The sequence below is a fragment of the Platalea leucorodia genome (genome assembly GCF_965183815.1).
Source record: "Platalea leucorodia genome assembly, chromosome: 5".
Classification (NCBI taxonomy): Eukaryota; Metazoa; Chordata; class Aves; order Pelecaniformes; family Threskiornithidae; genus Platalea; species Platalea leucorodia.
Window position 1 is genome coordinate 31,143,518 of NC_138827.1, and position 121,896 is coordinate 31,265,413.

Consider the following 121,896-nt stretch of genomic DNA (forward strand, 5'->3'; position numbering starts at 1 on the left):
GTGTGCAGGAATGAGGTGGTCATGCTGGGCTCTACCCATCCCCCTTTCTTGTTTGATGAGTATTGCCAGCCTGGGTGTAACACCACCTGTCCAGCTCCCTTGTGTGAAGCAGAATGAACCAGTCCAGCTGTGCCTGTCCAGCTCCACTCTCAGTAAGAGGTGAAGAGACCCAAAACGATCTGTTTTCACAAGACTCGTGAAAGCTGTGGCCAGGTAGAGGAGAGCTGGTCCTTTAGAGGGCAAAGACCTTCCCATCAGCAAAACCTTATAAAGCCCTAGAAGATCCCACTGCAAGCCCTGGCTCTCTGGCAGTGGGATGTGCTTTGGGACAGACCTTTGGCATCCTAGTAGGTCTCAGGAGCTTTCTAGCCCTCATCTCTGCAGCAGCACATGAGCTGTTGTCTGGTTGCCTTGTGATGGAGGTGGGAAGGGAACAGGCTCATTCCCTTGCAGGCCTCTCCCACCACTACCAGGTTGTGGGGCTGGGGGAGCTGGTTTGTTTGTGCAGGCTCTTACTGCAGCACATCAGAGTGGTTAAAGATAGCAGCATCCATTGCCATGGCAACTGGAGCGGCATCCCTCAGCTATGAGGGGGCAGCCTGGGTGCTCCTTGTGCTGCCATGGTGGATACCAGGGAAAGGGGGAACAGCTGGTGCAATGGGAGCTCCTTCTCTCTTTTGTGGCTAGGAGGTGGGATGGACAGTAAGGGGATGGAGAAGGCCTTGGTGGGGCCTTCTTGGGGCAGAGATATGTCAGCCCGAATGTGGGTTACTTCTGACCCCAGCGTGGATGTGCTTGGTCAGAGAGGTATCTTTCTTGGCAACTGTGAGAGAAAATGAAGTCGATTGTGGTCTAAACATTAAGCAGCTGCTGGGTGTTCCTGGCTATACTTGTTTTCTTTCTGCACTGTCCACGGGCAACTGAGGATTTGGGCTTCTCAGATATTCTTGGATACAACTTTGGATCTACAAACTAGCAGGGCTAACAGAAACTTATGGCAATACTTAAGGGCTGAAGGGCCAAGAGGGTTTGGCAAGTTCCTTGCTGTGGGGTCTACACCACAGCATTATTTTGAGCCTCACTTGCCTCCAAGAGGACAGCCACATGCAGGGGAACCCACAGTTATATTCTTGTTGTCCCAGGGAGCTGACACTGTCAGAGGGTGGGGAGAATGTATCCAGACCCACACATTTGATGAGCTTTGTACCTTTCCATTGCAGGAGCCGATGGATGTCGTGGAGCTGTTTGGCCTCTCAGGAATCCAGCACACGCCCATCAGCATTAAAAATGCCAGAGTTTCCCAGGTGAGAGACCTTTCCCAAATCCTGGAAGAGTTATTTCCTGGGAGCTGGCATAGCATTCAAGGGAGGCATGCTTAGCCTCACATCTGTGCCAAGCTACCCCTCCCTGTGGTCCAGGGGTTGATGCTAACACAGGCAACAATCTGCCTTTTCTTGTAGCACTACAAAGCCAGTCTGACTGCAACCTTCAACCTGTTCCCGGTGAGTGAGACCTCTGCCTGCACCCTGTCTAGCTGCTCGCCTGTGGGAGCAAGACAGCGTAGGGTTTCCCTGGGAGAGTGGCATGTGTGACCCCCATGTCATGGGAGCTGGTATTGCTCCTGTGGGGCAGGGGACACTGCTTGGTGTCTCTGCTCTGTCCTGGTCCTATCCTTCTGACATCTCTCCTTGCCCTACAGGATGCTAAATTTGCCGTGGTTCTGGAGGAAGACCTTGACATTTCTGTTGACTTCTTCAGGTAAAGCTGTGGGTCCCTGAGCTCCTGTTTGGGTGGGGCATTTCCTAGAACCTCCCTGGCTGCTCAGGTGAGGCCAGATCCCTGCCACGCTGTACCTCAGCTATCTGAGGCTGAACAGGCAACAGCCATAACTGAGCCATATCCCAGGCAACAGCCGTAACTGAGCTCTGCCTGCAGAGTCTTGAGTCCACTGTCCTGGCACTCAGTGCACTCAACTTTCAGGTCTGGGATCTCTTCCTGGTTTGCTTTCTGGGAACACTGATCCATTCTGTACACACACGGTTAGAACTGCCCCATGGCAAGAGGACAGGGACAGCATCTACCAGGGCTCCAGTTCTTTCATAAGGAGGAGGGACTCTGATGGAGCAGGAGACAATACTGTCCCCTCCCCATGGTGAGATGCAGCTTAGCTTGTTTGGGTGCTCCTCCCCTGATCTCACACCAACATCGGCCATCTCAGCCCAAGAGATGGGTTAGACAGTCCCAGCAGTTGGGGGTGGCTTGTCCCTTTGTGGAAAATTTGCGTTGGTTTGCCTGGGGGAAGGATGTTTGACCAGGGACTGGACAACTCTTTCCTCAGCTTTCTGAGCCAGTCAATACACCTTTTGGAGGAGGACGAGAGCCTGTACTGCATCTCGGCTTGGAATGACCAGGTGGGTCAGGGAGGACAGTGGAGTAGGGACACCTCTGCCCTGTGTTGTTCCCATGTCAGGCTGGGGTCCAAGTTCTGTCTGTAAAGCGGGGTGTCCCCCCACCTTCACCCTAGGTGGGTCTGTCTCCTCAGCTCTGAACTGTTCAGAAGCACCCCTGCAAATCACCATCCTGTCCCTGCCATGCACTTCCCAGTGGCTGTCCCCGGCTCCCCATGCTGGGACTCTCAATGGAGCAAGATGCCGTCTATTTTGGCAGGGTAGGGCTTCATTCAGGGTGCTGAATGCTCCCCTTAACGTCACAGGGCTATGAGCACACAGCTGAGGACCCCTCGCTCCTGTACCGTGTGGAGACCATGCCAGGCCTGGGCTGGGTGCTCCGGAAGAGCCTGTACAAGGATGAGCTGGAGCCAAAGTGGCCAACCCCTGAGAAGGTGAGTACCCTAGTGGGACCCTGTCTTCTGCACCCCCATCTCTGCCCATCGGTAGTCCCTGATCATCCCCCAGTCCGTGTGGGTACAGCTCTTGGAGGGGCCTTGCCTCTCCCTGAGCTTTCACTGGGAAGCATGCCCAAGCAGAATGGATTTGGGACAGACAGTAACTTGAGAACCACATAACCAGCCACAGAGCTGGCTGGAACAGGCCAGGCAGGCTGGGGCCAAAGGGGCTAGAGGTGGTGGGCAGCCAGGAAGGTCCCTGGATGGCCACACTACCAAATGATGTCCCCAAACTTGAGTGTGAGTGGCAGTTTTCCGTCCCCAGCTCTGGGACTGGGACATGTGGATGCGGATGCCTGAGCAGCGGAAGGGCCGGGAGTGCATCATCCCTGACATCTCGCGCTCCTACCACTTCGGCATCGTGGGACTCAACATGAATGGCTATTTTCACGTGAGTGACCTCCCTCAGCCCCCACACCCCGTCCTGGTGCTGAGCTCTGACTCATCCACCTTTCCAGGTAGTGGGGATGCTTGAGGTGACCTCCGGGTGCTGCTGACTCATGACTGAATCCCATTTTCCTTCCCTCCTGTCTCTCTTCCTCCCAGGAAGCCTATTTCAAGAAGCACAAGTTCAACACAGTTCCAAATGTCCAGCTTAAAAATGTGGAGAGGTGAGTGCTGGTCAGAATGAGATCTGGATGAAACAGTTGCTTGACCTGACCCTTGTCCCCTTGTGCTGGGGACGTCTCCCTTCCATCTGGAACAACAGCCATAACCTCCAGCCCCAGCACACTGGCCTCCGCTGGGGAGTCCTTGCAGTGGTTTTTGTGAGGTTGGGTTCAGCTACCCTGTGCTCCTGGTGGGCATGTTGAAGGGTCACGTGTTTGCTGCCACGTCCTCCAGGATAAGTGGCAGTCCTTGCTCTCTGTTCATTGGCTCCAACCTGCCTTTTTCTATTACAAGGGGGCAGTCTTAAGTTTGGGTCATCGTGGGATGATCCCTGCTTATCAAACTGTCTGGCTCTGCCCTGATCTCTCTGCTCTCTCCTCCTCCAATAGCTTGAGGAAGGATGCCTACGAGACTGAAATTCATCGGCTCCTGGGGTAAGTGCCTGCAGGGAGGTTGGGAGACTGTGAGGATCACTGGGTGAACCAAGCAGGACAGAAGAAAGGGTGGAGGTGGCCCTGGCAGCTCCAGCCACCACTTGCCTCTCTGAAGTACCCTGCAGTGGGAACAGGGAGGAGGTGAGGTCCCCTCTCACTCCCGGTTCTGTTTCCACAGTGAGGCTGAGGTCTTGGACCACAGTAAGAACCCTTGTGAGGACTCCTTTGTGCCCGACACTGAGGGCAGGGTCTACGTCATGTTCATCAGGATGGAGCAGGAAGCAGATTTCACCACCTGGACTCAGCTTGCCAAGGTGAGGCCCCTGACATGGCCCATCCTCACCCCTGCACTATCTCAGCATTGCTGGGAAACATCTGGCTGTTGTTCCTGGGTTTGTCTGTGGCCTTGACCGCAGCTCAGCAAATGCATTCTTGCTGCCCTTGGGTGGTATTTAAGCTTTTGGTGTTTGCAGAAGGCACTGGGTCATCCAGGGCAGATGCTTGGCTCAGTGGAGATAAGCCTTATGATCTCCCTGTGTGGGACCCCAGGGTCTGAGCTTGTCTGGGTGATTCCATCACTTGCATGGAGGTGATGGTCAAACCCCCTGTCCTGAGGCAGGGACAGGAATGGGATCACCCTTTTCTCTCACTGATGGTAGCTGGAGGGGTGCTGTCCTGCGCTGCCCTGATCAAGGTGCTATTCCCTCTCTGCTGTGGCTTGGTGAGGGGCAGGGATGGTGGCTCTTCCCTCGCCAGGGGATGCCTGGCCCTGGTGTCTTTCCCCAGGCTCTGATGCCTCTTCCTTCCTCCCCACCATCCTAGTGCCTCCACATCTGGGACCTGGACGTCCGTGGGAACCACAAGGGGCTGTGGCGGCTCTTCCGCAAGAAGAACCACTTCCTCGTGGTGGGGGTCCCTGCCTCCCCCTACTCGTGAGTATCGGCGGCACAGCAACCTGGGTAATCCAACCCCCCATCCTCATGGCGCTGTCCCCTGCCCAGGGCACTGCATCATCCACTTCTGTCCCAGCCCAGTCCTGGGGCATACCACCCCTCTTCTGAACTGTTGTGGTGGGAGGGGGGACAGGATATGTGCCCAGGGCTGGAAGATGTCCCGGTGGGAAGGTGATCGCACCAGGGAGGCAGGCAGGGCTGTTGGGAGTTGGGGTCCTGAGGGAGACCACCACCCCTGCCTGCTCCCATCCAGCCTCCTCACCTGCAGGTCCAAGAAGCCCTCGTCGGTGACACCGATCTACATGGAGCCCCCTGCCAAGGAGGAGGGGGCGGTGGCAGTGCCAGCAGTTGCTGCAGCAGAGCAGACATGAGACTGGCCGCTGGGAAGCGAGGGGGACCAGGAGAAGACGGAGACCTCCACAGTGCAGAGACAGAGTTGGCAGCAGCTCTCAGAGGCTGGTGACCGGACACAGACTCCCATTTCAGGCTGCAAAATGAGACCTCGGGCTCCTTCCAGCCCCCTGTTGTGGTCTCCCTCTCCCTCGCACGGGACAGGGTCCTTCCCATCCCAGGAACTTTTTTTTTTTTTTTTTAACACAGACTCTTTACTAACGCTACTCCTGTTGCCCCCTGGCTGGGCAAGGTTGGAGGAAGGAGGTGCTCAATTGAGGGCTAGAAGGGGCCTCAAGAAACACCTCTGCTTTCCTTTTTGGCCCTGGAGTCCTGAGAAGGCAGCATGCTCATGTGCAAGTGCTGCAGCCTACCAGCTGGGTGTTATTTATTAACTCTTGCCTGGCTGGTTCCATGCCCAGTGGTGAACATGGTGGTGAAGAGGGGATCTTCCAGCATCTCTTCTATCTCCTGCACAATGGAGGCACCTTGAAGACTGTATGCTGGGTTGGACATCTCCCTGCATGCCAGCTTCACTTCTTGGGCTGCAGCGACTGGTGCAGCCCAGTTCGTAGGCAAAAGGGAAGGCTGAAGAGGAGCTGACTTGCTGCAGACACGTAGGGGACACCCTATACCCAGCACGAGAGAGGTCAGGTGCCCCTTTCCTTTCCCTGCCCGTCTGGGAGCTGGAGATGACTGTAGATGGAAGTGGACCAGGCTGTGTGCTGCGGCTCAGACTGTCCTCACCCACCTTCTCTGTGGGGAGCAGCCCTGCGCCCCGAGTCCTGGGAGAGGGGGTGAAAGTGCCTTGCAGAGTGAGATGGGAGCAGCCAGCGGGCATACCCCCGGCTGCAGGGACAGGATGGACCAGGGTCCTCTGGAGTGAGAGATGCTGCGCTCTGGCGTGGTCCTTGCCTGTGGTACTGTACCCTGTCTTTTCCTCCTTCCTGGTCAGGTACCTGAAGCTCTTGCTGAAGGTAGAGGAGGTTTGTCCTCCTGAATCCCCACCCTTACCGTGGTACGTTGCTAGCAGGGAAGCTGGGAGCTGAGCCAGGATGGGCAGCCTGGCTCTCCTGCTGTGGTACACCCCTCATGGAGAGGGAGGGGGTCCCTGTCCCCCCTCCTGTGCCTTAGGAAGGACCCCAGGGACCCCTCCCACCCCCAGCCATTTGGTACTAATGTCCGTTGCACCCCCGCCTGGGGGCAGTCCTGGTCCCCTTGCTCAGTGCACCTCCCTGTTTCGTTCATGCAGCGAGAGATCAGTTCTCTGCCCAGGTCCCCCAGCCTTGAGCAGGGATGCTATGCTCTGGCTTGCCCTTGGGAGGAGGATTTGCTGCTCAGCCATTTCCCTATGGTCACAGGGGCTCTTCCCCTTCATTTTCTCACTGTGAACTGAGCATCGGGGTCTACACTACACTAACTTATTTATTTATTGTTTGTGGGAAGGGGAGGATAGCAGGAAAGCAGTGTGGAGAGCTGGCAACCCCCAGCCTACATGGGGGCAGCCGTGGGAGCTTTTTCCCTTGTCCCCCTGGCTCTATCCCCTGTTCCCCTCCTTCCTCCCTTGCCCAGTGTAGGAATGAATAGTTGTGAACCTGAGAAATCTGCTCCTCTTTGGCCAAAAATGAGCTCCGTGTGGACACAGCGCAGCTCTAGCGTGGTCGCAGGGACTCTGACCCTTGTGGTCCCTTGCACACCCTGTCCCAGGAGCAGGGACAGCACGGATCCAGGAGGGAAACAAGAGGGTGCAGGGTGGCACCTTTGAGACTGCGGTACTGGGCATGCGTTCAACCCTGCCCTCCTCTGCCACCCCCAGCGCTGCCCTTTGCTGAGACTCTGCTCTGGCAGCCAGTGGGCAGGTGGCCTCTGCACTGGTCCTTGGGGGTAAAGCAGTTCCTTTCAGCTCAATGAGAAAGGGACTCTGCTTCTTCCCTGGGGAAGGCTGCTCTCCCCCTACCCTGCTGTGGAAAAACTTACACAACTCTCCACTGTGATGCCCTTTCCTTGGCATCTCTGTTCCCAAGGCCCTGTTTCCCTCCTCCCTGAAACTAAATGTGCCCCCTTTACTACTTTCTCTGGCAGGGCTCAGGCTTGCCTTCTTCCTAGCTCCTCCTGGGGCTGGGGAAGGTGGTCCTATGGCTAGGGAATGGCTAAAGGCGAGTTCCCCTCTCTGCTGCCTGCCCTGCAGTGACCAAGGGGCTGTGGCTCCCTGCTCTCAGCAAGAGCAGGACTTGACTGGTGGGCTTCAAGCTCCCTCCTCTCCACACACCGCGATGGGCCTGCTGGATGCTGTTCTCCGACCCTCCCGTGGCAGCCACGGTAGGGCTGAGTGCGTCTGCATCCCCAGGGCTTGCCGCTCTCTGAATCGGATTATTTTTTCAAGAGTAAACATTGCAAAGCTATTGAGCCTCATGTGTTTTGTGGCTGGCCTCGTGCGTGACCCAGGGCTGGGGTCCCCAGCTCAGGTCACCTGCCAGGAGGGGACAGACCCCTGTCTTCTGTGGTGTCTGTCCTGTGCAGTGCAGGGCTAGCTGTGGGCTAACAGTGGCCCTGGGCCCTTGCCCTGTGGCTCCCATGCCAGCAGAGGTCCTCCGTGCTGTGCCGTGCCATGCGGTGCCGGAGCGGCTGGTGCAGGTTGGCGAGCTGTTTCCTCCTCGAGCTTTATCACGTTTATCTTCAGTTCAACCGACGGAAGCTCTGACCAGCTGCCCCGGGAAATCTTGCTTGGCGTAACCGGGCCCCGTGCTCCCCGCGGCGCCTCCAGCTGCCGTCCTCTGAGAAGTACAGACCCGTGGCCCTCAGCTCCCAGCTTGGTGTCCCCTTGGGGGTCAGCAGGGTGAAGTGGCTCCTTGTCCTGGGGTGGGGAGCAGCCAGCCCCAGTGCTTGCACCCTGCCATCCAGCAGCCTGAGCCCCACAGGGCTGGGCTGCATTTTGGGCCTCTCTGGGGGATTTGGGTTTCTTTCCTTTGAGGGAAGTGGGGTCCTGGAATAAGGACTGCCGACTGCCTGCCCAAGGTTACAGCAGAAGGAAGGGACATCGTAGGTGGAGGGGATCAGGCCCCTGCCATCAACCAGCCACAATGGGAGCTGAGACCTGACAATTCATGTTGTGCCACAGCAGGGCAAGCCCCCCACACTGCTCCTGAGCGGTTCAGCCCCTGCCTGGTTGTGGCCAGGCATGGCAAAGCAAAGGCAGGGGCTGCAGGAGGGACCTCCAGCAAACCCACCTCTGCAGCACAGCAGCCTTCGCTCCTCCCCACGGGGGTGGGTGCAGGCAGGGGTGAAGCAAAGCCAAGCGAGGAGCCGGCTTGGACGTGCGTGAGAAAAAATAGCTGCAGAGCCTCTGAGCCAGGCCCATGTGGGTACCTTTTGCAGGAGGCCCAAAACACCTCTCCAAATTTCTGCTCCCATGGGGCAGGGAGCTCTGGGAGGGCTGGAGGTACACCCATTTCTGGGCCAGAGACCACAGGACCCAAACGAAACTGCGACAGGAGGGTGTTGGCCACCGGCACGGACTGGTCATGACCTGTATCCCGTACTGGCTGCCTCCTGCTCCCCTGCCCACTCCCTGCAGCCAGGCTGGGCTTCTTCCTTGGTGACTCCCACCCTCTCCCCGGGCCAGGCACAGCTTTTGGGGGGCACCCCCTTGCCAGAGGCTTTTCCCCCAGCTCCAGGATCTTTGTTTGGCAGTGCCAGAGGAGGATCTCACCTCCTGGCAGCCTCCCCATCCGCATCCGCCTCCCATCGAGGCCAAGCCCTGCGGCGCTGAGCCCCTGCCAGGGCACCGTGGGTGAAGGAAGGATCTGGCCGCTGGGACTGATGCCTGTGGGCAGAGCCCCGCAAGGTGATGTGGGCTCAGGTTTGAGACCGACCACATCTTGCCCACCTCGAGGGACTGGTGTTCGCAAACTGCTGCGTTTATAGGAGCATCCCCTCCTGAAACAGAGGGATGATGCTAAAAGCAGGTTAATCCCCTCAAAGGGGAGCACCTGTGCCAGGCTGATGGAGAGCTTCGGCTCATCCCCCCCTGCCTGATGGTGATGTGGAGGTTCATTGTCTGAATGAGCTCAGTCCTGGGGAGCTGCTTAGGGCAGCCAGTTTGCTTACCATCCTGCCCTTTCTCGGGGTCCCGCTCACTTCCCAGCTCAGCCCCGAGGTGCTGGAACACCCCTGGGTGTCCAGGAGCCGGCCGGGCAACTGGCCCATTGCCTGCCCTCCCTGGGAAGCCCAACCTGCAGGCTCCCACGGCTCAGCCCCGTGCGACACCAGCTTTAGCATGTGCTGCCCAAGTTGCCAGTTCCCAGGTCTCGCCCAGCCCCGCGCAGCCCCCCCGCAGCCCAGCCTCCCTGGCTTTGTGCAGCCGTACAAAGGAGAACCTGTCCGGGCTGCTCTGCGTCCCAGGAGCTGGCTGATAATTAAACAAAAGCAAAATAGCCTTGGCATGAAACTTGACCTTTCCAGAGCGTGGAGGGGAAGAGCAATTTTGCATCATTTATGGTGGTGGTTATTTTTATGCATTATGTTTGTTTGGCAGGGATCTCCATGCTGGTGGAGCAGGAAGTCCCTGCGCTCCGATGATGAGCTAGGATGTGAGGGACAAAGTCCAGGCTGATCCTTCCTGTGGCACATCATTCCCTCTGTGCCCCACAGATGGAGGGAAGCACCCTCCAGCCGGCGTCCTCCAGAATAATAGACACGGTCCTCTCGAATGGAGGAATCTTGACGCTGGAGGGATGCCAGTGCCTAGGGCGTGCTGGCCCCATCCCCATCCCTGCATGGGAGGGAGGCAGTGACGCTGTGCCCAAGCCACCTGCATCCCAGCTGAGGGAGCTGATCCCCAATTTTCAGCACCCTCTGCTTTATAAAGAGCCCTGCAATGCCAAGGTGCCCAAACTGGTCCCAGGAAGGGGCTCTGTTTGGCTTCTCCCCTTGGTCCCGGCTGCGGGGGGTCCCTCCCCTGCGCCCAGCCCATCCCTGTCCCTGTCCCCTGCTGCGCCTCCCTGTGCGGGGCTGCCACCTCCTCTGCCCGGACCTAACAAAGCCCAGTGGCGAATTAATCTTCAACTGCGTACCCGGGATTGTTGTCGTGATGGTTATTATGTTGTGTCCTGCCTGGCAGTGTTAATGATTAACGCCCCAGGTTCAATGTCAGCTCCTGCCTGCTGCCTTTTAAATAGCCCTTCCATTGCCTCCTCTGATATCCCGACAAATAACTGGGGCAGGGAGCTGCCCAGAAAGCACCCTTGGGGCTGGGTGGGCACACAGGATGGTTTATCTCTGGGACAGGGAGGAGGAGGAGGAGGAGAAGGGGAGCCAGGGAGGAAGGCTGTGCTGGGGAAAGGGCGCATTGCCTCACTTCTTCCCCCAGGCCAGCCCGTGCCCTTCGAGGACGTCCTCTCCTCCCCAATCCCGGAACGTTCTGGCCAGGCTGCTATGGCAGGCAGGGGAAAATCCCCCGCAGCAGGCATTCCTTGGGCAGCTGACGCCAGATGAGTTTGCTTTTGCGTCCCATTCGCTCCCTTTATCAGCACAAACCCAAAGAGCTGTGATTCCTCCTCCCACTCATGAGGACCCTGTCCCCCACCAAAGCTAATTCCCAGGAGGGAGGGGGCAGCTCGTTTCCTAAAGCGCGGCCCACTCCCTGCCAGCACACACCCCTCTGCCATGCAGGGTTTCGCCTGTTGTGCCCCGGGATGATGCCGGTGGCAAACGCCCTGCAAATCTCCGGGGACTTTGGCCCGTGCGTGGCATGCATCATGGCGGGGCAACACATGAGCCAGCACCCCATGGGGCTGCCAGGGGTGAAAGGCAGCTTTTCAGGTATCTGCCTTCCCCATATGATCGGGGGCTCCAGACCCTCATTTTCCCCACCTGTGCCCATGGGGATGCTAAACACACCACCTGGCAGGAGGCTGCCGGAGGGCGGGATCCACACCACCCATGCAGCCCACAGACCAGCCCCTTCCTTATTGCCACCGAGGGAGCCGCTCCACCTTGAGCCACCCCGCTCCCCAAGCAGGGGGAAATTCCCCGCGTGGGCTCCGAAAGTGGCTGTTTCCCACAGGGAGAAGGTCCACGGCTGCTGCAGAAGAGGGAAATACCGTGACATCAGGGCAGTCCCCATCGCATGGAGGCTTGTGGGTCCTCAGGAGACAGGATGGGGCCAGAGATGCCACACCGCTCCCAGGGGCTCCGGGTGGGCGGGGGTCGGCATGCACCTCTGTTTCCCTGTACAGAGCAAACCCCGGAGCACAGGCACCAAATGCTGCCCATTTGCTGAGCCTGGCCCCGGCAGCGACCTCGGCTCTGCGGCCCAGCGTCCCCCCACACAACCGGGTCTCTTCCTGCCATCCTCATCACCTCCCCAGCCAGGAGAGGGGCAAACCTGACCCAGGAGAAAAGCAAAGTCTGCCCCCGGGCTCAGCCGCCCTTCCCTTTGCTCCTGCCAGCACTGCCCATCCCAGAGGATTTCTGCCCACGCCGGCTGGTCGGCACCCGCGCAGCGGGTTATTGCCCACGGGGGAGTGGAGCAGGGCACAAGCCACGGACCAGGGAGCACCAGAGGGTGCGTGGCTGGAGGCAGGAGTGACCCGGGCTCTGGCAGGCGGCAGTCCCTGCTGGGGAGACTTTACCCTCCTGCTCTCCCCCACCCTGTGTCATGAGTGGAAAAGAGGAACCCCCACCGCAGCACACACCCCCCGTCATGTCAGCTGCTCGGGCACCTCGGGACCAAGGATGCCTTCCCAGGGGCAATAAGGAAGTTTCTGTTTTCTACTACATGCTCCCAGGGCCTTTTTGGCTTCCCACTCTGATAGCACAACTGTCATCTTTTGGGGTGCTGCCAGGCACCCCGGGGTGCCAGTCTGGGGGAATCAGGCAAGTCTAAGGGTTACAAGGTGCAGAGATGCCTGGTGGCACCCACATGGGTTGGTGGGGCTGGGTGGTGCGTCCTGGGGCTGGTGGGGGACCAGCCGGGATGAGGTCTCCTCCGGGGAGCCCAAAAGCTCCGATGGGGCTTGGGCGGTGGGAAGCGAAGGGCAGGGGCACAGTGGGAGCACAGGGGAGGCTGCAGCAGCCTGCCTTACCCCCCGCTGCCCCGCTGCTGCCCTTCGGCTGCCAGGGGAGCCGGGAAGGGCAATGGGGAGGAATCGCATCTAGGAGGAGAAACTGGTCAGTCGAGTTTCCCCAGTGGAGGAACCGAGCCGGTGGTTGCAGGGTGATTGCCGAAACTCAGCGCCACAGAAACTGCCTGCCCTGTGCCAGAGAAACCCCGTGGCCGGGAAGGGGTGCGAAGCTGGGAGCACCGGCTGGGCGGGCATCACCCCCGACCCCACTCCACCCCATGGGGGTGGTGGTGAGAGCGTGTTTGCCAGGAGCCGGCTTTGTAAGGCAGCCCCAAAAAGAGGGAGCAGAGGGAGCCATGACCAGGCCTGGTGTGCCCAGCAGTGCCTGGCTCGGACACCTCCAGGAAGGGCTTTGGGCTGCGCCAAGGCCCAGGCAGCTCCTGCGTGCTTGGAGAGGGAAAGAGGAATAAAAGCCCTGACGTCAGTCATGAGGTCACTGGTTTATGGTGGAACGGGGACCTTCACCTGTCCAGGGAGGAGGAGGAAGAAGAGGCTATTTTCCGGCAGCTTCCCCCTACGCTGCACCATGGGGCAGGGCCAGAACCCACATCCCCGGGGCTGAGTCACCCCAGCTGCGGAGCGAGTCCCTACACCCGTCCCACTGCCACCTGGCTGCTCCCGTCAGTGTGTGGGGTGCTGGATGGAGCCAGGGAGGTGCCGGACCCTGAGGGGCCGCGGTGGTGCCCCGGTGCAGCCCTGTACCCAGTACAGGAGCTGATAAGGGGGTGCCATGGCAGGCACAGAGCAAGGCGGCGCGTGGGAAGGCTGTTTGCACACTGGCCTCCTGCCCCACTGCTAATCGCCCCGTCCTTCACCACCGCCGCCCCACAGCCCTCGCGCTCTGCCCCATAAATGGGGAGGTGGGGAGCCTCATGGCAAAAATGGGGTGAAGTAGCCCTTGACAACACCCCGCCCCCCCCCAAACCACCTGCCTTGGCCTCACTTTTGAAATGGGGAAACTGGGGCACAGCGAGCGGCTGCTCAAGGTGGGGTGGTGCCAAAGGCAGGGAGGGAACAATGCTGGGGAAAGAGGGTGGCTGGAAACCCCCCAGCCTGCCTGTGACCGCCCCCCATCCCCACGCATAGAGGGACTGTGGGTGCATCACCTGGGCGGCACAGGACAATGCTAGGGGATGGAGATGCTCGGAGATGGAGCTGGCAGGACCCACTCCCCACCACCACCCCAAGCACCCCATTTCAGGTTCCTGGGACCGATGGGGACATGGGCACCAGTACAAACCACCCCCAGAGCCAGCCCTGCCTTTCAAGCCAAGCTGTTGCTCGGTCAGTGAACCGACATTGCTGAGCAAGCAGTGGCTGTTGCGGAGGGCAGGGCAGGTTTGCAAGGCTAATGGTAGCCCCCGCCACTCCCCGGCTGCTGTGCAAACACCGGGCTGCTCGTTTCCAAGCACCCCAGCAGGTAAGGAGCCGCAGCGGAGGGAGGGCAGGCAGGCTGCGGGCAGGACTGTGCTGCCTGCATGGGGCTTGTGACAGGGGGGGAAAGGCAAGGCAGCCCCCCACCCTGCTGCGCTGCCCCAGGCAGAGGCTAGTTATTGAAGGCAGCACCACGATCGATTCCAGAAAACAATTTGAAAAATTTATTTGTATTTCTTTACAGCATGGAGAAGGGCTCAGCCATGAAATGACAGGGGGTACGGGGCAGCCCCAGCCACTGCAGGGCCAGGGAGAGACAGGGCTGTCTTCATGCCAGGGCAGGGACAGAGACCAGCCAGCACCTCTTTTAGGGGACAACAGGGTGACAGGGTCAGGGCTGGCAGAAAATGGGTGTAGGGATAGACACGTGCCCCTGTGAGGACGTAGTTACCACCTACAACACATTGGCAGGGGACCAGCCCCAGTTCAATGGAGGGATGCAGGGGGGCACAAGCCAGCCCCAGTGCCAGCCCCTGCCCTGCCAGCCCCTGCATAGGGACACAGAGGGGACAGTGTGGGAGAGGTACAGTACATGCCTGCAAGGGTTTAATCAAGACATCGCTGTGCCGCTGCCAGATCAGCAGCCCTGATAGGCCCCTGTGCCGCCCTTATCTCCTGCTGGCATCAGCCAAACAGACCAAGCAGCTTCCCCCCTGCCGCCCCCCTTCAAAAAAACCCCCCCAAATCTCTATGTACAGACTCAGTGTGCCATATCAGTACAAAAATATACACATAAACTCTACAGATCCCAGCTCAGTAGATCAAAACACAGCTATAAATCATAGTGCACAGGACAGCATCAGGCCCAGGGAGCAATGGGATCCCCCCAAGAGCACGGCACGCCCAGGCGCACCCCGGCATGGTGGGGGGGCAGATCATCCTCCTGCCTCGTGGGGTCATTTCTCATCCAGCTTGCAGTACAGGTACATGGAAACTGCCATGGATGCGATCTGTGGGAGGCAAGAGGCAAGTCAGCCCCCCTAAGTGTCCCACTCCAGCATGGGTTCGAGTCACAGCCCACAGCATCCATCCCCAGTGCACACAAGGAGGAAGAGGCAGGTATGCCCAGGGAAGAAGATTCAGTAGCCACCCCGGGACAGATAGTGGTCCATGGGGCTGCACCAGCCCCCTGCAGCCCCTTGGCCACTCAGGCCAGTCCCAGCCCCACTGCTCACCTCCAGGTACAAGGAGGAGGCAGCAGCATAGCCATGGCTCAGGCACTCACCTCCAAGGCAGCGATGCCGGCTGCCACGCCACCCACCACACCTGCATTAGTCTTGATTTCTTCCAAGATCTCATGGAAACAACCCTGCAGGAGGCAACCACCCAGGTGAAGACAAGCAAGGGGTAGCAATCCCCCAGCCACTGGGGCACAACATCCCCAGAAAGGGAGGTACAGTTCTCCAGCCTAGAGCTGCACGGCCATGGAGAAGGTCTGGGGGCTTCAGGAGGCAATTCATCTCAGCCACTTCTCAGGCCAAAGCACAGTATTGGCGGGGGGAGGAGGGGAAGAGGCAGGGAAATTGCCCAAAAAGGCAGAGTGGTGCCTGGGTTCATGCTCAGCTCCAAGCATACCACCCTGCTGCAGAGCTCCCTTTAGGACCAGAGCAATGGCAGCAGCTTTGCTTGTCTCTGCCAGGGACAAGCCAAGGCCACCACAGCATCCCCCAGGACTTAAAGCCATGTCCAGAGCTGGGGCTGGAGCTACAGGACAGGTCTCCCCTCCCGTGCCAGGGCACACCCCAAACCAGGCTCTGCCAGAAGAGAAGAGCTGCTGGTGTGTCCGTACCTGGACTTTGCTTTTTTCAGCGAGCGTCTCGTTGCAGGGCTGCTCGAAATTACAGCAGGACTCTGGGTAGGTTCCATGTTCCTCAAGCCAGGGGGAGTTGGTGAAGTCTGTGTAGTTATTTAAGCCACAGCAATGGATCTAAGAGGGAGAGAGGAAGGGATGGGGAGAGCATCCTGCAAGTCTCCCTCCTGGGTCAGACATGATCTGGACCCCACTGCCCCATGGAGGGGGTCACCCAGCTCAACCCAGCTCTGGGGGGTGCTCAATGGCTTTCTTGGGACCAGGATTTTGCCCCACACGCCAGCATGTACAGCTCTCACACCAGCCACAGGACCACCAAGCAGGTAGTCCCAGGCACCTGGGAACCTGATGGGATGGCAACAGCTCAGCACATCCAGGGTTGTGATGATGTCCCCATTCCTATAGTGCTGGCCCACCCGGGTGTGAACTGCCAAGCCTGAGCTGGGACCATCCTGACCCGCAGGTGAGGGCCCCAGGGCTCAGCGCACCTCCGTCATGGTGACATTCCAGATGTGCGTGAGACTCTTATCTTTCCCATACTTCTCCTTCAGGAGAGGGGTCACCACGGCCGTCAGCAGCGTCTCTGCCTGGAAGAAGAGGCAGAGAAACACCATCAGACAAGGTCCTGGGGAACACCACAGAGCCAAGAGCTCCCAGACTGGTCTCAGCCCATGGGGAGGAGACCAACCACACCCAGCATGGCCAGGAGCATGTCACACCACATCCCTTTGGCCTGAGGACAGCTTGGCCCCTTCCCCACTAACCAGTGCTTTATGGCACCAAGGCCAATTATGACCAGTGAGTCATGTGATAAGCAGCATAAGCAAGGGAGCCAGGAATGATGTTTGCCCTGCGGTTGACTTCTCCAGTGCCTAATGAGGCAAAGTCACCTTTCTCCCCAGGTGGTTTCTCAGGTGCCTAATAAGGGGTTGAGTTTGCTCAGCATGAAGCATTAGGGACTTCCTCTCCTGTGTGGCTCCTACCAGCAGAGGTGGAGAGGTGTCAAGCCTAGGCTGGTACTGGACTAAGGGGTTTGAAAGAAAGAAGCAGATAGAACTTGTACCATAACCCTCATTTCTTTAAGGCAATGGGAACCCCTGTTCCCATCACCCTCACCCTGTCCAGGCCACCCCAGCCTGCCCACGTAGCTGGGCCGGCAGGGACCGGCATCCCTTCCTCCTGGAGCAGTGCCCACCTCTCAGCTTCCCCATCCATAGGCAGTACTGCCAGCCCCAGTGTCTCCTGTTTTCCCAAGGGGTAGGACAGGTCCCAGATTAGCCCGGCCCAAGACTTAGATATGCCACTCACAAGACCTGTGTAGACCAGAGCCACCACGGCAGCAGCAACTTCAGCAATGAAGATGATCAGCACCACCGAGAAGAACTAGGATGCAGCAAGGGGAGGGAGGTCAAAACAATAGCCAGAGTCCACAGGGCCCCCAGGAACCCCTCTGTTTCCCAAGGGCCAGCAGGACCCTCCCTCAGGGCTCAAGCCCCGTCTCATTGCCTTCAGCTCTGCTCCAAGACAGAAGCAGCACAACCTTGGGGTCCTCCAACCCTCCATCTGCAGGGGGCTGACCTCTCCAGACATGCTCCAAGAGAGACCTCTGCGCAGCACCAGCTTCTGCTTCCAAATTCACCCTTGCCTGGAGCAGACTTTGGTTTCAGCACTGCCTTTCCAAGGTCCACCCAGCCTTCCACCACAAGGGAACATCCAAGGAGGACATCTCCACAAAGAAATCTATCCCTCAGACCACCCCCACCAGAGACCCAGCTAAAATGAGGCTTGCTAAGGAGATAAGTGAGGTCCATACCATCATCAGGAGACACTTGCTCTCCTTCTGGGCACCATAGCACCCAAGGAAGCCAATCACCAGCAGGATGGAACCAATGACGATGAGGAAGTAGCTCACATTTACGACCTGCATGATGCTAGAGGATATCGTCCCAAATATATCCAGGAACGACTGTCCATCTACTGTGACCCAGATGCCAACTCCCAGGAGGGTCCCGCCACCGAGCTGGGAGGAGAGAGACAAGGTCAGCTCCTGCACAGGCAGAGATCTGGGCTTTGGGGAAGGTGCTGGCATGGACATTTCTCCCTACTGCAAGTTTTCCCCATGCCAAAGCAAGACTTTGTGGCCACTAAGGGCAGCTCAGGGCATTGCCACTGCAGGCTTGGGGCAGCCGGATGGGTCACTACCCCGAAACACACCCCACCACCAGCCCATCCCTGGCTGCCGCCTTCCCTAGCCCAAGGGGTTTTGGTGCCAGCAGTGGGGCAGTAACCTTTGTGCAGGGTGGCCAAGCCAGCTGCACCACGAGCCACCCCCCTGACCCCAGAGGGGCAACATGCAGCCGGCTCGGACGCTGGCCACCATCATGAGTTCCTCCAGCCAGGGAAGCTGCTCGCTCATGCAGGCGAGCGGCTGAGCAGCCCCCGGCTCCAGACGCTCACACACTCCTAGCAAGGGCAGCTCGGGGCTGCCTCCAGCCTGCCCTGGCCCTGCCCTCCACCCACTCAACATTCCCCACCAGCCCCAAGTCCCAGTAGGGGTTTTAAGGAGGGAGTGCTTCGGCAAGGCGAGCCTGGGCACTCTGCACCTCCCTTCCCAAGGCTATATCCCACCGCACCCCCTTCCAAGTGGCTCCACTTGCCCTGCAGAGCCAGGGTAGCTCTCAGGAGCTCCACTACCCTTTGCCCTGGGTGGGAGCAGAGGCTGTGTGTGCTCTGGAGACCTCCGACATCCGAGACCCCCAACACCACAGGTCGCTGTCATGCACATGGGCTGCTCCTCTGCAGAGACAGAGGCCCCCAAAACCCCCCTGCTCTGAGGCACCCAGCACCCTCCACCAGAGCTGCAGCACAGGGAGACATGGGTGGCTGATGCAACAGCCACTGTCCCCAGAGCCCAGCACAGTCCCCTGGGCTTCGGCCAGAGCTGGAGAATGAGAGAGCCCCACAAGGTTAAGTCCTCAGCCCACAGACGCAGGCTTTGCCCACCCCATTCCCAGCTCAGGGTGCTCCCACAGACCCCGGCCCTTCATCCCAGCTTCCCAGGGCAGCCGAGGGGGGCTGCCAGGCTCGGGCCCCCCGGGCAGAAACAGCAGCTGGGGTGCACTTACGAATATGGCCAGGTTGAAGAGGATCATCATGACCTTGATAAAGGTGAAGCACCCCATCTTTGCGCTGGGGAGAGCGGAGAGAGGTTATCAGGAGGAGCCCCCATCCCGGCACAGCCGCTGCCCTCCTGCGAGTGGGGCTTCGCCCCCCTCCAAGGGAGCCTGGGGGCTCCACACGAGCAGAGGGGGTGCACCCACGGGGTTCACTCCCCGAAACGCCGAGCCCAGCCTACCTGAGTGTAGAGCAGCTCCCAGAGGCCCGACCCAGCCCGCCCCGACCACACTGCGGCCCCCGCCCTGCCGCCGCCGCCCTTTAAGCGGACTCGGCCCCGGGGCCGCCTCCGCCGCTGGAGCCCCCCCCCCCCCCGCCCGGCCCGGCCCGGCCCCCGCCGGGGCCACCCCCACGCGTGTCCCTGGGTGCCTGGTGGCTTGCTGCCCTCTGCCGCCGGAGCCGTCCGCCCCGGGGAACCCGGGTAGCCCGGCCGGCTGGTGCCCGCGCCCATCGCCGCGGCCTCTTGGCGTGGGGTGGGGGGACATGATGTCCCCGTCCGGCTGCTGCTGTGAGCTGTCGCCCCACACGCGTGCCCCTGCCTGTGTCCCCGCCGAGTCCCCACCCGACAAGAGCCCCACGGAGCAGGAGGCTGGGACTGCCGGCATGGGTGCTTTGGGGGGCAAGGGTATCCGTCCCAGGGGGGCTTCACCCCACGGTGGATGCTGTGGCCGTGGCGGGGGTACCACCCCGCGGTGCTGGGCACAGCGTTTGGGATTTTCCAGCCGTAGTCAGCCCCACGGGTCAGAGTCCCGCTGTCTCTACCACCCACGTCCGGCACAGCCACGGCTGAGTCACCCAATCTTCCCGGGCTGATGCTGCGGGTGCGCTGCTGGCCCCGCCGCTCGGGACCGCTGGGGCAGGGATCTCTCCAAACCCCAAATCTCCAAGACCCCAGGCCAAAACAGAACGGTACAAGAGGGCACAGGGGAACGGTCGTGTGAGGCAGTGTGCAAGGGAAAAGCCAAAGATTTACAAGCTGTCCCTAACTGTTGTGCAGGGCGGCAGATTTTTGCTGGCGGGGACACAGCAGGGTGACAGCAGGAGAGGACGGTGACGGCCGAAACAGATGCCAGTGCTGGAGCAGGTCAGCGGAGACCTGCCATTGCCTAAGGGCTGCCAAAAGTTATTTTCTTTGGAAAGATGCTTTGAAGCAGGGCTGGTTTCTTTGGAGTGGGGCTGCACCAGGGAGCCAAAGAGAGCACAGGGCAGGGGGATGCTGCATCCCCAGGCCTGACCATGGGGGTGGTCCTCACCCATCCAACATGGCTTTGGGGCAGGGTCTCAGGGTTGGTCCCCTCCCCAGCACCCATTGTGTGTCCCTTCAGCTTGTCATCAAACCAAGGCCGAGCAATGTGGGAGGCTGGGGAGCCCTCATCCTGCAAGAGCAGGTAGCAAACACAGGCTCTGGGTGTTCGGCACACTCCGCCCTGCGCCTGGCTCCCCCAAAACCCCACAGCGAATTCCCTGCCTGACCATAATGATACATTTCAGCAGGATGAAGTCAGCCTGGCTGGGCTCCAGCCAAAGCCCAGTGGCATTTGGGGAAGCCTTCAACCCTCCCAGGCACCCTGGGTACTAATGCAACCTGTGCTGGAGCTGGGGACTTTAACCCTTTCCCCCACGCAGCCCTTCCCTGCAGCAGCTGCCTGTCCAGCCGTGTGAGCCCAGCTGCCACGAAGCTGCTTGGAGTGGGGAGCTGAGCCTTCATCCCTCTCCTGAAGGGGAACGCTGCCCCCTAAATGCGAATGAAGACCCCCATCATATTGCCTCTCTCCCAACAGTTGTCGCATCCCGGCCCGACCTTATTAGCTGCATGCAATCCCCACATCCCGAAAATAATTTTTGGCAAATATATAACTACTCGCTCTCATTCCCAATTGTTCCCAGCCACAGGGAAAATCCAAGGATGAGCCACAGGCTGTTCCACTCACCTCCCCAGCACCCGGTGCCGCAGCCTGGGGTTTGGCCGCTCCCCAGCGTCGCCCATCTGAGCCCCATTAAGGAGCCGGGGCTGGATTTTCTGGCTCTCCAGGAAGGCCTGGCCTGACCATGGCAGGACGAGCCTGGTGACATTCCCACGTCCCTCCTGACCCCACCACCTGCCCACTGTCCCCATCCCCATACGCAGCCCAGCTGGACCCCAAGCATCCCCTTCCCTGGAGCACCGGGATGACTTTCACCGGGGCATGGGTAGCACACCTCCTCCCCAGCGACTCGGCCCTGGAAGGCCCAGGAAAGTGGCCATAAGCGGTCACTCCTGAGGTCCTCTGTCGCCAGTCCAGCCACTAGCCTATGCTCTGGGGGAGCGCAGGAGCCAGGCACATGTCTGGCATCAGGATCCGGCCACGGTGTCTGCACTGAACACCCCTCCCTGGGCTTTTCTTCAAGGAAAAGCTCCAAGCTCTGCTCCCAGCCTCATGCCTCTTCCAGCTCGTGTTCACATTTGGAGCATTCAAGTGCTGAATTCCCACCCTGCTGATGATCCTGGGCCTTGGCATCCTCCAGTTAACGGCCAGGCTCACTGCGGGCACGGCCTCCCCTGCCTCAGGACCTTCTTACCCAGGGCTCCAGTGAGGCAGTGCAGGCAGCTACTGGGTGCTCAGAGGAAGCATTTTGGAGCAGCTATCCATTCCTCTGTACAGGCAAATTAGTCTTTGATGTTAACGAAGCATCTGCTTGGGAATAGGGGGAGGGAACCTGAACTGGCATCTCGCACCAAGCAGGGCACGGGGCACCCCGGCAGCCCTCCCGCCAGCGGGGCTTGCTGGAGCCTGCTCAGCCCCCTGCGTGAATTAGCAATTGCTAACAAGCCCGAGCAATCTGCCAGTGAGCAAGGCCAGGCAGGTGCTGAGCTGCCTTAATGCCATCCACAGGGACACAGCTGGGCCCAGGGGACATCCCTACCCGTGCCTCAGTTTCCCTCCTGGTAAAGCATCAAGTAACAAGCCTCAAGCAGGGCCAGCGATGGAGACCAGCCCAGCCCAGGCTTGATGGGATTTCAGGGTATCCCCAGCCAAGTGAGCGCCTTGCAAAAGGCTTTCACGTGTGTGTTTTGGGCTAGCAGGATCTGTCCAGCTGTCTGTCTGGCATCCAGTCACCTGGAGAGCAGTGGACGGATGGACACACTGCAGTGTGCCAGAGATGAACCCAGCTTTGGATTTGCAGATGGAAGTTACTGAATGTTGCAAATTCGTGCTGCATTCATCACTTCCCGCCTCCTGCTGGGGAGAGAGAAAAACCTACAGGAGCCAAAAGTTTGTGACATCTTGAAAATGAGGTGTTTCAGTTCTCAGCTTTGAAAGGACTCAAAGCATTTTGGCCAGAGAACTGGGGAAATCACCGACTCCCCCACTCTGGGAGGGACCAGGCAGCGGGACCACACTGATTTCCCCATGGCTGCAGCTCCCGCTTCGGGGGAATCCTCCCCAGTTCCGTGGCTATGTGCAAACCCACAACTTGAGTCCAAAAAACGTGAGCTACCCCATCTGGTGCCATGATCTGTGTCATGCAGAGCCTGGGGCGATAAATGGGGGCTGCGAGCATGTCCCTGGTGTGAGGACCTCAGGGCAAGGATCTGACCCTGCATCTTATGTAGCTGATTTTAATCATGATGATTCTAGCTGTGTGTTAATAATGCAATTCAAGCGGGGCTCCGTGACATCTCCCTGCCCATGTATTGGGCTGAGCTTCTTCCCGTGCATTTACCCCCCTGCAGCGAGTCCCCCCCGTGCCTGCCCTGCTGCTGGCCACGTGCCAGCACCCCTCCAGATAAGGTTTTCTTGTTTCTCACATGTGTCCAGGCTGGTAAATCCCTCCCGAATTAATTAACAGGGGCCGCGTAGAGGCGCCAGCTGCTGTAAAGCCGAGCCGGGTGGGTTTGGGGATGCAGAGGGCTGTGCTGTGGGGTCACGTCAGGACAACCCTGTGCCTGAGCGCTGATGTTCTGGGGGCTGCTGCAGACGAGAGCCGCACTGAGAAGCCTTCGCCGTCTTCTTGCCATCATCTCGCCAGCGAGGATGGCCGGAGCCACCCGGGTGATCAAGCTTTCTCCCACCACAGGTTGGGGTGCAGGACCTGCCCCAGCTTGGGGCTCAGTGCCGACACTGGGGGGCCACCGGTCCCCGGTGCCGTGCCGGGATGCCCCACACAGCAGTCTCTCCTCCAGCACTTGCTCTGACAGCTCCTGGCGCCTGCCGTGCTGTGAAGCTTCAACCCTGCTGAGAGGCGCAGGAAAGAGCCCCAGTGCCAGCCGCAGGCTGTGCCCCGAGCCCTTCTTTATATTCCTCGGTTTTTTTCTGGCATCTCCCTCCCCAGGTCGGGGGGGCCCCCAGCCCAGCCGGGCAGCTCAGCGGCGGTGGCAGAACGTGGCTCTAAGAACGAGCGGCTCCCGGCTGCCCGCGGGCACCGTGCTGGGAGGTTGTTTAAAGAAGCACTTGGCTCTTCCTAAAACAAAACCCACAGAGGCCAGAGCTCGCTTCTGGGCACCCTGGGAGAAAACCAAGAGAGAGGGAGTTTTCCTGCTCCTAAAGAGAAGAGAAAGCAAAGTGTGGCCCCCTCTGAAGGGGAGCGAACAGAGATGAAACCAAAAAAGCCAACTCCGAAATGTCAGCAGAAATCAAACATCGTTTCTCTCTGATTTCTCCAGCTGGGAAAGGCTCAGCCTGGTTTCGCAGCCTCACCTACTCCAGCCGGGCACATTAACAACTCTATTTATGCTCTATTTATTCACAGCTGTGTGGCTAACTTCCCCCGGCCGCTGCCGGAAAGCACAGGGCAAGTGCGGCCAGCACATCGTGGGGCTGGGCAGGATGGTGCTGGGCAGCCCCCAAAGCAAAGAGGGGAGCAGCGGGGCTGCCTCTGTCACTTTGGGAAGGCCGGGATGGGCAGCTGAGGTGGATGCCTGCCAAACATCTCCTGGAGATGCTCCCACCAAGGGCTGTCCCTCTGGCCAGGAGAGCATGGGGACCTCAGCAAGGAGACATGTCGCTCCCCCTGCCAAAGCCCCACCCTGGGCTGTACGGACGATGAGCAAAGGCGGGCTTGAAGGGGAACATGGGGTGCAAGGTGCAAGGATGCCTTGTCCTGAACACCCCACAGAAAAGCAAAAGCCAGTCAAGTCAAAGGCAAAGCTCTCATTGCAGTGAGTGCTGCTCATTAAGCAAACGAGGAAGGATCTGTAGCTAATCAGGGCCTGACAGGCAGCTCCTCTGCTTGCTCAACAAATAGCAGTGAAGGCCTAAAGCATCTTTTACTTCTTTGCAGGGTGCTCCCTGAGGGCTCTCTGCCCACTCTGGGGGATGCACCCACCTCTGGGCTGGAGTGAGGTGGGGGTTAAATTAACAGTGTAGGGGTGACACAAGGTGAGGGGCAGCCAAGGATGGGGGAGTTTTGGGAATGATCCTGCTGCAGTGCAGCTGGAGTGGGGGAAAAGGGGTGCTCTGAAGGCTGGGGTATGTCTGGAGGCGAGCAACGAGGACGGGCCCTGGGACAGGAGCTGGTCGTGCTGGGGAAGGCTGGGGTGATGCTCAGCCCCATCTGCTGGGGGGGGAGCAGGGGGCAACGGGACTTGGCTCCAGCAGGAGATGGTGCCTTTGGGTTTGGGGACCCTGAGGTACATCAGGAGGGGAAGATGTCTACTGCTGGGAAGGAGGGATCCTACTCAGCAGCTGGGGAAGGGGAGGTGGTGGGTGTCATGCCAGGGTGTTTCCCTGCCCCAGAGCCCTGGGACTGTGTTAATTCCTGGCCTGTATATAGGATTGATCCTAGAATAGGATGGGTGGTAATATTAGATGGTGATGTACCCACCAGCCTCCCCAGCTCTAATCCTCTTCCAGGAGGAAAACACCTCCTTGCCTTTCCCCAGGCAGCCCCTAGAGTGCTGGCACCCTGCCCAGCCCTGTTTGGCTTGACAACCCCCGTGGGACAGGCTGGGGAGACCAAGCAGGGCTTTAGGCACTCGGCAAAATCCCTTTGTCCCCAGTGGGGCACAGGGGACATGACTGGGGCAGTCCCAGGCAGGGAAGCACGACTCAGGGAGGGCAGCATCTGGCTGCTTGCAGCCAACTCTGACTCTGTCCCGGCAGCTGTGACAGCAGCACGGTGCCAGCAGAAATGGGACGAGGGAGAAAGACCTTTTAGTCCCCGAAGGCCAGCGGCTGGGCTGGATCTGGGCTGGGGAGCAGGGCAGCAGGGGCTGCGTGCTGCCCAGGGAAATGCAGCTGGGGTGAAATCCCCCAGGATGCCACCACCCTGCACGGCCAGGCCATGCTCTGCAGAGAAAGGAGGAGGGAGTTTGCGGAAATTATGGATGAGAAGGACCATACATCTTCTGTGTTGCTCTGCTGGCCTCTGTGCCTCAGTTTCCTCAGTTTTCCCAGCCCTTCCCCAGCACCTGGGGTGCTCATTTGGACCTCATGCCACCCCTGCACGGCTCCAGTTCTGGCCCGCATTCAGCCAGCGTGCATTTCCTAGAGACTGTGTTTTAGGTACCATCTATTTTTAGGATGCCCAACCTGCGGCAAAGACAAGGAGCAACTGCCTGTTTGGAGAAGTCAGTGTGAGAAGCAAGGATTAAAAAAAAAAAAATGCCAAGCCCCTGCGCCTCTGGGAACATCACCTCAACCTCACCGTGCCTCGTGAACAATCAAATATTGGGCCAGCTCGTCCATGCCCCAGTGTAACTGGCTCTGCGGAGACTCACTGAGACACGAACTGCCTCAGGGCAGAGGCACCCCCAGCATGGGTGTCCCCTGGCTGGAAGGGAGCTGAGAACTGATGCTCTTGTTGCATGAGACAGTACTGCTGTTGCCACAGGCTGGTGACGTGCGTGTCCCCGCTGTGGCCAAGCTTGACCCTTTCCATATGAGCCCTGCCAGCCCCCTCCAAGTTCTCTGCCCTGTTATATTTTAATTGTTGCTTTGTTTAATTTTTAAGGAGCCTTGCTGCATGTGGGAGCTCAGCTGCATGTGGGTGCCCAGCCCTTTACCCTGGGGTCTGGGGACCGCAAATGCTCAGGAGGAGAGTGAGGAACCGGAGCATCCCTGGGCTGGGATTCTCCGTGCCTGTCCTATGCGTGTTTTTGATCCCGGCTAAAGGATGGGGTCCTTGGGGGTGGGGGAGCTGGGGCAGGGAGATCTCTCTGGTATGGGGGGGGGGTGAGGGGGTGGTCCTCCCCTGTCCTTTAGCATCCCTAAGGATAGAGACCCACAGATGGGGGGGTCTCCATCCCACAGAGGAGGCTATTTGGGAGCAGAGATGCTGCATCTGGGGATGAAATCATCCACCTACTCCTACGGTTCTCCCCTCTCCCCGGTAGCCGCCCCCCCCCCCTTCCCCCCTCCCGCCGCAGAGCGGCGAGGGGGGGGCCCGGCTACCGGGGAGGAGGAGGAGGGACGCTGACATCACCGCCGGAGCGCGGCTCGGGGGGGGCCGGGGCGGCCGGGCCGGCTCCGCTCCGCTCCCGTTCTCCGCTCCCGCCGGGGGATCCGCCGCTCCCGGTAAGGCTGGCGGGGCGGGGGGGCAGCGGGAGGGTTCTGGGCGGCGGGTGGATGGATGGATGGACAGACGGACGGCCCCGCGGCTGCTGCTCATCATCCATCCATCCATCCATCCATCCATCCATCCCTCCTCTGCGGGGTCCTGTGGGAAGCCGGGGTGGGCAGCAGCACAGCCTTGCCCCCGGGCAGCTGTCTCTCTCGGAGGAATATTTTAAAATGTGCCCAAAAAAAAGGGAAGAAATAAAAAAAAAACCACCCAAAAATCCTACGTCTTCATCCACTGGCTCTATGTAGCGATGCCGGGCTAGAGCTGTCGGAGGGGAGCTGCGTGCGGCGGGAGGTTTCTCGGCACATACATATGTCTATTTTCAAAGCCCGTGGCGTGATCTCTTGCCCTACTTTCCAGACTCTTGCCGGTACTTTCCTTGCATGCAGCGGCCGAGCCCTGCTGGCAGGAGCTCCCTGGGAAGCCAGAGCTGAGCGAGGCGCTGGGCTCTCCCTGGTGTTGGGTGGCTGGGATGGGGGACGGGGCGGTGGGGTTGGGGTCGAGACAGCGGTTTGGTTGCCAACGCACTGCCTTACTCTCCAGCAGAGAGAGGGAGGTCCCCAGCACCGTGCGGATGAGACCAGGCTGAGAAGAAGATGGCATGTTTGTACCCAGCACCCCAATTAGCCTCATTTGCTCCCCTCCATTTGCCCCAGTGATGAAAAGGCTCCCTACCCACGCCTGAGCCAACCCAGCCAAGCCTCGGGCACCAGCGTGGCTCCACAGTGATTTTGGGGCTGGAGGGGTCAGGAGCTGCTCTCCGATGCGGAGATTTTCCAACACTGAGATTTTTATTCGGCGTGCGTAGGGAAGGGAGCGCTCCCATCCCTGCCGCATTGCCCCAGCCCAGCCGTACCTGCCCCGTGTGGGCACCCCAGGCCCCTGATGCCCAGCCGGATTCGGGCAGTGTGACCTGCACCGTGCCATCGCCATGGCCTCCTCGGATGGGCTGCAGTACCGAGCTCTCTATGAGTACCAGAAGGACCGGGAGGAGGACCTGGCGCTGTGCCCCGGGGACGTGCTGACGGTCAGCAGGGCCGGGCTGCTCAGCAGCCCCGACTACAAGGACGGGGACGAGCGCAGCCCCCAGGGCTGGCTCCACGGCCTCAACGAGCGCACCAAGGAGCGCGGCAACTTCCCCGGCACCTACGTGGAGTACCTGGGCCCTGCGCGCGTTGTCGCCGCCGCCGCCAAGGCCAGGCCACGGCCCTTGCCCCTGCCACCCACTGGGACCCCCACACCCTGGGGTGAGTGCTGGGGGAGCGGGAAGGTGGGAGTCCATGGGTGGGTGTCCTCTGCAAGATGGTGAGGGCGGCATGGAGGCCGGGTGGGTGCTTGCTTTTGGGATGGCTCGGTGGGGATCCACCCACAGGAGGGGGGGATCCAGCCCCAGAAGGAGCTGCCCTGGGACTCATTCACCCTGGTGCATCGAGGCAGCCACAGGAGGGGCAGGGGGTGCCTGGGCTGTCGCTCCCCCGCAGGCAGACATGCTGCAAGGATTGCTCCTCTCCAACATCCTGGGCTGGCTGCTGTGCTGGCGTGGGATGGCCAAGGGGGTCCATGTCTGTGAGAGCACAGGAGAAAGATGCAGGAGCCCTTTGGCCCCCCAGGGAGGAGCAGAAAGCCCCGTGGCAGTCCCTGGGGACCTTTTCTTCTAACTGTTCTTCTCCCCCACCACTGCGGCACCTGATTCTGGCTGCTCTCGGTGCCCGGGTGAGCGCTGGCACCCGACCAGCTCCCGGCCTTGCGGTCACTTTGTGCAAGCTGGGATGGGGAACGGTCTGGGCACACAGTGGGGCCAGTCCCAGGGGGGATCCTCCATCCCTGGGGGCTGCAGCATGGCACTGGGGGGAATATTCGGCAGTGCCCTTCCTGGCATGGGGACCCCAGCCATTTCTCCGCCAGGATCTGCTGAGCTTGTGGAGCAGCTCTGCCCTCGCCACTTACCGTGACCAAGCGCGTTGGGTCTGGGAGGGATTTCACCGCAGTTGCATAATGTACCCAAGCTAAAAAAAAAAAAAAAAAAAGAGCAAAGTAAGAAACCCCACTTCCAGCCAGTCATGACCTGGAGACCCCAGCCAAAGCCATAGTGTTCTCCTTCTCTGGGATGCAATGGAGGAGACATCACTGGGGGGACGGCGGCAGCGCCTTTAGCCGCGGCTGCCCAAAACATGCCCGGCTGCTGGCCCAGCACCTCAGGCATCCTCCTCGCCTGGTTTGGGACCAAGGCGCAGATGTGGTAACCGGAGAGGCTGCTTCCCTCCTGGGCTGGCTGGGCATGGGGGGGTACCTTGGCCCCAGGTTTAGAGGCTCACCTGCTGACAAGGAGTCCATCCCCCTCCAAGATATGGTTCAAGGCCCCCTTGCTACTGCGATTTAAGAGGGTGGGGACCACCCAGCCCCCGGGCTGAGCACGGCAGTTCTCAGCTGGCATGGGGCAATTCCTTCCCCTGACACCATCCACCACCACCTATGGGGTTTGCCATGCAGATACTGCTGTTCAGCCCCCCCCAACAGGGAGGCAGGGATGCTGGGAACCCCCTCTGCCTCCCCTCACTGAAACAGGGGTGCTCGTCCCTGACCAATGCCCTGAGTGTGCCGAGGCAGATGCGGTCCCAGGTTGGTGAGCAGCTACGTGCTGCCATCACAAGGGGGAGGAGGCCACTTTTTGGGGGTAAGCCCCCTTCCCAGACAAGCTCACTGGCACGCGAGGAGCCCTCTGCCCCTGGCTGTTTGGCGGGCAGAGCCCTAGCAAACTCAGTGCTGTAGTGTGGACAACTCTGGTCAGACAGAAGTAGACCCAAGGGCTCTCCAGCCCCGTTCACCAGAATTTTTAGGGATGGGAGAGTGTGGAGCCACCCTCTTGCTTCTGCCCCTGCTGCCCATCTCTATTGCCTTGCGCCTGCCCCGCACAGGGAGTGGTACGGGCTCCTCTCCGAGGGGCTCGGAGATGTGCCCAGGGGACCCCTGCCCACAGGTGCTGGGGACATGGCGATGCCCCACAGATCCACGCATGTCCCCAGCAGCAAGCACAGCCTGGCTGGAGAGCCTGGCCAGTATGGAAGGTCCCAGCACAGGAGCCCCAGCCCTGTGTGCGCTTGGGCAAGAGGATAACAACTTAAAATTAAAATAAAAAAAAAAGCAAAATTGAGATTTTTTTTAATAGGGGAAAACCCACTAAAATCACGTTTTGGGGGTAGATTGAGGAGGGTGCTGCCATCTGCAGGACATGCTCTGGTCATGGCCTTGGGTCCCGCACTGTCCAGCGGGACGTGGGGTGCTGCCTCCCTGGTGCCGTGCCGTGGGGTGCCCCTCCGTGGAGCACCTGTCCTGGGGCGATGCCGGGGTGCGTGGGTGCCTTGGCGGGGGATGCTCGTGGCCCACAATCACGTCTTTCTGCAGCAGCAGAGCAGCGTGTACCGTTTTATGTCAGTTTAAACCCAAACCTCCCGGCTGGCGGGATTTCCCTTAGACTAAAAATCTCCAATGTGCTCTTGGAAGAGAAGGGACCTTTTTTTTTCTTTTTTTGGAAAATTCTTCCCATACTGTTTCCACTCCCAGATGGAAGTTTTGAGGGACATTTGTTTTGGCTGGCCCAAATGCTTATTTTTCTGCGACAGCAGCGTACCGCCCTGTGTGCCCTCGGTGCCCGCTGAGCCCCAGTGCTGGCTGGGGACCCTGGGGACCCCAAGCAGGGTGAAGCCCTGGAGGGAGCCTTGACTGGGAGAGAGACACTGCATTTCCCAGCCATGCCCCAGAGCCGGGGCTCGCTCTGCGGGAAGGAATGGTCTTTTTTTTTAATTAAATATCCTAAAAATGGTTCTGAGTCCCCAGGGGACTTCCCAGGCGCTCAGCGGCTGTTTTGCCCCTGCCTGGTTGTCCCGGGCAGCATCACTGCTGCAAGGTATCACCTCCGCTTCACCCAGGGTTGGAGCCAAGCGGTGTGACAGGACGCTGGGGTGCAGCCTGGCACCTTGAGGGGAGAGGATGGGCTAAAGCACCAACCTGAGTTTGGAGCTATTCCTGCTGTTTCCAGCAAGGAGAAACAGAGCGTTATTTTTTGCCATTGCCACCCTTCCCCAAGCCATCACCTTGGAGGCCAAAACCCAGTTTTCCCTAATTAAAAAAAACACCCATGTGGTGGGGACATTTTCTGTGGGCTCCCAACCACCTGCTTTGCTTTAAACACTGAAATCTTCCCTGTTCTCACCCGATGCATCCACACATCCCCATACGGCAGTAGATAGGACCCTGTTGCCAGGCTCAGGGCCTGCAGCCGTGCCTGGGGACCAGATCAGCCACCTACGAGCAGGAGGTTTGCATCCCTCCCCACTCTCCAGGGAGCACCGAGGCATCACCGGGGCAAAGATGAGAGTCCAGTTCCACCCATTGCAGCCAGACTGTGTTTTTGCAAAAGGTCAAAGGCAGCACGGCCCTGTCCACAGCCTCTTTTTTTTTTTTTTTTTTTCATTCCTTAAAACCATTATGAGTTTATTGGCTTCACAAGTGAGCTCCCTGCCTTCTGCCAGGCAGCAAAAACCAAAGACAGAATGAACCTAATGTTGGAGTTGGCTGGGCTGGAGCACGCCTCACTGCAGCGAAAAGTCACACTCAGGCTTTATTTAATTTGCTATAATTTTTTAAAAGATATTTCCACCAGAACAGATCCGCTCACCCCATAAAACCGGCAGAAGAGCTCTTGACACATCAGCCTTTCCAGATGCCATCCGTGCCCTGGCGGTCACACGCAGCTCTGATGTGCTGCAGCTGGTGGCAGCCCCTGCCTGCTCCCTGCCCGCTGCCTTCCCAGGGGGGTTCAAGGCCACTAACGAGAGAGTGGGGGAGGAAATCCGAACACTGTCAGGGTCTCTGTCAGGTATAACCCACACAGGTGGAGGGGTTTATCAGCTGGGGTGACAAGAAGGAAGGGAGGGAGGGAGAGAGAGATGGAATATGCCCTGGGGTAAGGAGAGCCGCTCTCACCCCTGCTGGGGGGTTTGCTCCTGTCTGGCAGGGTCTGGGGTGAGGTATCCTTGGTATAAAACCCAGGAGTCAGCAGCACCTGGGTATTTGTGCCATGGGAAGCCTGGCCCATGTTTGGCTGAAGGGCTCCTCAAGGACCAGTGGAGGTCTGCGCCAGTCAAGGGGGTGGCTGAGTCCTCCCTGGGGTTGTGCTCAACCCTATCGTATACACCAGAGAATACAAGTGGGTGAGAGTTGCAGGGAGCTGTGCTGCGTACGGTTCTGGCCCCCCAGCTCCTGCCTGGTGCTGCTAAGGGCTGTGGGTGATGAGAGGGGGCAACCCCGGTGCCATGGGAGGAGAGGTGGGGAAGGGTTTTTGGCCTGAAGGAGCTCCATGCTCAGGGTGGGATGCTCCCCGCGGTCAGGGCACGTGTCCGAGCGGGTCTTTGCATCTCAACAAGTGGCTGAGCCCCCGATGGTGACTTTTACTGCTAGAAGAGGATAAAATAAGGGAGAAGTTCTCCAAAACTGGACATGCATAAGCTGAAGTGTTGGTTGCTGCTGTGCCAAAGCAGCAGCTTGATCCTGTCCTGGGGCAGCTGAGGAAGGAGGCTGGAATCCCTGCAGGCAGGAATTTCCAAGCCCCTTCTCCCTGTCTTTTCCTCACAGGACTCCCTGGGCAAGCAGAGCTCACCGAGCACCCCACCCTCCCCGAGCAGGCGTTGCCGACCGTGGCCAGGCTCATCGAGGCGCTGGAAAAACAAGGTACGGGCAGCTGCGGCGTCCGTCCGCAGGGCGTATGTGGGTGCACACACGCAGCCACCTGCTCTGCCCGCGTTCGGAGATGCCCCGAGAACATCGCTAGAGCCAAACCTCTCCCCACGCACCCCGGTACCCATGCAGCATGGGCAGGGCGAGGGAGCTTCTTGTCTCAGTCCCTGCCCGCTTCCATCGCATTGGAGGGGAGGATGTGGGGCTCGGGACTGACCTGTCTCTCCTGGCTGCTCCCCAGGTCTCGACAACGAGGTGCCCTACAGATCCGCTCCCGGGGTGCTGGGGGATGCTGAGCTGAAGCAGGCTCTTCTGGCGGGTAAGTCCCAGAGCCACGTCTCTCCCCATATCCCCAGGAGGGAAGGGGGCTATGGAGGTGATGCTGCCAGGCGAGCCACGCTACCCAGGCACAGCAGGGATGCGTTACTGGCTCCAACTTTGTTATGGCCCTAATTACAGTTCTGTAAGACCCTGCCTGCATGCAAGCCCCCCTCCACTCCCCCAATACCCCTGTGTGATGCTGCCAAGAGGGATGCAGGTGCGGGGCTGGGATGCTTCACTAGAAGCTCTGTTTTTAGGGAGAAAAATATTTTGTTTTGCAAACCTCTAGGGTTTCTATATGAGAAGCAGGGCAGGGAGAAAGCCTCTTGTGGGTGTGACAGGGAAAAAGAAAAGGGGAAGAAAAATCTCGTTTTTTAGGAGAATGGGAAGCGTTTTGCAGGACTGGGGGCGGATGAGCAGGGTGAGGAGAAGGAAAAAACCATCTCCCCACCCCTGCTCCTAAATTCATGGCTGGGATGGCACGGGGGCGTTGGGGACATGATGGATCCAGTGTGGATCCGCTCAAATCTGGGGCGCGGGGGGGGGGTGGGGTGGGGGGGGCTGCGTCGAGCATCTCCGTCCTCCCGGCCGCGGTGCCCAGAGGGCGGCACTGTGGGACCAGGCACGGTCCGGCCCCGCAGGCTCCGGTCCCGGCACCGCGGCCGCCCCCGCCCGCCCTTGGGCCCGGCGTCCCGGGAGCTGCGGCCGGGGGCTGCGGCAGGGCACGGCGCGGCTCGGCGGGGGGGGCCGGCGGCTCCGCCAGCGCCGGGAGCCGGCGGCAGGCGGGCCGTGTTGCTGGGGAGAAGGGCTATGATGAAATCGCTATATTAAGCAACATGACCTCATCGCTTCCCCCGCGCACCGGGAGCCGAGTCCCCGCCGGGCGGGCGGGGGACCGGGCTGCGGAGAAGGAAGGGATGCAGGAGAGGAGATGCTGGGGGGTCCCCGCTGCCCGAGGAGGGCTCTGCTCCCCCGGGGATGATGGGGGGCACGGTGCCCCCCACCACCCTGCTCGCCTCCCCTTGCAGAAGCCCCTGCTGCCCTTTCGCACGGCCTTGTCCCCCGGCTGATCTCCGGAGGAGGTGAAGGCGTCCGGAGAGCAACCCCCGTGGCCCCGGCTGCCCTGGGCATTGATGCCCAGGCTGGGCAGGGGCAGTAACAACAGCGTGAGAAGGATGCTTTGCTTTCCAAGCACGCAGGAGTTACGGGTCCTCTGTCCTTCCTGCGCAGCCGGTGCAGCATCCCCGGCAGGCACAGGGCTCCCCGGGCTTCACTACCAAAATCCTGCCCGGCCTTGGGAGACTCCCCCAGCCCAGGGGCAAAATCTGCTGGCTTTGCCAGAGTCTGGGCTGGAGCTCTGAACAGCTGCTGGGTCCGTCAGGGAAATGCTATCATGGTTTTCAAACCATTTGAAAGCCCTGAAAAACCCCCAACAGCCCTGCATGACTTGATGCTCCCAAGCCTTCTGTCTCCTCTAGGGCCTAAATAAGCTCTTTTATTTGGCAGCTCAGGGGGCTGCCCCGTGAGCTCAGCAACACCGAGCTGGGCAAAGCTGGAGCTCCCCGAGGCTGGCTGGAGCAGGTAGGACATGTCAGGCGTTTGCTGGCTCTCAGCTGAAGGGGCTGATGCTCAGCCCTGCCAGAGGGATGCTCTGCAAACAGGATGGGGATGATGTTCCTGCTACAGCCAAGCATCCCAGCAGAGCCCAGACTTGGCAGCTTGCTCCTTCCACAGCCCCCTGCAGACCAGAGACCCAGTGGTGCTTCCCCAGGGCCCTGCTGAAGCCCAAACTAGGCTGGGGAGGGCAGGAGAGCATCTCTGCTTTGGCTCCCATGCAGGTCCTTTCATTGCCTTTGGTGGAGTGAAACATTCCTGACAAAAAAAATGGGAGTTTGCATGCCCCATGCGTGAGATGGCAGAGGCAAGGGTCATGTTCCTCTTCCTCCCATGCTCCTGATGGTCCATCCCTCCAGCACCCCATCTCTGCCAGCAGCCCGCCTGCAAAAGTCAAGCTCCATCTTGGGGAACAGGGGGAAATCGGAGCCGGGGCTGGTGGCAGCTGGAACTGAACCATGTCTCGGCTGGGGGGAAAACCGGGTTCCCACTGGGGGTTTCAGCTTCCCTGCGAATACCTAAATCATGCTGGTGTTTGGCAGTGGTGGCAGGAAAACTGCTAGAGAATGCAAGGAAAAAGGAGCAAGGGATGGAAAAGTTCGGGCGTTGGTTTTCTAAACCCAAATCATCATGTATCGGAGAAAACAGTGTTTTCTACACTGAAAGAGCATCTAAACTTCCAGTGGGGGGGAGGAGGAGGAGGTTTCTCTGGGGACCACGAGGGTCAGATTGGTCCTGGCAGTCCCGGGGAGCCCACAGGCATCGCGTCCCTGGGGCCAGGCAGCGCAGGCACCCATCTGAGTTGTGCTGATCGAACCCTTTCCCCATCCCTGGCCCTTTTGGAGCCCTTACCCGTGGGGGACCTAGCCTGATGGGACAGACCCCAAGCCAAACATCACCCAGGCTTTGGGATGAAGGTTTCCCATCCTCGTGGGGTTGTGGCAGCATTGGGCACAGCAGACTTGGACACAGCGCAGCTCCTGGCTGAGCCTGTCCCCATCCTGGCACTGGTGATGTCCTGCAGGACAGTGGCACCTGACAGCTGGTTAGAGCCTTCGTATTTCCCTGTTGGATGATGCAAGAAAAATTATTTATAGGTGAAAAAATAAAAAAGAAAGCAAAGACAGAACTCATCGATAAAGAGGGGTCAGTGAACCGAGTGCCTCTGCTGCCACCCGGCTGAGATGCCACTGGGGCTGGTGGGTGAAGCACAGACCGAAGGGTGGTTGGGCTTGCAGCCAGCTTATGCTGGCTCCAGAGGAGAATTAATTGGTTTAGGATGCTCGGTGCTCAATTCAGACCCTTATGCCCCGAGAGGCGAGCAGGTCCCTGCGACATCACTGAACACGGGAGTCAGAGTCACGTGGCGGCACTGAAAAGGGGCTTAACGAAAAGCTGCAGCCCCACGGGGGCTGGGGGGACTCGCAAAAGGTTTGCAGGCGATCAGCCAGCCAGGAGCCCCGCTGCAGCTGCAGGGAAAGAGTTATGGGCAGAAAAAAAAGAAAGTATAGCTTTAAACAGCAGTGGCAGGGTGCAGCACTTGCCCCAGCTGCCCCCAGTGCTCCCTGCAGTGCCCAGCTGCGGGGCTGCTTCATGGCCTGGGGCCATCTCCATGCCCGTCGTGCCAGGGGCCACATGCTGACCCCAAGGGTTTCCAGCCCCCAGCATTCCTGCTGTCCCCTGTGTGTGGCTCAGGGGCTGTTTTGAGTGCAGGGGATGGGGCAAATCACCTGCAAAGTCCCTGGTGCCTGCGGACATGAGCTGTACAAGCCCCTCCGGTGCCCGGGGGTGATGTCCTCTCACCCCATGCTTGCTCGGGGTCCTGCCTGCACCCCTCTCCCCATTAGATGTGCCAGGCAGCCTTCGCCTCATGGCTGCCACTGAACATGGAAACATGGGACTTTCTCTGGCTGGTGGCAGCAGAGCTGTGGGTGGGCTGGTGGGTGCTGGAGCCCTTCGGAGCTGAGGGACCCAAGCTGGAGGAGACTTGGCATGGGGATGGCTGCAAAGTCCTGCGTGGAGTGGCTGATCAGCGCTTTGCCACCACTGGTGAGGGATAGTCTGAATCCTCATCCCTCCTCCCTGGTGGGGGACAGGGTGCAGAGACCCTGCAGGGCCCCCCCCCCCCCCCCCCATGGCTCCCTGGGTGCCCCATATGGCTTGGATGGAGCTGAACCCATCCAGCACTGAAACCTCCCAGATTTTGGATACCCCCAATCTGAGCTCTAGGATCCATCAGCAGACGCAAATGACATGAGCCTTCCCCAGGTAGCACTAGGAAAAGCCTCTGCCACTGGCAGGGCCAGGCAGGAGCTGCCTGCACCTCGGGGTGCCGGGGCGAATCCAGCGGCAGCGCGAGGCGGATTGGAGCCGGTGTCTCCAGGCGTGCTGTGCCTGCGCTGCCATCCTGCGCGCTTTGATCTCGGGCCCCGGCACAGAGCAGTCTGCCTGGAGACACGCTCACGTGCCCGGGAATTAGATCAGGGCTCGGTGGGGATTAGCGAGCAGTGGTGGGCTCCAGGGCTTTGCTGGGGCTGCTGGGAGCTGCTGCTGGGCAGAAATGGCTGGGCTGGAGGGGAGAGCAGCCTGGGGGGCCTCACACCGCTCCCCTCCCCCCCCCATCATTGAGGCACAGATGCCAGGGAGGGAGCGCATCCCCATCCTCATCCCTGGCATGCCAGAGGAGGTTGGAGGCCCCTGAGGGCTCTGCTTTCCCCTGGCCAAGCTATTAACCCCACCACAGTGACTTTACTCCCAAACCCGAGGTGCCCTGGTGCCTGCCGCACTGCTTTTTTATTTATACCTGCAGTGGAAATAAACCCTGCGTCGTCAGAGCCTGGCAAGAGACATGAGCTCATCTCTTAAATTTGGTGGCGATGAAAGAAGGGTAAATAAACGGCAGCGGCACAGACGTCCCTGCCAGACCCATCGGGATGAACTGGGGGTGAGCTTTTGCCATCCCCTCCCATAGCTGCTGGGCAAACTGGGGAAGGGAACTGCCCTCGGGAAGCCGAGGCGGGGGAAGGCAGCCTCACTGGGCACCCTTGAAAGGGGGTGCCAGCACCCCTGCCCTGGCTGAGTGCAAGCCAGGGGTATGCCAAGGTGGAACCCAGCTGGGAGGGTGTTTGGGGCTGCCAGGACCTCCCGTGCATGGGCAGGGGGTGTCCTGGCAGCTGCCAAGCCCCCAGCACAATGTACCAGCGGACTGGCTGAGAGATGTTACAACGATGCTGAATCAAAGCTGGGGAAATATTCCCTAATGCGGTGCACAGTTGCCCCATAAACCCCCACTGTGGGATGCCCAGGAGCCTCAAAAGCCTGGTGAGGTCCTGGGGATGTACAGGTCCTTGTGCAGGCAGCATCTGTGTGGATGGAAAGGTATAGCCCCCAGGACTGGACAACAAGGACATCCCTGCAGCACCAGCTGACGATTAAACCTAAAAGGTCCAGAAGGGGCAGGGAAACTCCCAAGTCAGTACTTAAGTCAGCCCCAAGTATGGGTGGCTTGGGTGCCCCTCTGCCACTGGGACCATGCACCCAAGAGCATCAAGCTGCAGCAGCACTTGGCGGCCAAGGTCCAGCTTAGCCTGTAGGACTCCCTGCTGCACCCTGCTGCAAGAGGGGCCGTGGGTGCTGGGCAGGGTCTGCACCCTATCACCCACGTGCCGGGTGGGGATGTGGGCGCAGCCGTCACCTGTGTCCACGTGCAGGGGACAGCCGCTTACCGGGACCCACTCAAGCTTCTCGTTCAAAACAAGCCCCCCTCCACCTCCTCCCTGCCACCTCTTGGCTAAACATTCTCCACGTTTACCGAAACTCTGGGCTTACTCACACCTCCCCGGCTGGCTGCAGCTGCCGGGAGAGGTCCTGGCAGTTCCTGCCCAGCCTGACTCAGCCCAAAGCCCCCGCACCCCTCTGCCTCCACTGGGATGCAGGGTCTGGCATCCCGGTGGGAGGAGGTAAGGAGCACCCATCACTTTTCCCTCTGGGCCAGTGGTCATCCTGCGCAACCCTCCTCCAGCCCCAAATTTCTTCCTGCTTTTCATCCCCCGTGGGCAAGGGATGCTCTCCACTGGTCCCTGGCTGCTTGCTTGCTCCATCAGCAGGTCAGCAAGCAGGTTCTGTGCTGGAGGGGGTTGGTATGGGCTTGAGGTTGGGGTTTTGGGGTGTTTTCCTGCTATTTGTGGCAGGCGGATGGAATCCCTCCGTCATTTCCCTGGGGAAGGGATGGGAACATCTGGAGAGCAGTGGAAGAGCTGTGACTCATCCTGCAGCATCATTAACTTCTTATAGCTGGTTATCATCTCCCTCTGATAAGGAGAGAGCAGCATCCGTGGGGTCAGGCCGGCAGTAATTGGCTGGGAAGGCTCCAGGGTTAACCCTTCCCCAGCTGCCGGCCGAGCCTTCCCGAGCTGCTGGGGTGTAGTTGGTGCTGGGGAGCAGCTCAGAGCACCCCCGGCTCGTGCTCTCAGCCCATCAGGGAGCCCAGCTCACCACGGCGGCTCCAGGGAAAGGAGGGGAGCTGGGGCAGGAGGATGCCATTGCATGTCACAGAGGACAGGGACAAACAGGCTAATGGCTATTTCTAGCCAACGTGCCAAGGAAAACAGTGCCATCAGCAATCAGTCCCTGTTAGCAGGGTGTGGATCCCCCTGGTCTCCCCATCACGCCTCCCTCTGGGTGTAAAGATGTTTTTGAGTCTTGCTTTGAAACCAGCTGAGCCTTCCCTTTGAACACCCCCCCCCAAGCCCATGCCTAACGATGCAAACGAGCTAATTAGGCCACGGTGGAGCCCAGGGCTAATCGCCTGGGGCCAGCGCCCGGCAGCGGCCCCTTCCCTGCGCAGAAACAGCTTGTGGCTGCTCTCCCCACTCCGTGCCAGCATCCTTAAGGCAAGTGACAGGTCCCTGCAGAAACCTCCACGGTGGGTAGGGGAGAGCAGCCGGGCTCCCCCCGGGTGAGAAGGGGTTTGGGGTTTGCCTGGTGCATCCCGCTGATGGGAGCAGCTCTCTGCAATGCAGCCCAAGCAATGAGACCCAAAGACCCTGCCCAGCAGCATCCCTGGGTTTTAGCCACATGTTTTGGGTTTCAACCCAAAACAGGGGTTGGAGCATCTCACAGGATCCCTGACCTCGCTTTCCTCCCCCTGCCCAGCTCGAGGCAACCTACCAGCTCACTTCTCCAGGGCAAGTGCTAGCAAAAATGGGGAACTGGCTGTCATCCCCCTGCAAACCCCAGTGGAAATAACCCTTTTGGCCAGCTGAGAAGGTCCAGAAGCATGGAGATGGGAGCACCAGCATGAACGAGAGCAGGGCCAGGATGCAGCAGGCGAGAGCTGGCACAGCCCTGCTCGCCTCGAGGACGCTGAGGGCAGAGTGGCCCATGGGGTGATGCTGTCACATCGGGGGGTGCCAGAAATGCAGCACCCGCCTTTGCCCTGGGTTGCGTTTGGCCACGCTGGACGGCTGCCTGCCCCGGCGCGGTGGCATCTCTCCCAGCCGTCCCCGTGATGCCCCTGGGCCCAGTTCCCAGCCAGCTGGGTGCTTGCTCGTGAAAGTGAGGTAGCGTCTCCAACGGCTGGGTTAAAGGCTTTGCTTCAGGCATTGGTCAATCTGTTTTCTCTCTGATCTCCGAGCCAAATGGCGGGCACCATCCATAAGGGACCCGCCACGGCTTCTTGTCCCTGAGCAGACAGAGGCGGGCAGGCTCCCAGGCTTCCTGGCCCATGGTGGGGACGCCCCAAGGAGACAAGAGCAAGGTCAAGGTGCCCAAAACCAGCCTTTGCAGGAGTTAGGGAGCTGCTCCACGCCCCAGCTCCGCTGGCCAGGTGCCTCTGAAGTCTTGCCCTAGGAATCAGCTTTCTCCACTCTTTTGGGCTTATCATGCCAGAAGGGAGCACGGCCACATGCGGTCAGCTGAAATGGTTGGAGACTCAAGGCATTTTCTGCTGGAAAATGCTGGGCTGGGAGGTGGGACAACTCCCAAAATGGCACCGATTTTGGTAAAGCTGCATTTGGGGGTAAAGACCCAGAGAGGGAAGGGGAAGGGGCTCAGAGCAGGGCAAGCCCACCATCTTCTTCTGAATCACAACACACCGGGCCATTTGGGGCCTGACACATCATCTTTAAGAAAGTGCGAAATTTGCTCTTTTTTTAATATTCTCATTTGGAAGCAGCAAGAAATTCAATCTCTACAAACGAACCATTTCAAACGATCCCAGATATCTTGGGCTTTTTTATTATTCTGTCTGTCCGTCCCCCCCCCAAGGTTTCTCCTACAAGGAGAATTTCAAAACGTTGCATTTGGCTCCAGTTTGACTCAAAGGCAGATTTTGAAACCTCCATATCTTTGCAAAAGGGACCATTACCCTCTGGGCAGCCACCTCCTGGCCCAGCCGGGCTGAGAGACCTCCAAGAAAAACGCATGAGGCAATACCAAAGGATGCTGAAAGGGCTTTTCGCCCTGGACGCCAGTGAAGCAACGTCCCCGCGCTGGCCCAGCCGCGGGGCTCTGATGGACGTGTCCCACCCTTTGGCTCCTGCTGGACCGTGGGACATTTCTGCTTGGAGTGGTGCCCCTGTCCCAAGCACAGGCTGGGTGGGCTCAGCCTCCCCCGGGCGCTTTGTCCCATCCCTGGAGCATCCTTCACCGCCTTCCCTGGGGCAGCTGCCTTTTGGGGCGCGCTCATAGTGTTTCAGGCCCACTAGGCATGACGTGGGCCTTCAGCAATGTGTGTTGCCTGAGGACCATAACCCCATTCCATGAATGCATTTTTCCAAGCAATTCCTCCAGGGCTGGCACTGGCACATGGTGCCTGGCCCTTGATGGCCCAAAGGTGTCTGGGGCTACTGCTCAGCCCATCCCATGGGTGCTATCCTGCAGCAGGACCCTGGTGGGATGGCGAGAGCCCTTGCCCCGTGCACTGGATATATAGTGCACACGAGGCAGAGACGCTGGAACTCAGGGCCAGCGGAAACTAGGACAGGAATATTTGCTGGGGGCAAGGGGGGGTGGCAGTGAAATCATGGGCTGCCATACCTGGGGGATGGGGGCGTGGGCAAAGAAATCGGCACCCATGTCCGGAGGAAGGCGTCCAGGGATGGATGAGCTCCGAGCTCCGCGCCAGAGGGGCAGTACCATGGGCTAAGGGCTCCCGCTGGCTCTCTCCCTACAGACGCTTCGGCTGTGGACATGGACCTGTATGACGCCCAGACGCTGGCGGAGGCCCTGAAGTGGTACCTCCAGGAGCTCCCGTCACCCCTGATCCCTCCAGCTCTCTACAGCGACTTGGTCCACATGGCTCAAGGTAAGCATGGCCAGGCTCCCCCTGTGCCTGAGACCTTTGTGGAGCTGGAGAAGCTTTGGGAAGCCCCTAGAAATGCTCCCCAGCATCTCCAGGGTGGCTCCTGACCCCATCCCCTGCCCGATGCTGCACTAAGGGCAGATCCCAAGAAGGACCTCTGAGAACATCCCCTGTGCTGGAGTGGTGCAGCAACTGTTGGGAGATGCTCTGGGAAAGTGAGGGGAGACCCATCAGGCAGCTTCGCCCCCACGACAGCATGGTCCTCTCCTGCTGCAGTGCCCAGAGGAGGAGGTGCTGCCTGCCGGGACGGGCGGCTGCCAAGGCTGGGTGATACTGGCCCCAGAAGAAAGCATTATTATAATCTTTTGGCTCTGTTGCCTGGGAATTTTTTACTGTAATCTCGTTAACTCTTGGCTTTATATGGGCATAGAAAATTCTCTGCTTTTTCAGCTTAGTGCCGTTAGGAAGTGCCTTTAGGTCCCTGCAAGCTTTCCAGCCTCTGTGCAAATGTACGAGACCGTCAAGGTTTTGGTTTCATTTGATTTTTTTTTCCAAATAAACAGGGCAGGGCTCGTACCCAGGTCAGCAGAGTCCACGATCCATCCCAACAGGGAGCCTGGACTAAAACCCATTTCAAATGAGTCCTTGCAGAGCTGCTCAGCCCCTCCCAGCCCAAGGCCCCGCAGGCATCACCAGGCACACACGAAGCCCTTGCCCACTGTGTTAGATAGGACCTGAACCCCTTGCTGCCTTCAAAACCAGGATTTCCCCTTTTGCAGCAGCTCTCATCTCTCTGCTGGTTCTGCAGTATCCTCCATCCCTGTGCATCACCTCCCCGTCCTAAGCCAGATTAGCGCTTGGGCAGATCATGCTCTTGGCTGCCTTAAGAGGCACTAAAAGATCACCCGTGGCCAGACCAGCGTGGCCTTTTCCTACCATGTCCTGGTGGGAAAAGGCAACGGGCTCTTCGTGGCCTCTAGCAAGGCAGGAGGGACACACGGAGAAAACGAGGGATAACTCACACCCATCCTCCCTGCCCTGTGCAGAGACACGGAGCCAGAAATACCCCTGGGGCTGGTGGCACAGAGATGCTGCCTTCCCCTCACCCGTTGGAGAGAGAAGAAATCAAAGGCTGCCTCCCTTCCAAGGATAAAAATGCAATTAGGAAGCAATTAGGCGGGTTGCCTCGTTAAGCGACTTCAAAGGGAAGTGCCTTTCCCAGCGGCCTGTGCTGGAGCAGGCTCTGCTCCTGGCACAACGGGTGCTGGAGGAGAAGGGGGCAGGAATGGAGGCAAAACTGATGGGGATTTCTCTGGGGCTTTAAAAAAAAAATAAAAACACAAGTCTTTCAAGAGACGGTGCTGGGTTTTGGCAGTCTGCCCTGCAAGCAGGCTCCTTATGCCCCTCTCCAGGCTGCGGGCTAGAAAAGTGGCAAGCTGACCACCTGCAAAAGGAGGTCAAAAAAACTCCCTAAATTGCCCCTTTGGCTGTGGACCTTTCGCCTATGGCATCCCTTGGGTACAAAAAGGTGCAAAAAGCAGCTGATTGGGGTAGGGCAGGCCTGCAGCAAAGCCAAGCATCCCGTGGGAGCAGCTTGTTGGATATGGGGGCACACAAGCACCCCATCACCATCCCAGCCAGGTTGCAGACCTGCTTCAGAGGGCATCCTGGACCCCCACCCCTCCGGCTCTGGTGCACCCCAACCCCAAGGACAGATGCCGGGAGCTGGCTGGGCATCAGCCAAGCCTCAGCCCTGGTGCAAAGAGCCACAGGGAGCTGAGTCGGCCCCCAGCCAAGCCAGGCTTTGAAGCTGGCTGAGAGCAACACAGCCCTGGGGACCTCTCTGTCCCCCGCAGATGAAAGGGCTGGGCCAAGGCGGGGATGGAGGATGGCTGAAGAGTGGCTGTTTCCCATGCCCAGGGCAGGACCACAGTCCCAAGCCACTGAGCTCACAGCTCACAAGACCAGAGAGCCCCTGCCAAGGCTACCAGAGAGCCCCTGCCAAGGCTGCCAGAGGGCACCAGGGACACGGGGGGGATGCTGCTGGGAACACCACGGGGTTGTGGGCTGCTCAGGGCACCCGTGATGGGGGTTCTGGCAGCACCTCCATGATGTGCAACACCACTAGGTACCTGCTTTTATTCACACGGGCAATTCAAGTATCGGTGGAATTAGTTGTCCCCCAGTCAGCCCTCCCTGCTGCCGCATTTCAAGGGGGGAGAGACACCATGCTGGGAGGGCTGCAGGGGCCTCGCTATGGCCCCACCTGTAGCTTTCAGCCCAGGTGCAGCTTTTTTTCTCCTAAAAAGCCTTTTCCCTGGCAGGTTGCTTTTTCTGCAGGGGAGGGCTGAGCCTTTAAATTCAGCAGATCTTCCAGCTGGTGCTTATTTCCCCACCTTAGCTTTACCCTGCTTTTTCTGTGGCTTTGCTGTGCAGCACGGCAGGGCTCTTGCAGTTCTCCTCTGTTGGAGCACCAGTGAGGGGTATTTAGGTGCAGTCCTTGCTAGGTGAGCAGCTCAGTCCCCAATGCTCGCTCCCTGGCTGTGCTGAGAGGGGGAATGTGCTAAAGTCACCCTATAATCTGATCTGGGGTGGTATGAGTGGGTAAATGGGGCTGGTAGCCTCCAGTGAGAGGTGGCTGAGACCCCGAGGGCATCACCTTTGCATGCCTGGTGCTCCCTGGGTAGCTACATGTCCCACAGCCTGTCTGTGGGAAGGGATGGGCTGCAAAGAAACAGTCATGGTTTTCGGGGGAGAGGCTGAGGTCAGGTTTTTTTGGGGACTCTGTGGGGAGTAGAGACCTGCCACAGCTCATGCCATGTGTGCTGGCAGGTGCCTGGCTCCCATAAGAGGCAAGTGGATGCCCCAGCCTCCCGAACTGACCTTTCTTCTCCTGTTTCCCCTCTGCTGCAGAGACCCCAGGCCTGGAGGAGTGCGGCCAGCGAGCCAGAGCCCTGCTGGCACCCCCGGCCCTGCCGCAGCCCCAGGCGCTGCTCCTGCGCCAGCTCGCCCGCCACTTCTGCCGCCTCTGCCAGGGCACCCGCAGGAGCCGCCTCTCGCCCCGGCTCCTCGGCGAGCTCTTCGGGGAGCTGCTTCTCCGCCCTGCGGCAGCCAGGTGAGGTGCCCCTGCCATGCACAGGACAGGGTAGGAGAGAGAAGGGTGCTCACAGCCAGGCACGGGCATGCTGGCCCCCAACCAAGTTGGTTTTGCTGGATGAAAGCTCACCAGTGGCTCAGCCCTGGGGTTCTCCGAAGGGGGAGGCTAGAACTGGGAGCCCCCATGCCAACTGTGATGCTCTGACATCATACCTCTTCCCATGGTGACCAGGCATGATGTCATACACGGGACTGGGATATGCAGCATCGCACCAGTCCCACAAGAGATCCATCGGGGTGGCTGGCTTCTGTCCCAGGCATGTGGGGGTCTCTGGGGTGGCTGAGCTGCTGGCACCCTCATGGATGCTCCCCTTCTACCCACAGCACCGAGGCGAGCCCTGAGCTCCGCGCAAGGATCCTCGAGTCCCTCATCGTGGTCGGCGAGGTGGCAGAGGTGTCGGCAGCCCCTGGTAAGAGATGCCCAGCTGGCGGCGGAGGGGGGAGCAGCAGAAGTGAAATTCGGGGAGGCGATAGCAGCAGGTCACGGGGCAGTTTCAGTGGCCGGTGCGGTGACAGAAAGGTGCCTGCGTCCCTGCAGTGGTGCCCGGGCTGTGCTGGCTCCCTGCACGTTGTTCCCATTTCCCTCCCTCTTGTCTCCTTAGAGAGACTGGTTTTGGGGCATTTTTTTGCAGCCCCTCGGAAGGTTTGCAGCTGTTTTCTTGCTTAATGTCCATGTTGCTGCTCTTTGGTCCTGGTGTGGTGCAAACGGGTCCTGCTCCCCCATTTCGGAGGTTCGGTAGGTGTAGGTGCTCTTGGTCAGGGGCTGCTGCGCAGCTTGTTTCGGTGAGCAGGGATCTGGCTGCAGTCTGGGAGGAAAAAATACCAACGCAACCATAAAATGGCAGGATGGTGCTTGCTACAGGATCAAATCTGGGTTTATGATTTTTGACTTGCATTTAGTTTTCATGTGTACAGAATTGCACTGCGTCCATCGACGCACTGCTGCTTCCCCCGTGGGGCACTCCCAAGATGGGGTCAAGGATGGGCACTTGTCCCCCACCTCTCCACGTTTGGGAAAGGAGCTGAGAGTGTGTGTTTTTCTGCAGATGTTAATGACCCCACCCAGCCTTCACCCCCCAGGACTGTAGGTCTGCCCCTTTTATTACCAACACCAGTGTTTGCCTCCAGCACCTCTTTGCTCTTTACTTCTGCTCTGGTGGTTGAAGTCCCAGCCCTCTTTGCTGGCCACCTTCTCCTGCTGTGTCCCTCTTTCTTGGTGGCATCTCATGTCCCACTGGTGTCCAAAACAGAAGTGCATGTCCCTTGTGCCCTCTGCAGCACTCCAAGGATGAGAGGCAAGCGGTCCCTCCAGGCAGGGTTGTACGTGGTAGGGAGGGAGGGTGCTCAGTGGAGCACAAACTGCAGACCTTGAGGACCACAGAGGTCCATTCCTGTGGGATCCCATTTCCAGGCAGCCACCAAGATCCAGCTGTGTCCCTGCACTGAGCTGCCCAGACCCTCAGGAGGCACAACTGCTTCCAGCCCTCCTGCTTGGAGATATGTCGGCGCTGGCTCCAGTGAATCCTGTCTCCTTGTGATGTATCTGGGTCCTTGTCATCACCCTGCCTCCCTGGGGGGTGGCTGGGCCAGGCAGGATTACAACTCTTAATATTCCTTGTAAATCAGCCCTTTCAGACCTGTCATCTTATTTATTGCTCTCCCCTGAGCTCTCGCCCATGAGTTTGTCAAGATCCATATGGCTCTTCCACCCGCTGATCCAGATGTTGGGCAGCTGCAGCCCAGTGGACCCCAGGGTCCCCGTTGCCGTCCCCAGACCCTGCACTGTCACTGGTTGCCTCCACCCCAAACTGAGCAGAGGGACTGGGCAGGACTCTGGGGTCCTCAACCCCTTTCTGGGCCAAAATCCCCTCTATGGGCACATCCTGACGTGGGCACCCCACAGGTGTGGGGCAGGGAACGGGGCCACCTGGGCTCACCGCCCCACAGGCTGCCTTGCTGCGGGACTTCAGACAAGTCCTGCCACCTCCCCTCTCTTCGTACCTAAAAGCAAGGATATTATTACTTGGCTGTCATCACATTAGGATGTTGGGAAGCTTAATTAAATGCCTGCAAAGCGTTTTTGAGAGCTGCGGATGAAAGGTGCTATATATAAAGTGCAAAGAATTATTAGAAGCGGTGGGGTCCGCGCCCCGGCCCCGCTCCCACTGTCCCGGCACCGTGATTATTTTCGTGCGTGTGTGGAGTTGTGGGTTTATAATTATACATGTAAAATAGCTATAAATACCCTGCAATAACACGGCGGGTGTATGCGCATAGCACAGGAATAGGAGTCGGTAGCTGACACGGAGGAAACCGCAATGTGACCTCATTCTGACTCAGGAGTAAATATACCTCATGCGAGCTGGCAGCTGGGGGGTTTTGGGGCAGCTGGGGGGGGTTTGGGGACTGCTCGGGCAGGGACAGTGGCCGCCTTGCCAGTGAGGGTCATGTTTTGGGTGAGGTTCAAAGCTGGCTGCTAACCCTGGGGAGGCTCCTGCAGGGTTGGGGTCCCTCCTCTCCCGTGTGTCCTGGGGCTGATGGTGGAGGCTTGGATGTGAAAATCATCAAGAATAAAAACGTAAATTATGAAATCTGGTTCCTGGAGGGGCTTCCTGGGGTGGATTCACTGCCGCCGAGTTTGCTGCATCTCTTCCTGCAGGCACTGCTCCTGGCTGGTCTCTGCAGCCGCCCTTGGACGGGCTGCAAAGGGGAATGGCACGGGATGGGTCGGTGATGGCTCCTGAAAGCTCTTCCCAGTGACTGGGGGGGTGCAGCAGTGGAGTCATGCTGGAGGCACTGGTGTGCATAGGGCACTGCTACGGGTCAGTGGCAAAGCTGGGATGGAGCCTGGGGCCAGGTGGCCACATCCAGGCCACCTCGCCATGCTCTCCAGCAAGCCCCCGGTGCCTGGCAGCCAGCCCCAGCCTAGCCCAGGGGCATGGGGACATTCCCCAGCCCCATGGGGACCCAGGGGACACACAGAGCCCACAGCAGGACCCCAGAGCCTGGGGGGGGCCGTTTCCTGAGCAGGGCGAGGGGGCAGGGGAAGGCAAAGGGAAGAAGTGATGCAAATACCAGCTCAGCTGAAGGAAGATGACTTCATCTCCTTTTCCTCTCCTGGTGCTATTTATAGCCACTTTAATTTACTCCCCTTTGCTTTATTATCTCTCCAGCAATCCGTTAGCCCTCAGTCAGCAGGATGCCTTTACTCACCATGCAGCACAGAATTCTGCGGGGGAAAAAAAAAAAACACCAAAAAAAACCCCAAAGCGGGGGTGGGAGGCAGGGAAAGGTGGCACAGCGCTGGGGGCAGACGCATCGCTGTCCTGTGGCGTAGGTTTCTGGAGAAAACGAGAGGATTTTGGCTCCTTTTGGGGAAAAGAGAGTCAGGCAAGGGAGATATGTCCTTCCTCCTTCAGAGCAGTGTCTGGAGGGGATGAGACCAGTGGTGCCAGGGTCCCCTCCTTGCACCAGGATGGGGGCCACTAAGGCAGGCACCCCCTGCTCCCCCAGGACCTCCAGCCCTGCCCCTCTTTATGTGGGACATGGTATAAGGCCAGTGGGTGGGAATTGGTCTCCAGCACCCAGCCCAAGTACCTTGAAAACACCTACCGAAAGAGCAGGTTTGGCAGCCTTGTGCTATGGGGAAACTGAGGCACGACCTCCCCATGGAGTCAATCTCCCACCGGCTCCAAAATCCGGTCCCTGGAGGTGGTCAGTCCCCAGATGCCCTGCCCCGAGCCCAGCACCATGGCACCCCACACACCAGTGCTCAGCAGGGATGGGGGCCATAGGGCTGCAGTGGTGCTGGTGGTGGGTGACATCCCATGATGTGACACGCTGGGCACTTCCCAGCTCGAGCCCCACACAGACACCTCTGTGACAGCATTGCCACTGAGCAGGACTGCTGTGTTAAACCAAATTAGAAGTATCTGGCTTTGAAGTTTTTAATTAACTTTTTTCCTATTTGCTTTCTTCTGAGTCCAAGGGAAAAGCCTATCCTTTTGCTCTCCTCAGCTCGTGTGTCACGGCAGAGGTTGCAGACTCAGATGTTCAGGGGGGTCAGGAGGGAGCAGAGGGCTTGCCAGGAGGGGACAGCCCTGGGGGTGCAGACCCCCACCTGCCTGGGATGCTGGGGCCAGGCGCTGCCCTGCCTGCGTGGGAGCATCCCCGTGCGGCTGCAAGCATCCCACTGCTTGGCCTGGCACATCGGCCGTAGGGTGCCTTGGCTTTGTGTTACCCCTTGGTGTTTCATCCCCTTGGGGCTGCCAACGGGGGTTAAAAATAGCCAGGAAAAAACCCAACCAAAAACCCCAAGGTGGAGGGCAGCATGGGGAGGCTGTGGCCGAGTGGTCCCCTGTGCTGAGACACCTGGTTCTGCCTTCTCTAATCTGCAAATAATACATAGAAAACAAATTAACACTGGGGAACAGGGTGGGGAGGGGGAGAAAAGAGAGCCAGAGCCTAGCTAGTGACGTGAGATAGGGAGAGCAGCTAAAAATAACAGATCCCCGAAGGCATGGGGAGGAACATGACAGGGATCCGCACTCCTGCCATCCCTGAAGGTGGCCCTCTGCCTCCCCAGCTGCTCTGGCTGTAGTGCAGCCCAGCCTGGTGAATCTGGAGAGGAAAAGCTTCCGAGATGGGCAGCAGCGGGGAGGTGAGAGGTGCAGAGCTGTGCTGCGGAGCAGGGAGTGATGCTCCCACCTGCAGCAGAGGACGGGGGTCCCCCAAGTACCCAGGGTGCCCAGCTGGGAGGCAGCTGCTGCCTGACCCACTTGCAGGCAGTCGGCGGGCAGCGGGATGCTGCTGGGAGACCCCCGGGGTGCTGCCTCCGCAGCTAATTTTAGCCCGTGTTCAATTAATCATGAAGCAGGAGGGGATCGCAGCAAGCCCAGCCTTTGCCAGTGCCTCTGCTGGCTCCCCGGCCTGCCCTGTGTTTGCTACTGGGAGGGCTTGGAGGAGCAGGGGCTGGGGCGTACCCCCACCCTGTGATTTTGGGCTGAGGAACTAGGAGTGATCCTGTGCCACAGTCCCCTTCTTCCAGCTGGCTTTAAGCAGCTGGAGCAGCCCTGGGAAGGATGTCCCACAGCAGCCTAAGGACAAGGCGCCGAGAGGCCTCTCTCAGCATCTCCTTGTGCCTCAGTTTCCCCTCCTGGCTGGCAGAGCTGACCTTTGCCTGTGGGTTTTCTCAGGTTGCCTGTACAGCTCTGGGCAGGCGTTTTCCCGGCACCCCATGGCTCCGGGATGCCTCCCTGGGGTGGGGAGCAGTGACACCCAGCAAGGGATGTTTCAGCCAGCCCAGACTTCTGCCGCAACGCCCCGGTGGCAACAATGGGGTTCACCAGCTCTGGCCCCTTCCCATCCCCAAGCTCTGCAGGTGGCCATGCCCAGGCCATGGCACAGCACCGCTGGCAAAGCTGGCAGGAGCAACTGCATTGCTCGGAGACTGGCAGCTTCCCTGACACAAAGAGGGACCCTGGCAATAGCATGGGGATATGGGGTGACAGCCCTGCGGTCCCTTTCTCCCCATGGCAGCCACAGCCCTGCTCTACTGGTCCCAGTGTCAAAAGCATGGCATGCTCCAGCCCTTCCCTGTGACAGGGGGAACGGTTCCTGACGGAAACACGGCTCGGCTGGGATTGAAACCCTTTTCCTCCCCATACCGTGTGGCTGGAGCTGATAACGGGCTGGATAACCCCAAGCATTGTGTGTGCTGCCGGCCCATGACCCGCTGGGGGTTTCACTGCCAGAAAGGAAACACTGCCTCTCCAACGGCTGGGATTTGGAGGGAGCCTCCGTGTGTGCCCGTGGTGGAGTGCTAGGGCTGCCCTGCCATCTGGGCAGCCTCCCTTTCTTTTTACCGGCATATGAAGCTTTGGGATGGCTCTGTCAGATCCTCACTGGTGCAAGCCCAGGCCGCTGTGCCAGCATGTGCCGGCCAGCTCTCGGCTGTATGGCCACGAAAGCTGCCAGCCTGGAAAACCTGGGGATTCGGGGAGGTTGTCTGACGTGGCCAGGGTTTGGCCCTCAGGGTTTATAGGGCTCTCCTGACAGGGCTTTGCATCTGAGATGCCCCTGCCTGCTCCAGAGTGCAGCTCCCGGAGGCCAAGCTGGCTGAGCAAACCCTCCCCACCCGGGACGGAGCCACCGGCTTTGCCATCACAGCCCAGCCAGGGCTGGCTTGCTCCTTGTGCCGGCTGCTTGCCGAGCCAAACTGCGGGAGCGTGCATGCCAGTGCACGTGTCCTCCCAGCTCTTGCCCTCGGATGCTGTCTGAGCTGGAGTCACGCTTTCTGCTGCAGTGACTCTGGCTAAACACCACTAGAGGCTCACAAAAGAAGATGAGGAGGGTGACAAAGTGCTGGTCACACTGCCAGCCGCAGCCGGTTTTCCAGCTTGGCACCAAAGCCAGGAGCATCCTCTCCTGCGCAGTGGCATTTCTGTCCCCTGTAGCCTGCCTGGCACCAGAAGGGCAGCAGCACGTTACCCCGCTGCCCTTTTGGTGAGGAGATGCCAGCAAAGGGCAATGCAGCCCATGGAGGGTTTCATGCCAGAGCAGGCGGGCTAAAGGGTGGCTGATCCCTCCGTGATTCCACCGGCACCCCTGGATCCTGCCTCCCTCAAGAACATCCCGGCTCTGCTCCGAAGGGGTGGGAGGAGGCGGGCTGCCCAGCACACACACATGAGCGGCTCTGGGGAAAGGCAGGATTTGTGCTTCCAGGAGGGAAAATGAGTTGTGGGGGGATGGCAGGGCTGTGCCAGCAGCTGAGTGTGAGACCGGGGTAAGTGGTGACTGTCGGCTGCCATCCAGGAGGTCAGGCAGAAATGCTCTCACAGGCCTTGCCTGGCTTTAAAATCTATTAACGTCATTTTGCTGTTTGAGCCGAGGGCCGCAGAGGCAGCAGAAACGTTCAGGCATGGCTCAGATCAGAGCAGGATTTCAATTACAGTAATCAAAGGTGACACAGATAAGAAACCCCTGGTCTATGAAGCCGCGACAGCTGTCCTCTGGCTCAAACCAGCACCCATCCAGAGCGGCTCCATCAAAATCACTGAAGTGGTACTAGGGTAAAATTGGATTGTGAATCTATTTTCATCTGCCATGGTGGAAAATGCTTTCCCTGCGCTCCTTGGGGAAGAAAGCCACCTTGTCAGGGGAGCAGCAAGGGAGGAAGGTGCCAGGCTTGGAAGAGGGGACACTGTCCACAGCGAAGGCACTGATGGCCGCTTGTGGATGATGAAGGCAGCAGGAGGAGCAGCTGGCATGCTGGAGCATTGCGGCTCTGCCTCCTGCTTTCCCCTTCAGCCTGGCCCCGCAAGGATGCTGGTGGCTGAGGCAGGGATGCACTCAGCTCAGTGCCAGGCTCCCCGGAGGGCTGGGCAGCCCTCTGAGCCCCGCCGTGGCCAGAGCACCCCCAGCAGGGCTGAGGAAAGCCTGGGGAGACGGTCAGGGGGTTGGAGAGGGAGAAGAGCCCCGGAGGGCAGGATCTAGCACCCTCCTATCTCACCCTTGCAAGCGCCTGACTTGGTCCTGTTGAGAAGTGCCACAGGCACGCTTCCAGCGAGTGACCTGCTGTCTGTGCCGGCAGAGGCTGTGCGGGAGCGTGGGGTGAATGCGCCAGGAGCGCGCCCACCCTTCCCACCGGCTGGGGAGGATGCTCGCAGGGTGACGCCCAGGGAAAGCTGCCTCCTGCTCCTGCCTCTGCCACCACTTGAGCGTGTCCCTGGTCAAACCCCGCCACTGCTTTTGTATCCCATAGTCTGGGGTCACAAATCTTTTGGATGGCAGCTGGGCAGTAGCAGCGCCGTGCACACCAGTGCACTGGCTGACCCCCCCTGCTTGCTGCCTCCAACTCCCTCGTCCCTTCAGGCTCCCACCCCTGGCTCCTCACCTCCACCCCGCAGACCCACCGGTGACCACCGCCATGGCCTCACAGGGCCCTGGATGTGGCCGAGCTGTGGGGGCATCCCCTGGGTCCCATGCGCTCAAGGGGCTCTTTCTGCCCCTGCGCCGGCACGGCGGGAGCCGGCCAAAACACAGCAGCTCTTTCTGTGCCCACTGGCCCCGCTCCAGCCTGGCTGGGTGTCAACCGCCCGGCCGCAGCGTGTCCCCCCCGGTGTTCCCCGGGGAGCGTGAACCCTCTCCCAAACACTGGGGGTTTGTGCGGGGCTGCAGGGCTGAATGGCGGGTCTGTGCAGCCGGGGCTGCCAGGCAGGGAGGGAAGGCGAGCCGCTTGCCTCATCTGTTTACCTGGAAGCGGAGATCGTGGCCAGGCCCGACTGCCGCTGCGGCGGATGCTTTCATGCCGGAGCTAACGGGATGGGGAGTGCTGCGCTGCACCCATCCCCGAGCAGCCTGCGGCATGCCAGTGATGGGGATGCGGGCCGGGACCTGGTGGTGCTTCTCTCCCTCGACATGCCCACACAGTGCCGGACCCTCCTGCCTGCCACAGCTGGAGAGCCAGAGCCTAGGGAGGGATGTGGGGATGGGGTCCGGGCCATCAGAGAGGTGGGCAATGCTGCTAGTCAGCATCACTGTGCCCCTGGGCTCTACAGGGTCCCCCTGCATGTGTCCCCCTGCAGGCTGGGTCACCATCCTGGCTGCATGTCCCCATACTGTCAGCGGTCTCCATCCTGGCTGCATGTCCCTGCACCATCCTTACCTCTCTGTACTGGCTGTGGGGCCCCACATTGGCTGCGGACATTTGTACCAGCCAGGCTGTCCTGTGCAGGCTGTGCGTCCCTGCACCAGCTGGGTCCCTGTACCAGCAGTGTCCCCAGGGGGACATGGGAGCCACTTAGCAGCACCGGGAGAGAGGGACCACCCATGCAAGCAGTGGGTTTTGTCCTTGTGTGAGCCGGGAGTGACGGCCACACACGAGCTGCCAGGGAGGGAAAGGGGACGATAGCGTCTTCGTCACCACCTGGATGTGCGGGGATTAACGAAGCTGGCTCGCTGTCCCCGGGTTCAGGTTGCCTTATCTGTGTGTATCTGTTCCTACCCAGCCACTGCTAGAGCTGCTCCCAATGCCGCACAGCTAATCCCAGAGGCTGCCAGATAGGGCAGGAACCTGCTGCCTCCACCCACACCTCCACCCACACCCTGCCTGTGCTGGCAGGGCCAGGGGCACCGAGCTGTGCCATGACCTGCTCCTGTCCCCAGGCCAGCTGGTGCTGGAGATAACCAGAGGCCCAGGGCAGAAGTGCAATAAGTTTGGTGTTCTCAGTCTCTGGCAGTAGTACGTGCAGGGTTGGGAGGCAGGCACTGGCATGGCCTCTTATCCTGACCTTAAGGCTCAGTGATCTTCCAGTTCTCCCAGCAAAGCTGTATCTGCCCAGTTCATCTCCATACATCTTTTCCTTCAGCTGAAACAGTTACTGTCCCATGGCCAGGGCTTGGGGACTACACCTGGGAGTTCGTGGCTGTGCTTTGGGGTTGCCGAGCAGATTTCTCCATCTTTCGGATACTTCTGGCATTTGGGGAGGGGTGCGGGTGGTGAAGGAGCTGGGGTACCCACAGAGGCTGGCATCTCACCGAGCGGCTTGGCACTGCGTCGTACCCAGGAGACACGGGGCTAGGCTAGACCATTCAACCTCACGCCTCGCAGACGTGGCCGCAGCATCCTTGCTGAGCATCTTCGGCTCTTCCCAGGTGCCTGGAGGGCCCATGAGTCCTGGCTGTCCGTCCCCGGTGCTGTCAGCTGGGTGCGCTCCTGCTGGCCTCTGGCACCCCTAACTTCTCCATCCTGCATTGGCCCTTCATGCCCTGGGACAGGAGGAGCATCCAGGGCTGTGCTTCGGCACCATCCCAAATTTCCAACCTGGCATGCACAGTGCCATGGCAGCGCCTTTATTTTTTCAGCTGCTTCCCTGTTTTCTTTGCAATCGGGCTCTTTCGCTGGGTGATGGCCATCGCAGGGGTTATTTGGTGAGGGCTCAGTGTGCAGCTGAGCAAGCAGCTTGCAGCATGATGCCCAGACCCAGGACCTTGCGGTGGCCTGCACCCCACATCTCAGATGGCTCTGACCCTCCCTGGCCATGGCACAGGGGGAAAAACATCTCACCTGGGCTTGGGAGAGACCGTTCAGCTCTGCACACTCCAAAGTTGCCCTGGGGCCTCAAAGCCACCCACTTCCCACCGGGCTGTGTGGATCTGCGTACCACAGACATGGACTGCCCGGACTGATGTCCCTGAGGTCACCAACACTGCTGGAGCTCTCAGTCCGCAGCGAGATGGTGCCGAGCCCACTGAAGCAGGCACCCAGCATCGCTGGCACTGCTCTCACTCCAGTGCCAGTGCCTCTCACTCCCAGCCCGTGGCTTCTCTAGACCCTCTCTCCTGTCGCCTCCCAACCCTGCTACATTGGGATTTAAAGCTATGGGGAAGGTGGCCTGGAGAAGGCTTTGCAAGGTGCCGGCAGGGAACGACAGCAAAGGAAGCCACCCCAGAGGAAAGAGTGGGATCAGGAGAGCAGGAGCCCCCAGGACCCCTGTGGGAACGGGGTTTGGAGGACTGAAAGCCCCAGTGGCAGGGCTTTGGTAATGCAAAAGGCATCAGCCCGAGCTGGCCCTGCCTGAACAGCCTCGCTGGGCTGTGTTGGGAGCAGTCGTAACCGTCGAGTGGCTGCACATTTCAGAGGAGAGCTCTGCTCCTCAGCTTCTGACAGCTGTTTCTGCAAGAGCCTTAAATTGAAACATCTGGAGCATTTCAGAAAGAGAAACCTGAGTGTTTTGGGGTCCAGAACAATTCAAAAGATCCAAGACAAATTCACAAGCCATCAGGCTTGACCTGAATCTAGTCTTTTCAGCGAGGAAGCCAAAAGCCCTCGTCCAAGTCGTTTCCTCCCAGCTTTTAGTGGGATTAGAACGGCAGTGTCCTGCGCTGGCAGGCATACCCTGTGCTGAGCACATCCAGCCCCTGAAATCCCTTTGTGCTGGCCCCAGAGTCCATCTCAGCATCCCAATGTTTGCTGCTGCCATCACTTTGAATTTAGACCTCCTCATGGCAGAGACCGATATAGAAGCACTTTGCAGGATGGCGCTTCCCCTCCCTGGGGAGCTGGCGCCGGCGCCTCACTCTTCCCACTTGCCAGCTCTGAGGAAGACCAAGGAGCTTGAATTACTTTTTTCCAAGAAGGGTGGATTTGGTTTGCAGAAAGATAAGGGCTGGGGAGCAGTTGTTCTGCGTTGCTGAGTCTTTTGCCATCTGGAACAGCTTTTGGTTTCCTTCTGGATGCCTCTTCCACGGCCTGTGTCGGCAGGGCTGGGAGAGGGGTGACGGCATCACTCGGGCTCCTGAGGAGGGGAAGGGCAAGGAGATGGAGCTGGGGGGACGCATGGGTCTGTCCCTGTGTGCCCTCTTTTCAGGGGTGGGGGAAAGTCAGACCAGGCAAGTGGAGAGCTGGTTTAGGGAAGGGCTTGGAACAAACCCTGCTATGCCGGTCGTGGAAGTCCCCCGCTCAGCCCTTCCATGGGACGTGCCTGCTCTGCCTGAGCTGCTGCCTACCCGTCCCCTCGCCGGGGTGGTGGCCGTGACCTCCTGCAGCCGCCGCTTCTCATGCCGCGTCCTCCAGCCCCGGGTGGGGAAAGCCTCGCCTTCTCCATCCTCCCTCTTTCCCTCCTGGGGAGAAAAATAAAAGCAAAGAAGTCAACGCCAGGGCTGGATCACCCAGGGTCTAAAGGGGGGAGAGCTCTCCCCAAGGCAGGGGCACTGCTATCCCCAGCCCCCCAGGTGAGGTCTCCAGTGTCTAGTAAGGGGTTGTGCTCCTGCAGCTACTTTGTCCTCGGGGACGTTATAAAAAGCGTCTTCCAGTGCTCCTGCTGCCTGTTCCCATGGAAGCTGGGGGAGAACTGGGTTTCTTGGGCACAGCACTCCTCCCAGCTGGAAAACACCCTGCAGAGCTCTGCCAGGGGATGGATGTCAGCTCCCATGGCCCCAGGCAGCTCTGAGATGGTTGTGCCTGTGCCACATGTTGGGGTCCCCTGGTCCCCACCGGCTGCTCGGTGGCTCTGTACCAAATGGTTCCTACGTGGTGGCTTTGATTTGGTGTCCCCGTGGCTGACACCTGGTTTGGGGTTACAGTGCTGCTGCCCAGGCAGCCTGTACTGTCCTGAGCATCCAGCGTTTGAAACCACAACCTCTTGGTGAGCATCCTCCCTGGAGAGGCTGCTCTCTGCAATTAATCCGGGCATGGTTTATGCTAACGACTCTCCCCACTTTAAATTATAAATGGCCCTTGGCATGTGTGCACACAAACACACGTGCACGCGCAAAGATCCTTTAAGGCCATCATTAGCTGTAATTAGCGGGATCTGTCACTCATCTTTGGCAGTTAACGATGAGCCCTGAGTCAGAGGAATCCGGCGGCAGATAAAATAAACACGATTTCAAACAGTTTGGAAATAACAAGCCCTCATTAATCAGACAAGCCCCAAAGGGAAGCGCTTGGAAAAGCAGTGGCTTCTTTGCTGTTGCCAAGAGCAGGGCTGGGTGGGCTCCGTGCCGGCCCCCCCGTCCCACCCCATCCCCAAACCCCCCTCTCCAGCGGGAGCGGGTAGCAGGATGCTTTCTCACTCTGCTGACTTCATGGCAGGGCTGAGGTGTCAGAGCCAGTCAGCTCGAGCAAGAGGCTTGAAAACTGGTAAAACCCACCCAAAAGGGCTCCTGCATGACCCCTCTCAGGGTGAAAGCAGCCGAGGCAGGATCTGGCCCCGAGGTATGGGTGGGGGCGATGCCGGTGCCCCACGGTGGGAGCAGGGGCTCAGCTCTGGGTGCAGATGAAGCAGCTCTGGGGCAGCACATCCCACAGCCACCACTCACCCAAGATGTGAAAGGCTGCAAGCTAAGGGTGCGTGGAAGGCAGCGGGAGCATCCCCAGGATCCGGCTGCACAGGGCAGAGCAGGATTTGGGGAAGGGGCTGGTACAAGGGATGTTTCCAGGGAGCAGGGGGAGCTGGGGAGGTTTCTAGCTGTCACAGCTGCAGCTAAATCACAGCAAATAGGAGGGGAATGGGACACACAAGGCTGGATTATATTACAAAGGAGCAGTCCATCATGGGGTATTTAAAATAATCCGCTTAGATGCACAGTAGCAGATTTGGAGTGCTAAGGGAATTGAAGGCGCTGTGGCTTTGCAAGGCTGGATCAGATCTAGTTAAGATGCCACTTAGGACAGTACATCCCATCCTGCCTCAGTGCCCCAGGGGACAGGCACATGGCACCCGCAGCCCCTGCAAGGCCACTCCCGCCCCGCTGGGGAGGCACCCAAGGTGACACTGGCCGCATCCATCGGGATGGGTGACAATGTCCTGTGGCATCTCTCTGGGACAGGCAGCAGGTTTGGGTGGTGCTGGCCCCAGAGCACGGAGCCACAGGCTGGATTAGGTGCAGGGCAGGGGATTCCCACGAGGGGCCAAGACTGCAGAGGGTGACGGAGGTGTAACTGGTGCTCAGGGTCTGGGGCACACTGGTGTAACTCAGTGGCACCTTTGTGCCGAAGCCAGCCACCTGGCAAAACAGCTCAGGCCAGGGGATGCCCAGGAGGGAGCTGCACCCGTGCTGCCAAGGGATGGGAACCTCCTCTAAGGGCATGCATGTGGCATTTGCAGCTCAGCCGGGGCTAGGGACCCAGCGTGAGGTCCCCGGTGGGCTGGGACATGGTGTCACAAGGGGTTGCATGGGTCTTTTGGTACCTGCTTTGCGGGGGGAGCTAGGGCTGGTGCTGCTCTGAGGATGGGTGGCCCCAGCAGCAGGGATACCAGCCGGGCTACTCTGCCCCTGCATGGGCTTGCAAGCCCCACAGCATGGCCGGTGGCTGCAGAGGGGAGTGGCTCCTAATGCCATGAGCTAGGGGGTCCTCTGCTGGGGTCTGGGGCCAGCCTGGGGTCTGCGGGGTAGGAGCGTGGGCTGTCTGAGCATCCCTGAGCATCCTCACACTGAGCTGGGCTGAAAGCTCAGTCCTAGGGAAGCCAGCTCAGCCTGAGATAGGGATTTCATCCCAGAAACTTTATCCCAGGCAGGCATCCCCCCAGAAGAGCATCCTTCCAGGAGCAGATGATTTCCACCTTCCACGTCCAGGCTCCTCTGATCCCAAGGCGTTCAGCCCACAGTGGCCGTACAGAGCCAGACCCAGCAGCAGCCTCTCGGAGCTGGGCAGCGTTGCCGGACATGACCCCAGCATGGAGCTGGCCATCACGCTGCCCATCCCTTTGCTCCCAGGAAGGGCAAGGCTCAGGAACATGCCCACAAAATCCAAGACCGCATGTCTGATTAGGCCATGGGACTGCCTGCCCCTCTCCTTGCCCTTAACCTGTGTCCTCTGTGCCCCCCGACCCCACTGCAGTGCCGTGCTCAACGTGAGGGCTCACTCCTGCAGGTTTAACCACTGTCCCCAGCTCCCCTGAGCATTAATCCAAGGGAGGATTAAGGTTAACAAGCTCCTGGAGCCACCCAGCCCTCATGCCTCCCAGGATGGACCACTCTGTCCTGGTCCCAGAGAGGGCACGGTGCCCTGCTGTCCCCCTGGGACCTGCTGCTGTCCCCGTGAGCCCCCCACCCTCTCCTCCGCCAGCATGCATCTCACCGGTGTTGCGCAGCACGTGTTCGCTTCTCCCCAAACTGGGGCCCACAGGCCATCCCTGGGGCTTTGGGGTCTTCCAAGCCTCTGTGAGCATCTTCCCCCTGCTGCATGCAAGCCCTGGGGTGGGGACCAGGGCAGGTATTAGCTTCTCCCCCGACTTCTCCCCTGTCCCCTGGGCACTGTGCTCCGCATCGCTCATTCCTAGATAGCTCTGGGTTCGTGACAACTAGTTTAAATGCCTGGAAAATACCTTAATGCCTGGTAAGCCCCTGATGCCTGCCTGCCTCGTGCTCCCTGCGAGAGCCCCCCACCCTGGCCATAATCCCTGGGGAGAGGTCATCTGCGCACCCTCCAGCCCTGGGGACAAGGGACCCTCTCCAGGGCACCCACGCGCTCCTGGGGCCAGCGTGCGGGTGCTGGTTAGCCTTGCCCAGGGAGTCCTCTGTCACCTACAGGGGACAGTGGGGACAGGGCCCCCAGGGATGCTCCTGCCATGGGGTGGGATGGCCAGGGCAGGGAGGGTCACAGGTATAGCTGCCACCCTCCTGCACCTGCCTTAGTGCCACCAGCTCCGGAATAGGGGTTTTTAGAGAGAACCAGATAACTGTTACCTATTTTTATATAGTTATGATTTTTTTTTTAATTTCTGTTTTGGATTCCTATATGCTTCACAGTGAGCAGAGCCCCCAGCCTCCCAGTCCCTGTCCCCCCCAACCCCTGCCCCATCCCATCCAGGGGGGCTCCCCAGGGCATGGAAGTGGAGGAATCCCCAGCTTGTGGGGTGAAAGAGGGCCCTGGCTCTGCCCCCAGCCCCATTTCCCCAACACTGGGAGATTCTGCTGCCTTCACCTGCCCTGACCCGTGGCCTCGTGAGCTGTAATCCCCCTCCTGCTGCACCCACAGGATCAGAGGCTGCCAGCACCAAACCCATCCCGGAGAAGAGGGCACCGGGGGGTGGTAATACAGTCTAATGATACGCTGGGGAGAGGAGGAGGAGGGTGACAGGCTCTTCCCAAACTCTTGGGTCTCTAAATAGGCCAAAGAAAAAATCCCGGTTTGCAGAACTGTCTCCTATCTTTATAAGAAGCAAAGACAATGCTGGGATAGAGGCTGAGCTGAGCTTTTAACCAGCCAGATTACACTTAGCAGGAGCATTTACCTCTGCCTCTAATCCGCCTCCCACAAAGACTTGCTAACTCCTTCCCGGATTTAACTGGAAGGCTTGAACTCTTTCCGCAGAGGAGAGAGTTAAGCCCGAGCTGGTGCTGGAGGGCTGCGGGGGCCAGGGTCAGCGTTCCCCCCGCAGGCACATCGGGTTTGGGCTGGATGTTTTAGCCCCAGACTCAATTTTTTTCTGGCAAGCCAATCCCGCAGGCAGGACGGGCAGCAGAGGGGCCGGCGCCAGGAGCCCCTCAGTCCCTGGGAGCTCGGTGCTGGTGGCTTCAAAATCAGAGCCTATGCAGAGCAAAAATTTGGACATTTTCAAGCAAAAATCACTGCTGCGCAAATGCAGAGCAGAAGCGAGAGCTCTGAAGGAGCCACCTGGCAGGCGCAGCCCCTCTTGTTTTCAGCTGGATTTCTTGCAAGAACAGAAAACATCCGCAGCCGGCGCTGAGTGGCTGGGGCAGGCAAGGGGGGAGGCTGCTGCAGGACAAAGCCACGCTCCCGACACCCATGGCTGGTGTCCCCTGACACCCCCACCCCACCTCAGAGCAGCCACATCCTCGATTGCCTGTGCTGGGTCAGGCCCATCGGTCCTCAGAGCCCAGGGCACTGACGCTGGCTGGCGGGCACTGGCACCACAGCTGTGTGCAAGCAGGATCTGGCCCTTTATGAGTATTGCCTCGCGGGATGCTTCGCCTCCACACCAGGCAGGGGAGGACAAAAATGCCAGCCCTTGGCCCCGCAGCACACCTCTGTGGCACCCCACGGCACAGTGACCCTGCGCCACTGCCAGGGGCCGTGGTGGGGATTTGGGGATTTCGGTGGGAGGATTTGGGGCAGGGGGACAGGGATGCGGCACGGGCTGACGTCACCAAGCTGGCCGGTGTCCGGCAGCACACGGCTTCAGCAGCGCTGCCGGCACAAGCGTCTCTGCAGCATAGCCTGCCGGTACAATCCACCAGCGAAGACAGCTTTGGCTGGGAGAGGGGCCAGGAGAAGGGCTGGAGCGGCTGCCGGTGCTGGCGTGAGCCCGGCTCTGCTCTGCAGGACCCAGCCCAAAGGGCTGCCCACCCTCAGTCTCACCCTGCGCCGCCAGCACTAAGCCCCGAGTGCCAGCTTTGCAGGCTGAGGCGGGAAGGAAGCGTGAGCCGAGAGAGCAGAGCCAGGGCTGAAACCTCCCGACTTCTGGGAACAGAGCAGTATCGGAAATTTCCTTCCCGGCACGGCTGCACGGGAGGGGACGGTGAGTCCCCTCGGCCAGATCTCGCACAGTCTCCCTCCATCCAGCAGCACCTCCCGGGGTGCGGGGGGGTGCGAGCCTCCGTCGCAGCCCAGGCCAGGGTGACATGGATGGCCACCGCGCCGCCACAGCTGCGCCGCCGCCACTGCCCCAGCATCGGCTCCTCGCACAAAGGCTGGAAGCCGGGCACAGCCAGGGGGTTTCCCGGCTCGGCCGCGAGTGCCCCAGGGCTGAGCCAGCTGCCAGCCAGCAGCACCCAGCCCAGACTCTGCGTGCGTTTGCTGAGCTGCTCAAGCAGTTTCTGCCATGGTCGGGGCTTTCCCTGCCTTTCCTCTGCTGGCACAGCCAGCTGCCCCAGTACGACCACGCTGGAACCAGTGTGTGGGGCTGGGGGGTCCCCTGGGCATGGCAGCAGCTGTAGCTGCTCCGTCTGGGGTTAATGTTCACAGCATCACCATCAAGCGTTACGCTGGGCGGCAGAAAGCACCTGGCAAGAGAAAATCCACCTCACTTGTTTCTGAGCTTGGCACTGGGACCTGCGCTGGGCTGAGGGCACCAGGCTGCAGCCGGCAGCAGCGGGGCAGATGGCCACAGTGGCCCTGGCTGTGGCCGGAGCCACAGCTGCACCGGCAAGGCAGGACGTTGTCCTCCAGTGGTTCCTGGCCCCACCGAGAGGTTTTCTGCCCTTTGGGATGTGTCTTGGGGCAAATGGCTGCTCTGGCTACAAGACCCCAGCAGGGACCACGTGCGTAGGGCTGGGGTGAGAGGCGGGGGTCCCCTCCGGTGGTATGCTCTGGCCTCTTCCATGCCACCTTCCAGAAATCACCTGAAATCCTACATCAAAGTGCCCCTAGCACCTTGAAGGCATCTAGGCAGGTTTCAGGCCCACCTCCTACGTTCACTCCCGTGGTAGGTGAGCTCTACAAATGCCACCAGGTGCATGAGGACACTCTGCAACCAGCTCCAGGGTGGGATGGGGGTTGTTGCTGGAGAACAAGTGTGATTTGGTCACCAAAGTTTCTGGGTGATGAAGATATGTCCTCTTGGGACTGTGGCCTTCCTCGTCTGCCTCTGCCGCACTTCATTAGCTGCTAGCTGGCACAGGGCTGAGCACTGATGCCCATGGGCAGTGGTGGGTCCCTCCTACCTGAACCCACGGAGAGTCTCTGAATATCAGAAACTCCAGCTGTGCTCTGCCATCCCCGCCAGCTGCTGGCTCCCCAGAAATCCCCTCCCAGGGGAAAAAATAACTCCTGAATTTCCCCTTAGAAACCAACAGTGCTGCACGCTGGGGTGGCGGGGAGAGGGGGGGCATTGCTGGACCACAGGTCAGAAGAGCCAGCCAGGTTTCCTTCCTCACTGTCAGCCCCGAATTCACGGTGACTTAGCCTTGGTGTGAGCGGAAAATTAGCCATCCCTAATGACGAGCTCCATGGCCATACCACAGTATCCCATCCCTGCAGCAGCATCCTCCCTCCAGCTCCTCCTCCCACGCACCCAACCCCAGGTGAATGCGTCTCAAGGGGTCCGGCACGCGGGGGGGGGCAGGCCGGGGCGGCTCTGACTGGGGGCAAAATGGTTGCGTTTCAAGGCTATGAGGTGGCAAGTGGATTTGCACCATCAGGCTGCGAAGAGCAGCACCTGGCTACAGAGAGAAGCAGGTTTGCAGGCAGGAGGGGGGTATCCCATGCCCAGCCATGGGATCCCCCCATGCACACCCTGCTCCCCTGCCCAGCCCTGGCAGGGCTGGTGCCTGTGGGTGCAGCTCCACGGGATCCAGAAGGGGCCAGGGACCCCAGAAATGGGGAGAATTGGCCCCAGCTGGGGCTTTCCAGCCAGTGCGGAGGCAGGCGAGCAGGGTCCAGTGTGTGTGCAATGTGTGCGTATATGTGTGTTACACACACCCAGGACCCCGACCCACGTTTCGCCACTTGTATTCCTCACCTGCTGCCTCCCTAACAAGCAGCCCACCAAATTTCAATGCCTTCTCCCGAACAAACAGCAGCAACCTCTGGGAAATGCTTTTCCTGCAGGCTGGGGGCTGGGGCAGGCAGGCAGGGCTGCTCCCCTCCTCCAGCCTGCCGGGCAAGGGGCCAGCTTGGCTCCCGTGGCCCTTTCTGCAGGCAGGGCTGGTATGTTCACCACAAGCTATAGATGGCCCGGCTGCCGCTTACAGTAAATCTGAGTAAGTTGTTTTGGGCAGAGCATTTGAAGTCCCGCAGGCAGCAAACCAGCCGTATCCTACTGGCACAATCATCTGTCGTAGGCGTCTCCCGTTTCCAGCGCACCTCTTGGCTTTCCCAGCACTGACCCGCCGCGTGTCAGCCTCCGTCATCAGTGCAAAGCCGCTTTCCCAGGGCTTTCCCACCCTCCCGGAGGCAGCTGATGTCTCAGGGAGAGAAGCTGCGTCTGCCATCACCCCCCCTTACTTTGGCCCTGGGTGTGCAGGGAAGCCGGCAGGGAAGGATGCTGGGGCACTTGGTGCTTGCCAGCACGGTCCCACAAACCGCTGCCCGGCCACCCTCTTGCTGCTTCTTTCTCCCATCACTGCCCTCCGGCCATCGGCTGCAATCTCCAGCGGAAGGGCTGGGGGATTTTTCTGCTTTCTTGGGTGAATGTGAAATCTTTGCCCCTGCGGTAGCCAGCGGATGAATGTGGAGTGCCACTCAAGCTTTTCTTTAAGGGCTTAAGTGGGATTTACATGGTGAAGATGCCTGCTCCAGCCCTCTTCATGGATGGGCAACACCAAGCATTGGGAAAAGGCAAGATTTGGCTTAACCAGAAGAGTTTCTCTGAACCCTCAGGATCATGTTTTGCATTTTCCTCTCCCTTTTACCCACAAGGATTTTCTCCCTACCCACTTGTTAAGTGAAAACCACTGAGGGTCTCATGTCATTGGCGACTGCAAGGCTTGGGGGTGCAAGGACTGTCCCACACCTCCCTTCACATTTGCACCCCAAGTCCAGAGGAAGATGAGGTACACACTGGTGAGAGATTCAGCCCCGTCTGTTGAATGACCAAGAAGCAGAAAGCAAGCAAGGCACTAAGTTGCCCGAGGACAGATCACCTCCCCGGCGCTGAGCCCTGCAACGCCTGACCCAGCAGCCCGGGTATATTGCCCCAGAGCAGCTCTGCCAGCCCCATGGCGTCTTCTGCATTTGGCCCAACCCTTCCCAGCACGGGAAAGGATGCACAGCAGACATACGCAAGGGATTTTCCAGGGTGGGAGCTTGCTCCTAGTCTGGTTTTTCAGAAGCAGGCTGCAAGCTTGTGAATCGGAGGTATTTTTCAAGTCAGTTCCTGCAGTGGAAGTGATCAAATAATTGTTTATACACCCGTCTGGCCCAACAGCTCCTGCTCACGGAGCAGAAACTTGCTGTCAAGGCTGCTGGGATGTGGTTCCCCTGTGATGCTATGGCATGTTTTTAAGAGGAAGATGTTGAGGCCGCAGGTGCCTTTCCAAGACAGAGCCATGCTGCAGCTGGCACATTGCTGGCCAGTTGCTGGGCCGGATTCGTGCCACCTTTCTCTCCGTGGAGCCACAGGAGAGTTGTACCTGGCAGCAGGCTTCCCCCTGTTACGCTTGCCCAAGAGGGTGCTCCCAGCTTCTTTTCTACCCCTTGTCCTCTCCTTCCCCCTCCCACCAGTTTGCAACTCCGACAGCCCATCTGTGGCTCTCCCCACCTCCCCGTGCTCCCCATGCTCGAGCAGGCATCCAGAACAACCCTGCTGCTCCAAGTGAGGATGCAGGACACTCATCCCCATGGGAAAATCAGGCTGTCCCAGCAGCAGCCTCCTCCAGCCCCCAAAGTGACGGTGATGTGAACATTTCTATTCAGACCAACCATTTTTTCAGGCATTTGTAACCCCTCTAATATGTTTTTCTTTTTCTCTCTCCTTTGGGGTTGGAATTATTCTGGCTTTGTGCAAAAACCAACTCTGAAGTGCTCGGGGAGTGGAAACCTCCCATTATACTTTTGAAAAACAGTATTAATCTTCCCTCTCATTTTATGAAGAGCTCTCTCTCCCCGATGGCTCAGGACTGGAGGTAGGCATTTGATGTGGAAATAGCCCTTGCGGAAAGAGCCCTTTTGATGTTTGATTTTCACAGGGCCAACTCCAAACCAACCGCAGGGGGCACCGGGTGCCAGTGGGGCTGGGCCCCAAAGGGTGCCCAGGAAGGATGCGGGGCAAAGCGGGGGTGCTGCCAGACCCTTATCCTGCCTGCCATTTCTCTGAGCAACAGGCAGGTGTTTCCAGGCTTTCAAAGACAATAAAAACAGAATGATTTCCCTTCAGGAAAACTGCCCTTGGCCCGATTCATCTCCAGGACCTAACACAGGTGCCCAGCCTGCAGTGAGCCAGAGCGACGGACGCAGCTCTCGGCCATCCGTGCTGCCTTCCCTCCGACAGCACGGTAGCACCGTGCTCTGTGGTCCCATAAGCATGGCTGTGCTGGTCCTCCCATTGCCTTCTGCACCAGCCATGCCCTGCTCGCTGCCACTGCCCACAGCAGGAGCCCATGGCTCGGGCTAGGAGACACTCATGCTTCCTAAGAGCAGATCTTTACCCCTTTGCCCAGGGTAAGAGAGACTGGCATCTCCCCATCAACCGCAGAGACCAGAGGGGAGTGCAAGAAGCAGAATTTGGCCTCAGCTGCAGGAATGCAACGGCAAAGAGAAGGAGAGGACATGCTGGCTGATCCCATCGCCCGCCAGGCTCCCCAGAACGCCTGTGCTGAGACCCACCACGGCAGGGAGCCGGGGCCATGGAGCCACGCTGTGAGGATGATGATGATGTGCCTGAACTCGGTGTGTGTGGAGGTGGGGGCACGTTAGCTGGAGTGCCGCAGACCTGGACAGCACCCACAGGCAACAGCATCCCCATCCTTGCTGCAGGGACACAGGGGATGGTGAAGTGGATACTTGCTTTGGGACCGAGCCACTGTCTCAGGGTGCCTCTGGTGGCAGGGAGCCTGGTCACCCATGCTCCTAGCTCCTTATTTAGTGGTTTTAGTATCCACCAACTTTGACTCCTGTACTGCAGCAGCAACCTTTTCTCTCCTTCCCCTGCCTCTCCCCTTCCTACTGTTTTCTCTCATTTAATTCCTCAAAGCACTTTTAAGAGGCCATTCATCTGGGAGGTAGTGCCTAAAACAAAGCTGTATTGTGTATGTTTGGTCAAAGCAAGATAAGAGCTTCCAAGTAGCAGGGCAGTAAAGGTGGCTTCTTCAGGTTCTGGCAGCTCTCACAGAGCCCACAGTGTTTGGGACGTGTTAACCCACTGGCCGGGATTTGCATAGGTACAATACCCTTCTTCACTTTCTGGCAGGTTCTTGGCCTGGAAACTGTTGTATTAAACCTTAGACCAGTATGTTGGCCTGGTAATCAGTACCACACTATTTACTTTGTCTCTCCCCTTTTTATTTTCGGAGACAATACACATTTTATGCTTTGTCAGCAGAAGGCAGGGCGAGAGCTCACCTTTCGGGGCGTCCCACTCCTCCTGGAAGCTGCAGGCACCCAGCGCTCCGGCAGCTGCCGGCTTTGCCTATGCTCTGCAGAGAGCTCACGTCCAGCACATGTTCATGGCACTAAGAAACAAAACTTTTTGCACTTTGGTCTCTACCAACTTACGTGTTGTGATAGAGACCTGGCCGCCTTTTTACCCCAAAGCTTTGTCCTCAGCAAAATCTGAAGATATTGAAGGTTTTGTTTGATTGTCAAGGAACAGAAGAACTCCCAGACATCTGGAAATCCTGGACGTGAGAACCATGCCGGCACAGCTCAGCCCTAAGGCACGTGCTTAGCAAGACCAACGCTCCTGGGAGGCAGGGCACCAGCCGCACACGTGCTGCACAGTCCCTCCGTGCACGGTCAGTAAAGCTGATGCCTTCCAAATGCTCTGGATTTGTTGCACATTCGGAGGACATCTGTGTTGCACAGGGTGAACTTCACGCTGCGGTGGCTGATCTGCCAGCGTGTGCCCACCGACAGCTACGCCACTGCAGCCGGGACTCAGTGAACCTGTGAAATTTTGGGGTTTGATGGTGATAAAGTCCCGTCTGGTGGTGCAAAGTGGCGCGGTGCTTTGCAGGGACGAGGGAGGTGCTTTCCTGCCTGTTTCTAGAGGATGCCTAGGGCTCCACAAGGCAAGTGTGGCAGCAGAGACACAGAGTGAGTTCTCAGTGCCCTAAAGTCCCATCTGTCCTCCAGGAAATTAATATTCTTCTCTTGGGAACCTAGCTTTATTCAACCAAATTCCCCCTTTGCGTTTGGAAATCTTCAGCAGGGAAAGAACCTTAATGCAAAGGACAGACAAAAAAAGGTCTTAAAGAAGCTGATCTGCAAGTTGCCTTTGCTCAAGCCCTCCCTGCCCATCACCTTGGCTGGACGAGGAAGGCATCGCGTTCATGTGCTGGTTTTTAAATGATTACCCTACACAGCTCTGTTTTATTTCCCCGCTTAGCGTTCAGAGGCTGTTCTTCTTGCGCTTATTTACTGTAAAGCAAAGAAAGCCAGGGAAAATGATCTCCAAAGCAAATAGAGCCATGTTTCCATTTGGGAAAACTTAGAGGGAAAGCGCGTGTAGCTAAGCAACAATGCATGATGGTAAATGGGTCATTTTCCAAGGCATGAATTGCATGTGGATAACTGCAAGGAAAACAACCCCAGCCAACACGCTGCCGACGTTTGAATTCTTGGCCTAAGCGATTAATAAGAAATGAGATGACTTTTCAATACCCCTGAGAGCTCCCTGGGTTGTTATGGGTTTTTTCTCCCGCTTTCGATCTCCACCCAAAACCTTGGGTGGGAGTCTCCGTTAGTGCGGCTGGGCAGAGCTCTGAGTACGGATGCGTTGCAGCAAGGTTCCCCGGACCCAAAGAGGGATGGGTCAGCTCCACCACATCCCAGGGAAAGGGACAGGGACAAGGAGGTCCCCTGGCAGGACTGGGGACCCAGCCATGAGAAACTTCCTTCTGTTTATGGCCAGAGTGAAGCCAGCATTCACTCGTGCATCAGCACTGAAGCTTGATCTCAGCCTCCCCCCAGCAGTACCTAGGGACGGCTTTGCTCACTTATCCTCCCTGTGAAACCAGATAATCTGCGCTGCCAGAAAAGGGGGGTGTTTTCTTACCCTAGGGTAACATGTTACGGATATATGAGGGTACGAGTACTAGGATAACACTAACTATGAGATCATAAAATCATTTGGGAAGCCAGGAACAGGAGAGTTTGTTGGAAGACAAATAGCTGAGGTCACGTTTGGTTGGGGGCATAACGTCTACGTCACGTAGCTGCTGCGTCATGGGCGACAGTGCCTGGCTCAGTCGCGGGTGAAGGGTTAGGGAACACTTCAGCTTTGCATCCCATGGCAGGAAAACCATTGCTTTGGGGTTTGGGTTTTCTTTTTTTTTTTCATAATAATAACAAATCTACAGAGTTCAAGCTTTGCATTTGCAGACGTGACCACTCATCTGGGCTTTTCCAGAATTCCTCCTACCGGGAATGGTGCCACCTTCAAACCGGTGCTGGCAATCCAGCCTGAAGGTCACCAAGTGGGATGGCAGCAGAGCAGGGACAAGACCTCGGTTTTCCTAGACGTGCCGTCGATTTCCTCTTCCTGCCACTTGCGTTGCTGGCTGTGATCAAAACATACACTGCCATGTTTATGAAAAAGAAAGAGTTATTGCAGGAAGGTATTGGGATTATTTCTTTCCTCCATGAATAAAGTTCTACAGTTCCTCTTAAAATCAGACCCGAGGAATTTACAGAGTGGTTATTGTACATTCCTCGGGAAAAAAAATCTGAGCAAGTAGTTCCAGTGCATTAAAGCAGTGAATAGAGGAAGTGAAAAATATTTTAAATTCCTATACAGTGTTACATTTCAAAAATGTCCTGGTTTAGGACATCAGAATTGGGGGGGGGGGGGGGGGGGCAGCTTTCTTCTCTCTCTTTTTTCCCCTCTAATTTCTCTGAACTTGTTACAAGTCTCCTTCCATTCTGCTCACCATTTCCAAGCGACTAAATAGAGAGAGGCCTGGAACGATGACAGAGATGCGAAGTGCACAAAGGGACCGGAGTGTGGTCCGATAATTCTGTAATTGGAGCTGCTCGAGGCGAAATTTTTTTTCAAGCTAGTGTAAATGGGGATCGCTGAAACCCTTAACAATCGGTCTGTCAGGCTGCTTCTTTAATGGATTGCTCTGTTTAACTCCCTGTGTTTGTCACTGGCAAGATGACAAGAGAAATTAGTGTACTGGAAAATATAAGGTAACTGGCAGCTCCCCCAGCCCGGTTCCACGGCCCTGCAGACCCCGGGGTGCCGCAGCGCCGGAGCCCAGCTCACCGGCTGCTGTGCCGCCTCCGTGGAGGAGGAGGAGGGGAGCTTGCAGCCTCCTGCCCTTCCTTGGGGTAGGAAGACCTGCAAAAATACCCTGAGGCTCTGGGACTGACACAGTGAAGAGTGGAGGGGGGGAAAGGGGGTGCCCTCCGAGGCTGTGGGGTCCCTGAAGTGCCGTGCATAGCTGGCTGCGGGCTGCGATCGGGGTGGGGAGCGCACCTAAGCGTCCTCCTAAGGCCAAGTCGCAAACCCTTCATCAGCTGCAAACAGGCTTTGTTTTCTGCTTTTACACCACGGATACTTTTTTTTTTAAGCGCTATGGGTTAATGTCAGTCTCCTGGGGGCGTCGGGTGTAGGGCGGGAGCACTCGCCGTTAGAGAAGATGCTTCCAGTGTGTGAGTGTGAGCGTGAGTGAGCACATGTGAGTGCGTGCAAGTGTGCGCTGCTTCGGAGATGCTCCGACACCTCCATTGTTCGCAGCCAGCCTCTGAAATTTGGCAGCGAGGATGCCCCAAGGCTAGAGATGTACCTTTCGCTTTTCCCATGAAATTCCATTCTGGTTTGGCTGAGTTATAAAAAAAAAAAGTTTGAAAATCACCATTTCCCTTCTGCTGCCTGCATTCCTCAGGAAAACTTTGGCAGCCTGTCAAAACAATAACTGAACGTGAACTTTCTAAAGAGCTGGCCCGGTGCTGTCTGCCAAAGCAGCAATTCAGCACAGCTCAGCGCGGCGTGTCCTCTCCCTCACCCCCCCGTGCCCACCCCCTCGCACACCCATCCCCGGGCACCCTTCGGAGCAGAGGTGTCTACCGCGGACCCCCGTGGGCAGAGCACGGGGTTGGCACACGCTGTCCAGCTGCAAAAGCCGCACATACCTCCTCTCCCCTCACAGGAGAGCAGCTTTCTGCTTCCAGCCCCAAACGTTGCTCCTGCAATTTTTGAGGCAGAAACGTCTGGAGCAGTGAGGAAAGGCCAGTCCAAACCTTGCTGAGGAAAACCTTAGGTCCAGCTGCAATAACCTACGTTGTAGACATTTATTTAAAGATCTTATTCTTTTTTTTTTTTTTTTAATGTTATTTCCTATGTTAAAAGAATGTTGTTTACAATGCAAAGCCAAGTGCTTTTAAGTTAGGAAATGCCTAATGTATGATTCCTCACAAGCTCAACTGTGTCATGCATTGTGCTACAAACGTTACGTGTGTGAGCCCCGATTTCGACCTCTTTCCTTGTCGTGTGGACATGGGAGGGAAGAGGGCACGGGCTGCTCCGACAGCTGTAAATAAGACACTTCCTAACACTGAAGTGTTTCACTTGAATGTTTCTGCAGACCGCATATTATTCTTTAATACAGGTTTTTAATGCAATGTATAATTTTGAAACCAAAGCACCCGACTTGGGCACACTTGCCAGAGTTTTTCCTCACCACAGAAATGCGGCCGCATCTGGGGTGGAGCGAGGCAACTGTTTTGCAGCCTACTAGGACATAAAATGACTTTAAAGCAGAGAGGAGACAGCACAGTCCTTGTTAAAAGCACCCATTACATTTCACATGAAGGTGCAGGAGGATGCGGGGAGGGAAACTGCTGCTACTTCACCCCCGCAGGGGGTAATACTCTGGTGGCAAATGCTTTGTGGTCCTGGGGTATTTGCGGGGCTCAGATTGTACAATTCAAGGGAAAGATGGTGCTTGCACCGTCCCCGTGCTGCCAGCACCATGCTGGCTCAGGAAAACAGGATAAACCTCCATCTTTCCCACCACCTCTTCTCCTGCCAGCAAGCCCCAGGTTTAGCTTGCAGCACACCGAGCTGAGACCCCAGAGGCAGCGTGTGAGCCAAAGCAGGCTAACCCTCCTGCCTTCCCTTGTCTCCTCATCACCAGGAGGTGCAAAACAGGCAGGAATAATCCGTTAACTAAACCAAACCGCCGCGACTGGTTGTTCTCGTGCTGTTACTCGCAAGATGCGGCTGCCCTTGTGGGAAGCTGGCCACCAATTATGGCAGATACTCCACAAATCCCGGTGTCTGAGCAGCGCAAGGCTAGTAATTTCGTGTAGCATTTACTGCCGGCCAGGGAGTCGTCCTTTCCGATGTGAACAAAGCTCTACCTTCTACAAGCTCCCCTCCAGCAGGCCCTGAGCTTGTGCTAACAGCGAACCTAATATTTGGATCTCGGGAGCAGCCAGGAGTCTCCAGCCTGCCCCAAAAATCTCTCATCATTTTAGTGCGTTTGGCTGGCAGCGCTGTGGATTCAGCCCCCCTCCCTCCTCCACCCCTCCAACTATAAAAGCCTGTTGTGGCCTACATTCAGCTGTCGGATATCACATTATCATGGCTCGGCAAAGAGGAAACCAAGGAGTTTGGCACAAATGGCTTTTCTGTGTTCAGCCTGTTCCAGCGCGGGTCCGTTCGGCTCCTCCTGAAGCACATGGAAGCGTTCAAAACTTCAATATTTAATCCTGCCTTGAAATGCAAATTGTGAGATCCAAGGAAATGAAAGCGAGCGAATGCAGGGCCATCGATGTGGGGACACCGGGGAGGCAGCAGACGCTGTGCTCACTTCTTGCCTTTCAGCCTTAGCGTGGGGCACCAGGACCCCTTCTCGAGCACTGTGCCCCCCCTGCTCAAGCATTGTCATTATCGCCATTATTTTATTTCCGTGTTTCCATGTAGCTTTTCCCGACTTGGGGTGATATAGTGCTCAGCCAGACCTCGAGCATCCCTGAGCGCTCGGCGTGCTCCCAGTTTTGTTTCTGTTCTCCGAGGTCACTGCCCTGGTGCTGGATGCTTCGACTTTGTGCCTGTGGAGGAGAGATGCACAGGCAGAGGGGATTTTGCAGTGTGTAAGGCAGCACTTGTGCCTCCCTCTTCCCCCTCGGCACGCACATGCACACAACCATTCGCCCCTATTGCAAGGCAGGCAGTGTGGTAGGAAAGGGAGCGCCCCATGCATGCGTGTTGGGAGCCAAGTAATCCTGGATATATTATAAGCAGAGTTTTGAGAAATAAAAACACATTAATATTCTGTTCTCTCAAGGCATTATCCTACTGTTTACCATTACACACAATCCTTTGCCTTAAATTGCATCTTTGATTAAAGCAGCAATGAGAGAAACCAGTGCTAATAACAAATGTATTCTGCTTTAAATCACTAAAGTGAAAACATCAATAAGCTGTAACCATCAGTGCCGCCATGAAAATGAAGGCAACCACCATGGGAAACAGCAAGGACGAAATCCACTTTGCCAGCATAAAAGCCAAGTAATTAGGTCTTATGTGGGTGGAACTTATAATGAGGTGCAGGAAGGGGGAAAATGAATTTCAACCCAAGTCTGCCTCCTCCTTCTTCCCCCCCCCGCCAGAGCTGCTAATCCAAGTTTGAGGGCTGCGGTAGGGACAGCAGCCCCATTTCTCAGCTCCGCAGGGGCTGCAAAGCAGCGTCCATATTTACACCTGCACTCACCGCCCAACCCTTGTGGGGCTGCTCTGCAGCCTGGCCCCACGCACCGTCGGTGGGCAGCAGATGGTTTGTACCCGGTACCAACTTAAATTTCACTGAGGGAGAGGGGTGTGCTTCCAAGGAGGGCACTTCACTTTGAGCAAGTTCGAGCTCATATATTGTATCAGCCCAAGAAATTTAATTTAAAAATTAGAAAAAGGAATCGTATCTGGTTATCGTGGATTAATCAGAGTTTGTGGATGGGGATATAAAATTAATTTATCTACAGTGAGTTGTTTGAATCAAAGCCCTGTGCTCCTCTGCAGCTGTCCGCCCCTCAAGGAGCTCTATTACTGGAGCAACACTGCTCTCATTTGCTTGCCCTGGAAGTTGTGATACATCAGCAAACTTCAGACCCTCTGTGCCCAGCTCTTCCCACATACTCCTACGTTGGGTACAGCCTTTCAGTTATTCAATGTTGCAGTTACCCTCTGGTTCACCTAAGCCAGGAGTATGTTTTCAGGAGCTGTCTACCTAGTGCTAGAGCAGGAGAAATTATTCATAACTTACTCTTCCCTGCTTTAAAGTGCAAATAAAGCAGACAACTTCAGTGCTGGGTTTTCTAACATTCCCTGACACCTCCACAGCAGATCAAGGTGCTCGTCCGTCCTTGTGCCTGCGACACTGGTTGGAAGTCTCTGGAAAGGGCTTTTCCTTCATTTCTCAACAGCTGTCATTCTGCCTTTCTGTAAGGATGCTTCGCCACGCTAAGACCAAGGCTGGCTGCCGAGCTGGCTGCATTTCTGCCTCCCGCCGGTGCTTGTGGGCTGTGGGCTTAGGCTCTGGCCATCAGGATGTAGCTGGCAGGCAAGCCGAAGTTCAGTTTCGGGTGTGTTTGCAGCTCGGATTTATCCCAAAGCTTGTGAGAGGCATCCATCCCCTTTCGTGCCTTTTCCTCTGTTTTTTTTTTTTCCCTGGTTATGTCGCTAGGAAGAGCGTTGGGTTTCCCCGAGGGTCACACTCTAGCTGGCGGACGGTTATGATGCCCTGAAACGCTCAGGTTATTATTTGGAATACGCAGCAGGCAGCCGCCAGGGACCGGCCGAAGTAAGGCAGGGGAGCAGAGCCCGTGCTTCTGGCTGCAGCGGCAGGGCAGGCAGCCGGGGGGCGGTGCGGGGGGGGTGTCGGCCAGCCCAGGCCCCAGCCGGGGATGGGGACAGCGGCTCTACCTGCAAAGGGCCTCCTGGGCCTGGGCCTGGGCCGTGACCCTCTCCCACAGACCCCATCCCCAAAGTGGGGGGCGGCCCTGGCTGGAGGGTAGCAGGTAGGCCCGCCGCTGCGGGGCACCGGCCCGCTGGCGTTCCCGCCCCGGTAGCAGTCGTGCCGGCCGCGGCGGGGGGCGCACGGCCCATCCCGGGGCTGCCCCGGCCGGGCTGCGGGGCCCGGGGGCGCGGGGGGCCGGGGGGGCCGGGGTGCCCGCGGACCCCCGGCCCCGTCCCCCCTTTCCCCCTCAGCGCTCGCCTTTCTTTGTCCCGCTTAGTAACTGGGGCGCTCAGCCAATCGCCATCGAGCCGGCCGGCTTCGCCGCCAGCTGATTGGGTGAGCCGCCCGGAGCCCTCTGCCAATCCCGGCGCTCGCTGCTCCCTCAGACAAAGACGGCAGCTCTGGCAACTGGGCTCGCCTCCCCCCGCCCCCCGCGCGTGCTCCGCGGCAGCAGCCCCTTGGCGACAGGCCAGCCGAGGGACCTACCACCTCCCCCTCTCTCCTCAGAAGGGGGGGGCGCTAGGGAAAGGCGGCGAGAGAGGCGGCCGAAGTGGCGAAAGGGAAAAGTTAGGCAACTGGAGAAATAGATGTTTGTTTTCTGCCACGCTTTCTTTCTGGGCATATCTCGTCGGCGTGAAGAGGGACGTTACCCCTTCTGACTTTTTTGCCCACCCCCTCCTTTTCCCCGTGGAAGCGCCCGCTCGCAGGCCCCCCCCCCTCGTTCTCCTCGAAGGGGTTAAAAAGCCGGCGCGAAGCCCCGCCCCCGGGGCCCCTCCCGCGCGGCGCCGGGGGGGCGTGGCCTCGTCCTCGGCAAGAGGCGGTTGGCGACGGTTGGGCCCCTCAGAGCCTCTTAAAATGAAACCGAGCGGGGCCGGCAGCGCCGCAGAGAGCCCGGGGCCGCGACCTGCCGGAGCCGCCCGGGGCCGCCACCGGAGCCGCGCAGGGCTGCCAGCTGGGCACGGCGGGCGACGCCGCCGCGGGCTGCCCGCCCAGCGCTGAGCTGAGCTGAGCTGAGAGCCGAGCCGGCGGGGACCGCGGGCCGAGCGGCCCCCAGCGCTGCCCGCCCCGCTTCGGGCTCCGCGCCCGCCGTTATTGTTGCCCGCCGCCCCCTCCTTTCTCCTCCGCCGGCGGAAAGAATTCATCCAGAGACCGAAAATCTCCCCTTTTTATCCGCTTCTTCCCACCCCCCGCCTTTGCGGGGGGGGAGGCTTGTTTTGCTTTCAGCCCGGTGTTTTAAAAATACCCCGAAAATGGCGATTTCTACAGAGAATTCAGGAAAGTGGCTTTTCTGTGGAAAGGTGTCTTTTTAAACAAAAAGAAACACTATATTATATATATAACTACCTATCTTAGTTCCTCCGGGGCAGCTGCTGAGGTGGCTTGTGTGGTGGGGTTTTTTTCTTTTAATTAAGTTTAATTTTGCGATTTTTTTTAAAATTTTTTTTGCTAGAAGTATTATTTTAGAGCGGGGTGGATTCTTCTCGGCTTTTTTTTTTTTTTTTTTTTTTTTTTTTCCCCCCCTCCTTCCATTAAAAGCCGAGAAAGCCAATCTCTTATTTATAAACCTGCCGGGACTTGACCGTCGCGATGTACAACACGGTGTGGGATATGGACCGCGATGACACGGACTGGAGGGAAGTGATGATGCCCTATTCCACTGAGCTGATATTTTACATTGAAATGGACCCTCCAGGTAGGGAGCCGAAGCCTGCCTGCCTGTGCACCCCTCGCAGCGGGTCGGGGCCGCCTTTCATTCCTGCCGCCTTCTCCCCTCGCCCGTCCTCCCTCCTCCTTGCAGACTTTTCCCATTTGAAAAAGGAGGGGTAATCTGCAGAGGGGGAGGGAAAAGAAAATGTCTGTAGTTAAAGTTTGATACCTGCGTAAACTTTTCAGGGACGTGAACCTGCTATCTCCTAGGCAGAAGTATTTTAATACTGTCTTTTGGGGGGTGGGAGGATAACTGCGATTTATGGTGCCTTTTGGGAGGTGGAAGGAGGCAGGAGGAGGAGAGCTGCTTGCAGCCCCTCTCCCGAGTCTCCTTTTTTTTTTTTAAGCCTTTATTGAAAACCGTATATTTCGGCTGTATTCACTTCTAGAGGAGCGTTTTTATTAGCCTCTTCACCTGTGTGCCTTTATGTGCCTGTAACGCTTTGATGGTAGTGATTTACCTACCTCCATTCAGTTCCAGTTTAATCTCTTTTACAGTCTCCGAGACCCTTTTCTCGCCAGCTCTCTTCCAGCATTGACAGATGAGGTGCGCGTTGTCGCTGGGTTTTGCTGCTGGGGGGATAATACTTGGGAACAGGCTGGAATAAGTCCCTGGAGGCACTGTTACTTTGATAACGCTTAATAACCTTGTTAAAAAGGGCTTGATGCAACTTCCCCCCCCCCCCCCCCCCCCCCCCCGGATTGCCAGTGCTGAAAGTGAAGAAATGTGTTGTCCTTTGCTTGCCTGAAGTTTTTAGATGGGACAGAAAGTTTCTTTTGTGTCTGAAGAATGAGGGAAGGCTTACAAGGAGAAGAGGTTGAGTCTTCCTTTGGTAATGAATTAAAGTGAGCATAAATGGGTACTGGTGAAACCGTATCTATACCTGTAAGAGTCTAACAGGCTGAGGACAGTAAGATAATTGAAGGGCCTATATGTTCTCAGGTCTCTGATCTGTACAGCCAGAAGGTACAGTAAAATCTGCATCAAAAATCTTAGCCTGCAGAGAAATGGATAGCAAATAAGTGCTTCTAAGTGCTATCATCTTCTCTGTGGCATGTACTGTTAGACTTTGGAAATGTGCTTTTCAATCTGTGCTTGAATCGTGGCTTGTATCCCCCAGTGTGGTTTAGTCTCTTTGTTTCAGCACAGTGAGCTCTTTTTTTCTCTCCTTAGGTATGTGGTACATTAATTAAAAGAGGAGGAGGTGATCATCCTGAGATTCTTGGATCTCGGGGACTTGTACTCACTTCCTCTGGTAACTGATGCTTTAAAAATTGGACAGATCTCTCAGACAATACTGGCCACTACTCTTTAAATTCTTGCATAGCTGACACTACCTATTTTTAGCTGGTACTCCTGAAAGCATAAACTTCTTCAGTCAAATCTGTTTGCTTCTGTGAATTTCAGAGGGTATCTTTCTTGTAAATGTTTTTGATTTTAACTGTTCATGAGTTTAGTATTTGTATTTGCTTGCATGGACTGAACAAAAACCCGAGTTCCATTGTAGGTGACTTAAAACAATTGGTGTGGGGTTTTTTATTTAAAAAAAAAAAAAATAAAGCCCCTTGAACGGCTTAGTGCAAGGAGGCTGCTAAAAGGGGCTGGCCTAACTGAACTGGTCAGAAAAAACTTTTCAGTATCTCTGCAGGAATTTGGCCATGCAGCCTTATGAAGTTTGCATTAAGAAGCAGCGCTTCTGTCATTGGTAATGCCAATGTTTCCATCGTTGAAGCCCTGTTGTCAGGGATCAAGGCTCTGCATGGTCCAAACACCAGTTAGCAAGAGGAATTAATGTTACATGCTGATCCCTGAAGTCTTCAGTAACTTTATCTTTCGTATTTTTAAACTAGAAAAGCCAGAGCTGGAAATGATGCATGGGATGATCCCCATGTGTATGTCCTGATTTCATAGGACTATAACTTTTAAATTGTAGGGGGAGGGAGGGAGAGCGTGGTGGAGGTGGTCTGCTTTTTCCTCGTCCAGAGATGGGGTGGGAAAGCATCTTCTGGTCTGGGATGATAGGTCATCCCTAAGGGGAGTGTGGAGGAATTTATTTGGAAGACTTAAACACTCAGTATGCCTTGGGATAAAGTCACTGCATTTGCACCCGGTAACAACCACAACTCCATTTGGCCCGCTTCCAACAAAAATTTGTGAAGGTTTTCAGTATAGCATTCCCCCGCGCGGTGGCTAGAGTTCCTGAGCAGCTGAATGGTGGCAATATGTTTTCTCAGCAGCGTACAAACTAACAATATGCAGCGAGTGTCCCTGCTGCCAAAGGAGGCAGCACGGGCTTTTGTTCACAGAACTTGCGTGAAGAGATCCCTGGTTGGTCTTTATGCTGCAGGACCGGGCATCTACTGATAGCGGGAGCCAAGTGTCTCAAATCACGCATGACTGCTCTTGATTACATTTTAGTGCATCTAAACTTCAGGCAGAAGACGAAAGCAAGGTGAACATAATGTGCGGTGTCACCCGTAACCTCTAAGTCAAGGGTGGGGATACTGTTTCTTGTTAAGGGCCAGTAGACCTTTAATTTATCTTGGCAGGCTGTCTTAATACCCACCTTAGCGTTGCCCAATAATAATGCAGAAATAAAATCCTGTGATGGCAGGCAGCCTGCAGCGCAGCCGTAGCTTCTGTCAGGCTTCAGTGCACCTGTACCAGCTTATCAGTGTGCTCGTGTTTTCTGTCCGGGGTTGTGGGTGTAAATGGATGCTCAGAGCAGGTCCTGAAGCCTCTCTGCTAGAAAGCTTGCTCAAAAGTTCAATAATAATAATAATAATAAAGTTGATGCCTATCTCACGCAGGAGGTTTTTTTTCCAACTCTGGCAGAGGCAGCGTCAGGCAACAAGGGATTGCTAGCTTTTAATCCATTCTAAACATAGGAGTGGGACAGTTTTCCTAAACAGAGCAGTGGAACTAGGGATTCGGTTCTGCCAGCCTTGCAAAGCATGCATTACAGCAGTACAACTAATACAGGAGCAACAGTGGTGACAACCAGCAGGCTGACTCCTGTTACCTCATTTTTTTTATTTGCGAACAGAGAAGGACTTGTGGGTGATGTGATGGTTGGAGGCTGTCTTGGGCATAGCGATCACAAAAGGATAGAGTTTTCCATTCTTGGAGAAGTAAGGAGGGGGGTCAGCAGAACTGCTGCCTTGGACTTTTGGGGGGCAGACTTTGGCTGTTTAGGAGCCTGGTTGACAGAGTCCCTTGGGAGGCAGTCCTGAAGGGTAAAGGAGTCCAGGAAAGCTGGACATCCTTCAAGAAGGAAATCTTACAGGTGCAGGCTGTCCCCATGTGCCGAAAGATAAGCCAGTGGGGAAGAAGACCGGCCTGGCTGAACAGAGAGCTTTGGCTGGAACTCAGGGGAAAAAAAGGAGAGTTTACAACTTTTGGGAGAAGGGGCAGGCAACTCAGGAGGACTACAAGGATGTCGTGAGGTAATGCAGGGAGAAAACTAGAAGGGCCAAAGCCCAACTAGAACTTAATCCGGCTACTGCTGTAAAAGACAATAAAAAAATGTTTCTATAAATACATTAACAATAAAAGGACGGCTAAGGAGAATCGCCATCTTTTATTGGATGTGGAGGGAAACATAGTGACAAAGGATGAGGAAAAGGCTGAGGTACTTTCATGCCTTCTTTACCTCACCGTTTAATAGTCAGACCAGTTGTTCTCTGGGTACCCAGCCCCCTGAGCTGGAAGACAGGGATGGGGAGCAGAATGAAGCCCCCATAATCCAAGGGGAAATGGTTAGTGATCTCCTACACTACTTAGACATGCACAAGTCTATGGGGCTGGATGGGATCCACCCAAGGGTACTGAGGGAGCTGGTGGAAGTGCTCACCAAGCCACTTTCCATCATCTATCAGCAGTCCTGGCTAACCAGGGAGGTCCCAGTTGACTGGAGGTTAGCAAATGTGACGCCCATCTACAAGAAAGGCCAGAAGGAGGATCTGGGGAACTAGAGGTCTGTCTGACCTTGGTGCTGGGGAAGGTTATGGAGCAGATCATCCTGAGTGCCATCCTGCGGCACATACAGGACAACCAGGTGATCAGGTCCAGTCAGCATGGGTTTATGAAAGGCAGGTCCTGCTTGACTGACCTGATCTCCTTCTATGACAAGGTGACCCGCTTAGTGGATGAGGGAAAGGCTGTGGAAATTGTTTACCTAGACTTTAGTAAAGCCTTTGACACCGTTTCCCACAGCATTCTCCTGGAGAAACGGGCTGCTCATGGCTTGGATGGGCATATTCTTTGCTGGATAAAAAAACTGGCTGCATGGCCAGGCCCAAAGAGCTGTGGGGAATGGAGTTAAATCCAGCTGGTGGCTGATCACAAGCAGTGTTCCCCAGGGCTCAGTATTGGGGCCAGTTCTGTTTAATATCTTTACCAATGATCTGGACAAGGGGATCGAGTGCACCCTCAGTCAGTTTGCAGACGACACCAAGTTGGGTGGGAGTGTCGATCTGCTGGAGGCCACACCTCGAGTACTGTGTTCAGTTTTGGGCCCCTCACTACAAGAAGGACATCGAGGTGCTGGAGCGTGTCCGAAGAAGGGTGGCGAAGCTGGTGAAGGGTCTAGAGCACAAGTCTTACGAGAAGTGGCTGAGGGAGCTGGGGCTGTTTAGCCTGGAGAAAAGGAGGCTCAGGGGAGCCCTGATTGCTCTCTACAACTACCTGAAAGGAGGCTGGGTTTAGGTCTCTTCTGCCAAGTAACAAATGATAGGACAAGAGAAAATGGCCTGAAGTTATGCCAGGGGAGGTTTAGCTTGGGTATTAGGAAAAATGTCTTCACTGAAAGGGCAGTCAGGCACTGGAACAGGCTGCCCAGGGAAGTGGTTGAGTCCCCATCCCTGGAGGTATTTGAAAGATGGGTGGATGTGGTGCTTAGGGACATGGTTTAGTGGTGGACTTGATGATCTTAAAGGTCTTTTCCAACCTAAACAATTCTATGATTCTATAATGCTTTTCCCTTCTACTTGCATGGCTTTTGGTATAATAAAATGTATCGCTGGCATAAGGTAGGATCTATGTGTGGCAAATAATACTAGGTGCAACTAAATAACTTTCAGCGTCTAAAGACAAAACTGGAACCATCAGTTGCATATAGCTAACATAGTAGCTTCTAAACTTTCTAATCAGGATCAATTTAGAGTATGATGGCCATAGCAGCATCATATGCTGGTTCTGGCATTAGGAAACTGGCTGTCAGGGGTTCACTTGCATGTTTGTTCTTGCTGTGGGTCTTGCTGTCTGAAAAGACAAGGAAATAGGCTACTGGATTGAATTTAGTTTTTATTTAACAACATCTGTTCGGGTCTGCAGAAAGTTGTTACTGCCATAAGTTAAGTTTTTGAACGGAGGATGTTGAATTGACTGCAAAAGTTGTCAGAGTACCTATGTATTACCTCACTTCTAATAAGTAGGACTAAGTAATGTCTTTCCCTCTGTAGATCTGGCATATATTATCAGTTATGTTGATGATAAAATGTGTAATCACTGAATACGTTTTGTCACAGTTGGATGAAAATCAGTAAGAGTGTTCCGCTGGGATTTCAGACACAGATGTCAGCAAAGATATTTGGCTCAACTACAAATTAGAGGTTAGTTTCATTTGTGTGGGTTATGAAGAAAACCACAACTTTAGAGTAGGCTTACTAATGCAGAACGGGCTCTGTCTATTTATGAGCAGATAATAGAACGTTTGTCCTGAAAGCTATATGAAACATACCTTTTTGAAGCCTGTTAGGCCCAAATATGACCGACTGTGTTTACAACTTGATCCATCCGTCTTTTTCAAAAGTGTTACTCTTCCTTGCCTCATGTGCTGAGACTGTCTGTAACAATGCTGTTGTTACAAAGTCTTTTAATAATGAAAGGGGGAGGCAGCAATAATCCATAGTCTGCTTAGTTCAGTCTACTTTGCAAAAGCAGCGCTGCCATTGTATGAATGAGACAAGTATTCAAGTGAAAAAGTGTATTTATTCATTATAGTTCTATTTTCTTCTCATATATAATTTGACAACCCTTGTTTTAGGGGAGTGATACTATAATTGTAATTTGGAAAACATAGGGTTCTGATCTCAAGGGCAGTGTTTATTCAGATACCAGTCCTGCTGTATCATTATCAATGTTATAGTGGAAACTGAATGTGGCTTCTCAAATGGGGTTTGTGGTATGCAGTAGCCAGATGTAGGTGAACACTGCATGTCTATGCCTGACTAGTTTTCCAGTGGGAGAACAGATGCAAATTTTAATAGCATTGTCAGTATTGTCCTTCAGCTTATCTGAGCTGACTCCAGAAGCTTATCAAAGAAAAGTTCTGCTCTTACACATCTTAAAAAAAAAAAAAAAAAAAAAAAAAAAAAGTTCTACTAGTGCATGTCATCAAGACAGCAGCACTGTAGCAGCAACTGTCTTCATTGCAAATTTAAGTCTTGCTGAAACTCACATTTCTGAAAAAGCAGATGCTGGGTGTTGAGAGTTTCCTTATTACAGAAGGGAAGTTTGTGCATGCTGTTTTGGGGTAGAGCAGGCAATAAATAAGGCTCAGTCACTTGTATTCTGCATATCCTGAAAAATGGTTTGATTTGGAGTCTCGGCTCCTGTGAGGACAGTGATATGAAATGCTTGTATTCTGTTCTTGTTACACCTAGATTTTTCTACTGGCATTTTCATTTAATGACTGCTGTAATCATTTTTTATTTCTGATTGCATTTTCAGGCTTGCTTTTGCATTGCTTGCATTTGGTTTTCGTTTTGATGGCTCTAACTGTTAAAGAATATCACTCATCAGCTTTCAATTAAATACATGAACACAAAAAAAAGCATCATTAATATAAAGTGAAATGATGTTTTGCTTGAGATGGGAGAGCCTGCTTTAAAAGGCTGACATTTTTGTTTATCAGGTAGGCTTTCAGATAATGTAGAAATAGTTGGGGAGGGAAAGTTTCCTGAAGGGAGTTGTTCAGCTCTGTGTTCTGTAAAGCTGTAGATTTATGCATACTAAAACATGGGAGAATGTTCTGAGAAGAAACCAAGCTCTTCACCACATGTTTGAAGGCAAAACCTGCAGCAAATGTTATTTCTGCAATTGTTCCACAGAGTTTTGTGTATCGCATGATGCCTATACCTGACAGGAGTTAATCACTGTGTTGCTTCCTTCTACCTCACCTGTTTAAAAGGAGAAGGCTCTTGGAGTTTCCTCTAGGAAATACTGTCTTTCTGAGCAGCAGAGTTGACTTCTGTCTTTGCCATTGCCCGTGTGGTATCTTGTTCCAGAATGAAGCTATTTGGGCTTATCTTTGCTTGACAGCTTGGGAAAACAGAGAGGCATAGCTGGTCGTACACATCTGCGTCCAGTGCTAAAAGCAGTTGGGTGCCTTACATCATCTCATGTTGGTTGTTTAGTGAGTCACTTTTGGGGCAGAAAACTAGAGAACACTGGAAACAGCAGCATAAAGAATACTTTTATCAGCATTCCCTGTGTGTTTTAAAGCTTAGGCTTTATTATTGTGAAAAAGACTGTTAACTGTCTTGAAACAGGTTGCTGTAAAACTTCGGCCCCATTAAAGCAATAGGTGTATTTTAGCTGGATTTTTGGAAACTTGTTTTATTAAAGTAGGTTGCTGAGTAATGCTTAAAGAACAGTCTCTGCTCGTGTACTAAATGCCCCTATGGAAATTAGTCAGATGGTTTTTTTCTTCTGCTTTTTATCTCATTTCTTCTGACAGGTTAAAATCTGCACAATAGCTAAATAAGCAAGAATTTGCTTCTCCACATAATTTAAACTACAGCATATGAGCTGGTGCCAGGTCCCCAAACAATATCAGTGGATGTTACCTTTTTAGAAGAGATTTTCATTGTCCTTCATCTTTGCTGTGCTCTCCATTCAATAGACAAAAATTTTGCAATGTTTCAGTGAATATATTCCAGTACCTTAAGTTCTTCTAGTTCTTCTGAAGAAAAGTGGCTATATACAGGGAGTTTTATAAGAACTCATACAGTTCAAAAGAAGCAAAGGGCAATTGATGCCTGTTGTAGCCCTTTCCAAAAAGGACCCCAGCTGCCCTGCTGGACACCGACCAGCTGCCTGGTGAATCCGAATGCCGAAGCACAATGCGCTCTGAAGCTTTCCTGTGGCTCAACAGGATCCAGGTTCTTCTCTGGCTTTGAGTCTGGCAGCACACTCGAGATGGCTACCTTCCATCCAGTGCTCTTTGAAAAAGGAGATGAAATACTTCACTGCTTCAACCTGTGACTGCTTCCAGCATTTGCCCAGACTCTCTACCAGTTTTGTGAACTGGAAAAATGTTATTTTAATGATAGTTTGTAGGCATGTTACTTCTTCTAAAATCAGATATCCCTGAAGCTGACACATGGTTATTTAGGAAAGACTTGAAAAACGTCATGTTTCTCAGCACAAAAATTTGTGGGTTTGGACAAATCAAAAAAAATCAATCCATATCCCCTTCATCTTGTTTGTTCTTTCACTGCAGAATAACTTGAGTTTTGGTTTGATGTCACTTTGGGATTCTTGTACTTCACATCAGTTTTCTCCTTCCAAACATAAACCTCCCATTTCCTTCTATTAGCTACTACTTACTCTCTGTTACTTTCTTCCTCTTCCCCATGAAAGAAAAAAAATCCATAGGAGCCATTTTTTCAGCGTTTTTACCTTCTGTAGCCTTATCCTAAATTTCAGCCTCTGTAGGCCTTAAAATCTGGTGTTGTACATGGTCATCTTTGGTTTTGGAGGAATTCTTTCCTTCCTTGCATCCCTCCCCTCAAAAAACCCAAACAAAACCCCCGAAACCAGAGCTGCTGCAATGGAGCTAGAGAAAAATTGCTGTAATGAGGGAACACAGCCCACTCTTTGGGTGGGCAGTAGGGCTTGCACTCCAACACCTGCCCCAGAAAAATGTTTTAGCCGTGAGGTGGATGAGAAGTTCATTGCCAATATTGTGTATGTAAGTTCTGTTGTCTGTTACAACCTGAATTTGTACATTGCAATTAAATTTCCCAGGCTGTCAGTACATATGCTGCGCTACACTGCCCTGCATAGTCATCCTGGGGACATTATAGGAATCTCGATTTTTGGCCCTCCAAGGAACTTCTTCCAAGTGTCAAATCAGAAGTCTTTGGTGTTTGTGGCATCTTTACTCTGATTCATCTCCTGTCTCCAAAAGTAGTCTCTTGAAGGATACAAGGAATCTTGAATCAAGGAGATGAATGTTTAAGATCCTTTCCATTTTGAAGGGAATCGAAGTCTCACTGATAAGTTTTGGGACAGTGAAAGAAGTCAAACTGCTGCTGTGAAATGGATTTCATTAAAATATTTTTGAAGATCACAGTGTACTTGAGTGAGGAGATTAAATCCATTTCTCTTGCTACACCTTGAGATCTCAGCACGAGCAATGGCCATGCAGTCTGAGCCTGGCTAGACTACTCCGTGCCTGCTCTGAATCTCAGCTTCTGCCGAGGGCACTGCGTAGGACCGCATGGGTTGGGACTTCTGCCTCGGTGGAACTTCTTTCAAGATCAAGGTTCTTAGAAAAGATGATGTGTGACACAACGTACAACAGTTTTCTTCTGAATACTTTTCTACCTTCAAATTTCTTCTGGAGTGTTGATTTGAAATGCACCTTTTGATCTTGATGTAGATAGCTCTATGTTAGCAATTTAGGTGGTGTTGAAATATTTCTACTTTAGTAACTAGAAAATAGTTTGACATAGCACAAGGACAGGTACTGTATGAGGAACAATTTTACATACGGCTCTGAAAGATGTGAGCTAGTGGTAAGCTGAAATAAAATGCTGCTTAGAGCAATAAGAGTCACATGGATTTGCAGCTGTATTATTATTTTTAAGTAGGCTCTTGTGCAGCAAAATTCTCAGAAACAATCGGTGCTACTGTGAATTGTTTCTCTTATGAGGTTTGTACCTGACGCCTGGATGGAGGCTTAGTCTTTGAATTATCTGGGGAAAACAGCCCTGGGCTGTTTTTATTTAAAATGTCTTTTTCTTTTGGCTTTGGTAGGTTTCCTGGCCATAGTGTGTCACTGCTCGGGCCTGACTTCGTTCTCAGTCTTCCACAATGAAAAGCTAGTTCTTCGTTCTCGATCACTGTAGCTCTGTGCTAATGTTAAATTTTATGTTTTCTTTACTCTTATCCAAAAATCTATCTCCATGTATTGAGCAAAGAGTATTTTTTAATAGCCGTTTGAAGACTCTACCTGTGGAGGGGGAGAAAACATGCTGTGGTATTTCTTCTGTGAAGGCAGATGAGGAACTGCTTTAAGTGAAAAGGAGAATCTACTTGCTCCTTGCATTTTATATTTACTATTATCATATAGTCTTCTAGACATGACATTGGATACTATAAAGTACGATTGTTCTTATCGAATATTTCAGATTTTCATGGACAATATTTCAGATTTTCATGGACAATAAAATGTCTGACATGGACTGTCATCCAAAGAGTTGGTAAAAGCCTGGCTCCTACTGGCTAGGAGATAAAGCTATTCCTTCCTGAAGTGAGCCGAGCTCATCACGTGATGCTGGGTTTCATCAATCTTTGAGTGATGAAACATGGCAAAACTTTTAAAACTTATCCAGCTTATTAATAGTGTGCTAATTATGCTTGGTAGGTAAAAGAGGGCTTATCCTTTTTATCCTTCTTATGTGAACTTTGGGACAGTCATCTCAACCCTTTTGATCATGGAACCTCTGACACTGCTGTAGCTTTGCAGCTGTTACACTATGGTCTGGGTTGAAAGGAAAAACGTTTTTCATCAAGCAGTGAAAATAATTGGGCAGTTGTCTTTTTGGCTTTGCAACTTCATGCAAAGGCTGGAATGAAGAGGAGACGCTATGTTACTTTATAATACTGAAGTCAAAGATCCCAGTGTTATTTATCTGACAGCGAGCATCTTCCATTTCTTGTCTCAGCCCGTGAAGTAACAAGCCTTGCAAAGTAGGGAGGGGTGCTTGTGAAATGCCCAAAAGAATTCCGAATTTGAGCCAGCCTGTTCTTCACACACTGTTGTTGTCCACTGTTCTGCAGGTGTCCCATAGCAGATAATCTTTTAACCTGTGCGGTAGCTGTGGATACTCATGAAGAACAAAGCGCAGCAGAAGTCTGGCAGGCTGTAGGAGGTGAAACAGTGTTTGGGAGGTGTGGGAGAGGACGGGATAGCTGGGGAGTTTTCAAACAAAACAGATCTTTATCAAAAAAGCCAATTAATCAAAATTAAATATTTCTTAAAGGTGTTGGTTTTTATGAAAGTTCATAGAAACACAAGCAAAGCTATAATGGGAGTGTTTTCATTGGAAGCCTGCCTGGCTTTCTGCCAACTTGTCTGCTGTTCTCTGTAATGAGATATTGAAAGACTTCAATTCTTTGAATATGTCTTACTCGTTGGCATCTCGCCTGTTTTGGGGGAGGAGAGCAAAAACGTGAGCACGCCTGAGGTTCTGTGGCCAGCAATAATGCAATCAAGTAGCTTCCTTCTTCGTCCCTTGAGGAGTTCTCGGTGCGTGTTAGCTGCCCTTTGAGGAAGGGCAGCTTCGAAGGGCATTGGCGCTCAGTACTTTGCGAAAGGGGTCTTGGCAAGAGAACTGACGGGCTGAGATGTGGAGCTGCCAAGATACCTTACCTGCCGGTGGTGGGGAATGAACTGCTGTCAGCAGGTGCGCCCGACCCTCCGCTTTGTCAGCTGGAAAATCTCTGCGAAAGCATGGTGCCTTACTGCTCTGGCTTGCACACGTAGTACACAATTTCATGGAGATGGTGTGCAAAAAGCAGCTTTGTTCAGCGTCTGCTTTTTCTCTCAGGTGTCTAGAGAGGATCTCATGCAGCAGGGACAAGTACAGGACTACTGAGGGAAAGATTGAGGCTTTGCCTTAAAAGTGTTAGAGAAATTGAGAAAAGTGTTTGAGAAATTGAGTAAGACTACAGAGAGCAGTTAAAAGATTGGGGAGATTTTTTATTTTTAAAAAAGCTAGCCTGCATTTTCATTCCAAGTCTTTATCTATACCTCCAAAGGGAAAACCCTTCTGCCCTTAAGGACTATGTCATTAAAATGTTAGCTGGCCTAACCGTGGATTACTTGCATGTTTCCATAGTAATGACACTTTCTAGAGCTTTATATTATAGTTTGTAGGGTATCTACTGTACGTCAGCCCTTTTTGAAGCTGGGTAACTACCTCAGAAATCCTCTGATCTGTTTTCTGCTTGTCACAATGTGGAGGGAGAGTAGATTGAGAGCATCAGAAAGAAGGCTAGTAAACAAGCTCATGGAAGTGCTGAGTGACTTAAAATTTACTTTATCAGAGTACTTAGTAGTTGTGATTATTTGTAACAGTAGGATAGCAGGTTTAAATGCAGTATTAACTCTATGCTTTTAAGTATCTGGCCTGCAGCTCTTGGAAAATACTGGAAGAATTAAGTTATGGAGCCATTCTTAGACTGAGTGGCATCTGCCTTATAACTGAAAATTAGGGTTTAGTTAACTGGCAGGTTTATCTTGTATGCAAATACTGCAGCCAGAGAAGAGACGGGCTGCTTGACTGGATGCTGTGTGGGATGTAGCACTTGGAGACCCAAGGCATTATTCTTTTTTCACTCCTCCTGAATTAGTTCCATTGAAAACCCTCACTCACAGGGCTCGGTGGCTCTTAGATCATGTAAACTTGTGAAGTTTTTGATTCAGAACCTGACTGGGAAAAGTGCATATCTCATGGAAGTCACGGTGTACTTTGCTGAAGTTAAATTTGGGATTAATATAGCCTACTATTTTCTACAAGAGACTTTAATTTAAAAAAAATACAATGGTGCTAAACTTCAGACACTTGCCAGCTTTCTTGGTTGTCTTGGTGTTGGAGGTGGTTTGAATTTCAGGGCATCGTGTCAGTTAAATCTTGAGTAGCCTTTTTAAAAGCAATTCTACTCAGTCAAGAAACCATCAGAAAAATTACCTTGGCAAAGCCTAATCAATAGGCTTTTCTCTCTAAGGACCTGCGCTGCAGCTCTGCGGAGCAGCTCAGCTGAAGCTACCTGCTGGAGCCAGCACGGCAGCCTTCCGGGCCTTGACGTCAGCAACATCCGATCCCGGGCCCGGCCAGCATTGGCTGCCGCTGCCTCCCCTCCATCACCAGCTCTTTCTTATTTCCCGCCTTCTAAGTGACACTGATCTGGGATTGGGATTTAGCTCAAGCTAGGCTGCTTGGGGAAGCTAGAAAGAGGGGACTAGAGTTGCTAAAGAAAGAAAACCCAGAGATGCCCGCTAGTGCGTGAGGGAGAGCCCGTCTGCTCTCATCACTGCATGCCAGGCGGTCACTGAGGGCCGAACCTGATCTTGGGAATGCACTCATGAAGGAGTGGAAGGGTCCAGCTGAGCTGTTGCCTTTTGGGTTTTGGAAAGATCTGTGCTGTAAAGCTGTCCTAGAGACCTGGTAGGGGAAGGATGCTTGTGTATCTGGTGCTAACAGCAAGTGCTTTTTTAGAACAGATGGATCCATTGTGCTGTTAATCATTTGTGATCAATGTTCTTTCTCTCCCAGGAAAAAGGAGGCAAGAAACAATCAGGATCGTTCACTCTAATAAGAGCTTGTTTTGAGATAAAGTAAGATTTCGCCTGTGGCTAGATCAGAATTGGACCCAGCAACATGGAAAGAAACATAGCTGCTCTTGAAAGCATTCCTGTTGACTTCAAGCCAGCCTTATTTTACCTTACCGTAGGGCTTTAGCTCTCTAATGTTCATCAAGTACAGTATATAAATATGGATTTTTTTGAATTTAAATCAAAATCTGTAGCCTATTTAAGGCTCTCTGTAGCTTTTCGTAGAAACATCACAGGATTTCTCCTAGCAGGGTGGTTAACACTGTCTAGGTACTAGTAAAAATTATTTTAGGATGCCTCTTCTAGCAAACCACTGGGTCAGCATTACAAGAGCAGCAGTAGTGTGGATGCTGCTCCGTTATAGCAGACTTGCCATGCTATTACAAAATGCTCCTCTTGTATCATCACAGGTTCTGGGCTGTGGGGTTTAAACTACCTTCGTGCTCAGTTCTCCATTTGTACAGACTACAGCCATATCAGGCTGAGAGGGTAGCCAAGAAACACTGAAATGGATGGACATATTAGTCTACTGGGGAAAGCAATAGCAGGGGCCTGGTTCTGTATCCAAGACAGGGGAAAATCTATTATGGCTCAAAGAGCTCAAAGTATTGAAAGTAAAGAATTAGATCCTTAGCTCTCTGGAAACAAGATCCACCCTTGCAAATACTTTTGTATTTTTAAAATGTGCAAGCTATTAAAAAGCATTTTTCAAAAGTCTATTGTGAAAAAAGGACTGGCTTCTATGAGTCAGGTTTTACAGGAACTGGTCCAAGCCTTATTCCTCTCCCTGGAAGAATTTACTTCCAATTTTCTCATGAAGAATGAAGTTCTGCAGACAACCCCCTGATAGTGAGAACTGATATCTACTTATTAAGGGAAAGAAGGACCCCCCCACACCTGTAGTAAGGACACTTGGTGTAATGTCTAGTGCTCCGTGTCCATATGCCAAACTCCTGTTCCTTACCATTTTGGTCTTTGTTAGTTTGCTTTTTCTGTGCCCAGTGCTTTGGAGTGAGCCCTAACAAAGCTGCTAAATAATTCCACAGTATGTAAAGGAGCAAGACTTAATCTTACAAGGAGGGCTAGAGAAGTATTCAAGTACTCTAGAGAATACTTGAAAGCCTCTTCTGGAAAGCCCCTATTACCAGTGTAAAACAGGCTTTTACACTGTAAAATACCTTGAAGTTTTTGATATGTCCAAGCCTTAACTTGCAAGACCCAGTAAAATAATTGCTGGTGCTGGTATAGTTTTCTAAGAATTCTCCTTTCTGTTGTGTTGGGTTTGTTTGTTTGTTTGTTTGTTTTTTACATGAATCTTCATGTGCTTGTTGGTGACTCAGAATCTACAAAAGATTCTGGAGTAGATCAGAACATCTACAGGTTTTCTGAACTTAGATTTGCTGCCATGTCCAGACATTGATGAGACTCGGAACTGCTGCGTCTGTCCTGTCGCTTGCTTAGAGCGTGTAGGGTACCACAACCCAGATGTGAGGTGGGGAGGAGGCAGGACCTGAAGACACTTCCTAATTCAGGAGCTTTGAACAGGGGAGCAGCATAGGGGAAACAGCATAGGGCACAGTAAATACAATGGATTCTACAGGCTTAGCCTGGATATATGTTCCTCTGACCCTGCAAAGTAGGATGGAGCTGGGAGTTTCAAGCAAAGTAGGGTTAGAGCTGTGTTTTATTCTCAGTGGTGCTTTGTACAAATACTTAGGTGCTATACAAACAACAGTAATAGTAGAGCTAGGAGTAACCAAAGCCTCCTAACCAGGAAGCTGTTTCACTGAATCCAAAGGTTTTCACCTTCCTTTTATAACAAGACCTGTTATTGCCTCACTAGATATGTGCACACCTGAAAGTTCCCAGCTCACCCCATATAAAGAACCTGTATGCTATGGTTTAATGCTCAGTCCCACAAAATGAATGCTGCTATCTGAATCAGGTGTTTGGTCAGCAACCCCAGGGTGCAAACGTCTGGGTCAAGGTTCAGATTTAGTTTAGATTGGCTCGATTAAAGTATCTACTGGTTTGTCTGAGAACAGTGAAGTTACTGTGTGGGTTATTCAACATGAAATGGTATTTGGAACTGCAGTTGGAACACTATTTTCTCTTCTTTAATGTGGGAGGTGTGGCTCGGAGGTGAGCAGATGGATGGTGCCAAGTAGCACACCTCTCAGTGTTAAGCCATTCCATGCTGGAGCTACAGATCAAAAATCTTCTTTCTGCTCCCTTTATTTGTATTTCTGCTTGTACACCGGGATTGTGTGTGTCTGAAAGATGGCTGTTGTCAGTGTGTGTCAGGTCTGCTCGCTGATGCTTGTGTAATCTGATGGCTAGGGCATAGGGCTGGGAGCACAGATGTTCAGGGTCTGGCTTAAAAATGTGCTAGTAGCAAATCAATGTGTGTAGCTGCTTTCTTACTCTGAATCCAAATGTTACCTGCCCCTGCAAAACACTCTGTCTTATGAAATGCCTGAAAAATGCTCAGTTTCAGTGCTAGTGTTCTTGATGAAGCATTCAGCCTCTGCAAAGCAGGGGAGAGCACTCAAGACATCTTTCTTGAAGAAAATAGTGTAATGCATTCCTGCTGACAGACAAGTCTCTACCAATACATGAGCATGCCTGTGGCTGCTGAATTACTCCTGATATAGGGCTTACATTCAAGACCATGATAAAGCTGTTTGAGCGAAAACTGACCAAATAGAGCTTCAGTGCATTGTATGCCCTTACATTGTGTAGGCTGTTTTGAGAACAGAAGTAAAAGCCTGTTTGCCTTGAATTCAGAATGGGGGAATTCTGGGCAGGTATGCACTAGGCCTCCAGATGTGCAGTTCTGTCTGTCTTTTGGGGATTTGTAGCATCCCCTTTCCTGTGGTCAACACTACAGCTATGTAAAGTGGTGCATGCACTCTAATAATGACCTAATGTCCCCTTTCCCCTTCCTTTATCACCTCATGTCCTGTAGTATAGAGAGAGTCATAGGTTGTGTTCCTAACAAGCCTAAACGACAAATCTAGAAAGAAACATGAACCTTGGCTCTATGATGGATATACCACTGCCCAGCCACCACTTCTCTCACTAGCAGCATTTATAGTGGTGCACAGTGCTCTCCAGGCTGTGGCTTTCAAACACAATACACCTTTGTAGCTTCTTTGGAGGTTTAGGCAGTGATTGCCCTTGTAGTCATGCCTGAGCTAGTCTTCCTTTTAACAAAAACTCGTGTTTCCTCATACTCCTTCCCTTTCCCCTCCCTCAAGCATGTGTTTGGTTTGAGTGCTAGGAAATCTGGGATCACAGTGCAGCTGCTGACTTCAAAATTCTTTAAAAATTACAAATGCCATTTACTTTGAGAGAGCTTGAAATTCAAGTTCAAGATGCACATTTTTTCTTGCTTTTTCACTGTCATATTTCATTAACAGTTTAGTGATTATTTTCCCCTGTTCACCTTTCTTTAATCTGTTCTTCATTTTCAGCTCTTCCTCCAAAGCCCCCCAAACCAATGACTCCAGTCAATACAAACGGAATAAAGGACAACTCCAGTTTCTCTCTGCAGGAAGCGGAATGGTACTGGGGGGACATCTCAAGGTAAGCAATATTACTAAAATATATTAATTAAAATATATTAATATATGTTATTAAAAATAGAATGAGCCTATTAGAATTCAAGAGAAAAAAAACATGCCTATCTCAGGCAGCATTTTACAGGAGGGAAACAGTTCAGGACTATACTTGGCCAAGCACCTAAATTAAAGTATTCAACTGGATTCAGGACTTGTGTTTAAGTTGTTCTGGTGACAGTTATTTTGGGTTTCTAAATTTCTCCAGATACACAAAGTCTTTAAAAAAGAAAAAATTATTTCATTCAAAAGAAAAGTGCTTCTGAATGTGCTAGCTAGTAAGGTTTTGTAAGCATGCAATGCTGGGATGCATGCAGTTCAGCAAACTTTCAGTAGGAGGCTTGCTCAGAATACAAGGAGTTGCATTCTTATTTTTGGTTTCTTTAACATTTGGTTAAAATTGCATCTGTATTAATTTCCATTATGTGGTGCTATAAAAATAGCTCTTACAAATGCTAACCATCACCAGCTATACTGAGCAGATGATACAGACACATACCAAATAAATTAAGTTTTATCTCTTAAGGAAACCCTTTTCTATGTGCTTGAGAAAATAGATGGCTTGGGTTAGGTTCAGAAAATGAAGTGCCAATTTTTATATACTTAATTGCATAAAAGAACTGAAGTGTCCAGTCATCTCTTTCTCTCTTAAGGCACTTCTGAACAGGAGTCTAGAATTTGGAACTGTAGGGGGAAAACATGAGCGTGCTGGGAGTGTGATCAGGAATTGCTCAAACTTGTGCACGTAATACTTTGAAACACTTTGTCAGATAGAGGCAAGAAGAGCATGTTTGCCACAGTAGTTCACTGAAGTTCTGAGAAGGGAAACAAAGTTTTCATATCTTTATTGTGCCACCCTTATCTTTATAGAGCAAACCCGCATAGATCTTGCTTTTGAAGGGCCTCGGCAGTGATATTTTTCTGTTAATTCTAAATTGAAGCAGAGTGGCAAAACCTGATCACAAAACTAGGCAGCATTTGTTTAAAACTCCTCAACATTGGTATCAGTTTATTGACTGTGGATTTGTTCCTCAATTAACACTGCACGTGATGGCAGGAGCTAATGCAGTCCAAATCACATTGGGTGGCTTTGTTAGATTAACATGTGATACACACGCATGTAAAGATGGAATTATTTATAACCCTAACTTGACAGCCAGCAGGTACGGACTGCATTGGGCTGTCAGGGCAGGAGCTATGTTCTTCAGTCAAGAACTCGTGCTGAAAATTTTATCACGAGCTCCAGGGTGCGACTTGCAGGCATAAACCCAAGCCCTTAGATCATATCTATCCATTCAAAAAGGAGCAGGCCATTTGGGTTAACTGGGTCCAATCTGTAAAATGCTCTGAGAGGAGTAAGCAGATATGCACGTGATATGTGATAGGAGTCAGTTTTACTAACGGAATGGTTTTCAGGTAGCTAAACCAAAACTAAGTCTATTTTGTAAGAATACTTTTGTTCCTTAGTATTTGAACAAAAAAGCTGCTGTTGATTTTTTTTTTCTTTGTAAGATTCAAGTAGGCTTCCTACCTCACTTAGATAAGGTTGAGGCTACCTGATAAAGTTTAGTTTCCAAATGGTTGTATTAAAAAGTGCTTAGTGCTTCTAAGAACCTATGAGGGAGCTGTTATAAAGTGAGATATGTAATCTGGGTGAAATGTTCAAACCTGGCAAGACACTTAACTCTTTAGCTGAAATAATTTTCCTAATGCTTACAGGTACTCACTTTCACTAAAAGATTTCTCGATTTACATTAAGGCTCTGGACTGAGTATCTTTTTGCTTCAGTTATAAATAACGAAAAGTTGCACTGAAGCTAGCATGGTTGTAGTGGTTTACAACTGCTGTAAATAAGATCAGAGTTAAGCCAATAATGAGCCTCTTGAGACTAAAACTGTGCTAAACTCTAGACACCTTTGAGCTATGATGCTAGAGACCATTTCTTAAGAGGTCAAGACTGGCTTCTCAAAGGGCACCTGTTTCCAGTGTGGACTTTAAAACCTGAGCAGATTACAGGGAAAGGTTGTGAACTCTCAGACACAGCCACTACTGTTGCTTGAACAGAGACTTCTTCCTAAGTAGCAATTGACTGCAGATGCTATTTTTTAGTATAACTACACAAGTTCAGACTTGCTTTAGCTGGCCGAAAAGACTGGAGGGCCTGAGTGGAAGAAGATTGCCTGATATTTTAAAGATTGAACTCCTTACGCATGCTGGTATTCCTGGCTTCAATATCAATACCTGTGGCAAAGATGATCGTGTCCTTAACACTTCTAATTTTGCCTTCCTTTCCATTCTCCAGGGAAGAAGTAAATGACAAATTACGAGACATGCCAGATGGAACATTCCTGGTGCGCGATGCATCAACTAAGATGCAGGGAGACTACACTCTGACATTGCGGTAAGCATTGAGCCGTTGTAGTCCACAGAGTAAAATCCTGAGTAGCTAGTTGCTATACCAGTGACAGCAGTGGCTGTGTAAAGCTGATGTGGCTCAAGTTGAGAGATGTTCCCAATGGTACTGCAGATCACAGAATGAGCAAATAAATAGCCAGGTCTGATAGCTGGTTCTGTTCTGTGCATTGAATCCTGTCCCTCACTACACACTACTGTAAGCATCTCTGTGTAGATTAGATGGGACTCAGGGAGGAGAGCCACTCAGTAGTGCTTCATAGTTTCAGAACTGCTAAGGTAAAAGGTATTTATAAACTAGGGCTTTGATTAATGGGAGTGTGTTGAATATCTCATCAGCGTGCAGCTCTGGAGAACTGAACACAGTGTCTGTGTAGAAAGAGTATCTTGTGCTTTCTGATCGAAACTTTAGGAAATATTGAACTGGAGCCATGTTCCTTTCTTCATTAAAATCGTCTGCAAATGGCAGGCTTCCCAGAGCTGCCCCAGCCCTGTCTACTGCAGTTAGGCAGCAGACCTCATGTGACTAGCTGCTGGTGCCTTGCCCAGCCTGTCCAGCCGCTTGCCTCTGCCAGGCTCCCAAGATTGGTTGTTAGAGGCAAACAGGCGAGGCGCATAAGCCACTGCCTCTGTAGCACACCTTTGGGAGTTAGTGATATGATAGATATTTGGTCTTGCTGTGAAATTCCGTTGTCTCAATGGCAGGTTTGACCCCAAGGGTGTAGTTTAAATTCTGCTTTGACTGCTGCCTTGAAGTTCACAGCTTGTGCACTAAGGTTTGGCGTGATTTGGTTATTTTGCTGAACGCAGATGTCTTTAGGAACCAGAATTGAGAGTGCAGGAAGGACAGGATATTGTCTAAATAGTCTGTTGGTGAAAAAAGGAAGAAATAAGCACTATATTTGTGGAAACCACTAGAATGTATAAATCTGGATAATGTAAAGTCCTAAACTTACAACCATCTTGCAATCCTCAAAGGATTTTGTTTAGGTTCACGTATCCTGTATTAGCATCCATAACTCAAAAGATTTGTTAATCACTGTATAAATGTATACTCAGTTGTATACCATTAGTGACCCCAAATTGCAGGAAATTGTGGGTTTGGGTTTCATATGGCTCCTTTATTCAGCCTTCAGCATCCTCCTTTTCCCTTGCAAAACTTCTGGCAAAGCTACATCTTAAATACCGTAAGCTGGCTCCAGAATGAACACATAGGAAAAGATTTACTTCGGGCTTTGCTCCTGTTCAGATAATATCTGCTGCTAATTCTCTGTGTATGGACTCTTAAACTACCACTATCTGCTAGTATGTAAAGAATCACTATGAAGGTATACAGTGTCAAAGCCACTTGCCCAGGAATTTCACTGGTGTCTTTGGTAGCAGCCTCAGTGTTGAAGAGGGATAGGAGGTACACAGTAAAACCTCTGAATTACTGTACCGCTTTACAGGAAGGGTGGCAACAATAAACTGATAAAGATCTATCATCGGGATGGAAAATACGGCTTTTCTGATCCACTGACATTTAATTCAGTTGTGGAACTGATTAACCACTACCGCAATGAGTCTCTTGCTCAGTATAACCCGAAGCTTGATGTGAAGTTGATGTATCCAGTGTCCCGGTACCAGCAGGTAAGATCTTCATTGGACCCCAACAGCTATTAGCGCAGACAAGAAAAGAATTGCAAATGCGTATATGATTTTGTTTTCTCTATGTGAAGCCTGATTTTTTTTGTTTTTGAAAACTGAAAAAAAAGGTGAGTTTTCACATTTGACATCACTTTGCTCGTGACAATGGGTTTCCCCAATTGTCTAGCCATTTAAGCTTCATTTTATCAAGTTCCCAGTCTCCATCTGAGCAATAGAGAAGTGAAACCCTGACATGCAGCAGACTTGAGACTGAGAAGCCTTTTTTTTTTTTTCACCTCGGACCCTTGTGGACCCACAGGGCACAGTTCTAGACAGTGTTGCCCTTGAAGCAACATGCTTGACCCACACAGCTGCTCACTCTGTGCAGAGCCATCTAAATTTTTCAAGAATATTTTTGTAAAGTTCTATTCAGTAGCCCGAGACATTGTCTTGCATTAAGGAAAAAGAACTGCAGAGCTTTTCGGGGGGGGGGGGGGGGGGAAATACTCTGATCTTTAACTTAAGATTCCAAGCAATTCACTTCCTCCTTTCTCCAATAGGGCATAGCAATCCTAGACCTGAGCTGTAGTGTGTTTTTGGAAACTTAATATTTTGGCATAGTTCTTGGTGTCCCATAGTTCCAGTTCCTACTGTCTGTAAACTGTTGAACTTGTTGCATGGAGGAAGGGGGATTTAGATATGATGTTTGTGTTCTGTAGAAACCTGAGTATAAAAATTATGTTAATAACTGTAAAATGTAAATGTGCATAAGTGGACAAACAAACGAATAGTCTTAAGGAAAAGCTGCTTTGCTTGAAGACTTAATAGCTTTTTGTATGTACAGGATCAGTTGGTGAAAGAAGATAATATAGATGCAGTAGGTAAAAAGCTTCAAGAATACCATGCTCAGTATCAGGAAAAGAGTAAAGAGTACGACAAATTATATGAAGAATATACCAGAACATCACAGGTTGGTTTTGCCTTAGCTATCCGTAGAGTCTGTTTCTTGTTTAAAAAAGAAAATTATTTTAACCTGTTATGGCTAATAAAAGGAGGCCAAAGTCAGAAAATACAAGGAAAAAACTTAGTAAATTGTGGACTAGAATAAGGTGGTTTCAAAGTTGATGGAAAAAGTGGCTATCGTGTGGGGCAAGGAAGAAAGAGGAGCTGAGCTTCCTAGTATAAGGTAGAGCAGTGGAGAAGGCCATCACGTACAAGCTTTGCACTCCAGACTTCTGCCTTGGCTGCTGAGTATTTCCAGCTGCTGTATGCTGCAGTGAGAATTGCAGAGGGGTTTGTCCAGGTTTTTTATGAAGTCATGTTCAAATCAGATACCAGATATTATGCATTAAGGAAGTGTGAAGACAGTATTTGGACTGCTTCTTGTAAAATAAGATAGTTCATGTATGGGGAGGAGGTTTGCTGGCAGTCTTCCTGCAAACTAAGATGGAAAATATGACCAAAATATTTGAGGGCATCATGTGGGGGAGGAGGGTAGACTTACAGGGAGTAAGTCTTCCCTGTACTTCCCTGACTCTACTCGGACATTTGACTAAACTTAAAACTGATTAATCACATTTTGAGTTGTGGGGAGAGGAAAGTTCATCTTCTCAGCCAATCGAGTCTTGCATTGCCATCTGTATCATGAACAAATGATGAAGGACTCTTTCCTCACATAGGAAATTCAGATGAAGAGGACTGCAATTGAAGCATTTAATGAAACTATTAAGATATTTGAGGAACAGTGCCACTCACAAGAGCGATACAGCAAAGAATACATTGAGCGATTTCGCAGGGAGGGGAACGACAAAGAAATTGAACGGTAGGCTCTCAAGTTGTGTTTGCTTAGAAGGAAGAACTAGTGTCCACATTGACACTCCCATGAAATTCTTTTATACAATACTGCATCATATAAAAGACTTTGTAAACTCAGTATTTACTCTGAGAACTTCCCCCAAGGTGCCTGAACTTTCAGTAAAGCCCTCTTCTGTCAGGGAGTTGCATCGTAGGCAGAAGAGGTGGGAAATGTCTAGATTATTCTCTCTCTTAGCTTCAGTAAATCAAGATACTGTGATGAGGATCAGGAAATAATAGCTGCATTTGCTTATCCCACTTCTATTTGGATTTGCTCAGAATATAATTCAGAAAAATCTTTACTTGTAAACTGCAAAATGGGCATAGATCTGCTAAATCTCATAGTCTATAGTCAGTTTTAGTCACTTTCAAAGATGAGTATTTAATTGCTACTACTTGGTAGCGGATAGTGGTCATCTAACAAATTCAGTAAGGGCCTCATTTGAAATTGCCCTTCTGTGAAGACAGTAGCAGAAAAAGCTGGATCTGGGCCTTTGAAGAAATGCCAGGTATAATGCCTAACTTGACACAGTGCTTTCATGGTAGGGTAACCCCAAGGAGATTGTTAGACTAAAAACAGTTACCTGTAACAATCTTACGATGCAATTGTGGTGCTTCATTTTGACTAAAGGTCAATTGACAGGGGAAGTATGTTATTTTCCCGAATTGTACCAAACCTGCAAACTAATCTTGAATGAAGAGACAGGCAGTGTTACTTCGTGGTAGCTCTTGATCAGTAATTGAAGCCTGCATTTGAAAACTTGCTAGTACTGATACTTACGGTGGGATTGCATAACTGATATACCAAAAAGTGAATCTGACAGTGAAGGAGGAATCTGTTCTAGCTTACCCTCCTAGAGAGAATTTGTTCCTGCATCTCTGCCAGAAGGAAATATATTAAGGTAAACTGAAGGTTCAAACTATGCATAAGGGTGGCAGGCCTTCTGGCAAGAGGTCTTTTCTGGCACTCTTACAGTAATTTTCGTGTTAAGATGAGGTGGTCAAAGGGAGGAGCTGCTGTTAGAGTAGTTCTTGTGATACTCTTATATAAGTGCTACCGGTAAGGTTCAGTCCTTCTAGACTGGTTTGGCCTCACCTCCCAAATATTACACTTGTTTGCAGGATAATGATGAACTATGAAAAATTAAAATCACGCCTGGGTGAGATCCATGATAGTAAAATGCGCCTGGAACAAGATTTGAAGAAACAAGCTCTGGACAACAGGGAGACTGATAAGAAAATGAATAGTATCAAGCCTGACCTAATTCAGCTCCGCAAAATCAGAGATCAGTATCTTGTGTAAGTAAGCCTGACCTGTACCTCAGAATAGTATCTCTGATGAACCTGATTAATGACTGTTTCTATCAGGATAATGGGAATTGAATTTTCTTTTCATAACCAAAATTCTGTGAGTGCTAAGGTACTACATTCTGGCATGGGATGTCTGAGCAATTGTTTGGCCTCTTCATGACTTCATTCCTTTATTTTGGTGTTATCAGACTTAAGAGCCTGCCACAACTAGGTGCACTTTCTGCAACTTCTGTAAATAAAACATTTAAGATAAATGAGTTATGAACAAAATCTGTGCCTGCTAGTACAACAGAGGTTAGTACTTTTTGTGCTGGGTGCAGCAGATGTTGCTCGTACCCACCCTTGATTTCACTGACACTGTTAGCCAGCTCCTAATGTCCTTGGGCTGGACTCAGTGCACTAGGATTCTGGCAGAGGGAAACTCACTATCTCGGAAGGTGACGCTAGGAGGTTAGAAGAAGCCGGTGGCAATACCCATTTTGTTTTCCCAGGAAAAACAGGCAGCTGTCACAATTTGTATTCTGCTTCCTTTCTGGCCTGCACTGTGCAGAGGTAGTACCTCTTCCTTAGCTGTACCCTCTTCTCTGTCCATTTAAGAGATTGCTTCATGGCTTCTTTGCTGTTGCCCAGTAAAGGGGGCACCTCAGAAGATGATGCAAGGAAGCACTCTTATGGAATCTATGGCTTTTGCTACTGGAGAACAAACTAAGCTCCAGACTGTTTCTTTGTGGGACCTTGTGTCTCAGCTTCAGCTTGCTCAGTAAGAAAACCCATATGTGTACTCTGAAGTAACGTATTAATGCTCTCTTCTTCTGACAGATGGCTCAATCACAAAGGGGTGAGACAGAAGCGAATAAATGATTGGCTGGGGATCAAAAATGAAAATATTGATGAGTAAGTGTCATTATACATATGATTTTACTGAGAAGTGTTCCATTAATAAGTGTTTTCTTTTATGGGGGTTGGTAATAGAAAACACCAGTTGGTCAGTAAAGGACTCTAGAAAAAGGAAGGACTGCAGTAAAAGTGAGAAATTCTCTAGGGGAACTGTATGTCATGTGGGGCAGCAACTCTGCTGAAGCATTTAGGATTAAACACAGTTGGAACAATTAAGTTCTAAGTTGAAGCCTTTAATATTTGTCCATTAGGAGCCTGACCTCCTAATTTGGGTGTGTTCTGGTATTTCTTTGAATTTCTGCAAAAATAAATCACTCTGCTTATTAACTCCTTTACTGACCACTGGCTAAGTTAAATTTACCTTCTCTTTTAGCACGTACTTTGTGAATGAAGAAGATGAAAACCTGCCACATCATGATGAGAAAACTTGGTTTGTTGGGGACCTCAACCGTATCCAAGCAGAAGACTTGCTCTGTGGGAAACCTGATGGAGCATTTTTAATTCGAGAGAGTAGCAAGAAAGGATGTTATGCTTGTTCTGTGGTGTAAGTCTATTTGCCTTTTTGTTCTAACTACTCAATTCGTAAATCTCTACTGCAGCTCTTTATTTTGAGAACAAAAGCCAGGCCTAGCCTAGGCCTACCCATTGGAATGTGTTGCATGTTTGCAGGAAGACTAGCATGGTAAAAGCTTTGTTGCAAAAATGTGCTTTGAATGTGCAATAACTGTAGTCCTAGCAGTCTCTTCAGTCACCACAGCAGCAAGTACAAAATTCTGAAGTATCCCAACTTGAAGCTCTACAGTCATAAGTAAACTAAGGCCAAATTCTCTGCTGTTCTTCCCTGCCAAGGAACACATGGAAAAACAGGGCTGTAACATCTTCCGTTCTCATTTTCAGACATGGCCAACTCTAGATGCTTTCTCTTATATGTTTGATAATGGTGATGCTTCAGAGGAGACATTATTTGTGAGGAGTAGTTTTTGACATTCACGCAGCCTTGCATTGATTTCTTGTGTTTCACTTCATTTTATGCTGGTGTAATGGAGGTCAGAAATACTTTGATTCCATTATCTAAAGACCCTTCAAGCCTGTTCTGGAGTGCAAAATGGCTTTCACTGATTTATTTCACGTGAGGTTAATTGCTTCTGAAAGCAAGTCTGAGAAACGAATATGTGAAGGTATATCACCTCAAGGTAACTGAAGATTGTAGTATCTGCTATGCTCAAGATACTGTTTGTCACAGTCGCTGAAGTGATGGGTTCATGAGATGCTTCCGCTTGGTATGGTTGGTATCATACTACAGGCTAGCAAAGGGGTGGCATAACGAAGCCCGTTCCTACCTGTGACTTGGATTGTAATAGGCTCCAGTACAGGGCTTACGTAATACTTGATCTTTCTGGCAGATAAGTTTTTCTAGCAGCTTTGGAAATACTGTGGTGCAGTAACTGCTTCGCCAAGTTAGGGACTCAGTTGCTATGACTTTAGGTAATGAACCAACTTGAACCCATGCCATGCTTACCATTAAAAAATGCCCACTGAAGGTTAGTGTTGCATTTCATGAAATACTCTGTAGGTCCTAAGAATTTGAGGGGTTTGGCTTCTTTGCTTAGTGGAAATGTTTCCTGATAAGTTGAGCCCAAAGTCATAGCTGACTTCAGGTGCTTATCTTCTTGGTTAAGCTCTTGACTTTTTTTTCCCAGAAACATTTGGAGAACAATGCAGTAGGGAATTGTACCACTGGGACAGAAGAGGCCTCTTATGTGGATTATTATGCAAGAGTGTTTAATCACATGCCCTGAAGCACTGTTTCTTCACAGACTATATTAATCTCCTCAACTTGCATCTGCTGGGTCCTCCATTATGTAATTTAGTGACTGGCAGCGTTGCTGCATTAGTTAATTGTTAATAGACTGTCACTTTGGGTTTGTCCTTTGATGTTAAAACTCCTGGTTTCTTTCCTTGCAGAGCTGACGGAGAAGTGAAACACTGTGTGATCTACAGCACTCCAAGAGGTTACGGGTTTGCAGAACCATATAACCTGTACAGCACACTTAAGGATTTGGTTCTTCATTACCAGCAGACATCCCTTGTCCAACACAACGATTCCCTAAATGTCAGGCTTGCCTATCCTGTCTACGCACAGATGCCCCCCTCTCTCTGCAGATAAATTTTGGGGAGGAGGAAAGTGTTGGCTATCTTGGATTCTTTTTTACAATTTTTATTAGAACTTGGAGGGCATTCTTTCTCCTTAGACTGCTTGTTTTGCACAAGAAGTGATTCTGTGAATGTGAATCAAAAAGAGGCCTAGCAGCAACAAGACGACAACTTGGGTGTAGGTGTCCTGGTGCTACCTTAAAAGCTCAGCTGTGCTTTTACACTGATACTTTTGTTTCCTTATGAGGGGAATAAACTCAACACAATGCGTACAAAAATACTGGAAGCAAAACATCGTTTTACGGAGATAATTTTTTGCCAGGCACCTTCAGTGGAACTTCTAATTGGATTTTGTTTTCTCTTGTTCTTGTAGAGACAATTTGAAGCCTCTGTTTGAGGCATCAGTAATGTCTTTCAGTCTTAAACTCCCAAGAAACTAGGGGGGAAACTACCACAGCAATTCTTCTCTGTTAATTTTAGCAGCTTCACTGCGATTCAGCCGAACTTCCAAAAGAGGGCTTGTCTTGAGGTAGCATGGAATTTGGTGAGAGAAGACCAAAGGAATTATGGGAAAGCTTCAGGTTTTTATTTAAATGGAAAAATGCTTGTAAAGAAAAGTTGCTTTATTTTTTTGCCAACAGTAACAAAGTTTTGGTTTCAATGGCACTACAGGTCTTCACTTAAAGGAAACATTTATAACCAAATTGAGCACACCAAAACTTTGTTTGTTGCTAGATTGAGCACTTATGGGGAAGGTTGCATTAGCATCCGCACATACTTTCTACACCAAAACTTGAAACAAATAAAAGGAAAAGCTAAACGTTGTGTGGCTTCAAAACACTAAATTTGTCCGATCTGATGTAATTGCTCACTCTCCTCTTTCTTCACCCCCCCTTCCTCCCATTCCTCAGCTTGGGATTCTGTTTTCAGTTTTTAATGATACCGTGCTTCAGAATGTAAACTAGAATGAAGCTTGCACTCACCTGTTGCAGTTCTCTTGCTGAACAATGACAGACTCTTGTAACGCTTGATTTTGGTATAGAAGAGGTAGGTGCAATCGGATGCTCCTGGATGGCTTATTGCACCAAACTTTTTTGTGAGTTGTGGTCATTTCCAATTGTATAGAAGTGAGCATGCTAATTACAGATCTCCTCTCATTTGTTCTTTGCCAGCTAGGTTCTGAACTCTCACACCACTGCAGCCAAGCAAGATTTTACACTGCTATAATCTAAATTCCCTTGTAGTTATTTTGGACATGATGCAAAACACAGGAAGGGAAGAGAGCCGTACTCCTCAGTTATTGGGTGTCTGGTACCATCCTTTGGCAAGGGCTGCTGTCAGATACTGGAGTGGGTAGTCCTGGGCTTCATCAAGTATAGTGATCATCCAAAAAATCCCCTCTATGGAAATTACACAAAGCAGCTTATTTCCATTCCTTAAGCTTCTAAAATGAAAAAGAGCTAAATTTGGCAAACCGAACCACTTGGCATCAAAGCACAACTGGCGAAGTCATTGTTCAGTGTGCAACCTTGAAAGTTAACTTTTGTTCCTATTCCTGGAAGCAGTTCCCTTGCAATGCCCCCATTGTGCAGGACAGGAAGCAGTCAGTCATGCAGGTCTGAGAATGCTCTCGACCTGTTGCTGACCCTGGGGCTGATTTCCTGTTCAAATGGTGTATTTTTTTTTTCCCTATAATGCCTGGGCAGTAGTGCCAGGCTTGTTGATGTTTAATGTTTACACTAGAAGTATTATTTCGCTGAATGTCATGAGTTTGCAAGCAGGGAAATGACAAGGCCGGAGCACTGACAGCCGTTGCAGGGAGGCTAGGCTGGTTGCTGGGCATGCCTGTGAGATGTTTTATTTTGCACTAATGACCCTGACACATCCTAGGCACTTTCTAATCAGCCAGAGTGCAATCTTCAGGCAAAGAATTCTGCAGGTGCCACTTTTCCAATTAAACACAACACTACAAAATTTAACCAAAACTGGGTGAGAGGAGAAGAAAATTCATGCAAGTTGCTATGTCAAAGTGACCCACATCTGCTCGTGTGTCCCTTCTCTCCCATTTCCCCAAGAAAAGGAAAAATGAGACATAGCCTTTGCTCCTAGTGAAAATCTGGAATGGATTCCTCAGTGGTATATGGACATGGAAATCTTTCTTTTTAAAGAAACTTGCCCTACCCCTTGGATAATTTGCAGTTCTAATCTGGTAGCTGTAAAGCTGTCATTCTCGCACCTCTTGTGCATCTAGCGTTCCCTTGGTGCTGGGCTGAGTCCAAATGCCCGAGGAGGGAAATCAGTTCAAAGGCCCAAATAATAGCCAGGTGCCTCATGCCTGTGGAAAAACGTGTGCAAGAGGAGCGTCTGCCTTTGCAGTCTCGCTGGGCTCTTCTCTTACAGTGTTAACCTTTGAGGCTGATGGGGCATGTAGTTCTGATCCCTGTCTTTGTGACAAGGACAACCTGCCTGAAGTGTTTTGCATCTGCCCCATTTTTAGCTAGGGCTCAGTTTTGTTTTAAGCAAGCGCAGGTCTACTTTCAGGCTCATAAATCCTGGCACACCCTCACAGTAGTGACAGCAGTGGGACAGTGAAGCGGGACTGGCTGAAGTTTCCCTGTAGTGGAATCTGACTGATCCTGTGAGGTCTTGGTCCGGGCTCCGGCCCCGGCTCTGCCAAGGTAAATACGGTGTAATTCCGTTGGCGTCCGTGAAGGTAGCTTGGCTTTACAGTGGTGTGAGTGAGTCGGGATTCTGGCCCCTCACCTCTGAGATCTCTTCGTTGATCACAGGTGATGTATTTGCTGCGAACGATGCACGCAGAGCCAATAAGCCATCTTGAAGCATTCTTTGAAATTCTGTTTTGCCCGAACCTTCAGATCAGGGCTATGGGCAGACTAAGCCTGCGTTCCTTGTATTTGGCTCCGTTATCCTCAGCAGTCTCTCCGAGGCTGTGTTTTGCCACTGTATCTTTCTGTGTTTGTTTTAGGCACCTGAAGTCCCAGCTGCTACGATTGCTCCCCTTCGATTCTCATGTGCTGTTGCACAGATACTTTTTGCATCCGTTTTGCATTCACAGGACAACTGAAAATGGGTATAAAACCGACAGAGAGGTGTAGCTGGTGCGATCCACAGGCCGAGGGCTTGGTCCTGCTGCACTCATCGTGCTCGGCCTAATTCTGTTTGCTCGGGAGCATAAGGCCTGTGAGAAAACCCGCAGCTTCCAGGAGCTGTTGTACACTCGCATGACTGAGAAATCAGAAACGGGCCTGCGAGGCGCAGGATTACACCCGAGCATGAAAAGCAGCTGTTAAGCCTCAAACAAATACAGGAAATGTGAACGTAAAGGCAAAACAAAGGAACTCGAGTTCTTTTAAAAAACAGTAAGATGCAAGAAGGGTTTGGTTTCAAGAGTCAAAACGTCAGGAGGAAAGGGGGAAATAGTCTCACTGTTGTAGCAGCCGTCTGTTAGCGGACTGCGGTTAGAGGAGTACTGATCGCATTGACCCATATTGTATTAAATATATATGTAGAGTTGAATAAATAACTTTTGCACAGTGTTAAATGGGGGGGGGGGTGTTGAAACTCGAATATGCACAGTTTCTTCTAATCTGTTTTGAAGTATATTTGCAGGGATCAGGGGTGATTCAGTATTTTGTATTCGTATGGATGGAAATCAGGTCTACTTCCACAGTTGCCATTGGCCCCATTGCGTCAGCCACGAGTGCCATGTTTTTGAAGTCAGTAAGTTATAAATCTTTTCCCACTAGTTTCTTTATTGGTTACAAGTAATCTTAGCATGGGAAGAACCAGCCTAGAAACAGAGGGCTGTCCCAAAGGACGCTTCACCAGTATGTGAAGCAGTGATATGGGATTGTCCACCTTCTGATACTGGAGTGCTCTAGACTTGGGGGTTGTATTTCGTTTGGGTTTTTGGTTTTTTGTTTTAATTCTCAGCAGCAGTGGATTGGGTCGCTGCTTTGCACTGCTGGTAGTTGCAATCTAGAGTTATATCCAGTACAGCCCTCTGTCTTATGCCAAAAATAAAATGCTCTTTCCAGACTCATCTCTCTTGATGTGGCAGATGGTCAAGAAGTTTTCCATTTAATGTGATGGGCCTGATTCTTTTCTCGCTGACACTAGTGTAAGCAAGACTTCCACAACCAATAGCCATTCCCAGGAAATGAGCTTGTATTTAATCATACCTGAATTCTAGTTATAGCAGGGCAAAAATCAAAGTTTGTCCTGTGCAAAGCCAGGCAACTGTAATGGGGACTGTGGAAAGGAGTGTTGACACTTAGTGCTGTTTTGGGGAGGACAGGGGAAGGAGGAGGGTCTTGGTTGCCTCAAATCCTGGGCTCTCTGCAGGCTTGGACGGCACCGTGGCCGCAACTGAACGCTGTGGCTGTGTAAAACAGCAGAATTGCTATAGGAGTGTCACACCTTAAGTTTGGAAAAGCCCCTTATTTGGTACTTGAACAATCTCGCTTCTGTTTTTGAATGTCTGTTTATTTTTTATTTTTGTTACACTAACAGGGAATAAAAATCTGAAATGTTAGTGAGTCTTGTATGCTTGCTGCATTGTGCAGACATGAAACAGGTACTGTTTGTGGATCGGGAGGGGTAAGAGACAGGTTCAAAATGCAGTTTTACAAAGCAGTATGATGGGGGTCGTTTAGTTTAGATCATGTTTAAAATCAGATTTTCTTACGTGTAGTTTCCTTCTGTTGATTTGCAACCTCTGCTTTTGGAACAGCAAAATCAAAACGTTCCCGAAGAACAAAGATACTCTGAGGGGAGGGGGGTTAGGCTCGCTCAAATTCAGCGTTCAAAGCAAATAGCTTTAACGAAGAGGAGGGTCAGCATCCTAAAGCGTCCCTTTGGCTGTAGTTCGATGAAGCAGTAGACGGACCGTGAAGCAGGACCTCCGCCTTGAACTGCGAACGAAAGAGGCGATGCCAGAGCAGACCCTTCCCTTTGGAATAACCGGTTGTACTCCTTAAATGTGCACGCAAGGAGATAATCAGGAAATTAACAGAAGTCCTTAAGGACTTGCTCCTCTTTCTCTATTGGAAGGGAGCTTGCCTTGCTGATACCCTCGTTTTCCTTGGCATAGCCCATGCAGCCAGAAGGGAACCAAGTTACTAGCCCAAATAAACGCGGGCCTGTTTGTGAAGCAGCTCGGCTAGTTAAGTACTGCGGGAGGAGTAGCTTTGGATGGGATTAGATGAAGTTTGTCCAACATTTTTGTGAATCGTGCATTCTGTGGGCAGAAATACTTTCCACCGAATGGGAAGGGGAAAAAAAAAAAAGAAAAATCTCGCTTGAAATCTTTTCGACTCCTTCCTGTTTGTTCAGAGGGGCAGATGGGGAGCTTGGGCTGGGTAACTCTTTGGACGATGGCAGTGCTTGAAGTGCTGGTCTTTGGGGCTGGCTCCATACAATTAATGCAGAATTTGCATATTTTTTTTTTATTGCTATTGGCATAGACTCGGCGTCTTTTATGACTAGACTCACCATTTGTTCTAAAATTTGCCTTTAAAAGATGTAATATGAGCTTCAGAGGCAAAAAAAAAAGTGAGAACGGGCCCTTACTGATAGAAAAAATGCCTCGTTGATCAACCTGTATTAGGGAAAGCAGCTTTAATTTGATGCCCCCCTGCACCACCTTCCTTTGGGATTGCGTCTGCGAGATCGGCGCTGGCGACCCAGGGGGCCGAGATTTCCCCCCGTATTCAGCAGCGCTGTACCCGTGCGCTCGCCACGCGCTCGTAGCAAGAGGCTCGGGATCGTTTGGAAAAATGATTGCATCCAAAGACAAAAAAAAAAAAGCGTCCGAGGGTGAATATCGCACCCCTGGCATCGGTCTCGTCGCTTCAGGGGAGTTGTCGGATGCTGGGGCCGGCCGCGAGCTGCCCGCGGGTCTCCGCTGGGCGCGGTGGGGGTTCGCGTTCAGGCGGCTGGTTGGGGTTTTTGGTCGGTTTTGTTTTCGTGAGTGACTTCTACATCCAGCAAAGATACGTTTGATGAAACCTGTTAATTTTGTATATCTGGCTGTTTATTGCAACACGGGATTGTAATGGTCTGCATCATCTGTGTGTGTGTGCGCGCGCGTGTGTTTATATGTACTGTATGTATATAGATATATGTAAAATATATTCACGTACACATTTATATGCATTAGCTGTAAGTGGCACTGCCCCTTAAAAATAAAACAAAATTCACTGTTAGTACGTTCTGCCATGTGTTTAGGCAGAATTGGGTTTGTTTTTGTCAAATGAAAAGGAGTTTATTGTGTTCATCTTGCATTCGTGCTTCTGAAATGCTGAACTCTGGATTTCCTCGGGGGGGTCACTACTTTCTTTGTGAACCGAACGGAATCGGGGAGTTACTTACTCTGGGACAAAGCGCGGAGCTTTGTGCCGAGCAAAGGTTTAGCAAAAGGAACCCCCTCGCTCCGCTGCGAGGTGCGGTGAACGTCCGCGCGTTTCGGTAGGGCCCCGGCCCCCCCGTCCGGAGCTGATGTGCAATGGGTGGTGTTGGTACGTGTCCCTTTGTGAGTGGACTCTTTGTATAAGGTGTGGTTCAATGTAAAGCATGAGTGGGTGTTTGATCTTGTATCGAGGGCTGAAATAACAGCACACTCCTTTGTACAATCTTTGCATTAATGTTTCTGCTTTTCTTTGACTTCTGTTTTCTTTAAGGGAAACTGCATCTGTTAAGAACCCGCTTCTCCAGAAGCTATCGAATTATTTTGTTTTCCGGATGAATTCCAGCATGTAACTTTGGTACTCTTGTTTGTTATTTGTGTAAAACCTGTTCTTCTGTCGTTTATGGTGTAGTTGGGGGCGGGGAGGGGGGGTAAGAAAAAAAAAAAAGGAATTAATGTAGTTTAACTTTTAAAGAAAAGAAACAAACTGCTTCATAAGGAAACCAATTGTATGTTAGTGTTTTCAGACAAGTCATCCTGTAGTTTCTAGCTCAGTAATGCGACACTGTACTTGTCACCAGGTGTGTTACAATTTTGCTGTACTTTCTTTTACTAGATGGTTGGGCTTTTAAATCCCAGACACTAAGCATCCTGGGCCTACTTGCTCTAGATCAAAAAAAAAAAATGCAATAAAAAAAATTGCAATAAAGCACATTGACATGTAATGTTTTAGAAGGATGTACTGACAGCTGTTTCTAATAAATTCAGAACTGCAGTGTGGTCAGGCTGTCGTGCTGTTAGCTGTGTTTCTGTCTCCCGGCCGAGGCCGTGAGGGTCATCTTTAACAGAGACTTTACAAAAAGGCTCGCAGAGGTCCAATTCGCTCTCGGCTGGAGCTGAAGCAGCCGAGCCCCCAGGCCCTCTCGGGGCTGAGGCCAGGGAGGAATACACATAGCACACGCACGCTCCTTACCGGAGCCTTTCCTCCGGTCCCTTTGCAGCGCCTTTAGAGAGAGCGGCAGCCATCAGCAACGCCCTTGCATGCCTCGTTGCTTCCTCCGCCGTTAGGGAAAACCACGGTCGGTGATGCCGCTCCTGGTGCAGCGCTGAATCAGCCTCCCGAAAGACCCAGCCCGGCTGGATCGATTCGCTTAGATCCTTAATTTTGCAGGAGTTTTGGAAATCACCCTTTGGTTTCCCAGTTCCTTCATGAGCACCAGGCACTGGGACCACTGGAAAAATCAGTGAGTTTGTGGGTGGCGTTGCCCATCTTCTTCCATTTCAGCCGCAGGTGCCAGCAGGCGCGGCAGCGGTGTCCTACGGCCCGGCTCCAGGCGCTGCAACGGCGCAGCCCCCCGCCCGCAGCCCCAGGATTTGCCGTAGCAGGCTGCGAGCGCACAGCCCCCCTGCAGCCACGGGGGTTGCCCCAGCAGGCGCCTCTCCGTACGCATGGGTTGCAGTTTCCATGCGAGGTCCCGGGAGCTGCTGGGGAGAAGCCGAAGTCGCACGGGGCAGCCCGGGGGTGGCCAGCCAAAGGGCCTGGGCTTGGGCAAGCTTGAGGGCTGGCAAGAGCAAACCTGGGGGGCTCCACCCCTCAGCCTTGGGAGCCGGCTGGGATGCCGCAGCAGCATCCTCGGAAAATTAGGGCAGGGGCAGAACCGGTCTGCGCGTGGCTCGGCTGGCTGGGGTTGCAAATGGCTCGGTGTTTTTGCAACCTGATGAGTAGACGTTTTTGCAGACTGCTGAGCAACGTTCTTCCAACCTGCTGAGCTGACCATTTTAAAAAAATGCTGTGCCAGCATTTTCTTACATTGCCGAGTAAGCCTTTTCGGCCGTTGAGTCAGCGTGCCCTCCATCGCCGAGCCGCCGGCCCCTCCACCAGCAGGCAGGGGGCACCGAAAGGGGCAGAAAAGCCCCCGGCCGTGGGGCAGGGGAGCGGGGAGCGTCTCAGGCATGGCTTGCTCAGGCGATGCTCTTCACGCCCAGCAAGGGGGACGCCCCGTGTTAAAGCACCCCGAGGTGGGGTCCCCTCTGCCCGCTGTGTGCTCCCCGCTACCCGCCGTCCTGCCTGCAGGGATGGGACGCAGCGCCGGAGGGATGCGGCCAGCCCAGAAACGTCACCCGGAGGCGTCGGGAGCCACGCAGCTCCCGACGGATGAGCTGTGGGCGCTGTGGGCTGGTGTCTGCCGCATCGGCACCCCTGGGCACCCAAGCGGGAGGAGAGCGAAGGGGAAACAGCAGCGAGAAACTGGGAGCACTCTGCAAGGCTCTCCTGGGGCCTGGCTCTTTTTTATTATTATTATTTTTAATTTATTTCTTTTTAATAAAGGCTAATGAGGTAGAATTACAGGAAAGATGTAAGTCACTAATTGGCAAATCATTTTTCAGGGCTTTGCCAGACGAGTCATTTCGTTATGAAAACATTACAGCCGGGAGCCGGCGTAGGAAATTTCCAAGCGGCTGTGCTGACTGGATGGAAAGAAAAACACGTCCCAGCTCAGATGTCTTCTCAGAGAAAGGGCAGATCCCCGGGATTTTTCCATCCTCAGCAACACCACGGAGCTTCCTGCAAGTCCCCTGGGTTCCCGCCAGTCACACACGGGACCCTTTCCGGGGGGCAGGCGATCGCCCGGCACCCCCGGGGATGGCACCACGGGGCAGGGGTGCGGGATGGATGGACAGACACCCCCGGGATGCTGTCATGGGATTCCTGTTCCCCCAGGGCAGGAGATGGGTGCAGTGGGAGATGCAGGGGAGGATCTTCCTCATGGGAAAAAAATCTGGGGGGGGGGAATCTCCAAAAGCCAGTCCTCCCCCAGCCACAATGCGTCAATGTAAGGCATCGGGATTTGGTTCGGCCCATCAAGGTTTGGTCTGAGCGCCATGGATGGGCTTGTTGCAATGACCAAGCTTCTCTGATTCCCCTCCTTGGTTTCGGCTCTCAAAACAGACTTCTTTTGGTCTAATAGTTTAATAGACACCATGGTGCCAGGCAAGGGGAGCAACATAACCACCAGCCGTAGCTCAAAGTACCACAGACACAGTCATAAACAAATGGCAAGGCAGCTAAAGTCAGCTACATGGCTCCTTGAGCGGCCCAAAAAGCTGGGGGGTTCCCTATGGAAACCACGAGGGACGTGGTCGCCCGGCCCCTCCATCCCGCTCCAACACGCATGGCCGGCGCGTGGGACCCGCCGGGCTCATCGGCCATCAACGAAGCAACTGAGCATGGAAGCGCAGCCAGGGCGGCTTCTTCTCACACCAGTCCCCGCCGTGACCGGGAGCTGGGTGGGTGGAGCGGTGCCCAAGAAGGAGGGTGCAGCCCGCATCCCCTGGGATGCACAACCTGGCCAAGCCCCGGGGAGACACGAGGAGGATGGAGGAGGCTCGCCCTGGCCACGAGCTGCGATTCCTCCCGGGGAGATGTGGGATGCAGCATTTCCCTCCCCGGAGCACCAAGTGCAAGCTCGGAGCAGGGGCCAGCAGCTTTCAAGTAAATCAGCGCGGATTAGGCTTGGCCATGGACCCACAATCCCCATTTCATGGGAACTCTCGTCATCTCACCCGCCCAGTTTCATCCAAATTGGAATGAAATGTTAAAATACAAAATTTGACTCTGGACAATATTTTCAGTGGGAAAAAAAAAAAAAAAAACCCAACGCAACAATTTTGGGTCAGCTGGCACAGTCCCACACCAGCGTTAGCCTTTCTCTACCGATACAATCCAAACGCCCGGGAAGGTTTGAAGGATGGACGGCTTCACCCTGACTGAGATAAACACCTTCACTGGCCTCTGTTTTCTCCCTGAATTTTTATCAAATCTGCACTTTCTAATGGCAAAACTTTGTCCCCGGGGAAATCAAACTGGCTTTTGTGGGCAAGTGCTGGGCAGGGGAGAAGCTGCCAGGGCACCCTCCGCGCGGCGGCTTTGTGCACCCTGGGGCAGAGGACACGGCGGGGCTGGGAAGGAAAGGTGCAGAGCACCAGCCCTGGCTGCTGCCCGCCCTCCTGCCCCCAGACCCATCCTTGGTGGCGGTGGTGGCTGCCGGGAAACATCTCAGCCATGGCCGCCCAGCCGCTCTCCCCAGCCCGAATGCTGGCTGGTGCACCAGGGAGCAAAGCCCAACTCCAGCTCCCCTGCGGGCTCCCGCTCTCCTCCGCAGTGCCGTCTGCCCCCGGAGCCCTTTCCCTTCCCCATCCCCGCCAGAGCCCAGCCGCCAGGCAGAGCCTTGAACTCTCCCTCGGAGCGGGAGGAGGAGCGCAGGCAGCCTGCAGCCCCGGCTGGCTCAGCCTCGAAGCCCTGATGCAAACCAGAGCAATCCAGGGGCCGGTTCCCAGAAGAGGGATAAGGAGCAGGAAGCGTTAACTGTCGCAGGGCCCCAGGGGCGAGCAAAGGCACGTCCTGCGCTGGAGCAGCGTGGGCAGCCTGGGGTGCCGGCAGGGCAGGGGCCTGGATGTGCCCCTCCATCCCACGGGCGCTGTGAGGGTGGCAGATAAACCGGCCCCTGGGGTCCTGGGAGAGATCCCGGCTTTTCGGGCTGCTGTCGCAGGTCTCTGCCCAGGCAAGGCCCTCGCTAGCCACAAGGCTGCTTCATGCAGAAGCAGCACTGGAGCATTTCCCAAACCTTTTCCCTTTCCTCCCACTTTCAAGGAAGGGGCTGGATGGGTGCGCTGGGAGCAGAGCCAGCCCGCCTGCCCTGGGCAGGTGCTGTGCACGCTCCCGCAGCCGCTCTGCCAAAGGAAACACAAACATCCTACCCAAAGAAAGCACTTTTCATCAGCAACACAGGTTCCCATTTTTGCACAGGGCTGGCCTGTTCTGGGCAGCTTTCCCCACCGCACCGCTGGGCTGAGCGAGAGCTCGGCCGAGCTTTCCGGGCTGGGCTTCGGCCAGAACCGCCCCATGTTAGAGCCACCAAAACCAGTCAACGTGACCGTGTTCGAGACCTGGAGGGGTTTTAAACTGGCCTGATGTGAGACACTACAGAGTTAAAGGGATTTAACTCAGCCTCAGAGTCCCTCCTGTCCTCAGTGTGGGAGCTGGGGTTGTGGGTCCAGGGGGATGTGGGACCTGGGGATGCAGATCCAGGGGGATGAGAGACCTGGGGATTTGGGACCCAGGAGATTTGACACCTTGGGATGTGGGTTCTGGAGGATTCAGGACCTGGAGGATGCAGGACCCCAATTCTCCTTGCTTCTGGCAAGGGGAACTTTTTGGCCAAACCTGGGTGTTCCCCAGCCCTGCAGAGATGATGAGCCCCTGTACCTAGAAGCAGCTGCTAGAGGGAAATTCCAGTTTCATGGCACGGTGCAGCTTATGAAATAGGCCAGGACAACAAAAATAGCTTTTTAAAAAAAAAAAAAAAAAGTGTGACTTTGGCCTAAAGTTTGGGAAGACGTGAGGAGAAGACAGGCATCGGGGCGGAAGAGGGGGTGAGCAGGAATGTAAGGCACTTGGACGCACATCACTCCTGGAATAAATAGCTCCGGGTGTTTTATACCTGCCCTCAGCGGCCAGGGGAGAGGAGCAGCAGCGGTTCCTCATCCTGCTCCTCTGCGGCCATCAAAGCGCTGCCGCTGAGTCAGAGCCGGGCTGGTCCCTGCCGGCCCCTGGCACCTGCCCCCGGCCGAGCCAGCAGAGCCGGAGCGCAGCCTCCCCGGCTGCCGGTGGGAGCGAAGTCCGCAGGGGCAAACATGAGGCTGAGGCCCCCGGAACAAAGCGACCTTTCACTGCGGCGGCTTGGCCAAGGAAACCGGGGAAAATTTCTGTCCAAGGGCTTCCAAACGGCACCTAGCTTTGATCCCGGGCACGGGGCGGGTTGCTGGGTTTTTTTTCTTTCCTTCTCTGTGTTGCTCTTATTTTTTTCTTCCTACTTCAAGGCATAATTTTTGGGAGTGTTCTCACAATTTCTAGGATAAATTTCTTGCTGCTCAGGGAAGGAAACCTCTTGCTGGGAGCAAGGTGCAGGCAATGCACAGCCCCCATCGTGGCTTTCCTCCGCAGGGCGAGGCTTCAGCTGCCCTTTCTGCTGGGGATTTTGGGTGCAGTGCCACCACGCGTGGCTCCCACAGCCCCTCTGAGGACACGGTACCCCTCCTTCCCACCCAAGGGTCCTCCCAAGGGAGAGAAATCCCTTTCCCTGGGGCTCACTGCAGATGCAGGTGTCCATCACCATCATTTTTGGCTCAGAGGTTGGTTTCTGAACCCATCTGATAAATCCCAGCCTCGCTCAGGGTGGGAAACCCAAACAGCTCGGTGGCTGTGCACCTCCCTCCCAAACCATGCCCCTTCCAGAGGCTCTGGGAGCTCGCACGCTCAGGCGGCTTTTCAGGCCCCCCCAGACGAAGAGGACGAGCATCTTCCTCCTCACCTGCCCCCAGACCTGCTGGATTTCCAACCAGTTTTTCTGTCACCTGTCTAAAATCCACTCCCCCCACCCCAAACGCAGAGGGAGGGGACGGGACACCCCACCCGAGCTGAAGCCATGCCCAGCCCCGGGCTCTCCCCTCCTGCAGCACCAGGGAGGGTCCCCACGAGCCCCTACACCCACATGGCGTGGGGCACACATGGCACCCCCGGCAGGGCAGGCAGGCCAAACCTCATCCTGAATATTTTTAGGCAGCAGGAAACGCGCCTTCGCTGCCGCCAGCCTCCGGCGCAGGGATGGGAGGAGACAGATGGGATGGAGAAATGGAGTCAGCTCTGCGAGGCCACCGCTGCCCCGTGAGCTGGCAGCCAAGGGAATAAAACCACCCCCCTCCTCTTCCTTCTCCTCCTCCTCCCCCTCCTCCTCCTCCTGGCCCCACCAGCTGCCTTCTGACGGATGTTGCCTTTGGACGGGACCCTCTTGCAGCCCAGCTGCTGAAAAAACGCGGCGGCGAGGCCCATGCGCCTGTGGGCCATCTGGAATCCATCGCCGGCTGCGCGCGGGGACGCCGGCCAAACCCCAGTCCTGCCCGCTGCCGGCGGCACTTTGCTTTCCAGGGGAGCACCTGCGGGTGCAAAGGGGTCTCCCTGCTCCCCGGCAGCAGCATCCAGTTGGAGACCCCACTCTGCCACCGGCAGCGGCTGGGGAGGGGAGCAGCCGCCCCACTGCCACCACTGTGCAAGCGGGATCAGGGAACCCCAAAGAGCGGCAGCCTGGGCCAGCCCCATGCTGGGGGAATGGTGCTTTATCCCCCTGCCAAGGGATGGGTGGGTGCCTCCGTAGCATGGGACATAGAGGATGCTCCTTGCCAGCCAGCCGGGAGGACCGGTGGGTATTCCCCGGGTGGAAATACGGTGCTCGCCCTTGAGCTGGTTGGTGCCATGGGTCCCAGCCGTGCCGTGGACCAGCTGCAGCTCCAGGAGGCTGGAGCAGCCCTGATGCGCTGGAGCAGGGATGGGCGGTGTGATGGGGCTCCAGGCATTGCAGGGCATTTTCTGGCTCCGCCACTGCATCCCTAAGCATCCTCAGGCACATCCCTGCAGCCCTCCCCTCTTCTGACCCATGAACCTTGATAATATTTGGGGCTCATCCCCCTCTCCCTGAGCAGCATATGTCCCACCCAGCAAACAGACCCCAAAGGAGCATCATCGCCCTGCTGGACAGGGCTGGCCTGACTCCAGCGGCTGGAGATTTTCCTGGGGAAGAGGAAAAGTGGGGCCTCCATCCAGCTGCAAAACAGCTGGGTGGGCTGCCTGTGGCCCCCAGCCTGCCCCAGCGGCACATTGCGGGCAGGGCAAGGGCTCGGCTGCTCCGCGGTGCTGCTCCACCACCATTTCTTTGCATTTAAAAGCTTACATCCCAAGAAAAGTTTTCCTTTCCGTGACAGCAGCCGCGGCCCTGCGGCTTTCTGCTGGACGGCGTCGCATCTGGCTGAAGGCTTGGGAAAGAAGGGGGGGGGGGGGGCGGAATTCCTCCTGGCCCAAAGCGCTTCATGGCTAAAGTAACTGGGAAAGTCGTCGTGTGAAAATGCAGGGGCTGGGGGAGCATGGGCAGGAACAAGGGGGTCCTGCTCCCCTCCTCATCCTCTTAATATCCTCATTTTTTTAATAGAGAAATAGGGAAAGCGGGCAGCATGGTCCCCCCACCCCGCACGAGCATCCCCCGCCGCCATGGGAATGTGCATTCCCAAGCAGCCCCGCAGGCAAACCCAACGGCACCAGCGGGGTTAAGGAGCACCCTAATTAATGACAGCTCCAAAATTAACAAGGTGGCTCCGGCATCCACATCAACTTCTATAATGACGGGCAAGGGCAGGAGGGAGGCAACAGGAGCCTGTTTGCTTTTAAAATCACTGGTGAGCAGCTGAGCGGGTGTGCTGGTTTTGGCTGGGCTAGAGTTAATTTTCTTCACAGTAGGTAGTATGGGGCTATGTTTTGGATTTGTGCTGAAAACAGCATTGATAACACAGGCCTGTTTTGTTATTGCTGAGCAGTGCTTGCACAGAGTCAAGGCCTTTTCTGCTTCTCACCCCACCCCACCCCACCAGCGAGGAGGCTGGGGGTGCACAAGAAGCTGGGAGGGGACACGGCTGGGACAGCTGACCCCAACTGACCAAAGGGATGTGATGTCCATATGGTGTCACACTCAGCACATACATAAAGGTGGGGGAAGAAGAAGGAAGGGGGGTACATTTAGCGTGATGGCGTTTTTGTCTTCCCAAGTAACCGTTACGCGTGATGCAGCCCTGCTTTCCTGGGGATGGCTGAACACCTGCCTGCCGACGGGAAGCAGTGAATGAATTCCTTGCTTTGCTTTGCTTGCGTGCGTGGCTTTTGCTTTACCTATTAAACTGTCTTTATCTCAACCCACGAGTTTTCTCACTTTTACCCTTCTGATTCCCTCCCCTGTCCCACCAAGGGGGGAGTGAGCAAGCGGCTGAGTGGGGCTTAGTTGCCGGCTGGTGTTAAACCACGACAGCGGGGAAGCGGTCCCGGGGTGGCACAGCAACAAACCTGGGGCTGGAAAACGTTAAAAGCACATTTTAATCCTCTCCTTTTCAACTCCAGCAAAGCGGACGTGGCCATCGGAGAACGAGAGGATGGGGATGGGGAGGAAATGGGCTTTTAATGCCGCCCTGTTTGCAGAAGGCGCCTGCGCTCTGCTCCGGTCTGTTTTTCTTGGGAACTGATTGAAACTGTTCAAACACCCTCAGAGGAGCCAGCGGCGTGGTGAGCGGGAATCGGGGCTGGGGAGCGCCGGCTCCGGCAAGGTCCCACTTCAGGTGTCTGCCTGTAAAGCCAAAAATTGCAGCTGAGGGTCAGGGAAAGGTGCTGCCCCGCTACCGGAGCTGGGAGGGAGCAGGGTGGGGCGATGCAGGAGCACGGGATGAAGCCCCAGCAGCAGTAGCTCAGCTCTGGGCTCACACCAGGACAACGCTGCACGTGGATGGCAATCCCTGGAAGCTGCCTCCTTCCAGGAACGCTGCTCCTGCAATTTTTATTCATTAATTCCTGCAACATGCATCTTTTCAGGGCCCTGGATCCAGCCCTTACCCTTCCCTGTTGGAAGCAAAGGCGGAGCCCGAGGCCCCGCTCCATCCCCAGCCCCGCTCCCTGCAAAGCTGCTTCTCCCCTTCCTTCTCTCCCCCATCAGTAACTGGGAAGGGCTGGGGCTGAGGCAGCTCTTCCCCAAAGCCACCCCAGCCACTTCAAAGAGGCACCGGGATCAGCACGATATTTTTGGCAGCTGCCACCTACGAGCTGGACCCAAAACCATGGGAGGGTGCGATGCAGAAGCAGCTGAGGCTGGAAGGCAGCGTAACAGCCCCAGGTGCTCCTGTTCTTCAAGCAACAAGGTGTTTGAGCAGGGGCAGACACTGGTTCCCAGTTGGCCAGGTGGCACTGAGAGCTGGGACGAGGCCTGGCTGCAGCACCCGGCTCCCGGGAAAGGCTGGGGATTTGCAGCCAGTAGCATCCCTGTGGGCTCGTTTTGATGCTTCCTGCTCCTGCCCAGGAAAATCTGACCAACACAATTTTTCACCACCCAGGGCTTTCCCATGGAGGGAAAGCAGGGGAAAGGACTACATGACATTTTATATTCTGCCTGGAAAACTTTCCGCACGACGAAGCGGTTCCTGCAGAGCCGCACAGCCAGCCCTGCGCCGTCCGGTCTCAGCCCAGCACTGCCGCGGGCGACTGACCCCTCCCCATGGGGTGAACCCCAGGACGATGCTCCGGGGTGCTGTGCATCCCATCAAGAGCCCAGGCAAACATCTGCAGCAGATGTGGGGCTCTGCACAGCCGGGAGCAGAGCGCAGCTCCCTTCTCCAGCCAGTCCTGCAGCCTCAGGGGAGCATCCTGCATCGGCAGAGCGAGGAGGTCTGGCGCACAGCCCTCCACTGGGACCACACTGCCAAGGGGAAACTGAGGCAGGGAGCAGGGGAAGAGGTGCAAACCCCCTGGGTTGTGTCTGAGGTGTCAGGATCTGGCCCCAGAGAGGCCAAGAGCTCAGGAGCCCAGTGGGGAGACAGATGCTGCAGAAAAGAGCCAGCTTAGAGGGTTAGCACCTGGCTCGGTCCCAGGGACTCAGCTCAGGCTGGGAGATTAAAGGCAGTGAGCTGGGCTCGTTTAACTGGGAACGTAACCCTCTGCTGCTGGGGCCCTGGGAGGGCAGCACCTTTCCCAGAGACCTTCCCCTCCAGGATTAACAGGGATTGCCAGAGCAAAGCCCAGACCTGTGTCCTCGCTGGCAGCAGCGGGGGCGGCTTGGTCATACACTTTAATGACCCCGAGGGAAACCCCTCTGGGATGCTGCCCCCCAGCGCTGCCTGCAGAGCCTCCCAGGAGCCAGCTTTGGGGGAACCCGGCCTTTTAGTGAAGGGGAAGAGCTGGCTGCCGACCAGAGGGGAGTTTGCAGCCACCAGGCCCCTGGGTTTAGTCCATTCTCTCCTGCATCCCTCCCTGCTGGCACCCAGTGCTCTTGCAAAGGGGCAAAACAGAAATATATATATGTATATGTACATATTAGAAGTGCAAGAGGATGCTGAAACCAGCAGCCAGAGCCATGGTGCAACTCAGGCTTTCACCCAGTTGCCCCACTGAGGGACTGCAGAGCCCAGTGAAGCTGCAGTGGGTTAAATATTGCCTGATGCCCTGCCCCAGGGGAGACACAGGGAGACCCAGGGATGCTCCTGGGTGAGATCTGGGGGAGCCAGATGCTCTCCCAGCCCAACCCCATTGAGTTCAACGACAGCCCTGCACACCAGAGCTCCCTGGGCAGCAGCGTGGGAGAGCATCCCACTGCCGGAGAGGTTCCCAGCCAGCCCCGGCCCGAGAAAACCACAGGTATTTCAGACCAGAAAGGGGAAGGGGAGGAGGGACGAGTTGCACAGGAAAATGTAGCAGCTCATGGATGCTCCTGTCCTGGGGCATCACCATCCCCGGCACACGGCACGCAGCACCCCGTCCCCAATCTTGCACATCTCAGGACCAGGAGGACCGATGCTGCCCGCCTCACCGATGACCCCCTCCGCGCCGATTTAACCCACACGTCATGCAGCCCTCCCACGCCGGGCCGTCCCCGTCAGCCCACCATCACGCCAAGGCCCCAGTTAGCGCTGGTGCAAATAAGCTGGCCGGCGGCGAGGCTATTCCCGTGGCCAGAGCTCAGGGAAGCTGCTCGGGGGAGCCCTCCGACGTGGGCACAGCTTAGTGGGATTAGTGGGCAGACGGACGTGACTGCGAGGCAGTCGCCTGGTGCTAATTAAAGAAGGGATATATTTAGGCACCCGGTTATCCCCT

At 54.1% G+C, this 121,896-nt stretch overlaps 3 protein-coding genes across 6 annotated transcripts in view; 2 read left to right on the forward strand and 1 right to left on the reverse strand.

Annotated features, from left to right (window-relative positions):
• The window catches only part of POMGNT1 (protein O-linked mannose N-acetylglucosaminyltransferase 1 (beta 1,2-)), a 16,779-nt gene extending 9,123 nt beyond the window's left edge, over positions 1-7,656 (forward strand). For all 3 annotated transcript variants that reach the window (XM_082312560.1, XM_082312562.1, XM_082312561.1), the window contains 11 exons: positions 1,221-1,304; positions 1,461-1,502; positions 1,700-1,758; positions 2,339-2,411; positions 2,714-2,842; positions 3,171-3,296; positions 3,452-3,516; positions 3,904-3,948; positions 4,127-4,262; positions 4,771-4,880; positions 5,170-7,656. In XM_082312560.1, coding sequence (XP_082168686.1) covers positions 1,221-1,304; positions 1,461-1,502; positions 1,700-1,758; positions 2,339-2,411; positions 2,714-2,842; positions 3,171-3,296; positions 3,452-3,516; positions 3,904-3,948; positions 4,127-4,262; positions 4,771-4,880; positions 5,170-5,272 — 972 coding nt within the window. In that variant the 3' untranslated portion in view covers positions 5,273-7,656. The remainder of the gene's footprint in view (positions 1-1,220; positions 1,305-1,460; positions 1,503-1,699; positions 1,759-2,338; positions 2,412-2,713; positions 2,843-3,170; positions 3,297-3,451; positions 3,517-3,903; positions 3,949-4,126; positions 4,263-4,770; positions 4,881-5,169) is intronic.
• A 7,089-nt stretch (positions 7,657-14,745) lies between these two features.
• TSPAN1 (tetraspanin 1) lies at positions 14,746-18,841 on the reverse strand (the record flags this gene model as incomplete). The annotated part of the gene is made up of 7 exons (XM_082311544.1): positions 14,746-14,799; positions 15,075-15,158; positions 15,639-15,776; positions 16,148-16,246; positions 16,968-17,042; positions 17,473-17,679; positions 18,785-18,841. The coding sequence occupies 7 exons, from the start codon at positions 18,839-18,841 to the stop codon at positions 14,746-14,748; spliced, it is 714 nt and encodes a 237-aa protein (XP_082167670.1).
• Positions 18,842-27,306: 8,465 nt separating this feature from the next.
• Positions 27,307-110,565, forward strand: LOC309590456 (phosphatidylinositol 3-kinase regulatory subunit gamma; the record flags this gene model as incomplete). Of its 2 annotated transcripts, XM_082311673.1 has the most annotated exons (15): positions 27,307-27,622; positions 32,007-32,102; positions 32,350-32,427; positions 41,218-41,349; positions 44,260-44,461; positions 44,827-44,912; positions 93,344-93,455; positions 95,790-95,888; positions 97,348-97,528; positions 98,370-98,495; positions 99,205-99,347; positions 100,502-100,678; positions 101,510-101,584; positions 101,961-102,131; positions 103,553-110,565. In XM_082311673.1, 15 exons carry the CDS (start codon positions 27,307-27,309, stop codon positions 103,752-103,754), a joined length of 2,196 nt encoding a protein of 731 aa, XP_082167799.1. In that variant the 3' UTR covers positions 103,755-110,565. The 2 variants fall into 2 exon arrangements, with proteins under 2 accessions (XP_082167799.1, XP_082167800.1); XM_082311674.1 differs by lacking the exons at positions 27,307-27,622; positions 32,007-32,102; positions 32,350-32,427; ... (1 more) ...; positions 44,260-44,461; positions 44,827-44,912 and adding an exon at positions 76,036-76,222.
• Between the last annotated feature and the right edge of the window lie 11,331 nt (positions 110,566-121,896).